Source organism: Ahaetulla prasina, chromosome 10 (genome assembly GCF_028640845.1).
Source record: "Ahaetulla prasina isolate Xishuangbanna chromosome 10, ASM2864084v1, whole genome shotgun sequence".
In the NCBI taxonomy this organism is placed as follows: domain Eukaryota; kingdom Metazoa; phylum Chordata; class Lepidosauria; order Squamata; family Colubridae; genus Ahaetulla; species Ahaetulla prasina.
This window is the reverse complement of record NC_080548.1, coordinates 26,551,217-26,693,558: the sequence shown is the minus strand read 5'-3', so window position 1 is coordinate 26,693,558 and position 142,342 is coordinate 26,551,217. Positions and strand designations below refer to the sequence as shown.

The 142,342-nt window shown below is 44.8% G+C and overlaps 6 protein-coding genes and 1 long non-coding RNA gene across 9 annotated transcripts; all 7 read right to left on the bottom strand.

Moving 5' to 3' along the window:
- Positions 1-4,550: 4,550 nt before the first annotated feature.
- On the bottom strand, positions 4,551-10,550 carry LOC131204538 (uncharacterized). Its single transcript, XR_009156609.1, has 3 exons — positions 10,415-10,550; positions 6,719-6,838; positions 4,551-4,988 (listed from the first exon to the last, which is right to left on the bottom strand). It is a non-coding gene; the product is annotated as an uncharacterized LOC131204538 (long non-coding RNA).
- An 8,611-nt stretch (positions 10,551-19,161) lies between these two features.
- Positions 19,162-26,394, bottom strand: LOC131204537 (phospholipase A2 inhibitor LNF1-like). Its single transcript, XM_058195924.1, has 4 exons — positions 26,245-26,394; positions 25,190-25,333; positions 21,737-21,853; positions 19,162-19,647 (listed from the first exon to the last, which is right to left on the bottom strand). Exons 2-4 carry the CDS (start codon positions 25,236-25,238, stop codon positions 19,433-19,435), a joined length of 381 nt encoding a protein of 126 aa, XP_058051907.1. The 5' UTR covers positions 25,239-25,333; positions 26,245-26,394; the 3' UTR covers positions 19,162-19,432.
- Positions 26,395-37,073: 10,679 nt separating this feature from the next.
- LOC131204559 (uncharacterized) lies at positions 37,074-66,893 on the bottom strand. The gene is made up of 10 exons (XM_058195948.1): positions 66,794-66,893; positions 65,400-65,516; positions 63,713-63,865; positions 62,054-62,191; positions 60,606-60,706; positions 44,295-44,406; positions 42,031-42,144; positions 41,006-41,161; positions 39,945-40,082; positions 37,074-37,273 (listed from the first exon to the last, which is right to left on the bottom strand). The coding sequence occupies exons 1-10, from the start codon at positions 66,891-66,893 to the stop codon at positions 37,074-37,076; spliced, it is 1,329 nt and encodes a 442-aa protein (XP_058051931.1).
- Positions 66,894-74,481: 7,588 nt separating this feature from the next.
- On the bottom strand, positions 74,482-93,186 carry LOC131204381 (phospholipase A2 inhibitor and Ly6/PLAUR domain-containing protein-like). The gene is made up of 6 exons (XM_058195614.1): positions 93,019-93,186; positions 90,031-90,130; positions 83,669-83,788; positions 79,054-79,206; positions 77,266-77,397; positions 74,482-75,835 (listed from the first exon to the last, which is right to left on the bottom strand). Exons 1-6 carry the CDS (start codon positions 93,169-93,171, stop codon positions 75,633-75,635), a joined length of 861 nt encoding a protein of 286 aa, XP_058051597.1. The 5' UTR covers positions 93,172-93,186; the 3' UTR covers positions 74,482-75,632.
- A 2,398-nt stretch (positions 93,187-95,584) lies between these two features.
- Positions 95,585-123,448, bottom strand: LOC131204378 (interferon-gamma-inducible GTPase 10-like). Of its 3 annotated transcripts, none has more exons than XM_058195607.1 (2): positions 122,961-123,448; positions 95,585-98,096 (listed from the first exon to the last, which is right to left on the bottom strand). In XM_058195607.1, the coding sequence occupies exon 2, from the start codon at positions 98,067-98,069 to the stop codon at positions 96,900-96,902; it is 1,170 nt and encodes a 389-aa protein (XP_058051590.1). In that variant the 5' UTR covers positions 98,070-98,096; positions 122,961-123,448; the 3' UTR covers positions 95,585-96,899. The 3 variants fall into 3 exon arrangements, with proteins under 3 accessions (XP_058051590.1, XP_058051591.1, XP_058051589.1); XM_058195608.1 differs by lacking the exon at positions 122,961-123,448 and adding an exon at positions 121,597-121,614; XM_058195606.1 differs by lacking the exon at positions 122,961-123,448 and adding an exon at positions 110,994-111,858.
- LOC131204375 (interferon-inducible GTPase 5-like) lies at positions 99,659-109,279 on the bottom strand. The gene is made up of 2 exons (XM_058195599.1): positions 109,260-109,279; positions 99,659-101,396 (listed from the first exon to the last, which is right to left on the bottom strand). The coding sequence occupies exon 2, from the start codon at positions 101,367-101,369 to the stop codon at positions 100,179-100,181; it is 1,191 nt and encodes a 396-aa protein (XP_058051582.1). The 5' UTR covers positions 101,370-101,396; positions 109,260-109,279; the 3' UTR covers positions 99,659-100,178.
- A 7,091-nt stretch (positions 123,449-130,539) lies between the features above and the next one.
- Positions 130,540-135,726, bottom strand: LOC131204372 (interferon-inducible GTPase 5-like). Its single transcript, XM_058195594.1, has 2 exons — positions 135,598-135,726; positions 130,540-132,302 (listed from the first exon to the last, which is right to left on the bottom strand). The coding sequence occupies exon 2, from the start codon at positions 132,273-132,275 to the stop codon at positions 131,040-131,042; it is 1,236 nt and encodes a 411-aa protein (XP_058051577.1). The 5' UTR covers positions 132,276-132,302; positions 135,598-135,726; the 3' UTR covers positions 130,540-131,039.
- Positions 135,727-142,342: the final 6,616 nt, after the last annotated feature.

Here is a 142,342-nt window from a genome sequence, read left to right as displayed (position 1 = left end):
TTCGTTTTAAATGTTTTTTCAGCCCACAGAGTTCTCTCCTTCTTTCTCTTTGGGAAAATCAGTTTCTGCCCTGAGCCAAGAATGCCAGATTCGGCTTGAGAAGTTTTTTTTTCCAGAAATGTTTTGAAGAAAGGTAAACTATGAGGAAAGAAAATGAGAGGACAACTCAGGTAGTTGCTCGCTGCTGGTCAGTGGGTCAAACGGGATCCCCAGCGTGAGAACTGAAGTGACCATTTCAGTCGCAGAAGTTAAATCTTTCCTCAGAAATGGGCGGTCGATTCAATGAACAGCTGGCCTCTGTAATTGGCTCCATTTCTCCAACCTCTTTTCCATGAGCACAAAATGGCTCCTGCAACAAGCAGGAACCTCACAGACAATCAGGCACAGCTGATTGTCTCACAGCTGATCGGTAGTAAAAAAAAATGCTTTAAAAAGTTAAAAAAAAAAAAAAAAGTTCAAAGATTGCCTGGCACAGCTGATTGTCACATAGCTGATCGTCGGAACTTTTTTAAGAAACTTTTTTTAGCATTTTGTTACTACCGGTTCGAGCGAATAGGTAGTAAAAAATGCTTTAAAAAAAAAAAAAAAAGTTCAAAGATTGCCCGGCACAGCTGATTGTCACATAGCTGATCGTCGGAACTTTTTTAAGAAACTTTTTTTAGCATTTTGTTACTACCGGTTCGAGCGAATAGGTAGTAAAAAATGCTTTAAAAAAGTTTAAAAAAAGTTCCAACAATCGCGCGGCACAGCTGATTGTTGCACTTTTTTAAAGCTTTTTTTTACTACCGGTTCGGGTGAACCGGCCCCAAACCGGTAGCGTTTCATCCCGGTGCTGATCCGTTGTGCAGGTAGCCTGTCCTCTCCCTTCCCTCGCTCTCCAATTGTTGGGGGAAATCCAGCCTTTTCATACTGTCTTCCCACATAATACCTCTTTAATCTTCTCTAACGCTTCCTGGCATTGTTTAGACCATTGTGCTCTGGAGGGTTCTGTTTTTCTTGTTAGGTCGGTTAAACGTTGGGCAATAGTGGAGAAATAACGTAAGAGACAAATCCTTGGTAATATCTGCCAAAAAAACAAAGAACTTTGTGGGGGGAGCTGGGGGGGGGTTTCCTTCTGTTTTAGCACTTCCACCGTTTCCTGCTGATGTTTTATCTCCCCTTTGCCAAACATGTACCCCAAGTATTGGGTTTCCTGATATCCCAGATGGTATTTTTCTGGGTTTACAGTTAACCCTGCTTTTGCTCGACCATCAATTCTTCATTTTAGGAGTTGAGGATATTCTTTCCAGGTCTGGCTGTAGATGTGACTATCATCTAAATAGGCAGCAAAATATTCGCCTTGAACCTGGTAAGATTTTATTCTTTATCCACATGAATGTAGCAGGTGCCCCATGTAGATCAAATGTAGATCAATAATTAAGAGTGACGCTTGTTAAATCTCTCTCTCTCTCTCTCTCTCTCTCCTTCCCTCCCTCCCTCCCTCTCCCTCTCCCTCTCTCTTTTTTTTATTTTATTTTGTCACAACATTATATACAAGCACATGCAGTGAAAGGAAGCAATAGGACAGGAACGGTAGGCACTTTTGTGCGCTTATGCACACCCCTTATGGTCCTCTTAGGAATGGGGTGAGGTCAATTCAACAGTGAAAAAAGTAAGGTTCTACATTTAGGCCAAAAAAACAAAATGCACAGGTACCGTATATGTGGTACCTTGCTCAATAGTAGTACCTGTGAGAGGGATCTTGGAGTCCTAGTGGACAACCATTTAGATATGAGCCAGCAGTGTGCAGCTGCTGCTAAAAAAGCCAACACAGTTCTGGGCTGCATAAACGGAGGGATAGAATCAAGTTCACGTGAAGTGTTGATACCACTTTATAATGCCTTGGTAATTTTTGCCACACTTGGAATACTGCATTCAGTTTTGGTCGCCATGATGTAAAAAAGATGCTGAGACTCTAGAAAGAGTGCAGAGAAGAGCAACAAACATGATTAGGGGACTGGAGGCTAAAACATATGAAGAACGGTTGCAGGAACTTAGTATGCCTAGTTTAATGAAAAGAAGGACTAGGGGAGACATGATAGCTGTGTTCCAATATCTCAGGGGCTGCCACAGAGAAGTGGGAGTCGGGCTGTTCTCCAAAGCACCTGAGGGTAGAACAAGAAGCAATGGGTGGAAACTGATCAAGGAAAGAAGCAACTTAGAACTGAGGAGAAATTTCCTGACAGTTAGAACAATTAATAAGTGGAATGACTTGCCTGCAGAAGTTGTGAATGCTCCAACACTGGAAATTTTTAAGAAAATGTTGGATAACCATCTGTCTGAGATGATGTAGGGTTTCCTGCCTGGGCAGGGGGTTGGACTAGAAGGCCTCCAAGGTCCCTTCCAACTCTGTTGTTGTTGTTGTTGTTGTTACAATAGTAGAAAGTTTTAGGATAAAGTTTTTAGGATTATGGGAAGAGACCACAGAGTCAGGTAAAGTATTCTAAACACTGATGATTCTGTTACAGAAGTCATATTTTCTGCAATCTAGATTAAAGCGGTTGACATTAAGTTTAAATCCATTGGTTGCTCTTGTATTATTGCAATTACAGCTGAAGTAGTCTTTAACAGGAAGGACATTACAATAGATGATTCTATGAGCATGAACATGAATTTGGGAAAACTCCGGAGACAAGAAAGGATACAGATATACAGATTATCAGAGTTGGACCTTGTAGATCATCTAGTCCAACCCACCCACCTACCCACTCAAGCAAGTGACCCAACACCATTTCTGACAGACAGCAGCCCAGTTTCTCCTTGAAAAGCCTCCCGTGATGAAGCTCTGACAACTTTCAAAGGCAGCTTCTGTTCCCCGGGTTGATTGTTCTCACTGTCAGAAAATTTCTCCTTATTTCCAGGTTGAATCTCTCCTTGTTCATTCTCCATCCATTATTCCTAGTCTGGCCTTCAGGTGCTTTTCACTCGCGATTTCTGCTACCAGTTCAGGCGAACCAGTCCGAACCGGCTGAATACTATCTCTGGTTAAGTGGCTCTTTCCCACATGGATGCTTCCTTTTTCATTGTTCACCAAATGATTTTTTTTTCCTTTTTACACTAAACGATGTAGAAAGTTAGCACCCACCTCTCTCGTAGAAGAATGAAATTCTTTGAGAAGTATTTAGAAGGGCAGAATGTTGTATTTACCCTAAAAGAGAAATAGAAATCTGAAAGGAAACAGAAACTCAGAACCACAGTCTCCCTGCCCCCAAGCAGATGCTAAGCTGAAGCCAGCTTTCAGAAATGCAGATTTGGTCATCCGTTCAAGACGGGATATTTTGAACCAAGGCAGAATTCGGTAGAAGGATAGGATCAGCCCTCATTCAAGATCCAAACCAGGAAAGCCATTAAGACCCAATAGGAATGGCCCAACACCCTTTCAGGACACAAGCCTCCTTCTTACATCATCTCAGAGAGTCCAGGCTTCAACCAAACGTAACTCAGACAACCTAAAAAGTTAGCTATGACTCTTGCATAGCCCCATGGAAATCTCACAACCAATAGAATACATTTTCTTGCACAGGAACAGGAAGCTCAAGGGCAAAGCCCAAGAGAGGGTATATAAATACCTCCCTCTCTCCACTCCATGTGGTCAGCTGCCCAGGACCTCAGACCCTGGGAGTTCCATGGTTTTGCTCATGATCTGAGCTGTTTCTAGCTCTTCTGGATGGAATATTTGGATGCCATTCCCAGGATCTTTGGGAGCCATTCTCCCAGCCAAAAAGTCACAGTCTTAAGTTCTCCAGCCACCACTTGGGACCACTCTGAGTTCTACTTTCCCCCACCCTCCTTAGTTCCTCCTTCAGGCCCTGGTTCTTCTCCGAGTTCTCCTCCTCCTGATGTTGTTTTCACTGGCACCACTATATCTATGCCCGTTGCTGTCTTCTGGTCTACTAGCACAAGGTCTGATTCATTGGCTATTAAGTACCAATCTGGAATGTTGGATGTGGATTGGGAAGTTCCACTCTTCATATGTATCCCTTAATTAAGGTTGCAGAGTGGAGCTTGTTAAATTCTCTCTCTCTCTCTCTCTCTCTCTCTCTCTCTGTGTGTGTGTGTGTGTGAGAGAGAGAGAGAGAGAGAGAGAAAAGAGAGAGAGAGAGAAATTTAACAAGCACACTTTTGTGGCAGCTGAAATCCCTACATGCATCCATGAGGCTTTCTGGTTTTTTTTATAGGGGACGATTAGGAAACTCTGGGGCTATAAACTAAACTGGGAAGAAGAAAAATAATTCATGGAGTTGCTCTCAGCACTGAGATGGCATAGAGAAAACTAAAATAAAAGAAGCAACGGATCAATAAAAGAACACCTAGGGGTTGGAAAATCAAATGTCTGAGTGAGATGGGCAGTTTCCTACATTCGATAGATGAACAAATAAAAGTAAATATGAATCAAGATATTAATTCAAATCAGGAGGAAGGGAGTGGCAAACTATATCCCCATAGAATTTTTTAAAAAGGTGGGTTTCCCCCCCACCCCCATCCCAAAAAAATAATAATCGGGCTATGACTGGAATTCAATTATTTATTTATTCATTTTCACTTTAGGCTGCCGTTTTCCTCGAACATACAAGGCTGCTGATTAAATTTCTGTCTTCTTAACTATTTAGGGACATATAGAGGCCGATGCATAACATCCAAGAGGCCGCCTGATCAGCTGGAGAGATTATACAGGCCAAGAAAAAGGGGACAATTTCTTGGGTGGAAGGAAAAGCTTTAGACGAGAAGCTTCATCAGGAGAAGCCGAAGGAATGCTGGGAAGAAGGGTACAAAGGAGGGAGGGGCTCTGCTGCAGGTAACTTCTTTAATAACAGCCCCAATTTGAAAACTAGGAATAATATCTGACAAAGTTGGTAACGAGCTGTTTAAAATGTCCCCTTTCTGTTCTTTCAGTCGGTTGCACACATCTTTCTGACTGCAACTTTTCATGACGGTTACGATTTTCACCACTAGAGGAAAAGAGAAAATTCAGTGATTAGAGTCACTCGGAGCTAAAGAAATTCAGGTGTCCAATATTATCTACACCAGAGTTCCCCAAACCTTCCGGCTTTGCAGACCAGCGAGGGGCTGGGAGATAGGGGACGGTTCGGCAGCCCACTACTCGCTCTCTTACTGCTCGGAAACATGAGAATTACATGCCTGTGTGCTCCCCTACCATTTCCACGGCCTGCTTCTGAAAGGCACAAGGGCCAGGAGTGAAATGCTCCCGGTTCTGACCGGATCTCGCTATCCAGTAGCGATCGTGGCCGGTAGTTCGGCGATCCGGTAGCGATGGCAGAGCAAAGCTCCACCCAGCCGCTCCACCCACCCGTTTTAACCAGGAAATAATCTGGTTTTTTTTTTACCTTCGGCACATGCGCAGAAAGTTTGACTCATGCACAGAAAGTTTTGCGCATTGCACAGAAGGTCTCCACGTGCATGTGACCCGCACGAATGTGACCGAAGCAAGCGTGCGGGCGCGGCGTGTGCACTTCCGATCCGGTAAGGAAGGTAAGTAGATTTCACCCCTGCACAAGGCCTGGTAGTGGGCTGCAGCCCAGAGGGTTGGCGACTCCTGATCTACACAACCGGGCTCACTTCATCCTACTTCAAGGCCCGTGAGCCAGATCCAGTCTGCGAGGTGCTTAGATCTGGCCCAGTGGGGCCACCCTGGAAACAACAAAGGACCGGCCCGCAGTGCCTCTACCAGGGAAAACGAAGCTCAGGAGGGCCGCACGTAGCCCTCCTGAGCTCCGTTTGCAGCCACAACGGCCTCCTGCAGCGCTCTGCCTGTGAAAATGGATGGCGAGCTCCGTTTTTGCTGGCAGAAAGCTTCAGGAAGATACCACAGCCCCACCCAGGCCACCACAGGTGCCCTTGACATGAGTGACGTCCAGCTGGCCACGTTCATCCCGGCCTCCCTAAGGTCAAACACAACCCTGATGCAGCCCTCAATGAAATCGAGTTTGACACCCCTGCATTAGGTGAAGGCCCAACTCTCTGAAGAAGTTTGTAATTGTGGGGAAAGAAGAAGAAGAAGAGGGAAGAAGAGGATGATGGGTGGTGTTGTGTCTGCGCCACCCTGAGCCAGGCCCCCTGCCAGAAAGTGACTTGGAAAGTGAGGGGGAAGGGCCATCAGGACTTACCTCGGGAGCACCGGCTTCCCTGGCTCAGCTCCAGGAGCCAGAAACAGGCCAGGTGGAGGAGATAACGAGGCCTCCGTCCCCTGACTCTTTCCCCCCCCCAGGCCACACCTCCAGTCCCAGCTGATGGCAATCAGGCCTGGCTGGACCCTAGGTTTCGTAGGCAGGAGAGGTGGGAACAACAGAAGCAGGGGTGGGGCAGGCCTAGGAAGTGCTGAGTCATGGAGCCACACTCCACAGGATATAAAAGCAGCAAGGGCTGCTATGCCTCTTCATAGCAGGCAAATCAACTGCTTGACTAGAGCTGAAGTACTGTTTATTGACTAATCGGCATCAAGGGAGATAACAGAGACATTTGGCAGGTGCTCGCTAGTTTGCTGCCAGAGCTGATAGTTGCCGGCTAATTAAGCCATCGCTTGGACTGAGGCAAGGAGAACAGAACAGGTGGGCTTCATTTCTGTGGTGATGAGGGCATTGTTGGAAAAGCTAACGGACCTTCACCACACAACCTGGGGATCACTGGATCCGTCAGCTTTTATGAGGCATGTCTTACTCACGTATTGTCATTTCAGTGGTCAAAGTCATGCAGGTCGCGTTCTCATAAGGGCAATCTTTCTTTTCGCCAGAGCATGCGTCTGAACTAGATGAGGCACAATGTTCACATGTCAAGGAGCTACCTGGAGAGTGGGGGGGGGAACAAGTGGGAGGAGCTAAGAATATAGGATAGGGACGGGGTATCAGAGACGCTTTCAATATTATGGAGCCAGGACTCTCAGCAGTCTTAGCTAAGCTGGCCAGAGGAGATATGGTGAGGCACAACCAGAGCCATAGGAAGGTAAAATATGTTCCAGAGACACAGTTTAGCAGAAGCCATTTTGAGGTAAGAGCAGGGGTGAAATGCTACCGGTTAGGACCGGTTCGGCTGAACTGGTAGTGATGGCGATGGGTGGTTCAAAAAACTGGTCGCTGAGGCTCCGCCCATCTGCCCGGTCATTAAACCTGTTTTTTACACTCTGCACATGCGCAGAGGGTCCACACGTGCGTGGCCTGTGCACTTCCAAACTGGTAGGGAAGGTAAGTAGATTTCAGCCCTGGGTAAGAGGAGGTACACACTGCTAACTTTTGGCTGGGAGACAAAGGCATAAGAGAGAGAGAGAGAGGGAACATGGGTTATACAGAAAGCAAAAACAAATTCCATTTGTTGCATTTGGAATCCGCCAAATTTGGAATCTGCCAAAATTCCTGGGGAAAGTGGCCAGTTAGAAATAGGAAGGAAGGAAGCCTGTTGCTTTCCTGCATTGACCGTTGTTTGCTTCTTCAGATAAAAATTGTATAGTTGTAAACTACTCGGAGTCACTCTGAGAGCGAGATGGGCGGTACCTAAATTTCGTAAATGAAGCCATTTCCTCCCTCCTTCCCCATCAGTTTGAAGAGGAATTTGGGGAGCGGGCAGATAATGCAGAAGAGATATGGCTCCCATATAACACCGATCCTGCGTAGGCTGCACTGGCTACCTGTGGTTTTCCGAGTGCACTTCAAGGTGCTGGTTACCACCTTTAAAGTGCTCCATGGCATAGGACCGGGATATCTTCGGGACCGCCTTCTGTTACCACATGCCTCTCACCGGCCGGTACGGTCTCATAGAGAGGGCCTCCTCAGGGTGCCGTCAGCCAAACAGTGCAGGCTGGCGACCCCCAGGGGGAGAGCCTTCTCGGTGGGGGCACCTACCCTCTGGAATGAGCTTCCCCCTGGACTTCGACAACTTCCAGACCTCCGGACCTTTCGCCGCGAGCTTAAAACATATCTATTCTTTCGAGCAGGACTGGCTTAAATAGGGTTTTAATATGGATTTTATTGGGGTTTCTTTTATATTTTGTATTGTATTTTAAATTTAGGCTATTGGAATAAGTTTTTTAAATATTGTTTTTATTGAAATGTATCGTTTTTATTTTATCTTCCTGTTCACCGCCCTGAGTCCTTCAGGAGAAGGGCGGTATACAAATTAAATTATTATTATTATTATTATTATATTATTATTATTATTATTATTATTTCCAATACGGGTAGTCTTCAACGGATGACCGCAACTGAACCCAAAATTTATGTTGCTAATTGAGGTAGTTGTTAGAAGTGTTTTGCCCCGCGGTACGACCTTTCTTGCCACTGTTGTTGAGGGACTCACTGCAGTTGTTAAGGTAGTAGCAAGCAGCGGTGAAATCGAAATTTGTTTACTACCGGTTCTGTGGGTGTGGCTTGGTGGGCGTGGTGTGGCTTGGTGGGCGTGGCAGGGGAGGATACTGCAAAAATCTCCATTTCCACCCCACTCCAGGGGAAGGATACTGCAAAATCCCCATTCCCACCCCACCCTGGGGCCAGCCAGAAGTGGGCATTTGCTGGTTCTCCAAACTACTCAAAATTTCTGCTACCGGTCCTCCAGAATCTGTCAGAACCTGCTGGATTTCACCCCTGCTAGCACGGTTGGTTTTGTTTTGTTTTTTATTTGCATTTATATCCCGCCCTTCTCCGAAGACTCAGGGCGGCTTACACTGTGTTAAGCAATAGTCTTCATCCATTTGTATATTATATACAAAGTCAACTTATTGCCCCCCCAACAATCTGGGTCCTCATTTTACCTACCTTATAAAGGATGGAAGGCTGAGTCAACCTTGGACCTGGTGGGGCTTGAACCTGCAGTAATTGCAGGCAGCTGGTTTTAATAACAGGCTTCTTACAGCCTTGAGCCACCATTGACTTCGCTAGACAGAAGGTCACAAAAGGTGATCCCATGATCTCGGGACACGGCAACGGTCATAAATAGGAGTCAGTTGCCAAGGGTCTGAATTTTAATCATGTGACCATGGGGAGGCTGCAATGGTCGTAAGTGTGAAAAACGGTCATAAGTCACTTTTTCCAGTGTCGTCGTAACTTTGAAAGGTCACTAAGTGAACTCTTGCAAGTCGAGGACTACTTGTACAGACTCTACTTTAAGAAGAGACATTCTGGCCAGGTTGTGTTATCGTAAAGCTCCAAAAGCCCAACTCAGGCTGTTTGGAAAGATGGTTTTTAATGGTGGATAGGACCACATGGTTTGAGGTCCCGGGCAAAAAGGCACATGGGTGAGAGAGAAAGAGAGAGAGAGAGAGAGAGAGAGAGAGATTTATACCCTCTGCTGGGCTTTGAATTTGAGCTTGTATTCTGATTGGTTGTCAGGCTCCCATGGGGCCCTGCAGGGCTAACTTTGTAGGTTGTCTGTGTCCCAGGCTTGGTTGAGCCTTGCTGGGGGATGATGATGTAATGAAAGGGCTTTGGGATTCCTATTATGGCTCTGCCTGAAGGAGGTAGATCTTTGTTGTGTAGAATAGATTGGCCCAGGCCTTAATGGCCCGTGCAGGGGGTGGGTGAGTTTCTGTCTCCCTTTAAGGGGAAATATTCTGCCCTTTTAATATTTCCTAAAATATCTCATTTTCCTAGGAGAGGAGAGGAATGATTGCTAACTTCCCACACCTCCCTTGACGCAAGTACTTCCGATAAACCTTAATCTACTCGGATGCTATGCCCACTTGAACAAAGCAGAGAAAGGAAATGAGGAAAAAACACTGACGAAAGTGACGATCGGTCATGGAATAGTTAAGGGAGAGTAACTAGGGAGGAAATCTCTGTGGTGCCTCCTTTTCCCTGATGTCCTAAAAATGTGCTTATTCTGCTTAATGGTTCTTCCAGGGCTCAGGTGGTCGTATGAAAGGCCAGGAATGTGGCAGATTGTCTCTTGAGTTAAATATTTTTCAATAATCTACTCTGACTTTTTTTTTTAATTTGAATTTATATCCCGCCCTTCTCCGAAGACTCAGGGCGGCTTACAATGTGTTAAGCAATAGTCTTCATCCATTTGTATATTATATACAAAGTCAACTTAAATTGCCCCCAACAATCTGGGTCCTCGTTTTACCTACCTTATAAAGGATGGAAGGCTGAGTCAACCTTGGGCCTGGTGGGACTTGAACTTGCAGTAATTGCAAGCAGATGTGTTAATAACAGACAGACTTAGTCTGTTGAGCCACCAGAGGCCCCTACTACTCTACACTTCCTTTCTCACCTTCCTCCCCACCAGTAAACCGCTCCATTTTTGAGCAGTTCTCAAGGCTTTTCACAGCCCTAAGCGACGCCCATCCCACCCCCCGCAAGTGATCAGTGTGGAGGACCCTCCTTGGCTCCACTGACCATCCCATCCCCCAGAAGGACAACCCTGACCATACCTGTGGTCAGGAGTATGGAGAAGAAGAAGAGCCCCAGCAGAAGTTGCATGATGAAGAATCAGGCACTGGAGGTTTTAAAAAACAAAACAAAAAAAAACCCTCTTCTTGAAGGATTACAATTGTGTGGCCAGGAGGTTCTGCAAAACAACACACACAACCTTGGACCAAAATAATAATAATAATAATAATAATAATAATAATAATAATAATAATAATAATAATAATAATAATAATAATAATAATAATAATAATAATAATAATAATAAAGGATATGAAACCAGTGGTGGGATTCAGCCAGTTCGCGCCACTTCAGGAGAACAGGTTGTTAACTTCCTTAGCAGTTTGATGAACTGGTTGTTGGATGAAATCATTAGGGAAGAGAACCGGTTGTTAAATTCTTTGAATCCCACCACCGTGTGTGAAACGCTTATAAAATTGCTGTTTTATTACCCGTGAAAATTCAAAGTTGTCTCTGATTGTTACTATGGCATCACCTTCTGCACAGACTTTGGAGGACAATCCGCCTTCCAGAGTGGCAAGAAGGTAACCCTCTCCAGGAAATATTTATTTATTTATGTATTTTTTTTTAAAAAATGGTTTGGTCGTTGGTTGACCTCTCGCCTTTGCTATTTGTACAAATAACCCAAGGCAGGGAGCGTACCTAATATTCCTTCTCCCTCCTATTCTCCCCACTGTGAACTGTGAAGGATAGTTGGAGAGAGAGAGAGAGAGAGAGAGAGAGAGAGAGAGAGAGAGAGAGAGAGAGAGAGAGTCATCCAACTGACTTTTTTCCCTAAGGCAGGGCTAGAATTCACAGCCTCTTTGGTGATTGACCCACAGTCAACCAATCAGCTTTCATGCCTGTGATGGGCCTAGAAGTTTTATTACACTAAACTCTCTCCCTCTCTCCCTCTCTGTCTCTCCCCCTCCCTCCACTCCTCTCTCCCTCTCTCCCCCTCTCCCTCCCTCCCCCTCTCTTTCTCCCTCCCTCTCTCTCCATCCTTCCCTCTCTCTCCCCCCTCTCTCTCTCCCTCCATCTCTCTCTCTCTCTCTCTCTCTGAAAGAAGCATGTTGTGAGCAATCTGCTTCTCGTTCCACTTCCTTTCAATGGAAGTGTCTTCTGTGCATGTACAGAGGACGCTGTCAGGGTTCGGACCAATGCCCTAATAAAAGCAGGAGCCTCAAAGTTTCAAGAAAAATCCAGTTGTTTATCAGGAGTGCCTTGTTGGCACAGACCAAGTAAAGCCAGCTCTGGCTTCACCCAATTCGTGCCTTGCCTCTGACCCTGTTTCCTCCTCCTCCTCCCTAGGTGTGTCATCAGTCACCTTCCCCAACAAAGCAATTTTGCAGGTTGTAGAAGTCACTCCCTGCAGCCCTTGTGGGTTTCCGTGGAGATGGCCTTGACTTCGTCAGGCTAGGATGTGCTTTGTTTTGACGGAGATGCAAATTCTTCGATGCAGCTGTGAGGCGCAATTCCCCATCTCCCTGGCTATAGCAACTCGGGAACAGGTCAGGAAAGCTTCATGAGATGGTATACACCTTCCCCAGACAAACTGAGGCACCTCATCCTTGGAAGCACTGCTTTAGAAAAACTCTTTTACAGAACTCAACAGTGTGTGGCAGCCAATGCAATCCTAAATTGTATTAATGCAGGGATATAGTCAAGATCAAGTGAGGTACTAATACCACTCTATAAAGCCTTAAAGATGTTGAGAGTCTAGAAAGAGTGCAGAGAAGAGCAACCAAGATGATTAGGGGACTGGAGGCTAAAACATATGAAGAACGGTTGCAAGAACTGGTCCTGGCTAGACTAGTGAAGAAAAGGACCAGGGGAGACATGAGAGTAGTCTTCCAATATTTGAGGGGCTGCCACAGAGAGGAAGGGGTCAAGCTATTTTCCAAGGCACCAGAAGGCCAGACAAGGAATAATGGATGGAGACTGTACAAGGAGAGATTCAACCTGGAAATAAGGAGGAACTTTCTGACAGTGAGAGCAATCAACCAATGGAACAGAAGTTGTCTTCGGAAATTGTGGGAGCTTCATCCCTGGAAGCTTTCAAGAACAGACTGGACTTCCATCTGTCAGAAATGGTGTGGGCCATGGTGGCGAACCTATGGTACACGTGCCTGAGATGGCACACAGAGCCCTCTCTGTGGGCACGTGTGCCATCGCCCCAGCCCAGCTTCATCATGTTTGTCATGCCGCTGTCGGAGTCTGAATCCAAAGGGGAAGAGGAACGGCTGACAGAGAGTGAGAGAGTGGATCCATTGGCTGTGGAAGAAACTGGGGAAGGGCAAAGTCAGGCTGGGCAGAGCAGGTAGAGAGAGGTAGAACAAGGGAGATCGTCTTCAGATGAAGACCAAGGCCCACCCCCTCCTCATCCTAGGCAGCGCAGGGAGGAACGGAGAAGAGAGCAATGTGGGTTGCTGTGGCTTACGAGGGAGGAAAGGGATCAGATCCTCTTTACAAGGCACAGCTGCTGCTGGAGTTTAAAAGGAAAGGCAAATGGGAGGGGCGTTTGTCAGGAACAAACACTGAGTTTACCTGGTGTTTCTTTGAATCCTGGCATCCTCCCAGCAGGTTTGATTTATTGCCATGCTACTTTACTTGTGGAATTCCTTATTTTGCTTGCCCTGCCAGATTAATTACCGGGTCTTGCCTTGTTGGATTTTTTGTTAGAAGTTTTCTGCTTACAACGTTTGGGACTGAAGTATTGCCAGCCAAAGACTGTTACAGGTTGGTGGAAGAGCTCTCTCTCCAGGCCGGAGAATTGAAAGGGACATTGGAGGCACAGTTGGTGATAATAAAGGGGCTCATATCGGTTCTCTGGCTGTGTTGCCTTTGTGTCACGCCCTGGGTCATCAGAACGTTTCTCTGTCGCATTTCTCGCTATAATTTGCAGGGAAACAAAAGTTTGAGGGACTAAAAAAAAGAGCCCGAAACAGTGTTCCGCCTTCGTTGCAGTACATTTGCTGTTGCTGCCTCCATGGCCTGCCCCCTACTCTCACAGCACCTTTGCAGCAGGGGTGAAATGCTCCCGGTTCTGACCAGATCTCATGATCCGGTAGCAATCCCTGAACAATCGGCGACACCCGCCGCCTGGGTGTCATTACTTCCTGGTTTCAACCAGGAAGTAATGTGTTTTTTTACCTTTTGCGCATGCTCCTGGGCTCATTGGCCTCCAGACCAATGGTGGGATTCAGATGGTTCAGGCTGGTTTGAGAGAACCAATAGTTAAATTGCTGGCTAGCATCACTCCACCTGCCCCGCCCCTTCCAGGAGTCCCCACGTGCCTCATTTTGGCTCCCAGGTAAATACAGGGAGTCCTCCTAGGTCCAAAATGGGGTGTGAGGGAGTGTTGCCCCTCCCCCGTGGCCTGTTTTCACTCCCAGGAGGCTTCAGGGAAGCCTCCTAAGCCCAAAACAGGCATGGGGGAGGCGCCCCCCCCCACATGGCCTGTTTTTGCTCCCAGGGGGGTGCAGGAGGCCAAGTGCTGCCTGTCACACACCCCTAGCCATGCCCACAAAGCCACATCCACAGAACCAGTAGTCAAAAAATAATCCCACCACTGCTCCAGACCAGGGGTGAAATCCAGCAGGTTCTGACAAGTTCTGGAGAACCGGTAGCAAAAATTTTGAGTAGTTCGGAGAACTGGCAAATACTACCTCTGGCTGGCCCCAGACTGAATGGAGATTTTGTGATATCCTTCACCCAGGAGTGGGGAGGGAATGGGGATTTTGCAGCATCAAGTCACACCACACCCACCAAGCCACGCCCACAGAACTGGTAGTAAAAAAAAAATTGGGTTTCACCACTGCTCCAGATGTGAGATTCCCACCACCCAGAACTGGTTTAGGGGATCCTTCCCCCCCACAGCAGGGGAGGGACGGTGGGGGAGAGAGAGAGAGAGAGAGAGAGAGAGAGAGAGAGAGATTTATAATGAGGAGGTGTTGTGTGTCTGTAGAGAGAGAAATAGTAATAAATGTTGCTAGCAGGCTGAAATGAGGAAATGCTGCAGAACTGGATGGTGAAACCGCGGAAATATTAAAATAGGGATTTTAATAGGGGCTGCGAGCTGATGCTCTCTCTCTCTGTGTGTGTGTGTGTGTGTGTGTTTGTGCATATGTCCGAAGGCTGCCTTTGTGGCATTGGAAGAATGGTTGGAAGAATGCCCTAACAATACAAAGGCAAAGGATGAGTAATACAACTACTGGGAATTCCTTGGCGAAGTGCATCTCGCTGCTGTCAGGCAGAATCCTGATTGAAGGACACAAATGTGACAAAGGGAAAAATGTGGGAAATGTGGCTGGGCTTTATCCCGGTGGGAAAACACCAGATTTTTTTCTTTAAACAGGCCACTAAGAAATTAAAGAAATGCAGAAAGAAACAACTTAAATCTGAATGTCAAGTGATCTAATAGTTAGCTGGGGGATTTTTTTTTAAAAAAAAGGTTTTTTGAGTTTTACAAACTCAAATTTGGGGTTTTTTTGTTTTTTGTTTTGCCCAAATATGAGGGAGGAGAAATTATGAATTTGGGCTGAGGAGAAGTGAGATTTCATGCCTGAGGAATTACGTTCAATTCGGAGACGTTTAGGAGAATGGGACCCAGAGGGTGAACTTGGCACATTTAATTTCGCTGCATAGAGGTTTAAAATGTTTGATGCTGTATACTTGAACTTGGGTGATTTTATTTCTGCTCCAATCTCCTTACACATTTAATTGTAACCCTTAATGTTTATTTTTTATTAAGTTCAGGGGTTCCTTCCTCCCCCCAGGTGGGGGAGAGAGAGAGAGAGAGAGGGAGAGAGAGGGAGAGAGGGAGAGGGAGGGAAAGAGAGACAGAAAAACAGAAAGATAGGTAGATAGATAGATAGATAGATAGATAGATAGATAGATAGATAGATAGATAGATAGATAGATAGATGGATGGATGGATGGATGGATGGTAGATAGATAGATCGGTACCAATAGCAATAGCAATAGCCTTTAACTTATATACCGCTTCAGTGCTTTACAGCCCTCTCTAAGCAGTTTATAGAGTCAGCATAGTTGCCCCTAACAATCTGGGTCCTTACTTTACCCACTTTGCAAGGATGAGTCATCCTTAAGTCAATCAGGTTCAAACTGCTGTCAGTCGGCAGAATTAACCTGCAATTCTGCATTCTAACCACTGCGCCACCACGGCTCTGTTAAGTAAGTTTCACCTGATTTTAATTCCTTTCCATCTATGGATCAGCACCGGTCCATGGTCATATCAGTAGAATGTAGGTGGTAAGCAAAGCCATGGCCTCTCCGGTCCTCAGAACCGGTTCCTGGTGCCCCAAAGTTTGGGAGCCATTGAGTTGGGTTGTATTTGGATACAGGTAATCCTCGACCTACCATCACAATGGGGAGCGGAATTTCCGTTGCTAAACAAGGCGATTGTTAACCGAGTCACACCCCTCCCCAATGTTACAATTTTTCTTGCCACCATTGTTAAGCAAATGATGTGGCTTCCCCCATTGCCTTAGCTCAGGGGTCTGCAAACTTGGCTCTTTTAAGACTTGTGGACTTCAACTCCCAGAGTTCCTCAGCCAGCTTTGTGGAGTCTTTGACAGGCACTGTTGTGCTTTGGGGCAGGGGTCTCCAACCGTGGCAACTTTAAGCCTGGAGGACTTCAACTCCCAGCTTTGCTGGCTGAGGAACTCTGGGAGTTGAAGTCCACAAGTCTTAAAAGAGCCAAGTTTGCAGACCCCTGCCTTAGCTGGTCAGATACTGGCTGGGAAGGTTGCAAATGGCGACCATGTGTCCTCTAGGATCTTGCAACCATTGCAAATAAATGTCTCTTGACAAATACCGATCTTTTGATCCTATGATTGTGGGGAACGCTGCACTGGTCGTAAGTATGAGGACCCCCCCTTTTCCCCTCCCCGTGCCATTGTAACTTTGAACAGTCACTAAACAAATGGATGTAAGTCAAGGACAACCTGTAGTGCTTAGAAATTCCCCAAAGCAGGGGTGCCCAACCTTGGCAACTTTAAGCCTGGTGGACTTCAACTCCCAGAATTCCCCAGCCAGCAAAGCTGGGAGTTGAAGTCCTCCAGGCTTAAAGTTGCCACAGCTGGAGACCCCTGCCCCAAATCACAACAGTGCCTGTCAAAGACTCCACAAAGAAAAAAGAAAAGAAAAGAAAGAGACGAGTAGTCTTTTTAAAAAGACTTTCTGTAAACCAGAAAGATGAGGAAATGCTTTCATGACTAACAGAGGTGCTCAGGTTTATGATGGGGTTTCCAAGAATGTGTCCTCAGCCGTTTTCCGAGTGGGTGCAGCCGTATTGCACAGGGCGATAGCTGGAACCTACCTCATGTTCCATCTTATAAATGCATAAATCTCTCTAAAGGCAATGTGCACATATTGGATAAGGCACTAATGGAGTTGCTGAGAGATTACGAAGATGCAGGGTGGGGCGGGGAAGGAGAGGGACCGGAGAAGAGAAAGAAGGGAGGGAAAGGACAGGAGAGGAAAGGAAATAAATAGATTGGGAGGGGACAGGAGAGAAGGGAAGGGAAGCCGAGGGAAGAGGGAAGAGTTCTCCACTCCTCTGAAAACAACAAAATACCTTATCCCACCAGACTTGAAATCCTGGGCTTAGAAAACTTAGATCTCCGCCGCCTTCGACAGGACCTGTGTTTAACACAGAGAATCATCTATTGCAATGTCCTTCCTGTTAAAGACTTCTTCAGCTTCAATAGCAAGAATACAAGAGCAAACAACAGATTCAAACTTAATGTTAACCGCTTCAATCTACACTGCAGAAAATATGACTTCTGTAACAGAGTTATCAGTGCTTGGAACACATTACCTGACTCTGTGGTCTCTTCCCATAATCCTAAAAGCTTTAACCAAAAACTGTCTACTATTGACCTCACCCCATTCCTAAGAGGACCATAAGGGGCGTGCATAAGAGCACAAATGTGCCTACTGTTCCTGTCCTATTGTTTTTTTTCTTATATATATATGCTTATACTTCCTTATATTTCCTCATATATATGTTTATATACTATATAATCATTTGGTGTGAAGCTTGTGTATATTGTTGTGACAAAAATAAATAAATAAAATAAAAAATAAATAAGAGGAGGGGAGGGGAACCAGATATTTTTAAAAAAAAAAAAAAACACCAGAAAGACAGAGGGGTGAATTCGTTTGTCTCAGAAAGTCCAAATGGAATGAAACTGTGCAGAGAGGATGCACTTTTACCTAAATTTTCCCCGTCTCTCCCAGCTTGACAATAACAGAGATAACAGAGAGGATTGGACGGGCAGGGGTGGCATTTTAAGGACACACCGAACAGATGTTCTGGCAGGACTGGCTATTTCCCATAACAAAATGATGGATGGACATTTTGTACTCTGGGAGGCCCCTTAGGGAAAAAAATGGGGCTGGGGGAATGAACCGAGCTTGCTTTCGTTTCTTCTGTGCCGATGTGGTTTATTCAATTAAGGTTTTATCTCTCGGTAAAATAAATGTCCTAGGCGTTCCCTTTTTTTCTGCATTCAGCAACTGGACCGCTGACGTAAACCTGGAAAGAAGCATTTCAAATCGCCTGCCTTAAAACGAGAAGAAGAAATTCGTTTTACAGGAGTCAAGATTCTGTACTTATCCCTGACGAGTGTTAAAATTACGCTGGGGAAAAGCCGTGTAATTTACATCGCTTTGATTTTACCCAGTTTGGTAGAACTTCGTAGAGTTTTCATTCAGGTGGCCCTCTTGTATAGGGTCTCCTGCTTGAGCAGGTGGTGGGACTAGAAGACCTCCAAGGTCTCTACCAGTTGTATTCTGATTGATTGACTCAGAATGTTGGCCTTGGACGGGGATTTGAAGAACAGCCTCTCTGGCATAAACCTTGCAAACTTAGTAAAGCCCAGCTTTCTAATGGTACTAATCAAAGTTGAACAATCCAACCATAGTAACTGCCAATGACCCTAAAGAAAGCCCTGGTCTTCCATTCCTTAAGCTTTGTGCATCACACATGAACGACCGGAATAGTTGGTTTAAGTTAATTAGCAGGGTCAACTTAACTAAATTAGATCAGAAAACTTTCTTGTATCAGAGATGCACTAGACATGAGAAACTCCAGGGCTGCACACTAGATATCTGTAAAAAATAATAATAATAATAATACTTAGTCCTACATTTAAAATGAAATTATTTGGTAACGAAAACAGTAACCTGCCCATTTAACTGATAACGGTTGTGTCAATTTCAGGGCAGCAGCACAAAGCTTTCAAGAGGGTAGTAATCCACTAATGAAGATTGCAGAGTGGAGCTTGTTAAGTAAGTGTGTGTGTGTGTGTGTGTGTGTGTGTGTGTGTGTGTGTATGTGCAGAGCCTGCCCCTGAATCTTTGAGCCAGCTCAACTCCTTAAATGTGTTTGTGAAGCTTTCTTGTTTAGCAGACAACTAGAGAAACTGCAGGGCTGCAGACTAAACTGGAAAGAAGAAACGTAACACACAGTTTCCTTCGTGATTCAGATGGCACGAACAGAATAAAATAAACAGTTGACCAATAAAATAATATATAATAGTTGGAAAAAAATCAAATCTCTGTAAAATGGGCAGTTTCTACATTTGACATACAAATAAATAAAAACAAATCACATCAAATCTGGACGAAGGGCGTGGCAAACCTACAGCCCTGTAGAATGGAAAACGTTGATTTTTTTTTTCCCCACTCCAAATTAAAAAAAAATAAATCAGGACGTAAGTGGAATCCAACTGTTTATTCTTTATTATTATTTTCTTTATTGGAATTATGCCATTTTTTTTTCTCTTCAAACACACATTCAAGGCTGCTGATTATATATCTGTTTGCTTAACTGGTTTCCATTTGGCAGATTATATATTTGTCTGCTACACTGGTTTCTGTTTGGCGAAATATAGAGACCTATGCATAACATCCAAGAGGCTGCCTGATCAGCTGGAGAGATTATACAGGCCAAGAAAATGGGGACAATTTTTTGGGTGGAAGGAAGAGCTTTAGAAGAGAAGCTTCATCAGGAGGAGCCCAAGGAATGCTGGGAAGAAGGATGCGAACGAGGGAGGGGCTTTGCTGCAGGTAACTTCTTTAAGGACAGCTCCAAGTGGAACACCAGGTATCTGGCTACTGGAAGTCTTCCCTTTCTGCTCTTCAAGTAACTTGCAAGCATCTTTCGGACTGCAACTTTTCACAGTGCTTTGGACTTTCTCGAGTCCTGGAGAAACAGAAATGTCAGTGATCAGAGCCCTCACTCCGACTTAAAGGAAACCCTCCCTCCCGCCAAATAAAGGTAAGTCCTCGACTCAGAACCATAACGGAGCCCCAAAATTTCTGTCGCTAAGTACGACAGTGGTTAAAAATAGACTTTCGTCCCATTTTATTACGGTTCTTGCCACCGCTGTTATTTTGCGGTATTGTTTGAACAGTGCAGGAAGAGGCCTTTGGGTGGAAATAAGACCTCGCCCAAAGCGGAAGTGGCTATAGTTCTCACGGGACAGTTGCAACTTCATCTCTCAGTGAATTCAAAAAGGGATGGGATTCGATTGGGTGACATAGGAAGTTATCTTTGTTTGTGGGTCGTAAGAACGCACCCTCAACGCATATCAGATCGGACTGTAAAAGCGATTTGTTTGGGGGCAATTCTCTGGAATCGGATTCTGAGTTGCAGAATCTCATTTTATGCCAATGTTTCTCCCGAAAAAGTTTGGAGAACAATGGCAACACTCATCCATCATAGATATAAGGCGATTTTGACTCAATAAGCTGAAAGTTGGGTCGAGTTAGCCAACTATAGTCTCATCAATAGCCCATGATTCCTGCAAGGGCAGGAATCTCTTACAGGCACTCCCCGACTTATGACCACAAGTGAGCCCGAAATTTCGGTTGCTAAGTGAGACCGTTGTTAAGTCACTTTCGCCTCATGTTACATGGCTGTTAAGTGGCTTCTCCCATTGGCTTTGCTTGTCAGAAGGACGCTGGGACACTGCAACCATCGTAAATATGAGTCGGTTGCCAAGTGTCTGCATTTTGAACACGCAACCAATGGTCGTAAGTGTGAAAAACGGTCCTAAGTCACTTTTTTCAGTGCCGTTATAACTTCAAATGGCCACTGAACAAACTGTTGTATACTGAGGACTAACTGTATTATGGACATGATCAGGCTCAAATGATCCCACTTTGGACAATTATGTGAGAGCTCAGTTCTTTGGAGGAAGCCATAATGCAGGGAACAATAGAAGACAAGAGAAAAAGAAGACATTCAGTTGTGGTCGCCACGATGTAAAAAAGATGCTGAGACTCTAGAAAGAGTGCAGAGAAGAGCAAAAAAGATGATTAGGGGACTGGAAGCTAAAACATATGAAGAACGGTTGCGGGAACTGGGTATGTCTAGTTTAATGAAAAGAAGGACTAGGGGAGACATGATAGCAGTCTTCCAATATCTCAGAGGCTGCCCCAAAGAAGAGGGAGTCAAGCTATTCTCCAAAGCACCCGAGGGCAGGTCAAGAAGCAATGGGTGGAAACTGATCAAGGAGAGAAGCAACTTAGAACTAAGGAGAAATTTCCTGACAGTTAGGACAATCAATAAGTGGAACAACTTGCCTCCAGAAGTTGTGAATGCTCCAACACTGGAAATTTTTAAGAAAATGTTGGATAGCCATTTGTCTGAAATGGTCTAGGGTTTCCTGCCTGGGCAGGGGGTTGGACTAGAAGGCCTCCAAGGTCCCTTCCAACTCTGTTGTTGTTGTTGTTGTTGTTGTTGTTGTTGTTGTTATTGTTATTATGACAACCAGAATCTAGGACTTTCTTACGCTGGTGATGGTGGAAGCACGGTTGGAGTTCCTGAAAGACCATCAGCCACCTGATGGCACACAATCCATCAGATTTATGAAGCCTGCAAAATCTACATTATAACAGAAGGACCTTGGAGGTCTTCTAGCCGATTCCCCTGCTTAGGCAGGAAACCCTACACTACTTCAAACAAATGGTTCTCCAACATCTTCTTTAAAAACTTCCAGTGTTGGAGCATTCACAACTTCTGGGTGCAAGTTGTTCCACTGATTCATTGGTCTCACTATCAGGAAATGTTTCCTTAGTTCTAAGTTCCTTCTCTCCTCAATGAGTTTCCACCCATTGCTTCTTGTCCTGCCCGCAGGTGCCTTGGAGAATAGTTTGACTCCCTCTTCTTTGTGGCAGCCCCTCAATTATTGGAACACTGCTATCATGTCTCCCCTAGTCTTTCTTTTCATTAAATGTTATTTATTCCCTTGTTGATGGGGTGGGGAAATAGGACTTGTCTTACTCACCGACACTAATTTCAGTCGTCAACTTCATGCAGACAGGATTGTCAAAAGCACATTCTTGCTTTGAACCACTGCAGTCTAAACCTTGCGAGCTGCAAAGTTCACACGACAAGGAATTACCTGGAGAGGGAGGGGGAAAAATGAGGAGGCGCTGAGAAAGTAGGATAGGGATAAGGAATCAGAAACGCGTTGGATATTACGGCTAGCCTTCGACTCGCGACCTCAGCTGAATCCCAAATTTCTGTTGCTAAACATTTCGTAAGTTAAATCTTGCCCACTTTTAACAACCTTCCTTGCCGCGGTTGTTAAGTGAATCGCTGCCGTTGTTCAGTGAGTAACCCGGTGGTTAAGTGAATTTGGCTTCCCCGCTGACTTTGGAAGGAAGCCAAAGGCGACCATCTGACCCTGGGACACCGCAACCCGTCGCCAGTTGCACAAACGTCTGAATTTTGACCCCGTGGCCGTGCTGCAAGGGTCGTAAGGGTGAAAAACGGTCATAAGTCACGTTAAGGAAAACTTAGAAGAAGATGAAGAACTCTTCCAGAGAGGAAGTTTATAGCAGAAGCCACCGTGAGGGAGAGGAGGTGCAGGCAACTAACTTTAGTCAGGGCGGGGAAGGAATAAATAAGAAGCAGCGGTGAGATTCAGCCGGTTCGTACCACTTCGGGAGAACCGGTTGCTAACTTTCCGAGCAGTTTGGCAAACTGGTTGTTGGGAGAAATCATTAGGCCAGAGAACCGGTTGTTAAATTACTTGAATCCCACCACTGATTAAAAAGGTACACAGATTAGACAGAAAGCAAAAACGAACCGCCTTCGTTCCACTTGGAAACCAAAGTCAAAATTCCTGGAGAAAGTAGCCCGTTAGAAATAGAAAGGAAAGAAGCTCGTTGTTTTTCTAAATTGACCCTTTTATTGTTCCACAGGAAAGTTGATGCAATGATGTTTAACAGGACAAAAGGCTGGCACGGTTCCTGTTGTAAGGGACACCCTGTTCTCGCACAATGAAGAAGGTAACAGAGGTCTCTTCGGCTATTTGTTTATTGCCATCAAATTGGAATTAGCTGGACCGCTTCCCTTAAGAACATCCCAGAGAAAGGCGACAATGATCAAGCAATTCTAGAAGACCGCCAAGAAATAAACCAAAAGACCAGAGCAGCCCCAGAAGAAGGAGGAGGAGGAGGAGGAGGAGGAGGAGGAGGAGGAGGAGGAGGAGGAGGAGGAGGAGGAGGAGGAGGAGGGGGAGGAAGAAGAAGAAGAAGAAGAAGAAGAAGAAGAAGAAGAAGAAGAAGAAGAAGAAGAAGAAGAAGAAGAAGAAGAAGAAGAAGAAGAAGAAGAAGGAGAGGAGGAGGAAGAGGAGGAAGAGGAGGAAGAAGCAGAAGCAGAAGCAGAAGCAGAAGCAGAAGCAGAAGCAGAAGAAGAAGAAGAAGAAGAAGAAGAAGAAGAAGAAGAAGACAACCCAGGAGTCATCTATACCATACAATGTAATGACTGCAACAGCCACTACGTAGAACAAAAAGAACAGAAGATTGGCAGAATGCATCCACAAACAATGACGGACAGGAACAGTAGAGTGGGAAGGGACCTTGGAGGTCATCTAGTCCAACCCCCTGCTCACGCAAGATGACCTATACTAGGGATTCAAACCACCTAACTGCCGACCTCTCTGATTGGCAAGCTCAAGTGTCTTAGCCACCGGGCCACCTAATGCAGGTTTAGAAGATGACGTGAGGAAAACTCTTTCATTTCACAACATGCCGACAGACTTAACCATAACTTCAATTGGGAAACATAGCGGTAAAGACAACGTGGGCGGAAAATTTTTTATAAACTGCAGTGTGGCAATGAAATAGTTACGGATATATATATATATATATAAAGTGTAAGATTGAGAGTATCTTGGGGAAGTTTCGACGAGGTCCCACTTGTCATCTTCAGGCTGGTGCTTTCGGCTTCGTGCTTGTGCGAGCAAAGCGTGATCGGAGCTGCCGTCTCTCTATAAATACTGGTGGGGAGGTAGGGAGTGCTGGCTTTGCTGCTGTAAGCGGGTTGGTTGGCTGTGTTGTTACATCTTGATTGCTTGATGGTGTTGATGTTTGCAGATTAGTCGGCTGTTTCATATCATCCTGTGTGGGTGTGGTCCTAGTTGTGTGCCCATTAGTCTTCTGTGCTGTAACAACCTGGGTAATGGGCTGTATGATAATATCTTGAGCTCTAGTATTGGGGCATCCTTAGTCCTGTGCTGCAACAACCTGGGTGGTTGGTTGTGTTGTACTCAACCTCTTGAGTTCTATGATGTAATATCCTGAGCAGATGGCTGTGATGCAACTGTGATGCAGCAGATGGCTGAGACTGCAGCTCCGACCATGCTTTGCTCGCACAAGCACAAAGCCGTAAGCATCAGCCTGAAGATGACGAGTGAGACCTCGTTGAAATGTCGCCAAGATACTCTCAACCTTACACGGAAAAAGACCCGAATACGCCAAGACTTGCATACCTATACCCGTGAAAATCTACGAATACACACACACACACACACACACACACACACACACACACACACACACACACACAGAGTACATGCATACATACATACATATATAATTAAGGGAGGAAATATCTGTGGCGCCTCCTTTTCCTTACTGTCCTAAGCTAGTGTTTGTTTTACTTAATGGTTAATTCAGAGAGTAGAATAGAATAGAATTCTTTATTGGCCAAGTATGATTGGACACACAAGGAATTTGTCTTTGGTGCATACGCTCTCACTATATATAAAAGAAAAGATGTGTTCATCAAGAATCATAAGGTACAACACTTAATGATAGTCAGAGGGTACAAATAAGCAATCAGGAAAAATATCAATATGAATCGTAAGGATACAAGCAACAAAGTTACAGTCATACAGTAACTTTGGGAGGACATGGGTAGTGGGAATGATGAGAAGATTAATAGTAATGCAAACTTAGTGAATAGTTTGACAGTGTTGAGGGAATTATTTGTTTAGCAGAGTGATGGCGTTCGGGGAAGATACTGTTCTTGTGTCTAGTTGTTCTGGTGTGCAGGGCCCTATAGCGTCGTTTTGAGGGCAGAAGTTGAAACAGTTTATGTCCAGGATGCGAGGGATCTGCAAATATTTTCACGGCCCTCTTCTTGATTCGTGCAGTATACAGGTCCTCAATGGAAGGCAAGTTGGTAGCAATTATTTTTTCTTGAAATCTTGACTTGACTACATTTCAATATACCTTGCCCTAGTCTACTGGTTGTTTTTTTCCAAGCAAAGCACTCCCTCTTTGAGAAGTTCTCAAGGCTTTTCACAATTCCATAGGAAATCCACCCCACCCCACCCTACCCTACCCCAAGGGCCTGGTACGGAGGATCCTCCTTAGACAACCTCTCTCTCTCTCTCACACACACACACACACACACACACACCCTCTGAGGACACCCTTGATCATACCTGCAGTCAGGAGGACGGAGAAGACGAAAAGTCCCAGCAGAAGCTGCATGGCGATGAGTTAGGCAAGGAGGTTTTTTTTAAAAAAAAATAAAATAAAATAAAAAATAAATCTCGCCTTGAAGGAAAACACTTTTCTACGCCAACCTGTTAAAAAGGCCAACTTGTTAAAAAAGGCCAGCCATTCTCTTTAGCCCCACCACCACCACACACACACACACACAAAATTAAGACAAATGTCAGTATCAGCCACTCAAACTGGTGGGCTTCGCTTCATAAACAGATCATATTAAAAGAAATAGCGCTCACTTGGTTAGCCCAGCAGTTCAATGGCAAAATTTAAAAAAAAATTTGTATCGGGTGACATGAAAAGACGGGGAGAAATATCTGCTAACACTATGACAAACTCTGACTTGCAATTAATGAAAAGTTTAGCCTCTCTCTCTCTCTCTCTCTCTCTCTCTCTCTCTCTCTCTCTCTCTCTCTCTCTCTCTCTCTCTCTCTCCCTCTCTCACAAAATATAGCAAGCTTATTTCTCAACCGCCTTGTGGGCAAGCTTTATAAGTTTTTGTGGTTACAAACTGACATAATACCTTAGATCTTTTTTTTTTGTTTTCCCCTTTTGCTACGTTGTAGATATCTCTCTCTATATATTTTTCCTATTAGCCTAAGATCTCCCAGCCTCGGGGGGAGGTTTCCTTGTTTTGAGATTATCCTCAGGAAAAATTAATTGAAAAGCTGGAAAACAGAAAATGGGCGCAGAGGTGATTGCCTGGCAAAATCCTTACATGTCCATTTGCTATTTTATTAGAAGAAGCCGAGGCAGTACCTATGAATGTACATCTTGAGGAAAGCGCGCTGCAATTTTGCAGTCTCCTTTGGTGAGTGGGGGGAGAGAGGAAAGGGCATTGCTTCCCTCTGCCTACCCCACCCAATTGCAGAACTATGCCACTTCGGGATACATAACTAAAAAGGGACTGGCTCTTCGTGATCAATAGGAATAGTCAGGCTTCATGATCTCATGGAAATGCTCATCTCCAAGAGACCAAAATACTTACCAGCTGCCGCCGTCCAAAGAAATCCAGGCAGAGGAGGACGAAGGACCTGGATGCTGTTTGTAGATCTAAGCTCAGGAACAGTCTAGCAGCCTTTGCCTATATCTGGCCAAGAATTTCAGAGGGGGGGGGGGAAAAACATCTTTATAAAGGGAGGAGCTTAGCTCAAAGCACCCCACCCTTGTTCCTGAGATCACGAGGACCAGTAAAAGAGAGAGAGAGAGAGAGAGAGAGAGAGAGAGAGAGAGAGAGAGAGAGATGGGGGGGTAGCAGCTTTGCAGATCAGCCCCCCCCCCACCTCCCGCTTTGCTTTTCTCTAAACAGCTTTGATGTCACATAAATCCGAATTACACTTGACAAAAGAGTCAGGGGATGGATGAGACTGGGTGGGTGGGTGAATGGGTGGGTGGGAAACCCGTTGATGAAATGCAAAGCAGAAGGAATGGCTGCATTTTCCATACATCTATCATGGGTGAGTCACCGCAAACCCAAAGTGAGGGTGTATATTTGCGCTTTAAGGCTTGTTGGGAAATATGGAAGAAGACGAATATTGTGGCCACACATTACAATCCTGCAGCTCACGGCAGCTCAGCTGGAAGGGAGCGCCTCCCTTGCAACCCCTTCCCCAGTTATTATTAGCAATCGCTCCTCCTGTTTACGGAATGGGGTTGCTAAAGCGCCTGCCAAAATCCTGCTTCTAATTTGGCTGCAGCTCGGAACTGCTTGGCCTTGCCTGTAAATGGTTTTTCAGCCTGAAGAGTTCTCCTTTTTCCTTCTTTTCTTTTCTTTTCTTTTCTTTTCTTTTCTTTCTTTTTTTTAAAGTTCCAGCTGTTTTAGACCCCGCTGGGAGCCCTGAATGCCAGAATGGGTTTGAGAAGTTTCGAAAAAGTGTTTTAGAGAAATTGACACCCTGAACCCCGGTTAAAGACAGACCGCAACGCAGGGAACGCAGGAGTTTCAAACCAGGCTTCTTGAAAGCCCATCGAATATTTCGTTAAACAAACGGGCGGCGTTACAGGAAAAGGGAGACGGATCCATCCATTCACTTTTCTTCAGCTTGACGGGGACTCTGGAAATGAACAGCGAACAGGCCTAAGACGCCGAGCTTGTCGATCAGAAAGGTCGGGAGTTCGGCGGTTCGAATCCCTAGTATAGGTCTCCTGCGTGAGCAGGGGGTTGGACTAGATGACCTCCAAGGTCCCTTCCAACTCCGTTACTGTTAATGATAGAGAAAGCAGCTACGCAGCCCCTCTCTTCAGGTCTACATCAAGGTTTAATGTCTGGGCCTTCCCCCCCACCCCCACCATCTTTTATACTTTTCGTGAGGGGCAAGGAGAAGAAAATGCTTCGTGGGATAGTTTTCCCTCAGACATTATAACGGCTACAGCCCTGTTGGACTTTCATAAAACTTTAAAAACTTGGCTGTGTACCCAGGCCTGGGACTCAGAATCTATTAAGGGGCCCCTTTGATAGCTTTACTATTTATTGCTTAACTATTTTGACTGTTGCATACAGTATATGTGTTTTTTTGGGGATGTTTCTAGTGTTTTTTTACAGGCAGTGTTCAACTTAGGACACTAAGTTTTAAGCGCGAGGCATTTGTTAAGTGAGATTTGTCCCATGTTACGACCTTTCTTGCCGCCATTGTTAAGTGAATCGGCGCAGCTGTTAAGTTAGTAAGACGGTTGTTAAGTGAATCCGGCTCCCCCGTTGATTTTGCTCAACGGAAAAGTTGCAAACGGTATGCCTAGTTTAATGAAAAGGAGGTCTAGGGGAGACATGATAGCAGGGTTCCAATATCTCAGGGGTTGCCACAAAGAAGAGGGAGTCACGCTCTTCTCCAAAGCATCTGAGGGCAGGACAAGAAGCAATGGGTGGAAACTAATCAAGGAGAGAAGCAACTTAGAACTAAGGAGAAATTTCCTGACAGTTAGAACAATTAACCAGTGGAACAACTTGCCTCCAGAAGTTGTGAATGCTCCAACACTGGAGGTTTTTAAGAAGATTTTGGATAACCATTTGCCTGAAGTGGTGTAATGCTTCCTGCCTAAGCAGGGGGTTGGACTAGAAGACCTCCAAGGTCCCTTTGTCAGACCTGGAAACCATACTAGACTTTAGGTTTCCAGACGCTGCCACATTTTTCCCCTGAGGGGAAGAAGCGGGGTTGAGGGGTATGGTAACATTCTTCAAGCGGTCAAGGTCGGATGGTGTTCACATCTGCAGGAAGAGTGGCGAGAAGATATTCGAATGAACTGGGAGAACGTGGGACCATGTGACCAGCAAAAGGGTCAGGGGGGTGGGACTCTTGGGGTTTGTATAACTGGGAAAAGAATCCAGAAGTTCAGTTTTGGAATTTCACTCATCGTGTGCCAGTTTCCTCATGCTAGTAAAGAACTCTGAAAAACAATGGCTTCTGAGTTTTTTTTATGCAGAAGAGGTTTTTCTGGAACCTTGACACCCTTCCAACTCTGTTACTCGATTCACATGATGGAAGAACAATCCATCTGGTTCAGTTCCCAGCTGGGAGAAAAGACGCTGGAAACAACAGGGAGGTTTGATTGGAAAGTTGGTTTATTGATGAAGCAGAACCTGCACGCAAAGACAGGCGTGCAGTTCTGGGTCAGCTGAACAAGTAGCCGAGTTAGAGCAAGGGTTTTTATATGGTTCTGTGTTTTTGAAGTTTGGGATTTGTGCAATTTATGTTTCTAAAGAGGGTGTTGGGCAATTCCCACTGTGGCTGATATCTTATGTCCTGTGCTGGATTTTGGGTGAGGAGCCGCTTGCTCTAATCCTATCACTCTGTTTTGGTTAGCTGTCAAAATTGCTGTAAGGGATTTCGAAAAATCACTTTCTTGAGTGGACTTCTGCGGGCAGTGTTCGCTTTGCTTATGGATGGAGCCATCTAGATAGTTGGCTTCCTCTTATCTCCTAAAGTGCCGGCATCTGCAGTTAGCTTCTTGTTACGCTGTTTTCTTTAGGTCTGTGGCTAGAATGTGGCTTCAGGCAGTTTTGTTTTTATTAGCATCTTGGACTTTTAGCTTTCCAGAAGCTTTTCCTTATGGCTAATATTTCTAAGGCTTATGGTTAATATTTTATTTGGGATAACCGTGTGTGTGTGTGTGTGTGTGTGTGTGTGTGTGTGTGTGTGTGTGTGTGTGTGTGTGAATTTCTTCTTACACCGGGACGCTGCAATTGTCATAAATGTGTGTCAGTTGCCTGTCGTGTCCCACTCCTCCGCTGACGGCCGGGTCAGGGAAATCCGAATCAGGTGTGCCTCTGCAGCTCTGCCAAAGTCCTAGCAAAGTCCTCAGGGCAGGCAGGAGACCAGAAAGTGACTTCAGCAAGATATGTTTAGACTTTGCCTGACTCAGAGAATGCCAGAAAGCAGGTCCTTTATATAGGCCATGGGGTGTGGCTCCATGACTCAGCACTTATCCAGGCCTGCCCCTCCCTTCCTTCTGACGCCGCCGCCTATCAATTCTTCTGAAGCGAGGGTCACTCCAGTCGGCAGCTGTTAGTAATTGACCTCCCTCAGGCTCACATGCTGTGGGGGAGGGGGAGGGGTCTAGTTGCTCCATTTGCCTGGGCATAGAGCCAGGGCTGGGGCCGGGAGGTGCTCCCTCCTCCTCAGCCTGTCTGGGCATGGAGCCAGGGCTGGGGCCAGGAGGTGCCCCCTCCTCCTCAGCCTGTCTGGGCATGGAGCCAGGGCTGGGGCCGGGAGGTGCTCCCTCCTCCTCAGCCTGTCTGGGCATGGAGCCAGGGCTGGGGCCGGGAGGTGCTCCCTCCTCCGCAGCCTGTCTGGGCATGGAGCCAGGGCTGGGGCCGGGAGGCATACTAGGACATTCCTCAGCGTTCGGAAGCAGATAAGAAGACCCCGGCTGCGGTGAGAGCGGGCAAGACACAACATTGCCAAGCATCCGAATTCTGATCATATGACGCTGAGGAGGCTGCAATGGTCATAAGTGTGAAAAACAGAAGTCACTGTTTCCAATGCCATTGTCACTTCGGTCACTAAATGGATGGTTGTAAGTCGAGACCTATCTGCCTTGGTTTTAATTCTTTTGTTTTATTGTCTGAGAAATGTCAGGTGCCCAGAGAATCACTGATTTATGCAGAAATCTGCAAAGCGTGTTTAGGTCCCCCTTCTTCTAACATGCAAGCAGATCTCACTCACCAGGGGACTGAGAGTTCTAATCCTACCTTAGGCATGAAAGCAAACCAGGTTTCCTTCCGCCAATCCGCCAATCATCCACGTTCACCTCACATACTTCCTTTCGTGGGGAAAGTAAGAGGAGGAAGATGTGCTGGAAATGTTGGTGGCCTTGAGTTGTTTTTAAAAAAATAATAAAGGTGGGGTACAAAGGGACGTGGTGGCTCAGTGGCTAAGGCGCTGAGCTTGTCGATCGAAAGGTCGGCAGTTCAGCGGTTCGAATCCCTAGTGCCGCGTAAGAGGGTGAGCTCCCGTGACTTGTCCCAGCTTCTGCCAACCTAGCAGTTCGAAAGCATGTAAAAAATGCAAGTAGGAAAATAGGGACCACCTTTAGTGGGAAGGTAACAGCGTTCCGTGCGCCTTTGGCATTTAGTCATGACGGCCACATGACCACGGAGACGTCTTCGGACAGCGTTGGCTCTTCGGCTTTGAAACGGAGATGAGCATCGCAGGAGTGAAATCTACTTACCTTCCCGACCAGTTTGGAAGTGCGCGTGCCATCGTCACATCCAATTTTTGACCTTCTGTGCATGCGCAAAGCCTTCTGCACATGCGCAGAGGGTCAAAAACAGGTTACTTCCTGGTTAAAACCAGGAAATAACGACGTCCGGGCGAGTGGGCGGAGCCTTGCACTGCCACCGCTACCTGTTCACCTGAGCTGGACAGAACCGGCAGGAGCAACACCCCAGAGCCAGAAACGACTAGCACATACGTGCAGGGGCAACCTTCACCTTTAACTTACAAATGAAATAAATTTGCCATTGGACAAGTCACCGCAATTTGCCACCGAAATAGCGGAATAGAATCATTGTTCTTAATGAAGAACAAATACGAACTCAATTGGAAATTTCTGAGATCGGGGAGTCGAGGTTTTAAGGACTGACTATGGATTATGATTTGTGTTATATTTTAATTTTTGATTGTTAGTTTTATACCCTGTATTCGGTTCTGGGAAGTCCTGGGGGGTGGGGGGGGAGGGGGAGGGAGGGGGAGGGGAGATGAGGTAGAAAATGGATTGATGGTTAATGTACAGAGATGATTGAAGATGTATAATCAATGTAAGATCGGAGCTGCCTGGCTATCATTTCAGAATGATGGGAAGGAAGGAAGTAGAAGAGAGACGGAGGTAGGAAAGAGAAGAGGAGGAAGAGGAAAGGAAGGAAGAGGGATAGAAGAGGGAGAAGAAAGGAGTAGGGAGGAAGGAGGAGAGGAGGTAGATAAGAGAAGGGGAGGATAGTCGTGGAAAGTAGAAGAAGGTAGAGAAGGGAAGAGAGTAGGAAGGGGGTGGTGACCGGGCAGGTCCGATTAATTGTATATGATGGTACATTAAATATGTTATTGGATATGAATGTTAAAATAAAACTTTTTATATATAAAAAAAAAAGAGAGAGAAAGGAAGCCAAAAAAAGTGGGACAAAATGTAATGTGAATGACAAAAATTCAAAATATTTTTTTAAAAAAATTATTTTAGATAATCGAATCGGTTGAATTGTCCCACGGCGAGTTGGCCATGGTGGGTTGACCGTGGCAAGTGGGCTGTGCCGAATTGTCCCATTCCATTGAAAGGAATGCCTGCTTAGGATAGAAAAGGAAATTTGGGTGGGGTGGGTAGGGTGGGTGGGTGTAAAATTGACCAGGATTTTACCAATTTCAGGGAGCGGTGCAAACTGGCAGTGGTGCTAATTCACTAATCAGGGTTGCAGTGCTGAGCACAGCAGTTTAGGAAAAGATAGCTTGTCCGAGCCACCTCAGGGGAGAAATTCTGGGAAGCGGGGGCGGGGTGGGAGGAATATAAAACGATATGAGTCTGGCACAAGACAATAGGTATTGTGCTTTCTCCCCTGTGGGGTTTTTTTATTTATTTATTTACATTTATATCCCGCCCTTCTCCGAAGACTCAGGGCGGCTTACACTGTATAAGGCAATAGTCTCATTCTATTTGTATATTTACAAGGTCAACTTATTGCCCCAACAATCTGGGTCCTCATTTTACCTACCTTATAAAAGATGGAAGGCTGAGTCAACCTTGGGCCTGGTGGGACTAGAACCTGCAGTAATTGCAGGCAGCTGTGTTTTTAATAACAGGCTTCTTACCAGCCTGAGCCACACCGCGGCCCTTATTCATTAATTTTTTAATGAATTAAAAAAATTAAAACATCTGCAGATCTATTTGCGAATCTGAGAGAAGCAAATTTTTCGAATGTTCAAGGATCGCCGCGAACTGAAGACACATCTTTTCATTTGCGCGGGGCTGGCTTAAATTTTATGGATTTTATAGTTTTTATTATTAATTTTAAATGGGGTTTTAGTTTCTATATATTCTAAATTTTTAGGCAAATTATAATAAGTTTTTTAATCTTGCATTTTATATAATATTGTCTTGTCTGTTTTTATTTGCCTGTACACCGCCCTGAGTCCTTCGGGAGAAGGGCGGTATAAAAATAAAATAAATAAAATAAATAAATAAATAAATAAATTAAGTACAATTAGCGTGGCAAAACCCAACAGAGCAGCAAGGGGAACAACATTAGCCTTTACAGATTAACAGAGTTGGAAGAGACCTTTTAGGTCATCTTAAAATGGAATAACATGGAATAAAATGGGGAAAGGGACAGAATCCTAATGAATTGTGTTCAAATTCCACTCTTAGTATTAGAAGATTCATATTATACAGACAAGTCAAGAAACGTTCAAAGTGCTTAACCACAATTATAACTACAGGAAGTTCATAGCCGAAATCACAGACAGCTTGACAGGAAACTGAACTTAGATCGCTTTGCAAGATACCTGTGCCCTAGTTAGAAGAAGGATACATGAAATAAGCTTATAGCAACATTTAGGGGGGCAACTGAGATAGTGGGCTGTCAATAAGCCAATCATGCTCTGATATATGCTTGTACAACCATATAGAGAAAGATGTTTTTTTCATTTTCCTGTTTCCTGTATTGTCTCAAGTATAAAGATATGTACATCAGAACACCTCGTTGTTCAATGGGTTATATCTGCACAAAACCACTGATCCTGCGCAATCAAACCTTTTCTGTTTGATCCCGGAATTCCTTGTCAATCCTTTGAATTCCATAACAATCTAGTCCAACCCCGCCGCCACCCAAGCAGGAGACCCTACATCATTTCTAACAGATGGCAGTCCAGTCTCTTCTAGAAAGCTTCCAGTGATGAAACTCCCACAACTTCTGAAGGCAACTTCTGTTCCATTGATTGATTGTTCTCACTGTCAGAAAGTTCCTCCTCATTTCCAGGTTGAATCACTCCTTGGTCAGTTTCCATCCATTGTTCCTTGTTTGGCCTACCTTAGAAAATAGCTTGACCCCCTCCTCTCTGTGGCAGCCCCTCAGATATTGAAACACTGCTATCATGTCTCCCTGGAGCTGAAGTCCACCACTCTTCAAGGGGCCAAGTTTGGACATCCCTGTTCTAGAGTCTCAACATCTTTTTTCTAGTGTGGTGACCAAAACTGAATGCAGTACTCTAGGTGTGGTCTTACTAAGGCTTTATAGAGTGGTATTAGTGCCTCATTTGATTATTATTTTTTTTTGAATTTATATCCCGCCCTTCTCCAAAGACTCAGGGCGGCTTACATTGTGTAAGGCAATAGTCTCATCCATTTGTATATTATATACAGAGTCAACTTGTACTGCCCCCTCCAACAATCTGGGTCCTCATTTTACCTACCTTATAAAGGATGGAAGGCTGAGTCAACCTTGGGCCTGGTGGGACTAGAACCTGCAGTAACTGTAATTGCAGGCAGCTGTGTGTTAATAACAGGCTGCATTAGCCTGTTGAGCCACTTCCCAGCCCTTGATTGTATCCCTCTGTTAATGCAATTTAGGATTGCATTGGCTTTTTTGGTTGAAACTGCTGGCTCATATTTAGCTGATTGTCCACTAAGACTCCAAGATCCCTCTCACAGTTACTGCTATTAAGCCTGGTTTCACCCAGTCTATAGGTGTATTTTTGGTTTTTCTTGCCTAAGTGCAGGACTAACTAGAAATAAGGCATGGGGAACTCATCAAATTTGCAGATGACACCAAGCTGGCAGGAATAGCCAACACTCCAGAAGATAGGCTCAAGTTACAGAAAGATCTTGACAGACTAGAACATTGGGCGCGTTCTAACAAAATGAAATTCAACAGTGAAAAAAGTAAGATTCTACATTTAGGCCAAAAATAAAATGCACAGGTACTGGATATGTAGTACCTTGCTCAATAGTAGTAACTGTGAGAGGGATCTTGGAGTCCTAGTGGACAACCATTTAGATATGAGCCAGCAGTGTGCAGCAGTGGCCAAAAAAGCCAACACAGTTCTGGGCTGCATAAACAGAGGGATAGAATCAATATCACGTGAAGTGTTAATACCACTTTATAATGCCTTGGTAAGGCCACACTTGGAATATTGCATTCAGTTTTGGACACCACAATGTAAAAAAGATGTTGAGATTCTAGAAAGAGTGCAGAGAAGAGCAAAAAAGATGATTAGGGGACTGGAGGCTAAAACATATGAAGAATGGTTGCAGGAACTGGGTATGTCTAGTTTAATGAAAAGAAGGATTAGGGGAGCATGATAGCAGTGTTCCAATATCTCAGGGGTTGCCATAAAGAAGAGGGAGTCAAACTATTCTCCAAAGCACCTGAGGGTAGAACAAGAAGCAATGGGTGGAAACGAATCAAGGAGAGATGCAACTTAGAACTAAGGAGAAATTTCCTGACAGTTAGAACAATTAATCAGTGGAACAACTTGCCTGCAAAAGTTGTAAATGCTCCAACACTGGAAATTTTTTAAGAAAATGTTGGATAACCATCTGACTGAAATGGTGTAGGGTTTCCTGCCTGGGCAGGGGGTTGGACTAGAAGACCTCCAAGGTCCCTTCCAACTCTGTTATTATTAAACCAGCAACCCAGAACTAAAGGGCTTTTAAAGGTAGAGTCCTCTCTGGCTTCAGATGCAAACTTTTCCTTGCAAAATTGTTATCACGAGAAGGACCTTACTCACATGTAGGGCTTAACTCACTGAAAGGCAGAGTGTGCAATTTGCTAAATTCTTCCGTTCTCCTTGAAAGGAATGGATAAGGAGGAAAGCTGACGGAAACCATAAGATGTATGACTTTTCTTAAAGCTCATTTAATTTTCTAATTCCCTTCAATGAATCACTGAAGTTGGTTGAGGTTGTGGTCTCTAGGCAACGGTGTGTGTGTGGTGGGTTTCAAAAATTTTGCTACCAGTTCGGTAGACATGGCTAGGTGGGGGAGTATGTGACTGAGTGGGCATGGCCAATTTGATGTCACTCACGCCCACTCAGTCATATGAATGCCCCACCTAGCGACGCCCACAGGAAAAGGTAGGAATTTTTTTGGAATTTCCACCCATCTACCACCGCCCTGCCTTCGCCAGTTGCCCCCATTTCCCCAGGTGCCCCAGCCCTAGACCCGCTTCCTCACCCACCACCGCCTCTTTGTTCAGGCTGCTTATCTTCCACGGCGGCTGGAAGACAAGCTGACTGGAGTTTTCTGTGGCCCCCAGCCAGCTGCCGCTGCTGGAAAGTGACTGGCAAAGAAACCTCCCTTTGCTGCAGGCCGCCAAAAAGTACCGGAAGTTGCGGAAAAAGCTACTGCTGTCGCCATCATGTTCTTCGCACATGCACATCCCATTGGACTTGGAAGGCAATGGGATGCACGTGCGCGAAGAACATGGTGGCGACGAACATAGCGGGCAGGGTGAACGAGCAGCGACCGGGGGACCGGTTCAGGGACATGGCCAGCCGGCGATCGCTATCGGTTCATGCAAACTGGTGCAAACCGGCTGAATACCACCTCTGGTGTGTGTGTGTAGATCTTTTTCCCATTGTTCTGTCCCCCCTTCGCCTCCGTCCGAGTGATGGCTTAATTAGCCGGCACTATCAGCTCTGGCAGCGAAATAGCAAGCGTCTGCCAAGTGTCTCTGTTATCTCCCTCGATGCCGATGAGTCACCCAGGAACAAACAGTACTTCAGCTCTTAGTTAAGCAGTTGATTTGCCTGCTACGAAGAGGCACAGCAGCTCTTGCTGCCTTTATATCCTGTGGGGTGTGGCTCCATGACTCAGCACTTCCTAGGCCTGCCCCACCCTTGCTTCTGTTGTTCCCGCCTCTCCTGCCTACGAAACCTAGGGTCCAGCCAAGCCTGATTGCCATCAGCTGGGTCTGAAGGCGTGGCCTGGGGGGGGAAAGAGTCAGGGGACAGAGGCCTCGTTATCTCCTCCACCTGGCCTGCCTCTGGCTCCTGGAGCTGAGCCAGGGAAGCCGGTGCTCCTGAGGTAAATCCTGACAGCCCTTCCCCCTCACTTTCCAAGTCACTTTCTGCCAGGAGGCCCGGCTCGGGGGGTGCGGACACAACACCCATCCCAAATTCTATCAAAGACAGCAAAACATTCAAACCCCATTTGTTTTTAAACCTGGAGTTTATTTTTACCGAACTCCACGGGGAGGGGGAGAAAAAAAAAAAGCAGCAATCACTACAAAGCCGAGAAGCTACAGACCGTAGGAAGGCCATGGAATATGGAATATGGAATGCAAGGGAGGCAATACCTCAGAGCAGAACTGAGCCACTCCCTGTCCTGTGCTTATTTCACTTAGACAAGTAACTTTAGGATCCAAAGGCTGTAGAAAGTTGTCAGGAAGGAAGCCAGAATTTGAGATGCCCCTGAGTAGGTACACTTGATGGCACCTTTACTTTCTTCGTCCTCAGCTAGGAACTGTTTCTCATTTCCAAACATATCGCAGATATTTTTGGAACCGCATCCTTTCATAGTACGATTGATGTGTTCTCCACCTGAACGGGAAGAACAGCATGGGATCAAATAACTGAAGAGATAAAGATTCCTCAAGAACTTGCCCAGGCCTCCCACAAGGGTCCCACCAGTGGTGAAATCTTCCCTGGTTTGCCACCGGTTCGCTGCCCACACATGCACAATGCACACCAAAACCACGCTGTGTGCGGAAAAAGGAGGCTTGGAAAGGTATCGTATTTTTCGGAGTATAAGATGCACTGGAGTATAAATTGCAGCTTAGTTCGTGGGGAGAAAAATGAGGGGGGAGGGGAATCTGCCTACCAGGTTATCATCATCTGGCTAGTCCTTAGTCTGGTCAGCTTCAGCACATTAGTTTGCTGGATTTTATCCCCTACTTGGGGATAAAAAACAGCTTCTAAAGTACAACTGACCTTTGGAGAGAGAAGCAATGAGAAAAGCAGACAAACCATGGAGATAGCTTCGCTAGCACCTTGTTAGGGCTGAAAAAAAGCTTCACAGCTGAGAGTCGGAGGGAGCAGGCAAAGCCCAGAAGATCGCTAGTGCCTCATTAGGGCTGGAAAAAAAGCTTCAAAAAAGTTACATTCCGAGTAAAAGACACACCCAAATTTTCAGCCTCTTTTAGGAGGGAAAAAAGTGTGTCTTATACTCTGAAAAATACGGTAAGTAGAACAGTGGGGGGTGGGAAACAGCTGTATTGCGTGATTTAGATTCACTAGAAAGCAGGATTTCCTCTTAGTGATTTGAAATCACGCGGCACAGCTGATCATCGGAAATACTGGTTCGGAAGAACCAATAGCTTTTTTTTTTACAACCGGTTCGCCTGAACCGGTGTGAACCGGTAGCATTTCACTTCTGGCTCCAACCCAATGACACTCCAGGCTGCCCAGCAAAATGGCCTGGATGGTTTATATTGTTCCTGTGTCTTTCAGCCTCTGTCCAGCCAGCACCACAAAGTTGACTATGTAAGTTGTGTGCTGTGAAAAAGCTGAGAGTTTGGGCGGAGGTGCAAAGAAGAAGGTTTGTGTTTCTGTGGGGAAGTAAAAGCAGCCGGAATTACCAGCAGTATTCACAAGGAGCTAATAGTAAAAGTAGCTGTGGAGAAGAGTGAGGGGTGAACAATAGTATGTGAGTCAGGGGTGAAATCTACTTACCTTCCTTACCGGTTCGGAAGTACACGCGGCGCGCAAACTCGCATGCTCAGAAGGTAAAAAACACATTACTTCCAGGTTAAAACAGGAAGTAATGATGCCCCTGGCAGGTGAGCGGAGCTTTGCTCCACCATTGCTACCGGATCACCGAACTACCAGCTACGATTGCTACAGGATCGCGTGATCCGGGAGCATTTCATCCCTGATGTGAGTATGTGAGTCCGTGTGTGTGTGTCTGTGTGTGGTGTTCTAGGGACCAGCCATGAGTTGTTGGCTCTTTTGTGTCTTGAGCCCACCAAATTGGGGATAATTAAAAGAACCCATGACAAGGCAAAGCAGCAAAACACAAATAACAATCATATTGTTCCCTTCATCGCTCTCCCTCTCTCTCGCTTTCTTCTCTTTCTTTCTCTCTTTCTCTCTTTCACTTGTTCTCTTGCTCTTTGTCTCCCTCTTTTTCTCTCTGTCTCTTTTTCTCTCACTTTTTCTCTCCCTCACTCTTTGTCTCCCTCTTTCTTTCTCTTTCTTTCCTTCTTTCTCCCTCTTTCTTTCTCTCTCGCACTTATTCTCTTGCACTTTCTATCTCTCTTTCTCTCTGTCTCTCTCTCACTTGTTCTCTCTCTCTCTCTCTGTCTCTCTCTCTTTCTTTCCTTCTTTCTCCTCTTTCTTTCTCTCTCTCGCACTTATTCTCTTGCACTTTCTATCTCTCTTTCTCTCTGTCTCTCTCTCACTTGTTCTCTCACTCACTCTTTGTCTCACTCTTTCTTTCTATCTCTCTGTTTTCCTCTTTCTCTCTCTTTCTTTCTGTTTCTTTATCTCACTTGTTCTCTCTCTTTCTCTGTCTCTCTTTCTCTCACTTGTTCTCTCATTCACTTTCACTCTTTCTTTCTTTCTTTCTTTCTCCCTCTCTATCTCTCTCTCTGACTATCTCTGACTCGCTTTCTCCCTCTTTCTTTCTGTTTCTTTCTCGCACACACTTGTTCTATCACTCTTTATATCTCTCACTCACTCACTCATGGCTGGCTGGCTGGGGAATTCTGGGAGTTGAAGTCCGCACATCTTTAAGTTGCCAAAATGGAGAAATACCAAACGAGAGTTTGTTCCAGGCTCCCCTTTTATTTCAGGGGGGCTTTGAGTGACCCCTTAAAGTAGCCAAGTTTACTCCAGCTTCCACCATAGTTCAGCTACAACACCTTGCCAAATTGTTCAGTCGCTCACAAGATATGGGCCTTAGATCAGGGGTGAAATCCAGCAGGTTCTGACAGGTTCGGGAGAACCGGTAGTGAAAATTTCGAGTAGTTCGGAGAACCGGCAAATGCCATCTCTGGCTGGCCCCAGAATGGGGTGGGAATGGAGATTTTGCAATCTCCTTCCCCTGCCACGCCCACCAAGCCAGACCACGCCCACCAAGCCAGACCACGCCCACCAAGCCAGACCACGCCCACCAAGCCATGCCCACAGAACCAGTAGTAAAAACAATTGGATTTCACCACTGCCCTTGATCCTGGGGAATTCTAATGAAATGAAAGCATGCAGTACTTACCAGACGTTATGGTCGTAATTAAAGTAAAGCAATCGCTATCTTTGCCAGAACATTGCACTAAGTCTTTTTTACAGGGTTCCCCTATTTTGTTACAAGCGGGGCAGCGTTTCCCTTTCGGGTCTTTCTCTATTGGTGGCACTGAAAGAAGAGGATCGGAGGATTCTTAGTTAATTTATAGTCCAAATTGGGGTAAGCTTCATTCAGAGACCAGCATACAGGTAGTCCCTGACTTACGACAGGTCACTTAGTGACTGTTCAAAGTTACAACGGCGCTGAAAAAAAGAGGCTTGTGATTTCCCCCCCGCAACACACACACACACACACACACACACACACACACACACACACACACACTTAGCGACCATCGAAGCATCCCTGCGGTCACTTCACAGGGTTGTTGTAAGGGGCAAAAAATAGGAGAAGGAAGGAGTATATGAGCTATACCGTATTTTTGGGAGTATAAGACGCACCATTTTTCCCCCCAAAAAAGTGGTGAAAATCTGGGTGCATCTTATACTCCGAATGCAGCCCCACCCAGCTTCTGATCAGGAGGAAATGGGGATTTTTGCAACTAACCTTCCCCTGGATTCTGGAGGGAATGGAGATTATACGGTATCCTTCCCCTGTCATGCCCACCAAGCCACACCCACCAAGCTATGCCATGCCCACAGAACCGGTAGTAAAAATTCTGACTGGCCCCGCCCCCATCTATTCTCTGCCTCCCGAGTCCCAGCTGATCGGGAGGAAATGGGGATTTTGCAATATCCTTCCCCTGCCATGCCCACTAAGCCACACCCACCAAGCCACACCCACAGAACCGGTAGTAAAAATTCTGACTGGCCCCGCCCCCATCTATTCTCTGCCTCCCGAGTCCCAGCTGATCGGGAGGAAATGGGGATTTTGCAGTAAGCTTCCCCTGCCACGCCCACCAAGCCACGCCCACAGAACTGGTAGTAAAAAAAAATTGATACCCACCCCTGAACTAAACCCAACTAACTCAACTAAAGTTGCTTTAGCTGACAAGTGGGGGTTTAAAATCCTTGGTGTAAAGCAGCTCTTACATGTGGGTGTAATTTTGGAGCAGTCTTCGTCCTTGCAGCAGTAATTTTGCAAATGGTACGTTTGTCCATTCCCCAGATCAAAGTGCAGCTGGGGGCTGTCACACGCCGTAGGATTGCCACAGCTTTTCATGAATTCGTGCTGAGTGACGCCACGTTCTGTGGAAGACCAAGAAGGAAATAAAAAGGGCATTTCGGAAGGTTGGGAAAAGGCCTTCCCTAAGAAAGATGGTCTTTGCCTGAGCAACAGGTTTCATGGACCTACTCTCTGTGCATCCTGACCTTGTTCCCACAACCTATTCAGTTATTGAATCCTGAATATTATGTTGGGTTGACATATTGAAACATAAACGTCTCTAATGGGCTGGTTCACACAATATGGTAAGAGGAGGAGGAGTTGGAGTTGGAGTTGGAAGAGGAGGAGGAGGAGGAGGAGGAGGAGGAGGAGGAGGAGGAGGAGGAGGAGGAGGAGGAGGAGGAGGAAGAGGATAGGAGTTGGAGGAGGAGGAGGAGGAGGAGGAGGAGGAGGAGGAGGAGGAGGAGGAGGAGGAGGAGGAGGAGTTGGAGTTGGAGTTGGCGTTGGAGGAGGAGGAGGAGGAGGAGTTGGAGGAGGAGGAGGAAGAGGAGGAGGAGGAGGAGGAAGAGGAGTTGGAGTTGGAGGAGGAGGAGGAGGAGGAGGAGTTGGAGTTGGAGGAGGAGGAGTTGGAGTTGAGTTGGAATTGGAGGAGGAGGAGTTGGAGGAGGAGGAGGAGGAGTTGGAGGTGTAGGAGTTAGAGTTGGAGGAAGAGGAGGAGGAGTTGGAGTTGGAATTGGAGGAGGAAGAGGAGGAGTTGGAGGAGTTAGAATTGGAGGAGGAGGAGGAGGAGGAGGAGGAGCTACCCAAGAATTCTTGGGAATACAGTAGAGAATTTTCCAACCCCACAACCAGTAGAGATTGCTTGCTGTAGTTGGGAATTTCCATCCGCCCAACGATACACCCCACCCCGTACCCCCCACACACACCCCGCATTCAAGATCCTGGCACCGACCCAGCTTAGATTCCACAATCGCAATGACACAGGTTTCTCCTTCAGTGCAGTTCTCCTTGGGACCAGTACAGGAAGTGCTGTTGCTCTCGCATGTTTCACATTGCAAACAACTGGCTTGAAATGGTAAAACAAAGATCAAGACAATTAGTACGTTTGAACAACGGGCAGGAGGAGGAGGAGGATGATGATGCAAATGTTCTGAACATCTGGAGCGTATTTATTTATTTATTTATTTATTTGTTTGTTTGTTTGTTTATTTATTTATTTATTTATTTATTTATTTATATTTTTATACCGCCCTTCTCCAAAGACTCAGGGCGATTTACAGCCGAAATAAAATAATTACACAAAAGTTAAAAAAACACAATAAATCCTTAAAAATCTAATTCAATTGGCCTAAATTTAAAATGATGAAATAAAGTTATAAAAAACAAACCCCAATAAAAGCCCCATTAAAATTACCATTAGGCCAGGCCCGCTCGATGAAATAAAAAGGTCTTGAGCTTGCGCTTAAAGGTCCGGAGGTCAGGGAGTAGACGTAGCCCCAAAGGTAGTTCATTCCACAGGGCAGGTGCCCCCACAGAGAATGCTCTTCCCCTGGGAGTCGCCAGCCGGCATTGCTTATCTGACGGCACCCTGAGGAGGCCCTCCCTGTGAGAGCACACAGGTCGATGGGAGGTTGTTTGTGGCAGTAGGCGGTCCCGTAGGTAACCCGGTCCCAAGCCATGGAGCGCTTTAAAGGTGATAACCAGCACCTTGAATTGCACCCGGAAGACCACCGGTAACCAGTGCAGTGCAGCATCAATGATGGTGAACCTTTTTGGCACCGAATGCCCAAACCGGAACGCACATGTGCACGCCGGGGTGTCGGAAACCCAAAGACCCGCCAGCCAGTGCGCATGTGCACGCTGGCCAGCTGGTTTTCAGGTTTTCGGCACACACATGTGCCAGAGCACCAGAAAACCCGAAGACCAGCAGGCCAGCACATACATGCGCACTGGCCAGCTGTTCTTTGCGTATGCTGGAGCATCAGAAATCTGAAGACCAGCTGGCCAGCATGCATGAGTGCGCTGGAAACCAGAGGAGTAGCTGGCAATGGTGCGCATGCCCACAGAGAAGGCTCTGCATGCCACCGGTTCGCCATCATGGGTGTAAATCCTTGCTCATAGCAGTGAGCAACAGGAGCATGGTAGAAAAAAATAGAATTAGTATGAAGCAGGGGTCTCCAACCTTGGTCCCTTTAAGACTTGTGGACTTCAACTCCCAGAGTTCCTCAGCCAGCTTTGCTTTGCGGGCGGAGAAAGCTTTGCTGGCTGAGGAACTCTGGGAGCTGAAGTCCACAAGTCTTAAAAGAGCCAAGTTTGCAGACCCCTGCTTTAGGGTATTATATGGGGGCAGGGAGATATACGATTCTGTACACCAGGTAAATATCTATGGAGATTCTCAGTCATCCAGGTCATGGTTGTCCCAAAGATGCTTTTCTAAGAGGCAACTGGACTTTCTGGTTTTTCTTTGAAGACGTTTCACTTCTCATCCAAGAAGCTATAGATTTAAACTTAATGTTAAGCGCTTCAATCTTGATTGCAGAAAATATGACTTCTGTAACAGAGTTGTTAATGCTTGGAATACACTACCTGACTCTGTGGCCTCTTCTCAAAATCCCCAAAGCTTTAACCAAAAACTGTCTACTATTGACCTCACCCCATTCCTAAGAGGTCCGTAAGGGGCATGCCTACCGTTCCTGTCCTATTGTTTTCTTACCGTTCCTGTCCTATTGTTTTCTTTCATTATATAATATAACAATATTAAATATAATATAATATCCAATTAATATAGTTATTGCATGCTTATGCTTATATATATATATATGCTTATATATTATATAGTTACTTTCATGCTTATGCTTATATATACTGTTGTGACAAAATAAATAAATAAAAAATAAATAAAGTTGCTTCAGCTCTCTGAAGAGAAATTCTCTCCGAAAAAGCTTCTAGGATGAGAAGCGAAACGTCTTCAAAGAAAAACCAGAAAGTCCAGTTGCCTCTTGAAACAACACATGGTTTCCCAACCAAAACCATTTTAAGACGTGCGGACTTCCACTTCCAGAATTCCTCAGCCAGCATTGCTGGCTGAGAAATTCTGGGAGTGGAAGTCCGCACCTCTTAAGTAATTGGGAAGCCCGGCTCTATGCCCAATACAGCTGGGATCCGATTCCGTTTGTCCAATGGAGCCCCTGAGCACTGAGCAAAATCCGCCTTTACCTTTTGCTAGAAGTATAAAGCAAAAGAAAAGTTGTAGAAGACCCTGCATCTTGTCGGATCTTAAGGATCTATCTTCTGGTGATGAATCTTCAGAAGTCCTTGGGATGGCGCCCTGAGAAAGCAGGGAAGTCAAATAAGTATTACATGTCTTAAACCAGGGGTCTCCAACCTTGGCAATTTTAAGACTTGTGGACTTCAACTCCCAGAATTCCTCAGCCAGCTTTGCTTACTCTTTTGTAATCCCTTCCTCTGCAATCTCTCCACTTTGGTGGGTAAGAGAAACAGACACGTCTGTCTGAGGGATTCTGGGAGGAAGTCCGCACCTCTTAAGTAATTGGGAAGCCTGGCTCTACACCCAATACAGCTGGGATCCGATTCCATTTGTCCAATGGAACCCCCGAGCACCGAGCAAAAACCGCCTTTACCTTTTGCTAGAAGTACAAAACAAAAGAAAAGTTGTAGAAGACCCTGCATCTTGTCGGATCTTAAGGATCTATCTTCTGGTGATGAATCTTCAGAAGTCCTTGGGATGGCGCCCTGAGAAAGCAGGGAAGTCAAATAAGTATTACATGTCTTAAACCAGGGGTCTCCAACCTTGGCAATTTTAAGACTTGTGGACTTCAACTCCCAGAATTCCTCAGCCAGCATTGCTGGCTGAGAAATTCTGGGAGTGGAAGTCCGCACCTCTTAAGTAATTGGGAAGCCCGGCTCTATGCCCAATACAGCTGGGATCCGATTCCGTTTGTCCAATGGAGCCCCTGAGCACTGAGCAAAATCCGCCTTTACCTTTTGCTAGAAGTATAAAGCAAAAGAAAAGTTGTAGAAGACCCTGCATCTTGTCGGATCTTAAGGATCTATCTTCTGGTGATGAATCTTCAGAAGTCCTTGGGATGGCGCCCTGAGAAAGCAGGGAAGTCAAATAAGTATTACATGTCTTAAACCAGGGGTCTCCAACCTTGGCAATTTTAAGACTTGTGGACTTCAACTCCCAGAATTCCTCAGCCAGCTTTGCTTACTCTTTTGTAATCCCTTCCTCTGCAATCTCTCCACTTTGGTGGGTAAGAGAAACAGACACGTCTGTCTGAGGGATTCTGGGAGGTGAAGTCCACAAGTCTTATAGTTGCCAAGGTTGGAGACCCCTGTCTTAAACAACTACAGGAGGGGTGTCAAATTCAAGGCCCGTGGGCCAGATCCAGCCCGCGGTGTGCTTAGATCTGGCTTGTGGGGCCGCCTCGGAAACAGCGAAGGACTGGCCCGTGATGCCTCTGCCAGCGAAAACGGAGGTCAGGAGGGCCAGGGATAGGGGTTGTTCCTCTGCCCTGGTCCTATTAGACCTCTCAGCGGCTTTCGATACCATCGACCATGGTATCCTGCTGCGCCGTTGGAGGGATTGGGAGTGGAGGCACCGCTATCGGTGGTTCTCCTCCTATCTCCGACCGTCGCAGTCGGTGTTGACAGGGGCAGAGGTCGGCCCGAGGCCCCTCACTTGTGGGGTGCCGAGGGATCGATCCTCTCGCCTTCTGTTCAACATCTACATGAAGCCGCTGGGTGAGATCATCAGTGGGTTCGGTGTGAGGTACCAGCTGTACGCCGGATGACACCCAGCTGTTTTTTTCCACACCGACCACCCCAACGGTTATCAAGTGCTGTCCCGGTGCCTGGAGGCCGACGGGTCTGGATGGGGAGAAACAGGCTCAAGCTCAATCCTCCAAGACAGAGTGGCTGTGGATGCCGCATCCCGCACAGTCAGCTAAATCCTGACCATCGGTGGCGAGTCATTGGCCCCGATGGAGAGGGTGCGCAACTTAGGCGTCCTCCTGGATGAACGGCTGTCTCTAGAAGATCATTTGACGGCCGTCTCCAGGAGAGCGCTCACCAGGTTCGCCTGGTGCGCCAGTTGCGCCTTTCTGGACCGGGAGGCCCTTTGCACGGTCACCACGCCTTGTGACGCCTCGCCTGGATTACTGCAACGCCTCTACATGGGGCTTCCTTGAAGGGCATCCGGAGGCTGCAGTTAGTTCAGAATGCGGCTGCGCGGGTGATAGAGGGAGCCCCTCGTGGCTCCCGCATAACACCCATCCTGCGCAGGCTGCACTGGCTACCTGTGGCCTTCCGGGTGCGCTTCAAGGTTTTGGTGACCACCTTTAAAGCGCTCCATGGCATAGGGCCGGGTTATTTACGGGACCGCCTACTGCGACCAGATACCTCTCACCGACCCGTGCGCTCTCACAGAGAGGGACTCCTCAGGGTGCCGTCAGCTAGGCAGTGTCGGTTGGCGACGCCCAGGGGAAGGGCCTTCTCTGTGGGGGCTCCCACCCTCTGGAACGAACTCCCCCCAGGACTTCGTCAACTTCCTGACCTTCGAACCTTCCGTCGCGAGCTCAAGACACATTTATTCATCTGTGCAGGACTGGCTTAGATTTTTAAATTTAGAGGGGTTTTAAATTGATTTTAATATTTATATTTGATATTTCTATTTCTATTTTTAATAATTCGGGCGCTAGAATAAGTTTTTTAAGGATTATTTTAATTTGTATATTGATATTGATGTTTTATATGCCTGTAAACCGCCCCGAGTCCTTTGGGAGATAGGGCGGTATATAAATTCGAATAATAAATAAATAAATAAATAAATAAATAAAAATCTAATTCAATTGGCCTAAATTTAAAATGATGAAATAAAGTTATAAAAAACAAACCCCAATAAAAGCCCCATTAAAATTACCATTAGGCCAGGCCCGCTCGATGAAATAAAAAGGTCTTGAGCTTGCGCTTAAAGGTCCGGAGGTCAGGGAGTAGATGTAGCCCCAAAGGTAGTTCATTCCACAGGGCAGGTGCCCCCACAGAGAATGCTCTTCCCCTGGGAGTCGCCAGCCGGCATTGCTTATCTGACGGCACCCTGAGGAGGCCCTCCCTGTGAGAGCGCACAGGTCGATGGGAGGTTGTTTGTGGCAGTAGGCGGTCCCGTAGGTAACCCGGTCCCAAGCCATGGAGCGCTTTAAAGGTGATAACCAGCATCTTGAATTGCACCCGGAAGACCACCGGTAACCAGTGCAGTGCAGTATCAATGATGGTGAACCTTTTTGGCACCGAATGCCCAAACCGGAACGCACATGCGCACGCCGGGGTGTCGGAAACCCAAAGACCCGCCAGCCAGTGCGCATGTGCACGCTGGCCAGTGGGTTTTCAGGTTTTTGGCACACACATGCACCAGAGCACCAGAAAACCCGAAGACCAGCAGGCCAGCGCACATATACGCACTGGCCAGCTGGTCTTTGCGCATGCTGGAGCACCAGAAATCTGAAGACCAGCTGGCCAGCATGCATGAGTGTGCTGGAAACCAGAAGAGTAGCTGGCAATGGTGCGCATGCCCACAGAGAGGGCTCTGCGCGCCACTGGTTCGTCATCATGGGTGTAAATCCTTGCTCATAGCAGTGAGCAACAGGACCATGGTATAAAAAAATAGAAATAGTATGAAGCAGGGGTCTCCAACCTTGGTCCCTTTAAGACTTGTGGACTCTGGGAGTTGAAGTCCACAAGTCTTAAAGGGACCAAGGTTGGAGACCCCTGGTCTGAAGGACAAGAAGATAATATGGGTAGTGTTTATTGTTTGTTTTCCTGTTTGTTTATTCAAGTTATGGGTCGCTCTAGGGTGGTATCGGGGAGGGGGCGGGGAGAAAGCATTTCAACTTAGTCACGGGCATAGAAATTTCCAGAAGGGAAGCTTCAATCACAATATTACAAGAGCAAAAAATAGATTCAAGCTTAATGTCAACCGCTTCAAACTTGATTGCAGAAAATATGACTTCTGCAACAGAGTTGTTAATGCTTGGAACTCATAACCTGACTCCATAGTCTCTACTCAAAATCCCAAAATCTTCAACCAAAAACTGTCTACTATTGATCTCACCCCATTCCTAAGAGGACTATAAGGGGCGTGCATAAGAGCACAAAAGTGCCTACCATTCCTGTCCTATTGTTCTCTTTATTATATCTAATTAATATAGCTAATGCATATTCTTTACTCATATATATATATATGAGTTGAATAAATAAATAAGATGATGTCTGTACGATGACAGAGGTTGTATTTGCATCCGATGCTGTTCCTCAGGTGACTAACCCAACCACTGTTTGAGCAAGTTGTAAGAACCACTTCATACTTAAAGTATGACGTATATAACATGGCTTATTTTATATTTACGTGTATGTTTCTATTCCATTTGTTTTAGATATTTTTATTTTCTCCAGTCCCATTGACCTTCCAGAAGTTGGTTGGTGGCCTTTGCAGAAAAGCATCTATTTAATGAATAAGCATAGAGCCATCCAAGTGCGAATGTTTACTGGGATCTTCTTTAAATTTAAATTAGATTGATCGATTAACAACAGATCCTATCTTCCCCCATATCTGGTTTCTGCCCTCTCCTTCTTTTAATCGTATTTTGCATTACCTTATTTATGTTTTTAGTTCATATAGTTTTTCTCTTTTATGATCGTAAGCCGCCCGAAGTTACCTTTTGAGATAAGATGGGCGGCCTATACATTTTTATGAATCAATAAGGGCCGTGGATAGCTCAGGCTGTTAGGAGCCTGTTATTAGAACACAATAGCCTGCAATTACTGCAGGTTCAAGCCCGGCCCAAGGTTGACTCAGCCTTCCATCCTTTATAAGATAGGTAAAATGAGGACCCAGATTGTTGAGGGGGGCAATAAGTTGACTTTGTAAATATACAAATAGAATGAGACTATTGCCTTATACACTGTAAGCCGCCCTGAGTCTTCGGAAAAGGGCGGGATATAAATGTAAATTTAAAAAATAAATAAATAAATAAAAATACTTTTTTTTCAAGGATTTTTTTAAAGCAATTAAAAATAGAGAGTTTTGTGGTTAGTTGTGTTTGTTCTGGCCACAACGATACCGAAGAATCATAGAATCATCAAATAAAAATCGAAAGCTGGCAGTTAAGTAAGTAAGCCCCATGCCTTACTACCTCATCTTGGTTCAATATAGTTGAACGTTGTCCCTTTAGGGCAGGGGTCTGCAAACTTGGCTGTTTTAAGACTTGTGGACTTCAACTCCCAGAGTTCCTCAGCCAGCAAAGCTTTGCTGGCTGAGGAACTCTGGGAGCTGAAGTCCACAAGTCTTAAAAGAGCCAAGTTTGCAGACCCCTGCTTTAGGGTATTATATGGGGGCAGGGAGATATACGACTCTGTACACCAGGTAAATATCTATGGAGATTCTCAGTCATCCAGGTCATGGTTGTCCCAAAGGTGCTTTTCTAAGAGGCAACTGGACTTTCTGGTTTTTCTTTGAAGACGTTTCACTTCTCATCCAAGAAGCTATAGATTTAAACTTAATGTTAAGCGCTTCAATCTTGATTGCAGAAAATATGACTTCTGTAACAGAGTTGTTAATGCTTGGAACATACTACCTGACTCTGTGGTCTCTTCTCAAAATCCCAAAAGCTTTAACCAAAACCTGTCTACTATTGACCTCACCCCATTCCTAAGAGGTCCGTAAGGGGCGTGCATAAGAGCACAAACATGCCTACCGTTCCTGTCCTATTGTTTTCTTATCGTTCCTGTCCTATTGTTTTCTTTCATTATATAATATAACAATATTAAATATAATATAATATCCAATTAATATAGTTATTGCATGCTTATGCTTATATATACTTATGCTTATATATTATATAGTTACTTTCATGCTTATGCTTATATATACTGTTGTGACAAAATAAATAAATAAATAAATAAAGCTGCTTCAGCTCTCTGAAGAGAAGTTCTCTCCGAAGAAGCTTCTAGGATGAGAAGCGAAACATCTTCAAAGAAAAACCAGAAAGTCCAGTTGCCTCTTGAAAAAGCCCATGGTTTCCCAACCGAAATCCTATTAAGAGTTGCGGACTTCCACTTCCAGAATTCCTCAGCCAGCATTGCTGGCTGAGAAATTCTGGGAGTGGAAGTCCGCACCTCTTAAGTAATTGGGAAGCCTGGCTCTACACCCAATACAGCTGGGATCCGATTCCATTTGTCCAATGGAACCCCCGAGCACCGAGCAAAAACCGCCTTTACCTTTTGCTAGAAGTACAAAGCAAAAGAAAAGTTGTAGAAGACCCTGCATCTTGTTGGATCTTAAGGATCTATCTTCTGGTGATGAATCTTCAGAAGTCCTTGGGATGGCGCCCTGAGAAAGCAGGGAAGTCAAATAAGTATTACATGTCTTAAACCAGGGGTCTCCAACCTTGGCAATTTTAAGACTTGTGGACTTCAACTCCCAGAATTCCTCAGCCAGCTTTGCTTACTCTTTTGTAATCCCTTCCTCTGCAATCTCTCCACTTTGGTGGGTAAGAGAAACAGACACGTCTGTCTGAGGGATTCTGGGAGGTGAAGTCCACAAGTCTTATAGTTGCCAAGGTTGGAGACCCCTGTCTTAAACAACTACAGGAGGGGTGTCAAATTCAAGGCCTGTGGGCCAGATCCAGCCCGCGGTGTGCTTAGATCTGGCTTGTGGGGCCGCCTCGGAAACAGCAAAGGACTGGCCCGTGATGCCTCTGCCAGCAAAAACGGTGCTCAGGAGGGCCACAGGCGGCCCTCCTGAGTTCTGTTTTCGCTGGCAGAGGGCCAACAAAACAAAACAAAAACAAAACAAAAGGAGAAATGTTTCCCCTTTTGCATTTGAGCATGAGAGAAGGGACAGGAAAGGAGGAAGGGAAAGAGGAAAGACAAAGACAAAGAAAAAGAAGGGAAGGTGGGAAGAGAGCAAGGAAGGAAAGATAAGGAAAGAGGGGAAGGAAGAAGAAAGGAGAAGGAAGAGGGAAGGAAAAAAGAAGGGAAGGAAGGAAGGAAGGAAGGAAGGAAGGAAGGAAGGAAGGAAGGAAGGAAGGAAGGCATATGAGAAGGTGAAGGAAGGGAAGGGGGAAAGGGGGAGGGGAAGAGGAGGAAGGAAGGAAGGAAGGAAGGAAGGAATATGAGAAGGTGAAGGAAGAGAAGGAAAGAGGAGGGGAGGGAAGGAAGGAAGGAAGGCAGGCAGGCAGGCAGGCATATGAGAAGGTGAAGGAAGGAAGGAAAAGGGGAGGGAGGAAGGAAGGAAGGAAGGAATATGAGAAGGTGAAGGAAGGAAAAGGGGAGGGGAAGAGGAGGAGGAGGAGGAAGGAAGGAAGGAAGGAAGAAGAAAAGGAAGGAAGGAAGGAAGCAAGGAAGGAAGGAAGGAAGGAAGGAAGATTATAATGAGAGTGAGGGAGGGTCTTAGGGAAGTCCTGCCTTAGCACATGGTCACCACGGGTGCCCCCAACATGAGTGATGTCGAGCTGGCTACACCCATCAATCACGCCCCCAACCCCCCCCCCAGGTCAAACACAACCCTGAGACATCCCTGAACTACAGGTAGTCCCTGACTTAGCACCATTTAGTGACCTTCTAAGTTAAGACGACACTGGGGGGAAAAAGCAACTTAGGACCGATTTTCACACTTACGACCATTGCAGCATCCCCATGGTCACATGACCATGGCATGGTCAACCCACCGAACAGCCGTCTTGCTTAGTCACAGAAATGTTGAACATCCCCATTACTTGTATTGGGGTTCAGTTCTTCTTTCCTGTAGGTCTTTGCTGCCACCTGGTGGTATGTTTGCAACCGACACCTGACCGCCGCTTTTAACTATTTCATTACTACAGGTAGTACGGCCACAATGGAGCCCAACATTAAAAGTGACTAAGTGAGAAATTAAGTGCAGCCTTGTTCCATTTTATGCCTTGTCTTGCCACATTTAACACCACCGACAATATTTAACACCACCGACAATACATCTACCATTCAAAAAGACCTTGACCATCTAACCGCTTGGTCTAAAATTTGGCAACTACAAATCTCAACCAGCAAGTGCTCAGTCTTACATATTGGAAAAAAGAACCCAATCACTAAGTACATGCTTGATGGACATTACCTTACAGATGACCCCCACCCTGTCAAAGACCTTGGAGTTTTCATATCTAATGATCTAAGTGCCAAAGCCCACTGCAACTACATAGCAAAAAAGGCTCTAAGAGTTGTTAACTTAATCTTACGTAGCTTCTTTTCCAAAAACACCACACTACTGACCAGAGTATATAAAACTTTTGCTAGGCCAATTCTTGATTACAGCTCGCCTGTCTGGAACCCTCACCACATTTCTGACATCAATACAATTGAGCGTGTCCAGAGGTATTTTACGAGAAGAGTTCTCCACTCCTCTGTAACCAACAAAATACCTTATCCCACCAGACTTGAAATCCTGGGTTTAGAAAACTTGGAACTCCATCGCCTTCGACAGGACTTGGGTTTAGCTCATAGAATCATCTATTGTAATGTCCTTCCTGTTAAAGACTACTTCAGTTTCAACTGCAATAATACAAGAGCTACCAATAGATTTAAACTTAATGTCAACCGCTCCAATTTGGATTGCAGAAAATATGACTTCTGTAACAGAATTATCTGTGCTGGGAATGCATTACCTGACTGTGGTCTATTCTCATAACTCCAAAAGCTTTAACCAAAATCTATCCACTGTTGACCTCACCCCATTAAATAAGAGGACTTTAAGGGGCGTGCATAAGAGCACAAACGTGCCTACCTATTGTCCTTTTCCTATATATATATATGCTTATAGTTCCTTTTTTCTCCTCATATATATGTTTATATATTATATAATCTTTTTGTGTGGTGCTTGTGTATATTGTTATGACAAAATTAAATTAATAAATAAAATAAACATTTGTTTAAATGAATCAAAGCAGGCGTTAAACTAATAACACGGTTGTTAAATGAACCTGGATTCTCCATTGCCTCTGCTTGTCAGAAGGTCACAAAAGAGGATCGCAGGACCCCGGGACATTGTGACATCATAAATGTGAGTTACTAGTCAGGCACCCGAATGTAAATCCCGTGACTGTGGGAATGCTTCAACAGTCATAAGTGGTGAGAAATGGTCATAAGCCGCTTTCTTTCCACTGGCGTTGTAACTTTGAACGGTCACTAAGCGAACTGTTGTAAGTCAAGGACTACCTGTGCAGATGTCTCCTCGTTGACTTGGGTAGTGAAAGAAATTCAGTGGAATTGCATATTGGCCGAACTGTCAGAAAGGGAGCAAATCCTCAGGTGCCCATCAGAGGTGGGTTTCAGCAGGTTCTGGCCAGTTCTGGAGAACCAGTAGTGGAAATTTTGAGTAGTTCGGAGAACCGGTAGTAAAAATTCTGACTGGCCCCGCCCCCATCTATTCTCTGCCTCCTGAGTCCCAGCTGATCGGGTGGAAATGGGGATTTTGCAGTATCCTTCCTCTGGAGTGGGGAGGGAATGGAGATTTTACAGTATCCTTCCCCTGCCACGCCCACCAAGCCACACCCACCAAGCCATGCCACACCCACCAAGCCACACCCACAGAACCGGTAGTAAAAAAACCTGAAACCCACCACTGGTGCCCACGAGATTATAGGTGGTGGTTTTCCTGTGTTTTAATCTTTACTAGACAAATGACCAAAATCAAGGAAATAAAGACAGGGAGCAGGAAGAACTTCTGACTTGCTCATGGCTTCCTCTTTGAGGTTCCTTATCTGGCAGGGAGCATCAGAAATCTTCCTTCCTTCCTCCCTCCCTCCCTTCGTGGAGGAAGCGGCAAACTTTATGACCATTTTATATATATATAAATATATATAAATATAAATATTTATATTTATATATATTAATTTATATATTTATTATATATATATATATTAATTTATATTTATATATATATATATATAAATATATAAAATCCTGCAGCACAGATTAGACTGAGCACAACCAAGCCCCCACCCAAACAGGACACACCCCCGGCCAATCAGAGCACAAAAAACCCCAGCCAATCAGAACACAGCCAAGCTCCCACCCAATCAGTTCAACCCCCCACTAGCAGTTAAAAGGAAGAAACAGCTGTGATCACACATTGCTCCCAGAAGCACGAAGCTGAAGCCTGAAGATGATGAATGAGACTTTGTCGAAACGTCGCCAAGACACGTCCAATTTTACGCTGGAGAAAGCCCAAATAACCAAAGACCTATATACAAACACCCGTGAAAACCTCAGAAAACATATATATACATATACATATACATATATATACATATACATATACATATATATATACATATATATACATATACATATACATATACATATATATATATATATATATATATATATATATAAATATATATGTTGCAGCTTTCTAGCCTTCCAGCAAGTTTCCAACAAAAAACAACAACACATCACCCACTGATCTGCATAACGACTGCCACTTAATAACTGCTGCATTCACTTAACAATCACTGCAAACAAGTCATAAAGTTGGATCCGGTCCCTGGGTGCCAATTTACAACCATCACAACTTACGAGCGTAATTGGAAATAGAAGTAGAATAACCGAGTTGGAAGGGACCTTGGAGGTCTTCTAGTCCAGCCCCCTGCTTAGGCAGGAAACTCTACAGCATTTCAGACAAATGGTTATCCAACCTTAAAAATTTAATGTCTTAAAAACATCCAGTGTTGGAGTATTCACAACTTCTGGAGGCATGTTGTTCCACTGGTTAATTGTTCTAATTCTGGCCTCCATTACAACCACCTGTAGAAGGAAAAACCAATAAAAACTCTACATGGAGTTAGTTATGATCAGGAGTGTTAAAGAAAAAAACCGAAGGTTTTCTTTTAGCAGCTGAAGGACAAGCCAACATTCAGCATGTAACAAACCACAGTCACTTCACGCCTCTGGTGTGAAGGATGAAACATTGGACCATTTGATTAACGGCTACAGCAAAATTTCACCAACCGACAAGAAGCCACAAATGTCTTAGCTAAGATGCCGGAATTATTCGTTGGAAACTTTGACGAAGGTTTGGATTTGGACGTTGCAAGAATTATTGGGACCATCAAATTGAGAAGGTTTGGGAAATGAGCAAACCTTAAGACCTTGTGGGACTTCGGCTCCAGGCATCGTGTTCATAACATACCTGTTATAACGGTCAATGATTCGAGTTCAGCTTGTTGGTGTTTCTATGCCAGATGGTTCTAGGACTGAAGGAAAAAAGCAATATTTTTTTCTTCAAAAAATTATGCAATTCCAGAACTATTTAAGTTGAATACTTCTGGGGGGGTGGTGGAACCCATTTGTTGCACCAATTGTGATTGGAGCCGATGGAGCGATACCTGAAACGCGCTCCCGATATCTGCATATTTTCAACTGATTCCAATTTTAGATCAGATCTGATTCTAATTTTACCCTAATTTTACAAAAACATACCTTGCTTGGAACTGCCTATATTCTCAGAGACCACCTTAATAATTCTTTAGGTCGTTAGGTAGGACTTGAATTATCAGTCTTAGATTGTGAACCTAGTTGTATATTACCTGTATAACTATTTAAAATTTTAAAAAATAAATAATAATCTGGCCGGCGACATGGAGATTGAGGATAATTTTGTTACGGGGAGAAAAGCCTGATATCGATTAATGTATCTTACCATAATTAACAGATGTTTTTTAGCATCTCTCCTTGTTTAGTCCTCTCAGCCCAGGGCTTTTGGTGTTTGTAACTGATGTTAACTGTCATCTGTCAGGTTCCATTGGACTTAAAGGGACAGTACTTTAAGTTGTAAGTAGCCCACAGGTATATAAGTCGGTGTGGGCATGAGAAGGAGAGAGAAGTGGGTGGGTGGGAGAAAGTGGGGGTACATAGAGAGATCTAATAGAGATAGTGGATAGATAGACAGGACGATAGAGATGGATGGAGGGATGGATGGATGGATGGATGGATGGATGGATGGATGGATGGATGGATGGAGAGAGAAAGAGAGATGATAAGACACAGACAAACAGATAGATAGATAAAGAGATAGAGAGATAGATATGATAGACAGACAAACAGACAGATAGACAGAGGTAGGTAGATAGAAATAGATAGATAGATAGATAGATAGATAGACAGACACAGAGAGAAAAATGATAGATAGATAGATGATAGATGATAGATAGAGATGAGAGAGATGAGAGAGAGAGAGAGAGAGAGAGAGAGAGAGAGAGAGAGAGAGAGAGATGATAGACAGGGATAGATGGATGGAGAGAGAGAGAGAGAGAGAAATATGAAAGAAATGATAGACAGGGATAGATTGATAGATGGATGGATAAATAGATAGATAGATAGATAGATATGATAGACAGGCATAGATAGATAGATAGATAGATAGATAGATAGATAGATAGATAGATAGATAGATAGATATATGATAGGTAGAGGTAGACAGGGATAGATGGATGGATGGATAGATAGATAGATAGATAGATAGATAGATAGATAGATAGATAGATAGATAGATAGATAGATAGAGATGATAGACAGGGATAGATGGAGAGAGAGAGATGATAGACAGAGGTAGACAGGGATAGATAGATGATGGATGGATTGATGGATGGATGGATGGAGAGAGAGAGAGAGATGATAGATAGATAGATAGATAGATAGATAGATAGATAGATAGATAGATAGATAGATAGATAGATAGCGAGTGATAGAGATAGTAGATGGATAGATGATAGACAGATATATAAGGGGGAGAGAGGGAGAGATGATTTGAGGGGGAATGGATTGATTGATTGATCATCCATAGCCAACTCTTTAAAACTTTCCACTTTTAATAATAAAAGTTAAAATAATTCACTTTAAAGCATGAGTTCCGCTCAAGGTTCAGGTTGTTACCTAAAAAGCCCATCATGGCATGGAGCTGGTTTTTTCAGGAACTGCCTCTAACACCACCAGATCTAACCCGTACGGCGTGCTCTCTAGATCCTGCCCACTAAAGACTACCAGCTGGTGGGTCTCCAGAAAGAGATCATTTTCCGTCATGGTTCCTGCCTTTTGAAACTTCTTAAGTGAAGAGAATCGGGGCTTCCCCTTATATACCTTATGCCACCAGGCTTGAAATCCTGGGTTTAGAAAATTTAGAACTTCGCCGCCTTCGACATGACCTGAGCTTAACTCATAGAATCATCTGTTACAACATCCTTCCTGTTGAAGACTACTTCAGCTTCAATCGCAACAATACATGAGCACACAATAGATTTTAGCTTAATGTGAACCGCTCCAATCTTGATTGCAGAAAATATGACTTCAGTAACAGAGGTGTTAATGCCTGGAATGCACTACCTGACTCTGTGGTCTCTTCCCAAACTCCCCAAAGCTTCAACCAAAAGCTAGCTCCCATTGACCTCATCCCATTCCTAAGAGGTCTGTAAGGGGCGTGCATAAGAGCACAAACGTGCCTACCGTTCCTGTCCTATTGTTTCCTTTCGTTATATCCAATTAAAACAGTCATTACATACTTATACTCATATATATGCTTATATACTGTACAATTATTTCATGCTTATGCTTATATATACTGTGTGACCAAATAAATAAATAAAATAAATAAATAGACTTTGCTTTTGGCAAGGTGATCGGATGACCCCAGGGACATTGCAGCCATCATACCGCCGCCTTCGGTATGACCTGAGTTTAACTCATAGAATCATCTATTATAATGTCCTTCCTGTCAAAGACTACTTGAGCTTCAACCACAACAATACACGAGCACACAATAGATTTAAGCTTCATGTGAACCGCTCCAATCTTGATTGCAGAAAATATGACTTCAGTGACAGAGTTGTTAATGCCTGGAATGCACTACCAGACTCTGTGGTCTCTTCCCAAAATCTCCAAAGCTTTAACCAAAAACTATCTACTGTTGACCTCACCCCATTCCTAAGAGGTCTGTAAGAGCGCCAGCATGCCTACCGTCCCTGTCCTAATGTTCCCTTCAGTTGTATTCATTTTATGTATTCAATTCATGCTTATATTTATATATATATTATTTAATATGTATTTGACAAAATCAATCAATCAATCAATCAATCATAAGTCCATGCCAGTTGCCAAGCTTCTAAATTTTGATCACGTGACCAGAGGGAATGTCGCAGCGATTATTAAGCGTGGGAAAATGTTCACCTTTTTAAAGTGCCATAACTTTTCGAACTTCAAAAATGTTCATTGGTCACCAAATAAACCGTTTTGAGTCGAGGACTGCCTGAGAAAGAAACCAGACACACGTTCTGTATGTGGAATGTGTGTCAGACAGCAAGGAATCGAACGACCCAGAATGTGGCCCTGTTGTTCAATGGCGAGTACGTGAAAAGGTTAGAGGGTTTTGTTTGAGCATTAAAGCAAGGAAGTGGCTCGCTTCCTTTGGCTCGGAGGAAACACGTGCTTTCCTGAACCTCTAAAGTAGAGGCTGCTTTATTAGAGATAGCGGATTATAGAAATAGAATTATAGAATTATAGAAATATTGAGTCGTCCCCCACCCCCAAAAAAAAGAAAGAAAAAAAAGCAAGCACGGATGCCACTCTAAAAGGCTAATATCGCCTTCATGAAAATGCTAATAACAGTTTAAAATTCCACATAGCATCCCTATTGGATACATAAAGCTTTTAAAGTCTCTGGGATTTGATTTGATTTTTTAAAATTATTTTTTAATTTAATTTAATTATTTTACTTTATTTTACTTTACTTTACCTTTAACTTTAACTTTAACTTTATTACTTTATTTTACTTTACCATCTCTTTATTTTATTTTACTTTACTTTCTATTTCCATGCCTGGTCTTTCAGATGCTGCACAAATATGGGTAATAGGGCCATGATGGTGAACCTATGGCACGGGCACCAGAGATGGCATGCAGCACACTCTCTGTGGCCACGCAAGCCATTGCCCCGGTTCAGCTCCGCCGCGCATGCGTGCGGGCCTCTCATCGACCAGCTGGTCTTTGGGTCCTTGCCGTGAATGCGCGAGGGGTGAGCCGCATGTGCGGGCCCCGGGTGCACATGCATGGGTGTGTGTGTGTGCATGTGTGGAGGCAGGGCGAATGCATGCACAGGTGGGGTACATGAGGGGGGAAGGGTGCGCACATTGCATTTTGGGGATTCAGGCAAGTGCATGCGCTTTGAGCATTTGGTCGGGAAAAAGGGTAGACATCACTGGTACAGGGAATCACAGACAGGGGCTTGGATCGTCTCCTGTGTGTGCTTCAAAGCACCTCTTTGCCTCTGTTCCTCTGTTTGGGGAGGGGAGGGAAATGTGGAGGGATGTCCCACTCCTAATTCCTAACCGGATCTTAAGCAAGATTGAAATCCAGCAGGTTCTAACAGGTTCTGGAGAACCGGTAGTGGAAATTTTGAGCAGTTCAGAGAACTGGCAAATACCACCTCTGGATGGCCCCAGAGTGGGGTGGGAATGGGGATTTTGCAGTATCCTTCCCCCCAGCGGTGGGGTGGGAATGGGGATTTTGCAGTATCCTTCCCCTGGAGTGGGGAGAGAATGGGGATTTTGTAGTAGCCTTCCCCTGGAGTGGGGAGGGAATGGGGATTTTACAGTATCCTTCCCCTGGAGTGGGGAGGGAATGGGGATTTTGCAGTATCCTTCCCCTGGAGTGGGGAGAGAATGGGGATTTTGTAGTAGCCTTCCCCTGGAGTGGGGAGGGAATGGGGATTTTACAGTATCCTTCCCCTGGAGTGGGGAGGGAATGGGGATTTTGTAGTATCCTTCCCCCAGGAGTGGGGAGGGAATGGAGATTTTACAGTATCCTTCCCCCAGGAATGGGGAGGGAATGGGGATTTTGTAGTATCCTTCCCCCAAGAATGGGGTGGGAATGGAGATTTTACAATATCCTTTTCCCAGGAGTGGGGAGGGAATGGGGATTTTGTAGTATCCTTCCCCCAAGAATGGGGAGGGAATGGAGATTTTGCAATATCCTTCCCCTGCCATGCATCCCAAGCCACGCCCACCAAGTCACACCATGCCCACCAAGCCACGCCCACAGAAACGGTAGTTTAAAAAAAATTGAATTCTAACACTGATCTTAAGGGATCGAGTTCAAGAATCTTGGCCTTCCCTAATTTTTCCCAGAGCCGATTAAAATCCGACTGCACATCGCATGTTTCCTTAAACATTTATTTTTAATTTTATTTTTACAGAAAAAAATAGAGGCCCGATACCCAGAGGGAAGTTCATTGTCCCGGGAGACACTACAGGGGTGAGAAGGAAGCCTGAATAAATAATAAACTCCTTCAATTGCAGAGCTGATGCAGCCCCATAGCGTACATCTTTTAGAGGAAAACCCTGAGAAATAGGAATGCAGCAAAATTCAGGGGATGGAATTCCCAAGAGTAAAGCCCCTTCGAAACAGCCGGTGAACATCTCGATGTTATAATCACTGTGTTACGACGTTGCACAGCATACATGTACCCATGATTGATTTGATTGCACGTTGACTTGGTGGTGCAGCCTTCCATGATCGAGTCCCAGAGCACCCCATCTGGACATGGAAGACAAAATAAGCAATCCGATGGAATCACATGATGGAATCTACCGGTAGTTGGTCTTCAACCCATTTTTTTCTCCGTTAAGTCAAAAGGGCCTCTGTGGCTCAGACTGGTAAGACAGTCTGTTATTAACACAGCTGCCTGCAATTAGTGCAGGTTCAAGCCCCACCAGGCCCAAGGTTGACTCAGCCTTCCATCCTTTATAAGGTAGGTAAAATGAGGACCCAGATTGTTGGGGGCAATAAATATACAAATAGGATGAAGACTATTGCTAATATAGTGTAAGCCGCCCTGAGTCTTTGGAGAAGGGCGGGATATAAATGCAAATAAAAAAATAAATAAATAATGCGAAGTATAAAGTACAGGTGGAGAGATGGGCTCTTTCCTAGTCCACCAGCTCAGGGGTCTCCAACCTTGGCAACTTTAAGTCTGGAGGACTTCAATTCCCAGAATTCCCCAGCCAGCTTTGCTTTGCTGACTGGGCAATTCTGGGAGTTGAAGTCCGCCAGGCTTAAAGTTGCCAAGGTTGGAGACCCCTGCACTAGCTACTTCAAGTTAGAGGCAATCCAGATGTAGGAGTTGACCAGGCTGAGCCCAAAGGAGGGGTCAAGCAGGTCATCAGTCTCGAGTCCCTTTGTGCCCGTCAGACATCTCAGTCCAGCCTTCCTTGAATTTTTATCTACCACCAACTGGCTTTGACTGTTAGTAGTTCAGATTCTTGTAAAGAACTTAAGCTTGCAATCATCATTGTCATCATCATCGTTTAACAACCCCATAATTCCCTTGTAGGGTGGAGTCTGGGCAACTGAATGGAACTAGCAGAGTGTTTACTGACCGGATGCCCTTCCTGCGGAGTTTTGTTCAGCAGATATATTCCCATTGCGTCCGGAGAGAGAAGTATCTGTCTCTACCTAGGATCGAACTCACAGCCTCCTGATTTTGAGGTGAGAACTCCACCTCTAGGCCACCGCACCACTCCTAGACAACTTAAGTTTGCAATAAACCTGTATAAGAGCCAAGGTGGCGCAGCGGTTAGAGTGCAGTACTGCAGGCTACTTTATGTGACTGCTAGTTGCAATTTGGCAATTCAAATCTCATCAGGCTCAAGGTTGACTCAGCCTTCCATCTTTCCGAGGTGGGTAGAAATGAGGAGCCAGATTGTTGTTGAGGCAATAGGCTGACTCTGTAAACCGCTTAGAGATGGCTGTAAAAGCACTATGAAGCGGTATATAAGTCTAAGTGCTATTGCTATATTCATTTGACCTGCCTGGAATTCTGATTTTCTGCGCTTGTCACCAGCCATCAAAGGAGGCTCCCTCAGTGTAGGAAACAGAACTCACCTCCGTAGGAACGCATAAACAGATGGAAGCAGTAATGTTCATCTCCGGTACAATTTGCCAATTCTTTCTCGCATGTTCCCGTATCAGAAAAGCAGGCGGGACATTGCCGTCCATTGGCGTTAGTCTCTACTGATGGTACTGAAAACAGAAATGGGAAAGGTGAGAAGATTCCCAGGTATCAATAGAAATAGCACTTAGACTTATATACCGCTTCACAGTGCTTTTACAGCCCTCTCTAAGCGGTTTACAGAGTCAGCATATTGCCCCCCCAAACAATCTGGGTCCTCATTTGACCCACCTCGGAAGGATGGAAGGCTGAGTCAACCTTGAGCCGGGTGAGATTCGAACTGCCAAATTGCAGGCAGCTGGCAGGCAGCAAAAGTAGCCTGCAGTACTGCATTCTAACCACTGTTCCACCGCGGCTCCCCAGCGAGGGAGGAAGATCTAAATCAGTAATGACAAACCTTTTTGCCATCACGTGCCAAAAGCAGGGGGGGAGCTTGGGGAGATCATGCGTGTGCGTGCCCACACCTATAATTCAATGCCACCCGTGTGCCACCTATGCATGCACGCATGCCAGTCCCCATGCCCCGTTTTTGGCCTAGCAAGCCTACATAAAGCCTCCGGAGGATGAAAATGGCTCCCCCCCGGAAGCCCTCCAGAGGCCAGAAACAGCTCGTTTTCTGACTTCTAGTGGGCTCGGTAGGCCCGTTTTTCACCCTCCCCAGGTTCCAGAAACTTTTCTGAAGCCTGAAAAGGGCAAAAACGGCCTCCCCCACCCTCCGGAGGCCCTCCAGAGGCCAAAAATGCCCTCTCAGAGCCTCCGCGCGAGCCCTGTATCTAACCTGGCATCCAAAATGGATGGATGCCGCATGGAGACTCCTGGGAGGGGAGGGGTGGCGTGGGCAGGGCCAGCCGAAAATCAGCTGGCTGATACGCACATGCCCGCTGGAGTTGAGCTAAGGCAATGGCTCACGTGCCCGCAGATATGGCTCCGTGTGCCATTTGTGGCACGCGTGGCATAGGTTCACCAACACGGGTCTAAATAATTGATTGATCGGCTTGTACCAGGGGTAGTCAACCTTCTTATACCTACCACCCACTTTTGTATCTCTGTTAGTAGTAAAATTTTCTAACCGACCACCGGTTCCACAGTAATGCGCCATGTATCGTCGTCTGCGCATGCCTCTTGCGCATCGTGGATTGGGGTTGGGGGGGCGCCGGTTACTAGCTCTGCTTGTCTGTTACAGCTGGGTGGTGTGGGGGGAGATGCGCTAGCTATTCTGGGACGAGGCTCTTTTGTTTGCGGTCGCACTATAGCGCCATTTAGTTTCACTTAGGTAACGTGAACTAAACTTATGTGCGGGCGATACAAATAGTATATTTGCAGAAATTTAAATTGTCACGGGGAATTTTATGAAAACCTAACGAAAATGTTTTTAAATAATGCTATGAATTTTTTTTCAAAAGTCAATTAAATTAAAAAAAAAAGGAAAGTGCTTCAGTATCGGACAAAACCCCTACCGCCCACCATGAAAGCTGGAACGCCCACTAGTGGGCGGTAGGGACCAGGTTGACTACCACTGGCTTGTACATTAAGAAGCAAAAAAAAAAAACACCAAATGTTGAAAGAGGTATCAAGAAAACATGCACGCTTACATGAAGGGGTGGCTGTTTTGCAAGCATCATCAGTGCAACAAACCAAATCGGCTTGAAGGAATTTCTCGTTTCCCATATTTAAGTGGGTTTTCGGAGCATCGCAGACCACAATGGATTCACAGCCCTTGGCCACTGTCTGAAACCCTACACCTCCTACAGTGGAAAGAAAGAAGAAGGCATGTCCGAAGGGACTAGACTAGCCGGCAGCTGCTGCATCCCATAATTTAAGCAGGAAAGGGGACACTATTGATCTTGGGGTTTGGCCGAAAATTGACTACAACTTCCCAAAGTCTGCTGGGGCAACATGGAGAATGTGTCAACGAGAAGAGAATCCATAATTGAAGATGATCATCTGCAGTTCTTAGTCTACCACAGACCCGGGAGGCCATCAAGAATTGGTAGCTGTTTCCAAAATGTATTAGAATCCGGCAGATATGATTGCCTCCAGGAAGGATGGATGGCTGGATAGATAGAAGAAATGACAGAGATAGATAGATGATAGATAGATAGATGATGGATGGAAGAAGAAAGAGAGAGAGAGATGATAGCAGTGGTGGGTTGTTCCTGGTTCGCCCTGGTTCGGGGGAACCAGTAGTGGCGGTGGCGGGAGGCTCTGCCCACCCACCCAGACGTCATCAAAAATGCTCTGTGCATGCACAGAAGCTTCTGCACATATGCAGAAGTGCTGCACACTTGTGAAGCATGTGAGCATGCCCACGCACTACCGATAGCGAACTGGTAGCCTCGGGATTTGAATCCCATTACTGGATGACAGATGATAGATGATAGATGATAGATGATAGAATAGAATAGAATAGAATAGAATAGAATAGAATAGAATAGAATAGAATAGAATAGAATAGAATAGAATAGAATAGAATAGAATAGAATAGAATTTTTTATTGGCCAAGTGTGATTGGACACACAAGGAATTTGTCTTGGTGCATATGCATATGATAGATGATAGATGATAGTTGAGATGATAGATAGATAGATAGATAGATAGATAGATAGATAGATAGATAGATAGATAGACAGACAGACAGACAGACAGACAGACAGACAGACAGACAGAGACAGACAGACAGACAGACAGAAAGGACAGACAGACAGACAGATGATAGATGGGGTGGGTGGGTGGATAGGTAGGTAGGTAGATGATAGAGATAGGTGATAGATAGGACTGTGATAGAGTGGACTGTGTCCAATCAAGTGAGCATGGCATATGGGATACCCCTCTCTGCCTTCCGTGAGAACACCCTTTAAGAAGTGTTGACTTCAACTCCCAGAATTCCTCAGCCAGCATGACTGGCTGAAGAATTGTGGGAGTTAAAGTCCACGCATCTTAAAGATCCCAAGATTGGGAAATATCTCAAAAAGACCATGCTGGGATCTCCTTCAGATGACATTCCACCAGCATTTCCTTTGCCAATGCTCCAGAAATAGAAATCAGCTAAATGTAGGCGAAGTACGTAGGCTAGGATTAGATGTCTCCATGTCATCCTAGATGCTATGTCATCTAGGCCTGGGGTCTCCAACCTTGGCAACTTTAAGACTTGTGGACTTCAACTCCCAGAGTTCCTCAGCCAGCAAAGCTTGGCAAAGCTTGCCAAAGTTGGAGACCCCTGATCCAGGCTAAACTGCTTGCTTAAAGAGAGTCTAGATATGGTATGGATTCGTCACTAACCTAGAGAGTTATAAATTAAAATGATGACACAAGTTTCTTGTTCGGGTTCACAGGTCTTCAGGCTGCCTGTACAGTTGCTGCCCATGTCAAAACATACTTCACACTGCAGAGTGGTAACTTGAGGAGAGAGAGAAAAAGAAAGTGATCTGGCCCACGGGCCTTGAGTTTGACACCCCTGGATTATAGCAAACCTATAAAATAATTGTTTGGGGAAAAGATTGCGCTGTAGAGATTCTGAAATAGAATCAGAGCAATTGGGAAGTTTGGATCTTCTCCAGTTCTGCTCAAATCATCAATTTGATTCAGGCCATTAGCTCTCTCCAAATTGAAGATTCAAAACATTAACCTGAACTGAATCTCCAGATCAAAGTATTATACAATCCTAACAGGTGTAGTCATGGGTGGGCTGCTGGGGGTTCGCAAGGTTGCGGGAGAACCTCTAGCTAAGATTCTGCGCAGTTCAGAGAACCCTCAAATCCCACTCAGAGCTGGCCCCACCCATCCTGCCCCACCACTCCCAGAAGTCCCCATGTGGCTTCTTTTGGATGCAGGTAAGTGCAGGGTTTTCCCAGTTGCAATGTATGGCTGTGAAGGTTGGACCATAAGAAAGGCTGAGCACCAAAGAACTGAGGCCTTTGAGCTCTGGTGCTGGAGAAGACTCCTGCGAGTCCCTTGGACTGCAAGGTGAACAAACAAGTCAGTTCTAGAGGAGATCAACCCTGACTGCTCTTTAGAAGGCCAGATCCTGAAGATGAAACTGAAATATTCTGGCCACCTAATGAGAAAGAAGGACTCACTGGAGAAGAGCCTAATGCTGGGAAAGATTGAGGGCAAAAGAAGAAGAGGATGACAGAGAACGAGGTGGCTGGATGGAGTCACTGAAGCAGTAGGCATGAGTTTAAATGGACTCCAGAGGATGGTAGCAGACAGGAAGGCCTGGAGGAACGTTGTCCATGGGGTTGTGATGGGTTGGACATGACTTCACAACTAACAACAACAATAACAAGTGCAGGGTGCATGCAGAAGCTCAGGGAGGGCGAAAAATGGGCCTACCGGAAGTTCCAGAGAGCCTCCAGAGCCTGGGGAGGCCGTTTCACCCTCCCGGAGGCTCGAGGAAAGCCTCCAGAGCCCAGGGAGGGCAAAAACGCCCCTCCCTCTGCCATGGTGCAGGAGGCCACCTAGGGCCACGCCCACCATGCCCATGCCCACCCAGGAACCGGGCAGAGAACCCCTTGCTAAAATTTTGGAAGCCCACCCGAGTGTAGTAGTCCTCGACTTACAAGCACAATTGGGACCAGAATTTTGATGGCTAAGCAAGGCAGTTATTAAGTGAGTTAACCCTGATTTTAAAAACCTTTCTCCACCCCTACCCCTCTTCTCTGAGGCTTCCTTACCTGTCTTTAGAAATTGAAAGAACAAGAAGATTTGCAGCAAAGATTGAACGGGCTTGGTTATTCCACCAAGAAAGTGTCTGTCCAGAAACTTTTCCTGCATTGTAGTAAATGCTCCAGGTGAAAGGAACCTTGAATGGTGAAGGAAGAATAAGGGTGAAGGACAAGGGTGGTATTCACTTACTTTGGCAGTTCGAATTTGGCTCAAGGTTGACTCAGCCTTCCATCCTTCGGAGGTGGGTGAAATGAGGACCCAGATTGTTGGGGGCAAGAGGCTGACTCTGTAAACCGCTTAGAGAGGGCTGTAAAGTACTATGAAGCAATATATAAGTCTTAAGTGCTATTGCTTTTATAAGAGCTGTGGTGGCGCAGTGGTTAGAATGCAGCATTGCAGACCAACTCTGCCCACTGCCTGGAGTTCGATCCTGACCGGCTCAAGGCTGACTCAGCCTTCCATCCTTCCGAGGTTGGTAAAATGAGGACCCAGATTATTGGGGGAGTGATAGGCTGACTCTGTAAACCGCTTAGAGAGGGCTGTAAACTGGTAGATGAATAAATGCTATCGCTATTGTATGCATGTGTGCTTTCAAGTTGTGTTGGCTCCTGACAACTTCCAGCATCACTCCCTGCAGTTTTCTTCCATGATTTCAGAAGTGTGTTGCCACTGCCTCCTGGATGGAACTGCGGGAGAATAACCAGCCTGAAGTCACCCAGCTAGCTTTGTACCTAAAGCCGGACTGGAACTCACAGTCCTCTGGTTTCTAGCCTGGTGTTCTTAGCAACCACACCAAACTGTTATGAACGTGATATTCTGGCCTTCTAAGTCCCCTTGGGCTTAAATGACCTGATATAATAACGTCTTCGTCCTATTCTACAAGCCAGTTACGTTAACTGAGAGGGCTTCAAATTCCTGTCTGTTACAGCGGTCATTAGATCCTTTAAAAAAAACAAAAACTTTAACATTAACATTAAATGTTATGGCAACTGAAGAAATATATAAGTGATGAAAATTTGAGTTCGAGAAGATGGACTGTAATTTGAGAAACGGACTTATGAAATTTGAAGGAATATACAAGTGGGGAAAAAATTGAATTTGAGAAGATGGATTAATTTTAAAACTGGCTGTAAGAAGAAGTAATATGTGAAGTTGGTATTGCTTTTCTTTTTTGTATTATTCTTTCCTATCTTTTTATTCTTAATGTGAAGGGATCTAAAGTTTTAAATTTTTAAAGGTGGGAGGTTATGTATATTTTGCATACTTTAGCTTGTGATTGTTGGTTATAATACCCGGTATTTGCTCTGGGAAGTCTGGGGGGGGGGAAGGGGGAGGAGGGGGGGGAAGGGGGGGAAATGATACATGGATTGATTATTAATGTACAGTAATTTTTGAAGATATGAAATTAAAAAAAAAATTAAAATGATATTGGGGATGCTCGACTGCCATTTCAGGAAGAAAAGGAGAGAGGAGTAGAAGGAGGGAAGAAAGTAGGTAGGAAAGAGTAGAGAAGGAGGAGGGGAATAAGAAGGTTAGATAGGGTGGAAGAAGGGTGGAAGAAGGGAGGAGTGGAGAAGGAGGAGAGGAAGTAGTAAAGTGAAGCAGATGAAGGATCAGAAAGTAGTAGAGGGTAGAGAGGGAGGTTGTGTAGAAAGGAAGTGGCAATCGGGCAGGCCTGAATCAGTTATAAATAAAAATTAATGATTAATGATGGATAATAGTTTGTACATAAATATGATGTTGGAAAATGGAAATAAAAATTATTCAAAAAACAACAAAAACAAAAACAAAAACTTTTTTATCCCACCTTTATTTTTTATACATAAATAATTCAAGGTGGTGAACATACCTAATACTCCTTCCTCCTCCTATTTTTCCCACAACACCCCCGTGAGGTGGATTGGGGGGAGGGGGGGGAAGAGGGAGACAGTGAGAGAGGGAGAAAGGGAGGGAGAGAGGGAAGGAGAAGAAGGGAAAGGGAGAGGGAGAGAGGGAGAGAAGGAGAGAAAGGGAGAGGGAGACAAAGAGAGAGAGGGGACAGGAGAGGAAGGAGAGAGGAGAGAGGAAGGAAAGGGAGAGGAGAGAGGAGGAGAGGAGACAGAGAGGAGAGGAGACAGAGAGGGAGGGAGGAGAGAGAGGAGGAGAGGAAGGAAAGGGAGAGGAGGAGAGGAGAGGAGGACAGGGAGAGAAAGGAAGAGGGAGGAGAGGAGACAGAGAGAGGGAGGAGAGGAGAGGAGAGGAGAGGAAGGAAAGGGAGACAGAGAGGGGACAGGGAGAGGAAGGAAAGAGGAGAGGAGGACAGGGAGAGAAAGGAGAGGAGGAGGGAGACAGAGAGAGGGAGGAGAGGGAGAGGAGAGGAGAGGAGAGGAAGGGAAAGGGAGACAGAGAGAGAGGGAGGGACAGGGAAAGGAAGGGAAAGGGAAGGAGAGGAAGGGAGAGGGAGACAGAGAGGGAGACAGAGAGGACAGTGAGAGGGAGAAAGGGAGGAGAGAGGAAGGAGAAGAAGGAAAGGAGAGGAGAGAGGAGAGAAGGAGAGAAAGGAGAGGAGACAAAGAGAGAGTGGGGACCTTTGGCAGTTCGAATTTGGCTCAAGGTTGACTCAGCCTTCCATCCTTCGGAGGTGGGTGAAATGAGGACCCAGATTGTTGGGGGCAAGAGGCTGACTCTGTAAACCGCTTAGAGAGGGCTGTAAAGTACTATGAAGCAGTATATAAGTCTTAAGTGCTATTGCTTTTATAAGAGCTGTGGTGGCGCAGTGGTTAGAATGCAGCATTGCAGACCAACTCTGCCCACTGCCTGGAGTTCAATCCTGACCGGCTCAAGGCTGACTCAGCCTTCCATCCTTCCGAGGTTGGTAAAATGAGGACCCAGATTATTGGGGGAGTGATAGGCTGACTCTGTAAACCGCTTAGAGAGGGCTGTAAACTGGTAGATGAATAAATGCTATCGCTATTGTATGCATGTGTGCTTTCAAGTTGTGTTGGCTCCTGACAACTTCCAGCATCACTCCCTGCAGTTTTCTTCCATGATTTCAGAAGTGTGTTGCCACTGCCTCCTGGATGGAACTGCGGGAGAATAACCAGCCTGAAGTCACCCAGCTAGCTTTGTACCTAAAGCCGGACTGGAACTCACAGTCCTCTGGTTTCTAGCCTGGTGTTCTTAGCAACCACACCAAACTGTTACGAACGTGATATTCTGGCCTTCTAAGTCCCCTTGGGCTTAAATGACCTGATATAATAACGTCTTTGTCCTATTCTACAAGCCAGTTACGTTAACTGAGAGGGCTTCAAATTCTTGTCTGTTACAGCGGTCATTAGATCCTTTAAAAAAAACAAAAACTTTAACATTAACATTAAATGTTATGGCAACTGAAGAAATATATAAGTGATAAAAATTTGAGTTCGAGAAGATGGACTGTAATTTGAGAAATGGACTTACGAAATTTGAAGGAATATACAAGTGGGGAAAAAAATTGAATTTGAGAAGATGGATTAATTTTAAAAATGGACTGTAAGAAGAAGTAATATGTGAAGTTGGTATTGCTTCTTTTCTTTTCTTTTTTTTATTATTCTTTCCTATCTTTTTATTCTTAATGTGAGGGGATCTAAAGTTTTAAATTTTTAAAGGTGGGAGGTTATGTATATTTTGCATACTTTAGCTTGTGATTGTTGGTTATAATACCCGGTATTTGCTCTGGGAAGTCTGGGGGGGGGGAAAGGGGAGGAGGGGGAAGGGGGGGAAATGATACATGGATTGATTATTAATGTACAGTAATTTTGAAGATATGAAATTAAAAAAAATTAAAATGATATTGGGGATGCTCGACTGCCATTTCAGGAAGAAAAGGAGAGAGGAGTAGAAGGAGGGAAGAAAGTAGGTAGGAAAGAGTAGAGAAGGAGGAGGGGAATAAGAAGGTTAGATAGGGTGGAAGAAGGGTGGAAGAAGGGAGGAGTGGAGAAGGAGGAGAGGAAGTAGTAAAGTGAAGGAGATGAAGGATCAGAAAGTAGTAGAGGGTAGAGAGGGAGGTTGTGTAGAAAGGAAGTGGCAATCGGGCAGGCCTGAATCAGTTATAAATAAAAATTAATGATTAATGATGGATAATAGTTTGTACATAAATATGATGTTGGAAAATGGAAATAAAAATTATTCAAAAAAAAAAACAAAAACAAAAACAAAAACTTTTTTATCCCACCTTTATTTTTTATACATAAATAATTCAAGGTGGTGAACATGCCTAATTCTCCTTCCTCCTCCTATTTTCCCCACAACATCCCCGTGAGGTGGATTGGGGGGAGAGGGGGGAGGGAAGAGGGAGACAGTGAGAGAGGGAGAAAGGGAGGGAGAGAGGGAAGGAGAAGAAGGGAAAGGGAGAGGGAGACAGGGAGAGGAGGAGAGAAAGGGAAATGGAGACAAAGAGAGAGTGGGGGACCAGGAGAGAAAGGGAGAGAGGGAGAGGAAGGGAAAGAGAGAGAGGGAGAGGAGGAGAGGACATGGGAGAGAGGAAGGGAAAGGGAGACAGAGAGAGGAAGAGGGGGACGGGGAGAGGAAGGAAGAGAGAGAGAGAGAGAGAGAGAGAGGAGAAAGGGAGAGGGAGGAGAGGAGGACAGGGAGAGAAAGGAAGAGGGAGGGAGAGGGAGACAGAGAGAGGGAGGGAGAGGGGGAGAGGGAGAGGGAGAGGGAGAGGAAGGGAAAGGGAGACAGAGAGAGAGGGAGGGACAGGGAAAGGAAGGGAAAGGGAAGGAGAGGAAGGGAGAGGGAGACAGAGAGGGAGACAGAGAGGACAGTGAGAGGGGAGAGGGAGAGGGAGGGAGAGACTGGCCCCAAGATACTCAACCAACTTTAATGCCCAAGATGGGTCGGATTCACTCCAGAAGTTAGAATGGGTGAAAGGAATTGAAGCTTTCTCTGGCCCCTATTGAAAACCATGGTCCAGATCCACAGTCTGGATGATTTTATACCTTACCAAAATAGTTCTAGACTGAGAGAGAGACAGGAGAAGTCTGGGTCATTGGTTTCTTTTCTGTATTGCCGGGAGTGAAATGAGCCTAAAAGAATTGCATCCGTTTAAGCTCCCACTTCCAGTAACTGCCACCCCAGATGGATGCTAAGATTCTGTGTTGTTTTTTTTCTTAAAGTGAAATTACCTCCATCATCAAGATTGGGTTCCTTATGGTAGAACCCAGAGGAAGCTATGAGAGGGAAGAGATTTTACTCTGAAAGGATTAGAGCATACACAGAGTGTACCTAATTCAACTTTTGATATTCCTTGCTGCTGGGAGAAGCTCCATTGTGACCTAAAGCTCTATCTGCATAGATAAAGCCTCCAGGCTGCCAAGTTAGCCTTGCTTGTAACTTCAAATGTGTAGCAATCTAATGAGATAGCACCCCCACAACAAAACTCTGGGCTACGTGCCAGAAAATGTATTCTTTTCCTCCTTCCTGGGATCCTTTGTTTTCACAGTGCTGAGAAAATCATGAGGTTTGCATGGACTAATGGATGTGAAATAATGTGTCTATAGCAATGACGATCTAGGCAAGCAATGTGTGTAGACCAGGGATCGGCAACCTTAAACTACCGGTTCTCTGAACTACTCAAAATTTCCGCTACCGGTTCTCTGAACAACTCAAAATTTCCGCTACCGGTTGTCTGAACTGCTCAAAATTTCCGCTACCGGTTCTCTGAATTACTTAAAATTTCCGCTACCGGTTCTCTGAACTGCTCAAAATTTCCGCTACCGGTTCTCTGAACTACTTAAAATTTCCGCTACCGGTTCTCTGAACTGCTCAAAATTTCCGCTACCGGTTCTCTGAAATACTCAAAATTTCCGCTACTGGTTCTCTGAACTACTCAAAATTTCCGCTACCCGTTCTCTGAACTACTTAAAATTTCCGCTACCGGTTCTCTGAACTACTCAAAATTTCCGCTACCGGTTGTCTGAACTGCTCAAAATTTCCGCTACCGGTTCTCTGAACTACTCAAAATTTCCGCTACCGGTTCTCTGAACTGCTTAAAATTTCCGCTACCGGTTCTCTGAACAGCTCAAAATTTCTGCTACCGGTTCTCTGAACAACTCAAAATTTCCGCTACCGGTTCTCTGAACTGCTCAAAATTTCCGCTACCGGTTCTCTGAACTGCTCAAAATTTCCGCTACCGGTTCTCTGAACTGCTCAAAATTTCCGCTACCGGTTCTCTGAACTGCTCAAAATTTCCGCTACCGGTTCTCTGAACTGCTCAAAATTTCCGCTACCGGTTCTCTGAACTACTCAAAATTTCTGCTACCGGTTCTCTGAACTGCTCAAAATTTCTGCTACCGGTTCTCTGAACTACTCAAAATTTCCGCTACTGGCTCTCCAGAACCTGTCAGAACCTGCTGGAGTTCACCCCTGCTTGTGTTGCATTTGAACATCTCTCTCTCTCTCTCTCTCTCTCTCTAGGTTTTATACTCCTCTTTCTCACATGTTTTTAAAACCCCAGTCTGTTGGAGGAGCGGTATATGAACACCTGGCTTAGGTGTTTCTAACTGCCATCACAGGAATGGCTGGAACTGAAAACTAGTTCGGCCATATTCTTCTGGCAATTGAGGTGAGCAGGTAACATCATCAATACAGGTCGGAACGAAGAAAAAATAAAGAGGGAAAGGGTTAAAAATCCCCTGTTCACCAACATTACATCCTTACTCATTTAACTGAAAACATAAGTTATTTTTAATTCAAACACAAGGGAGGGAGAAAATAAACAGCATATATGTTTGATTTTGGATACATTTCACCTTTCAAAGACTTGCCTGGGCTGGTATCCAAGAAGCAGGAAGTTTGCATCCTGAACTGATGGAAAAGAGCCGAAGTCAAATTCAATTGTTCAGTTGTGGGGGGGAATCAAAATATTTTCTTCATCGTAGCAGAAGATGCAGCTTAGAATCAAGAAGGCGCTGGCTTTAGCTGCTTCTCAGCCAAAGGCCCTGAATGGAGGACTTAGTTCAGAGGTAGAATTGAAAAATTTTAGCAACTGGTTCTCTGCCTGTTTGCTGGGTGGGCGTGGCCTACTTGGCCTCCTGCACCATGGCGGGGGGTGCATTTTCGCCCTCCCTAGGCTCTGGAGGCTTTCCTCGAGCCTCTGGAAGGGCGAAAAGGGCCTCCCCTGGGCCCCAGAGGCCAGAAATGGGCCTGTTTCCAGATTTCCGTAAGGCCCATTTTTTGCCCTCCCAGAGCCTCCACGCAGGTCCTGCACTTACCTCGCATCCAAAATGGGCCACATGGAGACTCCTGAGAGGGGCAAGGTGGGGTAGGCGAGCCAGCCAGTCCTTGCGACTACCGGTTCGGCGAACCAGATGTAAAATTAGCATCCGGTTTGTCCAAACCAGTCCGAGCTAGCTGAATCCCACCCTTGACTTACTTGACTAGGGATAAGAGGTGAAACTCTCTCGGTAGGACATCTAGATGGATTACTGTGACAATCGGGCCTTCAACCTTGACATGAATGAATTTCTACCACCCTATCGAGATGCCAGATAGACTGTAGAACAGAGACACACTGATCTAAAGATTTGACATGCTGTGCGGGGGACGGGAGGCAATCAAACAAGGGGGAAGGAGGGCCAGAATGAAATATTTTCCATGCCATTTGAAAACTGCACCGGCAAGGAAATTTTGGATATAAATTCAGACGTGGTTAGGAAAAAAATGACCAGACAACATATAGAGTTTAAGCCAGAATTACTTTTATTAGGCATTATATCAGATGGTTTTGACAAAGGGACAATATACCTAATATTACATACCTTGACTGCAGCAAGAATTGTGTACGCGCAGCAGTGGAGGAGTGAAAACACCCCTTCAGAAGAAGAGACAGTAAGGAAGAGACTGGTCTGTGCGGAAATGGACAGACTAACATTAAAAAGAAAATATAAAGGGGATACAGAATACATGTACAGATGTACAGAATACATCTACATGAGATAGATTCTACTAAAAGCACGAGGTAGAAGTTGGAATGCAAAAGAATTAGCTTAGGTGGACATGGAACGAGACACTATGTATGTATTAGAACGTAAGTATTAAGATGATAGATAAGCTGGACATTCTAGAACAGGGGTCGGCAACCTTAAACCCGCAAAGAGCCACAAAGGTACTAACCAGAAGCCCCCCCATTCAATTCTGGAGCCGACCGGAAGTCCAGTTCCCCCACCATAGAGTTTCCTCCTAGTGCGGTGTCCTTTTTCCTCTACCTGTCCTAACCAAAAGCCCTATCAATTGTGGAGCCAACCAGAAAACCCACCCCTTGCCATAGAGTCTCCTCCTGGCACGCCATGCTTTTCCCCTCCCTAACCGGAAGCTCCTCTCAAAATTGTGGCGCCAACCAGCGACAGGGAGCCGCAGCGGAGGGATGAAAGAGCCACATGCGGCTCCAGAGCTGCGGGTTGCTGACCCCTGTTCTAGAATAGGATGGTCAGAAATAACTGTACAACACTAGCACTGTTTAAAATAGCATCTATGTTATCTTGTGGTTTTTTTTAACCTTCGTTTCATGGCAAGTGGAACGCCAGGACAACTACACTGTATCCAATATATTAATATGTGAACAATAAAAATATATTTAAAAAGGAAAAGAAAGAAAGAAAACGACACCGATGTGAGCCTCGTTGTCAACATTTTGGGCAGCCTCGATGTCCAACTTCATCAATGGATCCGTAAACTGATACTAGATCTTGTTTCACTCCCAGACGACTTTGACTTCTTCAAATAAAAAAAAGAAAATCAAAGTATCTCCAAATGGCCAAACTGGGGAAAAGAAACCAAGTGCCAAACTGAACTGGTCTCTCGGTGAACAGTGAGATTTTTTTTTTTTTTTCAGTAGGCACTAAAGAGAAAAAGCTTCATTGGCAGAAGAGCCAGGAGGAAAGCTGCCAGAGAGGAGCAGCTGCTGTCACTCTTGGCTTCTTGGCAGGTTACATCCTGAATCCCCAAGTTCCCAATAAGTGGCCCTTGGTAGGTTTTTAGTATATTACAGATGGATTCCGTGGTGCAGCCTTTTACGGGTTTCTTTGTGGCATCTAGGAAAGAAAATCAAAAGTCAAGTCAGTTTAGATAAATGGGGCATAAATTCCATCTGACTATTTTGCGTTGTTAATCCAGGGGTGAAATTCAGCAGGTTCTGACAGGTTCTGGAGAAACAAGTAGTGGAAATTTTGAGCAGTTCGGAGAACCGGCAAATGCCACCTCTGGCTGGCCCCAGAGTGGGGTTGGAATGGGGATTTTGCAGTATCCTTCCCCCAGGAGTGGGGTGGGAATGGAGATTTTGCAGTATCCTTCCCCTGGAGTGGGGCGAGAATGGAGATTTTGCAATATCCTTCCCCCCAGGAGTGTGGAGAGAATGGAGATTTTGCAGTATCCTTCCCCTGGAGTGGGGTGGGAATGGAGATTTTGCAGTATCCTTCCCCCCAGGAATGGGGGGGAATGGGGATTTTGTAGTATTCTCCCCCTGGAGTGGGATGGGAATGGAGATTTTGCAATATCCTTCCCCTGCCATGCCCACCAAGCCAGGCCCACAGAACCGGTAATAAAAAAAAATGGATTTCACCACTGTGTTAATCCAAACATTTGAATTCAAAATCATTTACCCATGGTAGCCAACTTGGAGGTGGAAAAATGAAGGACGGGAAGGGAAGAAAAAGATAGCCTTAGAATAGAATAACAGAGTTGGAAGGGACCATGGAGGTCTTCTAGTCCAACCCCCTACCCAGGCAGGAAACCCTATATCACTTCAGACAAATGGTTATCCAGCACCAAAATCATCTTAAGAACTTCCAGTGTTGGAGCATTCACAAGTTCTGGAGGCAAGTTGTTCCGCTGGTTAATTGTTCTAACTGTCAGGAAATTTTGAAGGGAGGGAGGGAGGGAGGGAAGGAGGGAGGGAGGAAGGAAGGAAGGAAGGAAGGAAGGAAGGAAGGAAGGAAGGAAGGAAGGAAGGAAGGAAGGAAGGAAGGAAGGAAGGAAGGAAGGCATTTACATTCCAAAAGGATATGGCATTCTCCATTTTTATAATATTTAACGTCAACACATCAAATTCTAGGAGACCTAATGGCTCATCATTTTTAAAATAATGTCATAATCAACACCATGTTTTATTTATTTCTGAGCTCTGGTCATTCCCAGTCTTTGTGGTTAAAACCAAGAATAACTCTGGTGGCTCAGGCTGCTAAGACAGTCTGTTATTAACAGCAGCTGCTTGCAATTACTGCAGGTTCAAGTCCCACCAGGCCCAATCAGCCTTCCATCCTTTAAGGTAGGTAAAATGAGGACCCAGATTGTTGGGGGGCAATAAGTTGACTTTGTATATAAATATACAAATAGGATGAAGACTATTGCTTGACATAGTGTAAGCCGCCCTGAGTCTTCGGAGAAGGGCGGGATATAAATGCAAATTAAAAAAAAAAACTTCAGAGCGGGGGTGGGTGGGGATTTCTATCAGAATTACAAATACCTTTAATAGTAGCTTCAAAACAATACATTGCAGATCCAGTACATTCCAGAGGAACATCAACCGAACAGCGACCTGTCTCTAAAGAGCAGACTGGACAATGCTTCCCATTGGTAGTAGTGTTTAGCGTAGGCACTGCAAAGCGAAACAGAGGCAGGAAGCAGAGACAGGTTACTACGGACAAGTTTTATAGAGTTCACACCGACAGCTACCCCGTTCAGAGACTTCATATTAATTACTGAATTAATTAAAAACCTGGTCAAATCACAGTGAAAATACCTTCATACACACCCACACCCACACCCTGGACATAAATTGTTTCAACTTGTACCCTCGAAAAGACACTATTGGGCACTGCACACCAGAACAACTAGACACAAGGACAGTTTTTTTCGCCCCAGGCCATCGCTCTGCTAAACAACTCCCCTGTTTCCCCAAAAATAAGACATCCTCTTATAATAAGCCCAGTCGGGCTTTTGAGTGCATGTGTTAAAATAAGCCTCCCCCCAAAAATAAGCCCTCCCCGAAAATATTTAAACGCAGAGCTGGAAATCAGGTAAGATGGCAAGAGGAGCCCCATCTTGCTCCACACGCCCCAAAATAATAAGACCTCCCCAAAAATAAGGCCAAACGCTTATTTCAGGGTTCAAAAAAATATAAGACAGGGTCTTATTTTCAGGGAAACACGGTAATTCCCACAACACTGTCAAACTATCTTAAAAAGGCAGTATTACCATCTTTATTCTCATTTTTACTATTACCTATCTCATCCCGCTTATGACTATAACCACGTTGCTTGTATCTTTATGACTTATATTGTTTTATTTGTTTCCTAGGAAGATTCGATTGCTTATTGCCTATGACTTTCACTAAGTGTTCTAGCTTATGATTCTTGATGAGTGTATTTTTTTTTCTTTTTCTTTTTATGTACACTGAGAGCATAGGCACCAAAGACAAATTCCTTGTGTGTCCAATCACACTTGGCCAATAAAGAATTCTATCCTATCCTATCCTATCCTATCCTATCCTATCCTATCCTATCCTATCCTATCCTATCCTATCCTATCCTATCCTATCCTATCCTATCCTATTCTATTCTATTCTATTTTCAGTGTCTGGGACTGGAAACGAAATTTGGTCAAGAAACTGCCAAGAAATTCCAGGATTTGTAAGATTTGACTTTTTGGAAGTTGAAACAGATCAAAAAGCAAACCATTATTATTATTATTTTGTGCCTTCACTTTCTTCCAGCAGCAGACACACACACCTACACCTGCTCGAAAGGCGCTGCAGATTCCAAGAATTCGGATAATTTCCAGACAGGATTCAGAAGTGCAGGCTATCAGTGGCTGACTGGCAAGGAGATGGATAGTTGTCTGCCACACCTATTCATCTCCGCCCCCTGCCCTTTATCCCCAGAGCTAGGGTGGGGCTTTGCTAACTGCGATGGTTTTTCCGTCCCAAGGACCGGCCCATAGATTTCCACTGCTCTCCTCTCCTCTGCCTTCTGGACATCCACACGTCACGCACTGGACCCAGCTGTTCCTCCTCTTCCTCATCAGTCACCTCCAGACCAGAAAAGTCATAAAAGGGGGCAAACCTCAACTTAACAACCATCTCACTTAGCCACAGAAACGTCGGGCTCAATTGCGGTCATAAGTCGAGGACTACCTGTAATCACGGCCAAGAATTTTTTTAGCATTTGTATTCCAGATCCACCTCCCACCCTCTCGAGAGCACAGCCAGTATTTCTGAAGTTGACACACGGGGCCAAAAAAGGAGAAGACCTACTTTTTGTAGAGGGAGGGTTGCATTTGTCAGTTTTGCAGCAATCGTACTGTCTTCTTACGTAAACTCCTTTTTCGTAGGACAGCTCAATAAACTGATTGTTGCAGTGGGTACTCGGTGCACAATCCAGAACTACCTTGGTTTGTGTTTTTTCACCTGCAAAAATGGAAGGAGGATGCATTGAGATGAGTATCTGCCCTGCAAGGCAGACCAAGACCAAGAAACAGACTCTCATGCAAGACTTCTTCTTCTCCTTCTTATGCCCTATCCATCATCAGACATTGGCAATCACATTGGCGATCCTATTTTTATCAACAGGCGCACGAAAAAGTGCTGCTGAGTTTTGTCCAAACCGGCCCCTTCGATTTTGAAGCCATGATGTTCTTTCTTCTTTCCTGAACCACATTTGCCTTCAATTGTTGTGACCCAGGTTCTTGGACCCGGACTCCTGAACTTGGATGATTCAGAAAGTGAGGGAGAAGACCTGGCAAGGCCTGCTTCTCTTGGGCCCTCTCCCTCCCTGGCACCCACCCAAAGGGAGAAGGAGGGGCCGGCAAGGCCTGATTCTCCCGGGCCTTCTTCTGATTTGGCAACGCCCCAAGAACAGTTTTGGAGTGATGCAAGACTGCGCAGACGTGACCGGCACACGCAGCAGGGGAAGCGTTGGGACAAAGCCAAGGAATGATGGTCATGCAGTGATATCTGCAGAGACTATAAAAAGGAGGCGGAACTTCCTGGTTTCTTGTCTTGGACAAAGCAGTGAATTTGCACGGGCAAACTGTATCAATGGAGGGAAGAATATATTCGTGAGTAATTCTGGCCTTATCTATAATTTCCTCGTTATCTCCAGAGACTTGGGTAGACGTAGACGTGGCCAGAACATTCATCTATGTAAATAAATTAGAAAAGAAGGCCTTTGACTGACTCTTTGTTGGGAGCATTGGGGGAGGGAAACAGAACATCAATCTTTCCTTGGAGGATTAAGTGAAGTTGGTCGTATTTTTCCAGGCATCACATCACATGTCGAAAAATATTCTAACTTTCGCTTTTTAATGGGTTCGGTGATTTCCCTTGGCTTTTTCGTTTCTGATTTTGTCAACCCAGTTTATACCTAACAGCCTCTTGTAAATCCACATTTCAAAGGCTTATGCAAGACCGAACATTACCTTTGTTTAGATTGGCTGCAGTGATAATTTTTTTTTTACAACCCTCTTTGTGTCGCTTTCCTCCCTCTATTATATTCCCCTGAATTAAGAGGAGTGTCTGGTTGAGATCTTTTCACAATCTTATGTGGATTCAAGCATTGTTTTCCCTTTTGGCTACCTGGGGGACAAAGCATTCCTGTCTCCCTCAAGGTCATTCTCCTTATTCTACTTTTGCTGTCATGGGGGGTGAAGGGACTTGGAAAGCCGCACCTTTAGTACATAGAATAATAGAGTTGGAAAGGACTTTGGAGATCTTCTAGTCCTGTGGTTCTCAACCTGTGGGTCGGGACCCCATTGGGGGTCGAATGACGATTTGCCAGGGGTCGCCTAAGACCATCGGAAATATGGGAAGTATACTTGCGAGTCGAAGAATCGCGCTCCAATGGTTGACTCCACAAGCCAGCTGCAGGCTCTTCAAATCGCTAGCCGAATTCGGCTTCAGGCGCGATGAATTAAGAAAGAGAGCAATCTTTGCTCTGATGTCTCCCTCTCAAGCCAGCTGCAATCACTCCCAATCGCTAGCCTAATCTGGCTTCAGGCGCGTTAAACTTAATAGGGGAGGAGTCTCCGCTTTAATGCCTCCATCCTCAAGGCGGAGCAGTTCAGATCACTAGCCAATACGGCTTCAGGCACGATAAATTCAAAACGAAAATAATTTTACGGTTGGGGTCGCCACATCGTGGGGAATTGCATTAAAGGGGTCACAGCACTATAAAGGTTGAGAACCACTGGTCTAGTCCAACCCCCTGCTCAAGCAGGAGACTCCATACTAGGGATGAAATGCTCTGAAGTCTGCTACCGGTTCGCTTCGCTACCAGTTTGCTTTGCGTGCACATGCGTGGTGCGCGCCAAACACGTGCTTTGTGCATATGCGCACTGCAGGCGCTACCACGCAGCACTGAAAAAGGAGGATTAAGAAGCTTTTTCTGAGTCTTTAAAGGTAAGCGGAAGAGCGAGTTGGGGGGGTAAACAGCTGTGGGGCGCGATTTAGATTTGCTAGAGAGCCAGATTTCCTGCTTTCTAGCGAATATAAATCGTGCAGTACAGCTGATCATCAGAAATACTGGTTTGCCCAAACCGGTGGCATTTTTTTTTATTACCGGTCCGCCTGAATCGGTAGCATTTATTACTACCGGTTCGGGCGAACCGGTCCAAACCGGTAGCATTTCACCCCTGCTCCATACCATTCTGGATAAATAGCTGTCCACTCACAACTTTTGGAGGTAAGCCATTCAACTACTTTCAATTGATCCTTTGTCTGACAAAACAAATCACACTGCAAACATTGGGTGGGGCATAAACAAAGGAAGAGGGAGGGAAACTAAATTTAATTTGGTTCAAGTGGCAAGAATGGAACTACAGGAAGTCAATTCCACTAATGCAATCACTCCCAGGGCGTTTAATGGCTTTCCTGGTTAAAAACTGCCATCCGGGGCATCTTTAGAAAAAAGCATTTATGGATATATGAGTTCCTTATTTGTTCAAATTATGCATCCTGGATTTACGGTATGACTTTAGAATCCAGAACCTATTGATTTTTCCTGTGTCCATTGAACCCCCCCAAATTCCTTTAGGTTTCTGATAAAAAGAAGCATCTATTGAGTTAATAGTCTATATTAATTAATGGGCAATGAACAATCCTCTCTTAAAAAAAGGTTTGTACTGCCATGTTTAAAGTCCACCAGGTGGATAAATTCATAAAATCCATGTCTAAAACAAACAAAATAAATGGTATTCTTTAATATTATTTTTGTTTCAATCTTGCCAATGGGAGTGCAAGAGAATTTAAAAATTAATCACAATTTTTGTTCTGCCTTTATTACTTTATAAGTAACTCAAGAGGGTTGAGGGTACTTATAAAGTAATAAAAGCAGGACAAAAATTGTGATTAATTTTTAAATTCTCTTAATGGAGACAACGATTGTCACCTAGTGCCAATTGCTATTATGGCACTTTGTTCGAGCTTTTTCAAAGCCAAATTATTCCATCACAACATTGTATATTCCAAGGGTAATCAATGTTCCCAGAATGAACAGTGCACTAAAAGTTTTATTTCCTTTAATGAATATTTTGACCACATCAGTAATCATAACTTGCACTCCCATTGGCAAGATTTAAACAAAAATAATATTAAAGAATACCATTTGTTTTGTTTGTTTTAGACATGGATTTTATGAATTTATCCCCCTGGTGGATTTTGCATAATGCTGCCTAATGCTCCTTCCTCCTCCTCTTTTCCCCCAATAACATCCCTATAAGATGGTGTCAGCTTTGCAAGCCACATTAGCCTGGAAGCTTCCATGCTGCCACTTTCTCATGTGTGGGAAAGTCGGAGGGGGGATTTAGTAGAGGGGCCCATTAGACATAATAACATTCTTCCTGCCAGTCAAAGTCAGGCCAAGCCTACATCTGGAGAAGGAGTGGTCGGAGTGATGTCTCGAGATGGGATGGTTGGCGATTGGAGCATGTGATCGGCAGAGGAATCAGGGGGTGGTTTTGGGGTTTTTGATTTACTGAGGGAAAAACCCGGATCACTCAGATTCGGATTTTCCCAGATGTGCCAGTTTACCTATCCTAGTAAAAGAACTTTGAAAGATGCGTGCTTCAGAGTTTTTACTTGGCGAGGGGTTTTTCTAGAATGCTGACAGGTGGGTTGGGCTGAGAGAGGGACTGGCCTGCCAGCTTTCATGCCTAAGGCAGGACTAGAACTCACAGTCTCCTGTGAGTTCAAAATCATCCAGCCAGCTTTCATGGCTAAGGCAGGACTAGAACTCACAATTTTCCAGTGATTGGCCCATAGTCATCTATCCAGTTTTCATAGCTAAGGTGGAACAAGAACTCAGTCTCCTGGTGATTAACCCAAAGGCACCTAGCTGGCTTTCATGCCTAAGAAAGGACTAGAACTCACAGTCTCCTGGTGAATTGCCCATAGTCATCTCTCCAGCTTTCATAGCTAAGGCAGGACTAGAACTCACAGTCTCCTGGTGACTGGCCCAGCCATCCAATCAGCTTTCATGGTTAAAGCAGGACTGGAACTCACCATGTCCTGGTGATTGGCCCAAAGACATCCAGCCAGCTTTCAAAGCTAAGGAAGAATTAGAACTCACAATCTCCTGGTGATTGGCCCGAAGTTTCTCAGCCAGCTTTCATAAGTAAAATGGAACTAGAACTCACAGTCTCCTGGTTGCCTTAACCACTTCATCAAACTGGCTGCTGAATCTTAATTAACATCTTCAATATTCAACCTTAAATTTGTGCAATAGCCTATTGTAAGGGTAACCACGTACAGAAACATAGCTAAAATGGCCATCGATGTTTTCTGGCTATCAACCCAGTTTGGTCAACCCAATTCAGTGAGAACGTTTTTGATCATCGGCGTGGCCTTTGTCAAGATAACAGCGGTCGCCACCCACCTTTGACGTCTTCGCTCAGGCTCCTCAGGCAGGAATTTTCACCTGCGTTACAGTTCTTGAATTCGGCCGTGCAGGTTGAAGCACCCTCCATCTCACAGACTATGCATTGGAAAGCTGCACCTGGAAGAGAAAAACACAGCGTAGATCAGGGGTGTCAAACTCGATTTCATGGAGGGGGGCATCAGGGTTGTGTTTAACCTCAGGGGGCTGGGGTGGGCGTGGCCAGATCAACGTCACTCATGTCAGGGGGGGCACCTGTGGTGGCCAAGTGATTTAAACTTAATGTTAACCGCTTTAATCTAGATTACAGAAAATACGACTTCTGTAACAGAATCATCAGTGCTTGGAATACTTTACCTGACTCTGTGGTCTCTTCCCATAATCCTAAAAGCTTCAACCAAAAACTGTCTACTATTGACCTCACCCCATTCCTAAGAGGACCATAAGGGGCGTGCATAAGCGTGCAAACGTGCCTACCGTTCCTGTCCTATTGTTTTCTTTTCTTCTTCAAATATATATATTGGTCCTTATACCTCCTAATATTTATTCATATATATGTTTATATACTATATAATCCTTTTTATATGATGTTGTGACAAAAATAAATAAATAAATAAATAAATAAACTGTAATGTATCTTTAAAAGTTTTGGCGGGAAAATAGCACGTTGCTGATTGGTTGAAGCCTCCGGCTAAACTGTATATAAGGAGAGGTTTTTCCCAGCACTGGTTGCTGGGTTCACCATATAGTAAAGAGCTGTTGTCACTATCCTGGTCTCCTGCCTCGTTATTGCCCGAATCTAACACTGGCGTCGAAGGTGGGATCTCGAGGCTAAGAGCGCCAGGAAAAGAGCTGAACTCACCAGGAAGACGCGAACCCAGCAAACAAGGGGCGGAAAGCAGCGATGTCCGGCTACACACCGCCAGCGCCATTCGACCCAGCTAAGGAAAAATGGGGGTCATACATGGCTCGTTTCGAGTGTTTCCTCGAGGCGAACGAACTTCAAGGAGTTTCAGACAACAGGAAACGTGCGTATTTCCTGAGCCACTGCGGTCCAGAAGTCTTCGACACCGCAGAATCCCTGGCGGAGCCAACGCCGGTACAGTCGGTACCGTGGCAAACTCTGCAAACTTTATTGAAAGCCCATTATGCACCAACGCCGTCCAAGTACGTGCAACGGTTCGAATTCGGGGAGCGCAGACAGCAAGAGGGCGAGTCCATCAGCGCATACATGGCCGCCCTGAGGAAAGCCTCAAAACATTGCGAGTACCGAGACTTGGATGAGGCATTGCTGGAGCAACTCATTTGTGGGGTCAGGGACATCCGTTTGCGGAGGCGGCTGCTGTCTAAAAGCAACCTAACGCTGGCAAACGCCTTGGACGAAGCCAGGGCTCACGAGATGTCTACCCAAGCGGCGGAAACCCTACAAAAGCCGCTCGCACCAACGGCTGGTGCGAAATCAACCCCGGTCCACAATGAAGAGGTCCAGGCCGAATCGGACGGTGAGGAGGAGGAAGGAGTCTTCCACACCGGGAGGCCGGAGAAAGACGACCGGGGTGACTGCGCGAGTTGCGGAGGGCAACACCAACGACAACAATGCAGATTTAAAGATGCAACTTGTCGGCGGTGCGAAAGGAAGGGGCACCTAGCACAGGCCTGTCGAGCACCCCAACCTTCCCGCCAAAAAGTCAAACCGACCAACCAGAGCGGGAGCGCGAAGCGGCCCGTGATTGGTCAATTCAAAAAAGGCGCGAAGTTGAATCAGACTGTCGTGAGAGTGGGTCACGCATCAACACGCCTAGAGAAAAAAATCTTTACAAAAGCAAAGATTGAGGGGGTGCCGTGCCGATTGGAGGTGGACATCATGTCCTGGGACAATCTCGTGAGAGCCTTACCCGCCATCGCAAAGCGCAAGCTGCAACCACAGAAATTAAAGGTACAAGACTACCAAGGGAATCGCATCCCTGTTCGAGGGGTAACGTCCGTCCACGTCGAGTATGGACAATACAAGAAAACTCTGCCCATAACCATCGTCGATGGGACCCTGCCAAGCTTATTGGGTCTGGACTGGTTCCGAGCATTGGGCATGGGAGTGACTGGAATCTTCAGAAACAAAGTCGACCTCAAAGACGCACTCATAAAGAATTTGGGGCGTTTTCAGAGACTGCCTGGGCAAGTACAGGGACCCCTATCTCTTTAACTTAGACCCCCAAGTTGCCCCTATCCGTCTAAAGGCTAGGAGGGTCCCGTTAGCCCTAAAGCCCAGGATTGACCGGGAACTGGACAAGCTAGTAAACCAGGAATTCTAGTGCCAGTTGACCATGCTAAGTGGGAGACCCTATAGTCACCCCAGTCAAACCGGACGGGTCGGTCCGGTTGCGCTGACTACAAGGCAACGCTTAACAAAGCGTTGCAAAGAGTGCTTACCCGTCCGGTGGTACAGCACTTACTGCACTCAATGGGGCAAGGGCAAGTTTTTGCCAAGCTAGACTTGGCCCAAGCCTATCAACAGCTGCCCGTAGATAGCAGCACAGCCGAAGCGCAGACAATTGTGACTCACAGAGGGGCTTTTAAGTGTACCCGGTTACAGTTTGGGGTTAGTGTGGCTCCAGGGTTATTTCAGAACCTAATGGAGTGGCTATTGCAGGGCCTACCAGGGGTGATACCATACTTTGACGATGTACTGGTATCCGCTGAGAATCTAGAGGAATTAGGGGTAAGGCTGCGAAAAGTTTTGGGCATTTTCCGGTCTGCCGGTCTCACGGTTAAACTGAACAAATGCCAGATCGGGGTTGAGTCTGTGGAATTCCTGGGCTACCAGATAGACAGGGAAGGGATTCACCCCACTGAGAGCAAGGTACGGGCCATCAGGAAGGCCCCGGTTCCAAAGAACAAAACGGAGTTACAGGCATTCTTAGGTCTGGTCAACTTCTACGTGGTATTTTTAAGGAATAAGGCAACAGTAGCCGAGCCGCTGCATAAATTACTAGCAAAGACGGCTGCATGGTCTTGGGGAAAGGCGGAAGCTAGGGCATTCGAAGGGGTAAAGAATCTCCTATCGAGTGATAGCCTCCTTATCCAATACAATGGCACGCTGCCATTAGTGTTAAGCTGTGATGCATCTCCCTATGGGGTGGGGGCTGTGCTCAGCCACAGGTTACCAAATGGCACAGAAGCCCCTATTGCATATTACTCCCGAACCATGTCATCAACTGAAAGGAATTATAGCCAGCTTGATAAGGAAGCCTTGGCTATAGTCTCCGGAGTAAAGAAATTCCATGAATATGTATTTGGTCATGATTTTGAAATCATCACGGACCATAGACCTTTGCTAGGTCTGTTGGCAGGCGACCGCCCAACGCCCGTGGCACTTTCGCCAAGACTGACCCGATGGACTATCTTCCTGGCAGCGTATTCTTACAAATTACTACACCGGCCAGGAAAGGAATTAGGGCATGCAGACGCCCTGAGCAGATGCCCGTTACCAGAGACTATCGAAGACCCCACTCCGTGGATACCAGTTCTGCTAATTGACTCTTTGGACTCTGGCCCAGTCACATCCAAAGAGGTGGCTCAGGCTTCGTATAAGGACATTACAATAAGAACTGTAATTGGTTGGGTACAAAGAGGTTGGCCCGCTGCGCCGGCGGCGTTTTAAAGAGTTTGTAAAAACGGGGAACTCTCGGCTCAAGGGGGTGCCTGCTATGGGGGATCAGTGGTGATCCCGGAGAAATTGAGGAAAAAGGTATTGGATCTCCTTCACGAAGGTCACCCAGGGATCGTGAGAATGAAGGGTCTAGCGAGAAGCTATGTGTGGTGGCCCTTAATGGACTCGGAAATTGCTGAAAGGGTAGGGAAATGCCAGGCCTGCCAGGAGTCCAGACCGCTACCCCCAACGGCCCCGGTTCGGGAATGGGAGAGACCCCAGGGCCCCTGGTCTAGGATCCATATCGATTTTGCCGGCCCCTCCCACGGCCAAACCTTTCTGGTAATAGTCGATGCCTACTCCAAATGGCTGGAAATCATTCTCATGAGATCCATGACAGCCGATGCCGTGATTTCAGTCCTACGGCACCTATTTGTAACCCACGGGTTGCCCGACACTTTAGTCTCCGATAACGGCCCGCAATTCACGGCAACCCAGTTTGAGGGGTACTTGGCAGAGGAGGGCATCCGACATGTCCTCTCGGCGCCTTTCCACCCTGCGACGAACGGCCTTGCAGAACGTTTCGTTCGGAGCGCAAAGAAAGCATTGTCCAAAATCAGGCCAGGCGATTGGCAAACAAAAATTGATACATATCTAGCAGTCCAACACAGAACCCCCTGTGTAACAACTGGCCGCAGCCCGGCCGAGCTATTAATGGGTCGGAAGCTTAGGTGCCCACTAGACCGTTTAAACCCAAACTACATACCAGACGGCTACAAAGGGGCACACGGTAAAACAAGAGAGATGGCAGTAGGCGACCTAGTGTGGGCACACAACTACAGCGAGGGCCCGACCTGGTTAGCAGGAAAAATCCTAGAAATAACAGGACCAAAATCATATCTAATAGAGCTAGAGGATGGCCGGGTATGGAAACGCCACATAGATCAAATAAGGAAACGCATAACCGGTAAAGCAGAATCAGACGAAACAGACCCTGACTATTCAATGCATAAATCCACAGCTGACTCAAACCCGGGGCAAACGCAGGACTTATCTGAGTTCCAGGAGGTCCAGCGACGCCAACCGGTTCCTCCTGAAAACAGCAGGGACGACTCTGCAAATAATCCAGGGCCGGATGGCCTAGAGGAGGAGCTGAGAGGAACAGACAGTCCCTCCGGTCAGCTCGACTCACTCCCAGAAAATGCATTGCGCAGGTCCGAAAGAGTCAGGAGACGCCCAGTCTACTTGCATGATTACGTTGACAAATAGGATGTTAATTTCATGTAAATATTGGTAAAGTGTTTTCTGGGAGGGAAGGAGTATAATGTATCTTTAAAATTTTTGGCGGGAAAATAGCACGTTGCTGATTGGTTGAAGCCTCCGGCTAAACTGTATATAAGGAGAGGTTTTTCCCAGCACTGGTTGCTGGGTTCACCATATAGTAAAGAGCTGTTGTCACTATCCTGGTCTCCTGCCTCGTTATTGCCCGAATCTAACATAAACCTTCCTTCCTTCCTTCCTCCCTCCCTCCCTCCTTCCTCCCTTCCTTTTCTTCTTTTTCCTTCCCTCTTCCTTCTCCTTTCTTCTTCCTTCCCCTCTGTTCTGTTTCCCTTCCCCCAATACTCCCAGCAAAGAGTCCGTCAGAGGCCTTCCTTTTTTTTCCTTTTATTTACATAGATACATGTCCTGGCCACGTCTACCCACGGGCCTGCCAAGTTTCTGGAGATAACGAGGAAATTATAGATAAGGCCAGAATTACTCACGAATATATTCTTCCCTCCATTGAAATAGTTAGCTCGCGCCAATTCATTAGCTCGCGCCAACTCATTATTTTGTCCAAGACAAAAAACCAGGAAGTCCCGCCTCCTATTTATAGTCTCTGCAGATGTCACTGCATGACAATTATGACTTGGCTTTGTCCCAACTCTTCCGCTGCTGCGCATGGCGATTACGTCTACGTGACCTTGCATCGCTCCAAAACTGTTCTTGGGGCATTGCCAAATCAGAAGGAGGCTCCATGGAATCAGGCTGTGCCGGCCCCTCCCCCTCCCTTTGAGTGGGTGCCAGGGAGGGAAAGGGCTCAAGAGAAGCAGGGCTGGCCAGGTCTTCTCCCTCACTTTCTGAATCATCCGAGTCCAGGAGTCCGGGTCCAGGAACCTGGGTCACAACACCCTCTTTCTTTATTTTTCCTTCCTTGTTCTCTTCCCATCTTTTCTTTTTTTTTTTTTCCTGTCTTTCCTCTTTTCCTATTCTCCTTTCCTGTCCCTTCTTGCATGCTGAAATGCAACAGGGGAAACCTTTCTGCTTTTGTTTTGTGTTTAGTTTGTTTTGCTAGCCCTCTGCCAGCCAAAACGGAGCTCCGGAAGGCTGCGCATGCTCCCCCCCCGCCCCACAAGCTCCGTTTTTGTTGGCAGGAGCACCGCAGGCGTTTGCTGTTTCCAGGGCGGCCCCGCAGGCCCAATCTAAGCACCCCACGGGCCGGCCTGCGGGCCTTGACTTTGACACCCTGCTGGCATAGACTGTGAACCACAGAAGACCCGCTGAAGGCCACAATCTTGCTAACGGAAAGGGTGCCAGACAGAGATTGATCTCCTTATTCTACCCACGCTCCTCCCAATTTAATGAATGAGAACGCGTTTTGGAAATACGTGTAGTAAAGGAAAGGGGGAAAAAATATTTCAGGAATGGAGAAGGGTGTGACTGACTGACTTTGTACCTGTTCTTAGAAGCACAGTAAAGAGGACATATCCTAGAAGAATTTGCATGATGAAACAGGTGCTTTGGGCAAATGTTTTTCTCTTGCTATCCTGAAGAACCTGAAAATATATATAAATATATATATATTTTAAAAAGGATTAGGACTCCTGCCACGAGGTATCACACCTTTTCTTGCCAAAAAGATAAAGGTAAAGGTTCCCCTCGCATATATGTGCTAATCATTCCCGACTCTAAGGGGCGGTGCTCATCACCGTTTCAAAGCCGGAGAGCCTGCGCTGTCCGAAGACGTCTCCATGGTCACGTGGCCGGCATGACTAAATGCCATAGGCGCACAGAACGCTGTTCCCTTCCCACCAAAGGCGGTTCCTATTTCTCTACTTGCATTTTTGACGTGCTTTCGAACTGCTAGGTTGGCAGAAGCTGGGACAAGGAACGGGAGCTCACCCCGTTACGCGGCACTAAGGATTCGAACCACTGAACTGCCGACCTTTCGATCGGCAAGCTCAGAGTCAGAGCCAACTGAGCCCTCTTTTTCTTGCCAAGGGATGGGTTAAATGGCCTCACTAAAAGCTATCACTTTGTTTGATGGCTATGGAGCTTCTCAACCATCCAGGTCATGGTTGTCCCAAAAGGGGCTTTTTCCAAAAAGACAACTGGACTTTCTTGGTTTATTGCCTGTCAAAATGCTTTGCTTCTCATCCAAGAAGCTTCTTCGATTCTAAGTAATTGGTGGGGGAACTGAAGGATTTGCAAAGACTGTAAATCTTTCCATTCCCCACCAGTTAGTTAGAATTGGGGGGGAAAAAACCTTCTTGGATGGGAAGCTAAACATTTTCAGAGGAAGAAACTGAGAGAGTTCTGGAAAAAGCACCTTTGGGGTATCACTTTGCTTCTAATAGAAGTTAAATTACCTGGAATTTTGGGGTCTCCCACGCTTGGAAGAAATCTTTTGTGTGTAGCACAAAGATTTTTAATCTCTCCTTTCTTACGTGTGCGGTAAAGAGAGAGGCATTTCAAGCACATTCTACATAAGGAATATCTTGGAGTGTGCTAGGTTGCTTAAGGACTTCCTTTGCCTGGTTTAACAGCAATAGCACTTAGACTTATATACCACTTTATAGTGTTTTCAGCCCTCTCTGAGGCTCTGATTGTTGGGGACGAGAGACTCAGAGCTAGCCTATTGCCCCCAACAATCTGGGTCCCCATTTTATCACCTCGGAAGGATGGAAGGCTGAGTCAACCTTGAGTCTGGTGAGATTTGAACTGCCAAATTGCAGGCAGCCGGCAGTCAGCAGAAGTAGCCTGCAGGACTGCGCTCAAACCACTGCGCCACCAAGGCTTTTAAGAAAGCCTCATCCACAGAAACAAGAATCCACAGCAGTGGATGGGCACCAGGATGCCTACCTCTATTCCAGGGGTCCCCAAATCCCAGGCCTTGAGCTGTTCAGAACTGGGCTGTGTATGTGCCCACCACTCACATGAAACCCTCCCCTCTCCCCCTCCTTGCCAGCCCACAAAGTCTAAAAGATTGGAGAACTTTGCTCTATCGTAAATGTTTGCCAGCGACTACTCTCACTTTAACGCTTTCTTAGACAAACCATTCTCTCTCCAGCTGCTCTGCAGTTTAACTGTCACTTAGGTAGCTCAGAATTCTCCCTTCTCCCTTGAGCTTCTGCCTGGGGAATTCTGGGAGTTGAAGTCCACACCTCTTTAAGTGGCCAAGTTTGAAACATGTTGGTATTTATTCTTTGGCAGAGCCACAGAAACCTATTTTAAAAGGAAAGGGCACACTCTTGCCATCCTTACGACACTTGTAAGTGTACAACTTCTTGTACATCTTCTGCTTTGGGTAGGGGATACTTCAGCCATGAGGACAGCCAGTGGTGGTGAATTTTGAGTTTGCGGTGAATTTTGCCCATGTCACCTCATCTGCATCTCCTTGCATTGTTTACACCAAGTTCCTTAATTTTCAGAAACCTCAAGAGTGGCTTGGGAAATCCACACCTCTTCAAGTTGTCAAGGTTGAGAAACATTGTTTGACATGCACTCTCCATCTGACATACTGTCATGTTAAAAATGTGAATAGATATATGGTAGATGATAGATAGATAGATAGATAGATAGATAGATAGATAGATAGATAGATAGATAGATAGATAGATAGATAGATAGATAGATAGATAGATAGATAGATGATACAGACAGACAAATAATAGAGACAGAAAGAGGAGAGAGAAAGAGAGAGAGAGAGGAAGGGAGGGAGGGAGGGAGGGAGGGAGGGAGGGAGGAAGGAAGGAAGGAAGGAAGGAAGGAAGGAAGGAAGGAAGGAAGGACAGATTAAATAGTGTGAGAGAGGGAGGGAATGAGGGAGTTAGACAGATTAGATAGATAAAAAGATTAGAGACAGAGAGAGGGAGGGAGGGAGGGAGGGAGAGAGGGAGGGAAGGAGGAAGGAAGGAAGGAAGGAAGGAAAGAAGGAAGGAAAGATTAGATAGGAGAGGGTGCGAGAGAGGGAGGGAATGAGGGAGTTAGACAGATTAGATAGATAGAAAGATTAGCGAGAGAGAGAGGGAGGAGGAGGAGGAGGGAGGAGGGAGGGAGAGAGGGAGGGAAGGAGGAAGGAAGGAAGGAAGGAAGGAAAGAAGGAAGGAAAGATTAGATAGGAGAGGGTGCGAGAGAGGGAGGGAATGAGGGAGTAAGAGAGATAGATTAGATAGATAGAAAGATTAGCGAGAGAGAGAGAGAGGGAGAGATAAATTAAAACAGAAAGAGACAGACAGACATCTGTCTGGGGAAGCAGATGAGTTTTATTGTCATAATTTTGGCAGCAAATGGAGCTGGGACCACTCGCCAGAAATAAAAAGTCAAAAAGAAAAGCGATGGTCCCTTCCAAGGGGAAGCAGCCTTGGCGTGTTTGGAAATAAACCCAGCCAGGACTTGCCCAATGGAAAGACGAGCTATTTCCCAGATAGAAAGAGACGCCTACCTGAAATCCTCTCCTTCGTTTCCAGAAGCGAGAAGCAGAAAGGAGAAGCTTTCTGTTTGCTTCAGCCAAGCCGTTCTGCGGGCAATCAGTTAAGGAACTGGGTGGAGTATGTTTAAGACAAGGTTTGTTTTCTGCTTGGCCAATGGCCACCATGGGTTGCTGGCTGCTTCCTGCATGCCAGGGAGGATGTGTGCGCAACAGTGGGGGGGGGTGTTGAATTACAAGGACGGTTCGGATTGTAGGAGCTTAGGACCCAACCTATTTGCAAGGATCTGCAAGGGACCAGCTACACAAATGACGAAGCAACTAGGTGGCTATATATAGTAGCAGAGTTCTAGCTAAATGCTAACAGAACTAAGGTTTTCCAAACCCCTCTGTTTCTTTTTTTATCATTCAAAAAAATGATACCTCCCACGTTTGCTGCTACTTCCTACGTTTACAGCACGGCTTAGGAATGTTTACAGTTCTTTTGTGACTCACTTGGCTGTCACTAGACAAAGGCTAATATTTTCTCCTCTTTTTAAACCGGTCTGGGGCTAATGCCCGAAGCACCTGATGTTTGCCTGCCGCAGTCTATTCTTCTCTTTCCTGGAACCTCTTTGTGCATTTCTCTTGTGTCTTGTGTCCACAGACCTCTTCGTCTGAGACTCGCAATGAAGCCACGCCAGAAAGCTGCTTTTAAAGCTAAAGTTAAACTGAGTTCTTCTTCGTACTGTAGCCTGAGTTTTCCTTGATCCCGGTCTGGAGATTGGATTCTTTCACATCTGTTTCCCCTGCTTCACCAGGGGAAGCCTTGAGACCCAGCAATATTTTATTTATTTATTTTATTTATTTATTTTGTCACAAGTATATGTAAAGCGTAAGCATGAAATAACTATACAATATATAGGGGCCGGGATAGCTCAGGCTGTTAAGAAGCCTGTTATTAGAACACAGTAGCCTGCAATTACTGCAGGTTCAAGCCCGGCCCAAGGTTGACTCAGCCTTCCATCCTTTATAAGGTAGGTAAAATGAGGACCCAGATTGTTGGGGGGGGCAATAAGTTGATTTTGTAAAAAATATACAAATAGAATGAGACTATTGCCTTATACACTGTAAGCGCTCCATGGCATAGGGCCGGGCTACTTACGGGACTGCCTGCTGCTACCGAATACCTCTCACCGACCTGTGCGCTCTCACAGAGGAGGACTCCTCAGGGTGCCGTCGGCCAGGCAGTGCCGTTTGGCGACACCCAGGGGAAGGGCCTTCTCTGTGGGGGCTCCCACCCTCTGGAACGAACTCCCCCCAGGACTTCGTCAACTTCCGGACCTCCGAACCTTCCGCCGCGAGCTTAAAACACATCTATTCATCTGCGCAGGACTGGATTAGATTTTAAATTTATATTGGTTTTAATGGGTTTTATTATTTATATTGTTCTTTTAATAATTTGGCTATGTAGAATAAGTTTTTTAATTGTTATTTTATTTTGTATTTATATGTACCTTTTTTATTTGCCTGTGAACCGCCCTGAGTCCCTAGGGAGATAGGGCAGTATACAAATGTGATAAATAAAATAAAATAAAAATAAATAAGCCGCCCTGAGTCTTCGGAGAAGGGCGGAATATAAATGTAAACAAAATATATATATATATAAGCATATATATGAGTATGTAATAACTATATTAATTGGATATAACAAAAGGAAGCAAAAGGACAGGAATGGTAGGCACTCTTGTGCTCTTATGTACGCCCCTTACAGACCTCTTAGGAATGGGGTGAGGTCAATAGTAGACAGTTTTTGGTTAAAGCTTTGGGGACTTTGGGAAGAGACCACAGAGTCAGGTAGTGCGTTCCAGGCATTAACAGCTCTCTTTCTGAAGTCATATTTTCTGCAATCAAGATTGGAGCGGTTCACATTAAGCTTAAATCTATTGTGTGCTTGTGTATTGTTATAAATGAAGCTGAAGTAGTCTTTGACAGGAAGGACATTGTAATAGATGATTCTATGAGTTAAACTCAGGTCATGCCTAAGGCAGCGGAGTTCTAAATTTTCTAAACCCAGGATTTCAAGTCTGGTGGCATAAGGTATTTTGTTGTATTCAGAGGAGTGGAGAACTCTTCTTGTAAAATAGGTATTGTAAAATAGGTATAAATAAAATATTGTATTGTAAGATAGATAGTTAAAATAGAATAAGTTTCACCTTCCTGGTCATGTGCCTTTGCGTTTGTGTCAATGACCCTAAAGCACCCCTCAAGTAATTCCAAAGGAGAGCAAAATAGGTCAATCGCGATTTCACTTTTTTGGCAGGATGTGTGTGTTTTCCTCCTACTGGGCTGGAGTAGAAGCTTTCTACGAAAATCTGTCTGCTTGTGCCATCACTCTTAAGATTTCTAAATGATGGCTCCACCTTCAAAGGGCTGGAACTCTGCGCATGCTTAGAGGACAGAGAGCATCCCTGCAGCTGTAGGAAACAACCTAAATTGAACTCTTCCTACAGTCTCTGGGTGAGACTTGGGTGGTCTGGGTCCCTGGTCTCTCTTGTTTTTTTTATTATTTTTTAATTTATTTATTAGTTGCAACAGTATATATAAGCATATAGTTTAGTTTATTGTCATTGCACCTCATACAACGAAATTAAATGCCATCGTCTGTGTACATTATACTCCCGGTTCATGAGGTTTTTATAAAAATCTGTCTGCTTCTGCTATTATAGTTAAGATTTCTAAATGTTTGATATACAATTAAAGGACTGGAACTCTGCGCATGCTTGGAGGACAGAGACCAACCCTGCAGCTGTAGAAAAATAAACCCAAATTGAAATCTTCCTTCAGTCTCTGGGGTGAATATTTGGTTTCTACATTGCCTGTGTGGATGGTCTGGTCCTGGGCCCCTCCAGCTGCTATTCCTCTGGCCCACATCTCCTCCAGGGTCTTTCATTCCATGAATGCTTCCTGCCAAACCTACAAAATACACCATCACTGTATCTCCCTCTCCTGCTCTGACTTCTTTTATACTGTATGCCGGCAAAGCCCACATGATGAATTGGAAGCCATTTGAAGGGGGGGTTGTCTTTTTTCCTCTGTAATTCTCTAGCCAGCAGTGAGACCAAGGAAAAATAAACTCCGCCCTTGTCATTTGTACAGGACGCTTCTCTTCTCTTCTGGCAGTTCATCCTTCTACACACCCCTCCATTCCTGTCCCGTGTTTTCCACTTTTAACCCAAACCTGTTTTTGTTTTTTAGGTGTCTTCTTCCGTTCTTCAGAGCACTTCATTTCAACTGAATAAAGCCAGAGTTGTGAGTGACCAGGAAAGTGTTTTTCAACCTTGGCAACTTGAAGATGTAGACTTAAAAACAGTTAGTGAATTGTTGAGTTTAAGAGCAAAATCACCATTTTATTTATAATTGTTAAACTAGAAAGAAAGAAAGAAAGAAAGAAAGAAAGAAAGAAAGAAAGAGAGAGAGGGAGGGAGGGAGGGAGGGAGGGAGGGAGGGAGGGAGGGAGGGAGGGAGGGAGGAAGGAAGGAAGGAAGGAAGGAAGGAAGGAAGGAAGGAAGAAAGAAAGAAAGAAAGAAAGAAAGAAAGAAAGAAAGAAAGAAAGAAAGAAAATCAGGAAAAGAAAACCATTACCTGAAACAATAGAGAGAAGCATTTAGTTTGCAATTTCCCCTAAAACCATCTATTGACAGAGATACTTATTTCCTCTTAGGGAGATCAAGCACATACTTCAGCTGGAGAATAATTTTTTAAAAAGCAGGAAAAAAGCAGGTGATTGGAAAAAAAGGATTCTTAGTAGACATTGAAATATATTATTATTTTCTTCTCCCCTGTTCTCATTTGGAAGAAATGCTCTCCTTCAAAGGGGGCTGGATGGCTCCTTGGATCTTTCACTGGGATTTTCATCAGTCAAGAAGCTTTGCTCGAACTTTTTGGGCGTCCTCCACTGCATTGTCAAGAAATTTGTTCAGGAAATAATACGTAAAAGCAAATGAACTCACTCCACCAAACACCATCCACAGGTATTTCACAGACGATGGCATCATCCAGAGAGCAGACTTCATCAGGAGAGAAAGTACCAACTGTGCATTGACGGTACTGACTAATGGCCTTTCCTGGATCCCCAATCTCAGCTCTTCAAAGCCTTTTCCCGTCTGAAGTGCCAGAAAGCGGAGGGAGCTCTGGTCTAAGGCAAACACCTTCCGGAAACATTTCAGTGCAACCATCAGGACTCCAATATCACAAGGTAGAGAGACACCCACAACAGGAACTGCTCCACAAACGCAAGATACCAACGCTAACTTCTTTATGTATGGTTTCATTTTAATCTTTTTGTCCATCAAATTATTCTCTGACAAAACCTGCCCAGCCAGAGTTAAAATGTGTTTCTTGTAATCAGGAAGTTCGGCGGCCATTTTGTCTCTCAGGAGAGGGAATTCATACATATGTACATGCAGGTTGGATACCAGAAATACCTTCTCAGGGAGCTCAGCTGACTCTTTCAAATTATCTTCACAATAATTCCTGATGGTCTCCAGGGTTTTCTCCATCTTGAAATTCCTTTTCCTCTTTTCACTTTCGATACTGAGATCTATTTTAGAACGCACATAATAAAACTTCTTCCTCATTCTTTGTATTTCCTTTGCCAGGAAAGCATCATTTTCAGTAAAGCGGTCGGTGACAAGCATAATAAAGACATCGTATCTTTCAAACTGGACCTTCTTAAAATATTCAGCTGCCTTAGAATTACGCTCTCTGATCTCTGGTAGCTCCCATATCGTTATGTTGGGAAAAGAGGGGTGGGGATGTGCCTTGGGTACTTTGGTTTCCTCTACTGTCCAGACCTCGGCTGCTTCATCATCATCATCATCATTTATGCCCCAGAAGGCATTAATGAAGGAGGATTTCCCAGCACCTGCCTTTCCAACAACTGCAATATTGAGTGGCAGGTTTTGCATTTCATTTACATATCCTCGGTATTCAGCTGCTGCTTCGGGGATTTTTCCTCGATTCAAATCACTCTTTAAATCTTCAAATTCTGTTCTTACATCGTCTATTAGAAATATATTGCCCATAGTTGCTTTTTGTTCTGCGCTGGTTATCTGGAAATGAAGAGAGAAATTGTAATTCTTCTCAGTTGGGTTATGACCCCCTGCACATTCCCTATGCCTATGAAATCCACCATAGTCCCTAATAAGATACCTCATCTTCTGAGGTCATTCTGGTCCATAGGTAAACCTAAATGTTTCATGGAGAGGTACATTTATGCCCCATCTTCATATCATCGGCTTTGTCAAGTGCAGGAAATCAGGAATCCAGGCAGTTTAGATGAATATATAGGTTTGTTGTACACTAAAGCTCTCTACAAGGATCTGAACGAATAGAAGTCAAAGCGAGTTGGTGGTAGATAAGATGCAACAGAATTCAAGGTGGGCTGGACTTTGACCTATTGTGGAAATGAAGGGACTTGAGACTCATGACCCCTTAGCCTGCCCCTCCCTCAGACTCAGCCTGGTCATCTCCTACTGTGAAGGGCTTTTTATTTATTTTTTTTATTTTATTTATTTTGTCACAACATCATACAAAAAGATCATATAGTATATAAACATATATATGGTTTACTTTGGTTAGAGGATTGCCTTTGGTTAGAGGATTGCTTTAAAGGATTACTTTGGTTAGAGGATTGCCAGTCTGGATAGGGCACAACAGCAACTTTGGGAAATTGCTTCCAGGGCCATTCAAGTTGTTGTTTACGACCTTTCAAGCACTACATGGCATGAGGCTAAGCTACCTTTGGAACCATCTTCATCTCATTCCATCAACCCATCCCTCCCAATCAGGCATGTTGTAGACCTGTCAGCTAAAGAACGTCCCAAAGGTGTTGTTGTTTTTTTCAAAGGGCAACTGGGCTTCCTTGGTTTTCCTGTAAGATGTTCACCTCTCATTCAAGAAGCTTTTTCAGTTCTGACTAAATGGGGAGGAATGGAAGGGTTGATATCCTTTGCAATCATCTGGTTGTTAGCAACCTGAAGGTCTCTATAGCTCTCTGAGACCCCTTGAGGCCACTTGGAGGTTCGTCTGTGCCCTCAGGGTCACCTGAAGCCTGCCAATGGGTGTAGAACCTTTTTGGAACTGCTAAAAGGATTGTGTGGTAGACAGGAGATAGGTGATGATACCTGTTTGTCCCACCCTTCATTGAACCTGGCCAATTTTATTTTATTTATTTATTTATTTATTAAACTTTTATACCGCCCTTCTCCCGAAGGACTCAGGGCGGTGTACAGCCAAGATAAAAAACAATAAATATACAATGTCCAGTTGGCCAGGCCAGAAAACAGATTTCACAAAAAATGCTGGCAATTCTTCTTGGTCTAGTTACTGGATCTTGCAGTAACTAGACCAAGATCCCCTTCAGAAGAATCTTTATGATTCGAGCTTATTGCCGCATCCTAACTGCCTTGAGAGGGCCCTCCCCTCTCCTCTTCTGAGCCAAGGGACCTCCAGACGTCTTTGTTCTCAGCCCCACCAAGTATTTGTTCTTCACTTTGTAAATGAGTTGGCAAATGTTGCAGTGGATTCAAATTGTAGTTGAATTCGGTGGTTTCTAGCAGCTTCTCTAGTGACTCCCCCTTTAATTTGATTAACCAAAACCTGCGTTCAAAGGTTTATTTAAAATTGCTTTTATTTAGATTTCCAAAAACAATTTGTACATAGATAGATAATAATTAATGATTCACTTCAATTAATGAGGAGTATAACATTAATGAGATACCTCAAGCAGAGTACATTGTGATGTTTTCATGTTATTTTTTAAAAAACAACTATGAAATATGCTGCTTCATATCAAATTGGCTGTTGTTTTGTTCTTTGGAATTGGTACAGATAGAACGGAAAAGAAAGAAAAAGAGAAAAAAACAGGAAAAGAAAAGCAAGCCCCACCCCCCAAACAATATAGATAAGTGTTTAATTTCTGAGTTCCCATGAAGATATCTGCAGATCCTTCGCCCTCTGGATGATCAAGCACATATGTCAATTAAAGAATTTTTAAAAAGAGGAAAATAGGTTCCCCTAATAGGGCATTGAAGCATTATTATTTTCCTCCATCTGTTTCATTTGGATGAAATGTTTGACTGCTTCCTTCAAAGGAGGTTTTGGGAGGTGTCTTTAAACTTTCCCTGGGATTCTTATTGCTTAAGAAGTTTTGCACGAACATTTCGGGCATCTTCCACAGCATCATCAAGAAAGCTGTTCAGAAAACGATACGTGACAACATATGAACTCGCTCCACCAAACAAAGACCCAATAACAGGTATGAAATCAAGAGCCAGTTCCACAAGCGACACGGCAACCCAGAGAGATGACTTCAACAAGAGAGAAAACACCAATTCCGCATCGATTGCGTTGGCTAACGGGGTTTTCTTGATAGCCGACCTCAGCTCTTCAAATTCTTTTCCTATCTGAAGTGCCAGAAAACGGAGGGACTGGTCATCTAAGCCAAACACCTTGCAGACAAATCTCAGAGCATCTATCAAAATTACAACATCACAAGCCATAGAGAGACCAGGGACAGGTATTGCTCCAAAAGCACAAGATACCAATGCTACCTTTTTTATATAGGATTTCATTAGCTCTTTTTTCCACATCAGTTCATTTTCTGAGAAAATCTGCACAGATAGTGTTAAGATATCTTTCTTGTGGTCAGGAAGTTCGGCAGCTATTCTCTCTTGCAGGAGAGGGAAATCATACTTGTGTACCTCCCGACTGGATATCAGATACACACTTGAGGAAACCCCAGCTGCCTCTTTCAAGCTACGTTCACAATATTTCCTCATGGATGCCAAGGTGTCCTCCACATTGAAATTCCTTTTCCTCTTTTCATTGTCGATAGTGATATCTATTCTGCTGCACACATAGTAAACCTTCTTCCTCATTCTTTGTATTTCCTTTGCCAGCATAGCATTGTTTTCAGTGAAACGGTCAGAAATAAGCATAATAAAGACATCATAACTTTCAAATTGGACTTTCTTCAGATATTCCGCTGCCTTAACCTTATATGTTCCGATCCCTGGAAGGTCCCATATTTTTATATTAGGGAATGAAGGGTGAGGATATGCCTTCGGCTCCATGGTTTCTTTTCCTGGCCCGACCTCGGCTGCTTCATCATCATCATCATTTACTCCTCGGAATGCATTGACAAAGGAGGATTTCCCAACGCCAGCATCTCCAGTAACTGCAATATTAAGGGGCAGTTTTTGCATTTCATTTAACTGTTTTTGGTATTCTGCTGCCACTTTGGGGATGTTGCCTTGATTCAAATCGTTCTTCAAATCTTCAAATTCCATCCTTACAAAATCCTTTGGCAGTTGATTGCCCATAGTTGCTTTTTGTTCTGTGCAGATTATCTGGAAAGGAAAAGAGACATTGGGATTTTTCTCAGCTACTTCAGGCACTTTGAATTTGTGGTCGGAGAAGACCCCTGAGAATACCATGGACAACCAAGAAAACAAACTAATGGATCATAAAAAGAATCAACCCCAAATTCTCAACGAGGCACAAAGGTCCAGGTTCAAATTATCCTACTTTGGAAACCTGATGTAAAGACCCAGCTCTTTGCTGATAACTCTGATGCTGGGGAAAGTGAAAGGGAAGATAAGAAGAGGATGGCCAGCAGCCAAAGCATGAATTAAATTATGGTGGAACTAAGTGCAACATTAGAACTCGGTGAAAGAACAGATTAGGGATAGAAGGTCTTGAAGAAAATTTATGCATTAGCATCTGAAAATTATTTGATGGCATAAAATCAGTTTACTGGAAAGGGAGGGTGACTTTGGAAAGGAAAGGAAAGTGAAGAATTTCATATCTCTCTGCTTGTCCTTCATGTCTACACACCTTTACGTACCAAATCCTGGAAGACTGATGGTGATTTCAATCCCTCCCTCCCTCCCTCTTGCACCCAAGACAGTTAAGGAAGAATCAGTTTAAGTTTCTTTCTAATCTTCTCTTCCTTTCTGAAGTACTCTGGAGTATTTTCAGACTTGCAAGATTATGTTAATATAAGCTTATTATGAAATAGCATAAGCCATCTGGTCATGTTTCCTATCTGGTCTAAATCCTAAAGGTCCTAAATTTAACCACTGCGCCCTGGTGTTGCAGTGGTTAAAGTGCAGTATTGCAGGCAAATTCTGCCCACAGTCTAGAGTTCGATCCTGACTGGGTTCAACATTGACTCATCCTTCCATCCTTCCAAGGTTGGCAAAATAAGGACCCTGTCAGGGTTCCAAGTAACATACCCAAAGCAAGCAAAACTCTGAGGAAGGAAAATTCCTCAAAGGTTTATTGGATATGTCATATTGGCACAGACTGGTGCAAACCAACTGAGTATTTTCGTGGTTTTCACCTAATTAAAAGTTTGTTACTTTCTCAAAATAGCTTGTCACATGATCCAATCAGATTACTGTTCAGTTGCTAGGTGACTCCAGTCCCCTCCTTCTGAGCACCTGCAGGAACGTCCTTGGTTCCCATGAGAAAGTATTTTGTTTTGACTGCAACACCCCAACTATCTCTACTCCCCCCCCACTTCCTATCCCTCTTCTGCAGTGTGTCAGCACTGAAGACCCAAAATGGCCTCAGTCAGGCCAGCTTCAAGGTTGACAGACCCAGAGTGTTGGGGCCGATATGCAAATTACGCTTCTACGTTGCAAACCGCCAAGCGATATAAACTTGTTGTGACCCAGTCCCAAGTAGGTAGCAAAAAATACAGTCCGTGATAAAATAAACTATTCGAACAGATGGGAATTACTTCATTCCCAGCATCATTCAAGTCAAAGTAAAACAAAGACCTCCCAAACACAAATTCTTCAGTTATCACAAACCTGAGTCCATTTAGGCAAACTGCCAAAGGCCCTTCCTGATAAATGTCCAGAAGTCACACAAACAAAGATATTTACGAAGCAGAGAATGCAGCTACAACGTTGTTTTCCGGCAAAGCTGAAACACGGGCGCTGGTCTGTTTTAAGCCTTATGGGAGGGGCCAATCATCTCTTGGCCCTACTCCCAAGTTGTCCTCTCTGCTTGAGCTGCTCTTGCCTTCTGGCAGCTCTTCTCATGCGTGCATTAGGAACAGGCTCCTCCTGTTCCTCTGCCTCACTACTGTCAGTCTCTGGAGACTCTGGAGTCCGCACTTCACTACCTGATGGCCCTGGCCTCAGCTCATTGCTGTCCAACTCCATTGCCAGCTCTGTAGGCTACTGACGGACCACAACAAAACTGCTATAAAGCTCCATGGGGTGATTTATAAGTCTAAATGCTCTTGCTCTCGCTAAAGCTGAAATCGGTCTTGCAAATCTGAAGGTACTTCACTTCTCCCTCCCCCTTTTTGCCAAAGAACTAGAGTGGGTCTCTCTTGTGCATCTTGCTCCGTTTATATTCTTACTGCTGGCTAAGTTGCCTTTTACCTGTCTGTTCTTTCTATCGTTTGTTAAGGTCCAGTTGAAATTGTAGACTATTACACCTGGTGCCTTTCATAACCGCAACACCAATATGCCTGGATGACTGTCCAAACGGAGTGGGGGTATGAAAAGCCAGTCAGGAGAGGGGAAAGTTTCCAGATGTTCTCCTCCCTAGCCAGAAAAAAACAACACCCCTCCCCGGACACCACACAAAACTCCTGAGCTGCTCTTCTTCTTCTCCTCCTCCTTCTCCTTCTCTCTTTACTTCTTCTTCTCCTCCTCCTCCTCCTTCTTTCCCTCCTCCTCCTCTTCTCCTTCTCCTTCTCCTCTTCCTCCGTCTCCTCCTCCTCCACCTTTTCCTCCTCCCCTTCTCCTCTCTCCTCCTCCTCCTCCTCCTTCTTCTTCTTCCTCCTCCTCCTCCTCTTCTTCTTCTTCTTCTTCTCCTCCTCCTCCTCCTCCTCCTCCTTCTCCTTCTCCTTCTCCTTCTCCTTCTCCTTCTCCTTCTCCTTCTTCTTCTTCTTCTCCTTCTCCTTCTCCTCCTCCTCCTCCTCCTCCCCCTCCTCCTCCCCCCCTCCTTCTCATTCTCCTTCTTCTTCGATACATATTCCATTGCTTTCCTTTTTTGTCAATAAAAGACCTGCCTGGCACAAACATAACCCAATCTATTCATTTACTGCACTCAACTCCAACCCAAAATCCAGTGTAAAACCAAAGAAGATACCATCAAATGTGAGGGGGGGGGGAGAAAAGGCTGCTGCTTCTTCGGCTGATTCCCCAAAACCATCCTCAAAAAAACTTTGGGCCCAGAAATGAACTGGTGCCTTTCATAATTGCAACGTCAGTTATTGCACCGGATCATGGTCTAAAGTGTGGGGGGAGGGGGAGATTAAAAGCCAATCAGGAGAGGGAGAATTTTTCCAAATCTTCTCCTCCCCTGGGTCAGACAAAGCCAACTCCTCCTCTTGACATCCCTCTAAATTCCTGGGCATTTCCTTTTCTTTCTTTCTTTTTTTAAAAAAATACGTATTCTCCTTTTTGCTTATGGATAAAATTATTGGCACAAACGTTATGCAGGCCTGTTATTAACTACAGGTAGCCCTGGATTTATGACCACTTTTGTGCCCAAAATTTCTGTTGCTAACTGAGACATTTGTGAAGTGAGATTTGCCCTGGGGTTTACAACCTTCCTTGCCACAATTGTTTAAGTGAATCACTGCGGTTGATAATCACCTGGTTGTTAAGCAGATCTGGCTTCCCTGTTGACGTGGCTCGTCAAGAATTCGCCAAAGGGGATCCCATGACCTTGGGACGCAGCCACGGTCATAAGTACGAACCAGTTGACAAGCGGTCTGAATTTTGATCACGCGATCATGGGGAAGGCTTCAAAGCTCGTGAGTGTGAAAAACAGTGGTACATCACGTTTTTCAGTGCCATTGTAATGGCCACTAAATGAACTGTTGTAAGTCGAGGACTACCTTTACAGCTTTGCAGATGTTCTTCTCCTCAGCTAGACAAAATCAGCACATACCCCTTGACACTACTCAACTCTCCTGAGCTTTTCTTCTTCTTTTTAAGACGTATTCCATCGCTTTCCTTTCTTGTCAATAAAATATCTGCCTGACACAAACATAACCCAATCTATTTACTAACTGCACTCAAGTCCTCCTCCTCCTCCTCTTCTCCTCCTCTTCTTCCTCCTCCTCCTCCTTTTCCTCCTCCTCCTCCTCCTCCTCTTTCTTCGATACATATTCCATTGCTTTCCTTTCTTGTCAATAAAATACCTGCCTGACACAAACATAACCCAATCTATTTACTAACTGCACTCAAGTCCTCCTCCTCCTCCTCTTCTCCTCCTCTTCTCCTCCTCCTCCTCCTTTTCCTTCTTCTTCTTCTTTAATACATATTCCATCGCTTTCCTTTCTTGTTAATAAAATATCTGCCTGACACAAACATAACCCAATCTTACTAATTGCACTCAACTCCTCCTCTCCTCCTTTCCCTTCTCCTCCTCCTCTCCTCCTCCTCCTCCTTTTCCTCCTCCTTCTCCTCCTTCTCCTTCTTCGATACATATTTCATTGCTTTCCTTTCTTGTCGATAAAATATCTGCCTGACACAAACATAACCCAATCTACTTACTAACTGCACTCAACTCCTCCTCCTCCTTTCCCTTCTCCTCCTCCTCCTCCTCCTCTTCCTCCTTCTCCTTCTCCTCTTCCTCCTCCAGGATACATATCAGGCACAATATTATGACCCTGTGATGTTTTGTTAATATTACCCCATAGCCAATATTTTTGAGTACAATGACTATAATTTCCCAAGTTATTTAAAATACGTTTCGCTTTTGGGTAATCAGACCAGTTATTAAGCCAAGTTTGTTTAGCATAACAACAAAAACATAAACCTCGAGTAAACTGATTAATACGAAGATAATTCCATTTGACAGAATTCAATTGACTTGGAGGTTTAGAAAATAACCAAGAAGAAGAAATATGTTGAAGTTGCGAAACAATAAAGGTAGAAGAGGTAATTAGATTAGGAATAAAAGCAACTTGACCAAGAGCCATAGGAGGTTCATAATATAAAGTTATGTTACGACCATGAATTCAAAACATATATTGAGCATGACGAATCCAAAGGTTATGACTGAGGGAAAAAGCAGGAGTTGTTTCAGAAATAGTAGAAACAGGAGGAGGAAAACAAAGAAAACAACACAAAAGAATAGTAACAAAATTAGTAGTTGTAACAGCAAAAACTGCAGCTACAAGATTTTCCGGAGTTTGTGGTAAAGAAGCTTTCTTCAGTTGTTGTTGAGTGTCATAGGTTGTAGCTTTAACTTGACCCCAAGTCATGGCAGGAGGATGTGGCAACCTGGGAAGATGAGCCTCCGTTTTGAGATTCGGATTGAAGTTTGGAATGGGATTGTGAAGACTCTGAAATTCTGAAAAGGAATCTAAAAAGATTAAGTAATTCCAAGCATAAAGAGCAATAGAGATCAAATTTTGAACCTTTCGCAGATTGTAGGGACCAGATTCAGTTTTCAGTAATTTAGTTAATGTAGATTTAAATGTTCGATGAGCTCGCTCAATTATAGCTTGCCCTTGAGAGTTGTAAGGAATTCCATGAGTCAACTTAATATTCCATTGTTGACAAAAGGAAACAAAGTCCTTACTAGTGTATGCCGGACCGTTGTCTGTTTTCAGTTGAGTCGGTCGGCCCATTGCAGAAAAAGCAGAAAGACAATGAGATACTGCATCAGAAGTGCGCTCATGTCTAGAAGCAGTAACCCACAAAAAGTGAGAATATGTGTCAATGGATGCATGCAAATAAGTGTATGGTTTAAAATTAGGAAATAGTGTGACATCCATTTGCCAAATTTGATTAGCTTTTATTCCACGAGGATTTACTCCCATAGGAAAAGGAACAGCAAATTGTTGACAAGAAGTACATCCTCGAACAATATCACGAGCCTGAGAAAAAGGAATATGAAATTGTTTAACGAAAGACAGCATTTTGATGAAAATATGAATGACTAGCAACAGGATCAGAAAATAGTATTGCAATATCTTTCAGAGCTTCATCAGCCCGTTGATTTCCTTCTGTCAAAGAATTCTGAAAAGGAGTATGGCTTCTAATGTGTTCAACATATAAAGGAAAAACACGTTCTTCCAAAATATGTTTTAAAGATAAAAATAAAAATAAGAGATTGATATCAAGAGAAGCTGAACAATAAGCATAAGGAAGAGACTGCATTGTAAGAAATACATATTGTGAATCAACAATTAAGTTAAGAGATTGGTCAGAAAATAATCTTAAAGCCAAAATGACAGCAGCCAACTCAGAACGTTGAGCAGATGTTTGAATTGAAGTATATTTAGAAAACCATTGTTGACCATCTGTCCAAACTACAACACCTCGAGTAGGTGATCCATCTGTGAAAACTGTTAAAGTTTCAGGAAGAGGAGAACGAACAAAAATAGAAGAAAAAGAAAGATTTAATGTATTTGTAATGACTATGCGAGGATCTTTAGGCAAAGAATAGCTAATATCACCAAGATATTGAGAAAAAGCAACATTTCTCCTGTAGAGATTTGAAAATATGGATGAGCCCAATTAATGATACCTAACAATTTTTGCCACTGAATTAAAGTATATGAAGTTTGTACTTTCAGTTCAGGTAAGATAGGAATGGAAGAAGATTGTAAAACTTTATGACCTAAAAATGTATAAGGTACAGTGTGTTTGTATTTTTTCAGGAGCTATATAGAGACCCCTGCTGGCCACAATGGCAGTCAATTTTTTCTAGCGAAGATCATGTAAAAATCTCCATTTTCCACTTTTCTTTTTGATAACAAAAACAGGAGTATTCCACGGACTAGTGGAAGGCTCAATATGGCCAGCATCCAATTGCTCCTGTACTAAGGAGTGAAGAGCTATCAATTTTTCAGATGATAAAGGCCATTGCTCAATCCAAACAGGTGTAGAACAAATCCATTTAAGAGGAAATGCCATCGTCTAAAACCAGATGAGCGTTGAGAAGAGAAAGAAGGTCCCTGTCCCCATATATTAGTATGAATATCCCTATAGAAAGAGAAGTAGAGCCAAAACCAGAATCACCACGATGCCCTGTGCCAGAAGCAGGAACCTCATATGGAAGAAAAAGAAGTCGTGCCACAGAAGAGCCTTTAGAGAGAAGTTGTGGAATATTAGCCCAAATTTGCATCAGAATAACTCCAGTATAATCAGAATCAATAACTCCTGAAACTACAAAGCATCCCAATTTATGAGCAGAAGAACATGGTAAAATAAGACCAACTAGTCCAGAGGGAATAGGACCAGAAAGCTGTGAAGGAACAAGTTTAACTTCTAAGGGAAATTTAAAATCCAAATCTTCTTGAGTAATTAAATCGATCCCAGCGCTACCGGCTGTGGCTGGGGCGGCACATGAGAGGGAGGAGGAGGAGGGGGAGAAGGCAGGGTCACGGGAAAGGCACGCTTTGTTTTCTGGGTGGGTGCCACACCCACTGGCAAGTTTCCCGAACGAAGACAGCATTGGTTTGCCCAGTGAAAACCCTTTCCACATAAAGGACATTTCTTTGTAGGACGGTTAACACCAGTAGATGGCGTTGAACGACAATCTTTTTGAAAATGGCCAGATTTTCCACATTTGAAACAATTCCCTTTAGGTTTTTGCCCTTTTTGAATAGCAGCAGCTAACAAATGCATTTGTAGGACCGAGATCCTATATCTTGACAAACACGCAGCATATCTGCCAAGGTATAATGATCTGTAGCTTTTAAAGGTGGTAGAGCACGTTTACAGTCTGCATTAGCATTTTCAATAGCCAACTGACGTAACAATTCTGCAGCCGCTTCCTGATGATCAAATTGCTGACGTATAGCTTTTGAAAGTCGTTCCACAAAATCAGCATAAGGCTCAGTTGCTCCCTGACGTATGTTAGAAAAATTAGCTCTTGGCTCACCAGTTTGTGGAACTTTCAAAAAGGCTCTAAAAGCACATTCAGAGACTATAGCTAAAGTAGCAGGAGGAAGAGCAATCTGTGTAGGGATAGTTGCAAACTGACCAGATCCAAATAATTGTTCCACTGTGTAAGCACCACCACCACCCCCAAAGCAGCTGCCTGGGCATGACGAAGATATTCACTTTCCCAAATCACATATTGCATAGAAGACAGTATCATGCGAAAAATTTGCTTCCAGTCCTCAGGCACCATAGTATATCCATTCTTAATTCCTTCTAATAACCCCCTTGTAAAATTTCCACTAACTCCATAATCAGTAATAGCTTTTTTCAACTCACGTAAAATTTGATATGGCAAACCTTCCCATTCTGCTATCTGTTGTCCAGCTTGCGGTCCTGGATGATATTGCACTGGGCACACAGATAACAATTCAGCTAACTCTTCCCCAGAAATAGCAGCATCTTTCTTACAATTTTCCACCATCTTTTAAAAAGAAGATTGTGGAATGATGTCAGGGGGAGGTTTTTGTCCAGTATCAGGAGGTGCAGAAGGCAGCAAAAGTTTAGTTTCAGATACCGGAGGAAGCACTACAGCAGTAGAATGCTGAGGCAAAGGAGGTGATAAAAGAGAAACTTCCTCATGGCCAAATGTTTCCACAGCATGCCTGCACAAATGCCAAGTATGCAAAATTTCTATCTCTGCTCTTGGCTCAGAATGCAAAGCTTCACCAATTCTTTCCCACTCTGACAATTTTAAAGAACCGTTTTCAGGATACCATGAACATCTTAAGGCAATTTCTCGTACCAGCCGAAAAAGAGCTTTCTGTGAAACAACTAAACCTGATTTTTTAACAAGATAAGTCAACTCATTTGCATGCTTTCTCTGCTCATGTGAAAGCAAGGACCCCATACTTATAGAAACCTCGAAAGGTTGAGAAGCCCGAAGGCTGAAGGTGCACCTGTCCTCGCCGGACAAAGTAAGGGGCCTCTGTTCCAGGCACCAAATGTTGCATGGGCCAGGAGGCTGAAGATGATTGAGAAGATTTTACAGCAAACAATGTCCAGAATCAACAGCATAGAAAGTCTAGAATCAACAGCACTTTATTGAGCATCAGACAAAGTTTATATAGTTTCTCAGTTTCTCATGTCTCACTAACATACGTGTTACTTCATTATTGGTTAATTGGTCTCCAAGGCACAATAATTGGTTAGTAATTACATCATTGGCTTTTCATGAGAATACATTTTTTAGCTAGAAAGCAAATGCAACAGTGTTTCAGGGCTACAACTTTGTTTCATCCTGTATTCTTGTATATGCTGGGAACGCTGCTTAAATGAGGTTTGCCATCCAAGATAAGAGCACATTCCAAAATGCATACATGATGAACAACAAAATGTTTGCCTTTCACAATGTTTGCCTTTCACAAACCCTTCATTCTCCTTCTTCTTCTTCTTCAATACATATATCATTGCTTTCCTTTCTTGTCGATAAAATATCTGCCTGACACAAACATAAACCAATCTACTTACTAACTGCACTCAATTCTCCTCCTCCTCCTCCTTTCCCTTCTCCTCTCCTCCTCCTCCTCTTCCTCCTCCTCCTCCTCCTTTTCCTCCTCCTTCTCCTCCTCCTCCTTCTTCGATACATATTTCATTGCTTTCCTTTCTTGTTGATAAAATATCTGCCTGACACAAACAAAACCCAATCTATTTACTGACCACACTCAACTCCAACCCAAAATCCAGTGTAAACCCAAAGAAGGCATCATTAAATGAGGGGGAGAAAACTCAGGTGCGCCTCCGTCTGATTCCCCAGAGCCATCTATAAAAAAAACTTTGGGTTCAGCAATGAGGGATGAAGGGGTGCAAGCATTTCCTAAAGCTGAAGGGTTTTCAGCCATTCACAGCTTCCTAGGCACAAGGCACACATTCTTTAGTAGAAAAGAAATTATATTGAAGGCTCCTTTATAGGAAGATCAGCAGAAGCTGAAAAGACAATGGAGTTTGAAAAGTGAGGAGTACAGAATCTACCATAGCTATAACTAGAGAGGGGAAAGGTATACAAATACTTACTTGCTTCTTTCAAAGAAGTAATTCTCAAAGGTCTCTAAGCAGGCTGGGGTGGATCTCTTTGCAAAAACAGCCAGACTCCACAGGTCAAAAGGACTGCACCTCTCTGATATACCCTTAAGCTCCTAAAACGTTCCTCCCATTTTTGCATGACTGAAATCCTGCCCACCAAATCCGAACTTCCTACAGGGGTCAGGATTTAAAGCAGCTGATTTACAGGAAAAAGAAACTTTTTCGTTCTTTGCAAATACTGGGGCAGATCCTGTAAAAAAAACAAGTGGTTGTTGTTTTTTTCTAAACTTGGAGACTTTTCAGCTGGATAGACATCCACACGTAGAATTCCCCAACCAGGCCGTTTGGTGCATATAAATGCTTGTTTTTCTATCAGGAGTCATTCTCAGAGGGATCAAGGCAAAGTGCAGTTGATCTCTGCCCCCAAATCCCCAGACTCCTTAGAGAGGACTGGATCACATTCCTACACGGCCTTAAGTGGGATATGTAGCACTTCTTGCAAATAATCAAACGTTCCTCTCATTTCCCATCACATGCAGCTCTGCCTGTCAAGAGTCTCGCACTCAGAGAACCCATTTCCATCATGCTGAGCTATCCGGGAAAGAGAAGGACAGAGGGCACACGCCACAAGAAGTTCCTTGACTGTAGCACCTCAAATCCCAGGCAAAACAAGCTGATTTGGCCTAGAGGTGGAGCTCTTGCCTCACAATCAGGAGGTTGTGAGTTCAATCCTAGGTACAGGCAGATGTAGGGTCTCCTGCTTGGGCAAGTGGGGGGTTGGACTAGATGACTTGCAAAGTCCCTTCCAACTCTGGGAATCTGTAAATTTCATACAAGGAGCTCTGCCTGACACAAACATAACCCAATCTATTTACTAATTGCACTCAACTCCTCCTCCTCCTCCTTTCCCTTCTCCTCCTCCTCTCCTCCTCCTCCTCCTTTTCCTCCTCCTCCTCCTCCTTCTCCTTCTCCTCTTCCTCCTCCTTCTCCTTCTTCTTCGATACATATTTCATTGCTTTCCTTTCTTGTCGATAAAATATCTGCCTGACACAAACATAACCCAATCTACTTACTAACTGCACTCAATTCTCCTCCTCCTCCTTTCCCTTCTCCTCTCCTCCTCCTCCTCCTTTCCCTTCTCCTCTCCTCCTCCTCCTCCTTCTTTGATACATATTTCTTTCTTTTTTTTAAATATACTTTATTGAATTTTTTTACATTAAAAGCATAAAAAAAGGAAAAAGAAAAGCTTATATCATTTAACAGCTATTTGTGGTGTTTTTCATCTGACAATAATCCGTGCAATAATGACAAACATTAAATTATACATATTTGTATTCTTATTTTATCTATTGATTATGCTTAGTAACTAAATATTCCTATCTCCTTTCCATCCATCCATACCACCGTTCCCGTATACCATAAAATACAGATGTCTCTTTACCCTTCAGACTCAGAGTTAGTTTGTCCATTTCTGCGCAATTCATAATCTTTTGTATAATAAGTCTCTCTGAGGGCACACATGGCTGTTTCTAACATTGAGCAAAGGCCATCCTAGCAGCAATTAATATATGTAGTATTAAATATTTTATACTCTTCAAATATTTTTTTTTAAAAATCCCCAATAAGAAAAGTTCGGGTTCTAGACCCAATTGTTCATTCATAATTTCTTGTAGCCACTTTTTAATTTTTAACCAATATTTACGTGATTCGAGGCAGGACCACCACATATGGTAATATGTTCCATCTTTATTTTTACATTTCCAGCATATGGGAGACATTTTGGGATACATTTTCGCTAGTCTCGAAGGGGGCAGGTGCCACCTGTAGAACATTTTATATGCATTTTCTTTGTATGCTGCTGATTTTGTTAATTTATAATTTCTGTTCCATATTTTCTCCCAATCTGATAAATTTATATTATGTCCAATATTTTGGCCCCATGCAATCATACATCCTTTCACTACTTCTTCTTCCAATTCTACTTCTAGCAAGTATTTATAAATTTGGGTAATATTTTTTTTGTCTGGCCCTAGTAAAATTTTATCTAATTGCTGTGGTTTAAGATATATTCCATATTCTTTTATATCTTGTTTGTATCGATTTTGTAACTGAAGATAGGCCCACCAGTCAACCCGTAGTCCTTGTTCTTGGAGGTCCTGTAGTGTTTTTAATTTTCCATGAATATCTAATAGATCTTTATATTTTAGCATTTTATTCAAATCTAAATTATTTGGGTGAATCATCGCTTCCATTGTGGATAGCCAAATTGGGATTTTTATATAGTGTTTCTTTTTAACTTTAATCCAATTGTTTATTAGGGAATCTCTAATCAAATGTCTGTGGAAATACTTTTGTTTCATATGGCCTGTTTCCCACAGGAAGGCATGCCATCCTCTCTGTAGGTCGTGGCCTTCTTTAGCTAGTATTCTTTTATTCTTTAAATTGATCCAGTCTTTTAACCAAACTAGTGTTGCTGCACTATAATATAATTCCCAATTTGGTAATCCAAATCCTCCTCTGCTCTTCATATCTTGTAGATATTTCATTTTTATTCTAGGTTTTTTCCCCTGCCAAATAAATTTTCCAATTGTTTTATTAAGGTCATTAAAAAAGATCTTTTCTAATTTGACTGGAACAGTCTGAAACAAATATAGGAATTTTGGTAGTATGGACACCTTTACGGCTGCTATTCTTCCTAATAGTGACAGCTGCATCTTCTTCCACAATTCTAAATCTTTTTTTGTTTCTTGTAATAATTTGTTGTAATTATTCTCCTTTATTGCTTTGCAATGCACTGTCAACCATATCCCTAAGTATTTGATTTTTCTTGTTGTTTGAAGTCCAAGTGATCTTTCCAGTTCTATTGTTTGTGGTTCTGTTAAATTTTTTGGTAGAAGTTTCATTTTCTGTCTATTAATTTTCAGCCCTGCTACAGTTCCATATCTTTCTAATTCCTTAATTAGTGCTTGTCCTCTCTCTAGTGGTTCTTCAATGATAAAAGCCAAATCATCTGCTTGCAGTTTATATTCTTCACTTCTAATTTTCAATCCTTTTATTTCTGGATTTTGTCTAATTCGTTCTAGTAATACCTCTAATGAAAGTATAAAGAGCAGAGGGGATAGGGGGCAGCCTTGTCGAACTCCTTTTTCTATATTTAAAGTTTGGGTATTTTCTCCATTGATTATAATTTTTGCTTTTTGTATCAAATATATTGCTGTTATAATATTCTCAAATTTGGTGCCAAAGTTCATATCATACACTTGTTGAATCATAAATTGCCAATTGAGATTGTCAAATGCTTTTTGGGCATCCAAGAAAACAAAGGCTACCTGTTTCTCTGGGTGAGCTTCATAGTATTCTAAACTATCTATTATTATTCTTAAATTGTTTCTAATTTGTCTGTCTGGAAGGAATCCATTTTGGTCTGAGTGTATATAATCATTCAAAATTTTCTTTAGTCTGTTGGCGATAATAGTAGCAAATATTTTATAATCTATATTTAACAGAGAGATTGGTCTATAATTTTGTATCAGCCTAGGATCCATATCCTCCTTCAGGATTAGCGAAATTAGTGTTTCCCTCCATGTATCCGGCATTTTAGCTGATGTTAATACTGTCAAGGTTCCAGAAAAACCTCTTCTGCATAAAGAAAACTCAGAAGCCATTGTCTTTAAGAGTTCTTTACTAGCATGAGGAAACTGGCACACGATGAGTGAAATTCCAAAACTGAACTTCCGGATTCTTTTCCCAGTTATACAACCCCCAAGAGTCCCAACCCCCTGACCCCGTTGATGGTCACATGGTCCCACGTTCTCCCAGTTCATTCGAATATCCTCTCGCCACTCTTCCTGCAGATGTGAACACCATCCGACCTTGACCGTCTGAAGAATGTTACCATACCCCTCAGCCCCCCTTCTTCCCCTCAGGGGACAAATGTGGCAGCGTCTGGAAACCTAAAGTCTAGTATGGTTTCCAGGCCTGACAGGCATCCCCCCTTGGAAAAGAAGCTATATCCTAGAAAAGAAAATAAAGAGTTGATAAAGAAGAGTGTCAATGGTCTACACTTCCCTTCTACCCCCCCCCCTTTCCCCTCTCCAAGAGGTTTTTTAGGTTTGTCAGGGAAAGTGTCATGAAATTGTTTAATCAAATTGTCCGCATTTACTTTCCAACTTTTGACCCAAGTAGATTCAGATAATGGATATCCCTTCCAGTGGACTAAATATTGTAATTGACCTCTGTATAGTCTAGAGTCAAGGATTTTCTTGATTTCATAGTGGGTTTCACCTTGGATTATCAAGGGTGGTGGGGGAGCGGCAGGTTGAGGTCTCAGACCAGAATGTCTAGCAGGTTTTAATAAGCTGGTATGGAATACCAGGTGTACTTTCCCTAACATTCGAGGGAGTTTGAGTTGGACGGTAATGGGATTAATAATTTTTACAATGGGGAAAGGACCCAAAAATTTTGGACCGAATTTCCTGCTGGGTAGTCTCAACCTCAGATACTTCGTAGATAAAAAGACTTTATCTCCAATGCGAAAATGATGTTTTGATCAATCGCATTTTTGAAATAGTGGAGGATGATGGGATCTGGCCAATGTCTAAGATTGCCAGCAACCCTTCTGAAATCCCATACAAATTGCTTTAGGGGCTTGTTACCTTGCTTCATTGTTTTTAAGGTGGTTTCACATTCTGCAGTTAGGTCATCATCTTGAAACTGGTTGCGAAGCAGTGCCATAAATGCGTGAACATCGTTTAGTTCTGGTGCACGTTCATTGTGTAGCTGAGCTATCCATTCTGAGGCTAGCCCCACATTCATACCATCCGGGATGGCATTGATTAGGCTTCTTTCTGATGGGTATTGATGTCTATATTGTTCAACGTAAGCCTCAATTCTGCTGAGAAAGTAAGCCAGGTGGTGTGGATTCCCATCAAAGGTTGGTTTGAAAGGGGGAGGGGTTAGGTGAGGGGGTGCAGGTGGGTTTAGCTGGCCTGCTTGCGGTTGAAGAGGGATTTGGGGGACGGCCGTTGCTGTTGTGGCTGGTTGCCATTGGTATTGGATCCACCCTTGTCCAGGATAAAATGCCCACCCAGGAGGAATAGAAGCAGCTGGAGGCAGCGTAGGCCTCTGTTGGCGGGAAAAGTCAATTGGACGGGGGAGTTGCGATTCCCCCCAAGTCCCTGGTGCTGCCTGAACTCCCTGCCATCTGAAGGAACGGCTTTGAGCTTCAATAATTTCTCCCTCTCTGGTGGGAGGGAAGGTGAATTTAGGCTGAGCTAAAGGCTCTCGAGTTGGGTGAGCCGAGCTTATATGAGGCCTCACTTCCAAACGCTCAAAAGTTTCAGGGAGGTCTAATAGGGACTGGGATTTCAGGGGGTTTCTCAGGTCCCAATCCAGTGACTCTCCCGATTCTCTGGGTTTTACTGTCCTCCAGTGAGGTTGAGAAGAGGGAGGGGGCTCTCCATTCCGCCCCATGGAAATGTTTTCTCCCGAACGACAGCTTACCCATGAATCAGAGTCTTTGGGCTGTGCTCCAAGCTGACAAGCAGGCTCTACCACTTCGGGTTTTGGAGTCATATCTTCCGACGGGAAGTAGGTGATTTCAACTAAATTGTCAGATTCAAGCTTCTCTGCTATTTCTACGTTTTCAGCTTGCTGCCCTTCCATCTTCGCTGGGTCTTTGCACCGCTGTGGAGGTTGCGGAGGCTGGGGCCCAGCACCCCCCTAACGGGCCCCCTCTGAGCGGAGGAGAGGGTACCGTTAGCAAAAGAAAATTAGTGAGTTTTGGAATAATGTCAAGGTTCCAGAAAAACCTCTTCTGCATAAAGAAAACTCAGAAGCCATTGTCTTTAAGAGTTCTTTACTAGCATGAGGAAACTGGCACACGATGAGTGAAATTCCAAAACTGAACTTCCGGATTCTTTTCCCAGTTATACAACCCCCAAGAGTCCCACCCCCCTGACCCCTTTGATGGTCACATGGTCCCACGTTCTCCCAGTTCATTCGAATATCCTCTCGCCACTCTTCCTGCAGATGTGAACACCATCCGACCTTGACCGTCTGAAGAATGTTACCATACCCCTCAGCCCCCCTTCTTCCCCTCAGGGGAAAAATGTGGCAGCGTCTGGAAACCTAAAGTCTAGTATGGTTTCCAGGCCTGACAAATACCTCATTAAATAAATCAACCATTATTGGTCCTATTTGTTCTTCTATTGTCTTATAGAATTCTGCTGGAAAACCATCAGGGCCTGGTGTTTTACTACTTTTCTGGGATCTAATTGCTTGATTTAATTCCATCATAGTTATATCCTTAGTCAGCATTTCTTTCAGTTCATCTTTTATTTCTCGAGTTCTTTTTTCCCTTAGATAGTTCCTAATCTGCTCCTCATCTATTTTTTCTTTCTTATAGAGATCTTCAAAATATTTATGTGCAATCTCTTTTTTCTTTTCTATTGTATATTGGTTTTCTCCATTTTCATCTTGTAATTGGTAAATGATTCTTTTCTCTCTCTCTTTTTCGAGTTTATAAGAGAGCCATCTTCCTGGTTTATTTGCTTGTTCAAAATGTATTTGTTTGGTTGCTTTTAGATTTCTGACCAGTTCTTCTTGCTCAACTAAATTGAGTTTGTGTTTATAGAGAATCAGTTGTTCTTGTAGTTGACAGTTTAATGGGTTATTCTGTAAATTAGTCTCTAATTTTTTGATTGTTTGAAGTAGATTATTTTGTTGGGCATATTTTTCTTTGTTCTTTTTTGCAGTAAAGGATATTATAACTCCCCGAATCACAGCTTTCATAGTATCCCATAAGTTTTGGGTCGATGTATATTGATTATTATTTTCTTTAAAGTAAAAATTTAGTTCTTCCTTAATTTTCTTAGTAAATTCCTCATCTTTCAATAATGGAGTATTTAGTGTCCATCTTCTCCTTGGTTTTTTTTTCCCCTTCCAGCTAATTTTAAGCGGGTTGTGGTCTGCCCATGAATTCAATAAGATTTCTACTTCTGCCACTTCTTCTACTAGGTCTCCACTCATCCATGCCATATCAATGCGTGACCAAGATTTATGGGGGTTCGAAAAAAAGGTAAATTGTCTTTTTTCTGAGTTTAGTATTCTCCATATATCTATTAAATTTAGTTCTTTAGTCATTTCTACAAATATTTTTGGCAGTTCTCTTTTTTTCCCCGCTTTCTTATTCTCCCCATTATAATCTTTTGGATAATCTGATATCGCATTAAAATCGCCTATGATACAAATGTTTACCTTTTCTAATTCAATAATTTTGTCATATAGGGCTTGTAAAATTCACTTTGATTGTCGTTGGGGGCATAAATTACCACTAATAGGATTTTTTTTAAATTTATCTGTATTTCTATTGCCAAAATTCTTCCTTTAGGGTCTTCAAATATTAAATTTGCCTCTATCTCTTCCTTAATGTACACCGCTATTCCTTTCTTTTTCTCCTGATCTGCAGAAGCCGTAAACAGCATCCCTAATTTGGGGCAATTTAAATATTTTTCATCAGTTTTTAGAATATGTGTTTCCTGTAGGCATATGATATCTACATTTTGTTTTATTAAATTTGCAAAAATCCTTTTCCTTTTTGTCATTGAATTTAGTCCATTTATGTTGATGGATAAGAGTTTCACCTCCTTTTCCATAGCCCTAGTTATCTTTCGCTTTTTGTCTTCTAATTGCTCTTATATCCCTTTCTGTTTGTTGTTGATTAGTATCTATTTCTTCTTGTTCTTCGTGTTTATTTTTTAGTTGGTCTTGTCTTCTTTGGGGATTTAGCTCTGAATCTTCTTTGCTGCTTGGGTCTTCTGACCCCACCAGTTGTTCAAAAAAATCCTGAGCTTTTTCAAGTGTATCTATTTTAATTGTCCTTTCCTCCCAAGTAACCAACATCCCTTCTGGAATCAGCCATCGAAATAAAATGTTTCGTTTATTCAACTCCTTAGCCAGAAATTTATAATCTTTTCTCTGCTCTCTTACTCTTCTCGGGATTTGCTTGAGAATCTGAATTTCTTTACCTTTATGTGTTATTATTTCTTCTCTGGATATTTTGTATATAATATCTCTCACTTTCCTTCTTGTAAATCGAATGTGGACCTCTTTTGGGAGTTTGTTTCTTCTCGCATAATTCGTGCTGACCCTGTAAACGTCATCCATCTCCTTTAACATTTCTTCCTTGTCTCTATCTAATACTTCAGCTAAGATTTCTGCCATCACTAGTTCCAAATCTTCATCTTTTTCTTGCACTACATTTTGAAATCTTAAATATGACACAGCCTTATCCATCTCTATGAAGGTCAGGGAATTTCCCATTTCTTTGCTCACCATTTTTATTTGTTGGTCCATCTTTTCTAGTTCCTTCTCTGTTTGTTCCGTTCTTTTCTCTACTTCCTTTATTGTATGTTCATTCTTCTCTAATGCTTGTTGGATTGATCCTATTTTTTCATCGAGTTTTGATATGTCTGATCTCATTTCCAGTTTTAATTTCCCCATTTCCTCTTTCAGTTCGTTAATATCCGCTCTTGTCTCTGAATGGTTCTTTACCATTATTTCCTGGAGTTTTGCCATTGATTCTTGTAACATAGATAGCGAGATTTGAATATTTATATTAGAGGCAGTATTTTGTTCCTCGGCTTTCAGCATTCCTTCTGTTGTTTTTTGTGTTATTGCTGAAGGTGTTGTTGTTGAGGGTGTTAGAGGTAGTGTAGTTTTCTTTCCTGCCTTAGTTAGTGTGATGTTTGTGGAAGTCATCTCTTCTAGTATCTCTTTCTGCTTTTTAAGAATATTGTACACATTGTCCCAAATTGGCATTAAACACCTTCAAATTCTTTACTTTGAAAATTCGTTATTAGTATAATTTAGTCCTTACTATAAACTTTTATGTTATTATATTATTTGTATAGATCTCAATATTCACATCAATATTCAGAAATCATAAAATGCATAATTAATTAGAGGGTTGAGGTGTCTTACTATAGATATCTATATGAAACTCTTTTTTTTTTCCAAATCTGACTATAACTAATTATAACAGTAACTTATAGTTTGAATTACAAATATAAATCTTAACAAGTATATATAAATATTGATATATTAATCAAAATATGTGGTAATCTATAAATCTGAGTTATAAATCGGTATATATATAATTATATATATAGGTTGAAAGAATCCAAAAAAAAGAGCAGAAACAAACATGAAAGGAGTATCAATGTATAACACTTTCAGTCAGTTAATATATAATGTTTAAATTAGAATATTTAGCTATAATCAATTCTTTGGCTGGGTTAGTTAGCCTTCTAACAAGTAAATTAATAGTTTAAGTGGATTAAATAATGATAGTGATTTCCAAAAAGCGTTCAAATCATTATATCCAGTAGAAAAAGAGAAAAGTAAGAAAAAAGATCAGTTGGCAAATTCAGTAAACAAAAGTAGGCAAAAAGTAAATGAGTCACCAATTCCTCAGTTTCTTATTAATGTATTGGTCTCTAAAAATCAACTCAGTCTTCCTTATTATGCTGATAAGTTGCTGAGTAATGCTCTTTGCTATGGTCGCTCTCCACTTCCATTACTTCAGCTGCTTCTAATGAGAAAAAAACAAAGCTCACAGCCTCGTAACTAGTGTTCAGTTCTCTGTTTTTCAAAGTTCAAAGTTTAAAGTCTGAAATTTAATGTTCAAATGTTCAAAGGATATCCCGGAGTACTATATTCTCCTATTTTGTTTGTTAAACGTCCTGCCTTTTTCAGGCTATCAATCGCTCCCAGTCACTCTCCGTTCTTTCTCACCAGCTTCTTAGCTGCCTTCCGGGTTATGATCAATCAATCTTCACAATGAAATGCGAACCTCTTTTTTTGTTAACCTTCTGTTACACAAATTCTTTAGCACTGACCTCTCCTTGCTCCTCACCACAAGCTGTTAATAATCTTGCTTCCCACTTTGTTGGCTGTCAGACTACGGAGCCGGCATTAAAAAATGCCAGCTTTTTGCTTGCCTGTCACCAAACTGCTCCTCGAATCTCCCCACTTCAACACGCTTCCCTACAGGCTTCGTGTACCCATTTGGGTTTTGCTCCAGCACCAAAAAAGAGGGATGAAGAGCAGAGCTAGCTCCTCAAAGCCTCTCTTTGTCCGAGCCTCACCAACCGGAACCTTCGATACATATTCCATTGCTGTCCTTTCTTGTCGATAAAATATCTGCCTGACACAAACAAAACCCAATCTATTTACTGACCGCACTCAACTCCAACCCAAAATCCAGTGTAAACCCAAAGAAGGCATCATTAAATGAGGGGGAGAAAACTCAGGTGCGCCTCCGTCTGATTCCCCAGAGCCATCTATAAAAAAAACTTTGGGTTCAGCAATGAGGGATGAAGGGGTGCACGTATTTCCTAAAGCTGAAGGGTTTTCAGCCATTCGCAGCTTCCTAGGTACAAGGCACACATTCTTCAGTAGAAAAGAAATTATATTGAAGGCTCCTTTATAGGAAGATCAGCAGAAGCTGAAAAGACAATGGAGTTTGAAAAGCGAGGAGTACAGAATCTACCATAGCTATACCTAGAGAGGGGAAAGGTATACAAATGCTTACTTGCTTCTTTCAAAGAAGTAATTTTCAAAGGTCTCTAAGCAGGCTGGGGTGGATCTCTTTGCAAAAACAGCCAGACTCCACAGTAAAAAGGACTGCACCTCTCTGATATACCCTTAAGCTCCTAAAACGTTCCTCCCATTTTTGCATGACTGAAATCCTGCCCATCAAATCCGAGCTTCCTACAGGGGCCAGGATTAAAAGAAGCTGATTTTCAGGAAAAAGAAACTTTTTCGTACTTTGCAAATACTGGGGCAGATACTGTAAAAAAAACAAGTGGTTGTTGGTTTTTTCCAAACTTGGAGACTTTTCAGCTGGATAGACATCCACACGTAGAATTCCCCAACCAGGCCGTTTGGTGCATATAAATGCTTGTTTTTCTATCAGGAGTCATTCTCAGAGGGATCAAGGCAAAGTGCAGTTGATCTCTGCCCCCAAATCCCCAGACTCCTTAGAGAGGACTGGATCACATTCCTATACGGCCTTAAGTGGGATATGTAGCACTTCTTGCAAATAATCAAACGTTCCTCTCATTTCCCATCACATGCAGCTCTGCCTGTCAAGAGTCTCACACTCAGAGAACCCATTTCCATCATGCTGAGCTATCCGGGAAAGAGAAGGAAAGAGGGCACGCGCCACAAGAAGTTCCTTGACTGTAGCACCTCAAATCACAGGCAGAACAAGCTGCTTTGGCCTAGAGGTGGAGCTCATGCCTCACAATCAGGAGGTTGTGAGTTCAATCCTAGGTACAGGCAGATGTAGGGTCTCCTGCTTGGGCAGGGGGGTTGGACTAGATGACTTGCAAAGTCCCTTCCAACTCTGGGAATCTGTAAATTTCATCCAAGCAGCTCTGCCTGACACAAACATAACCCAATCTATTTACTAATTGCACTCAACTCCTCCTCCTTTCCCTCCTCCTCCTCCTCCTCCTCCTCCTTCAATACATATTCCATTGCTTTCCTTTCTTGTCGATAAAATATCTGCCTGACACAAACAAAACCCAATCTATTTACTGACCTCACTCCAAACCAAAATCCAGTGTAAACCCAAAGAAGGCATCATTAAATGAGGGAGAGAAAACTCAGGTGCGCCTCCGTCTGATTCCCCAGAGCCATCTATAAAAAAAACTTTTGGGTTCAGCAATGAAGGATGAAGGAGTGCACACATTTCCTAAAGCTGAAGGGTTTTCAGACATTCGCAGCTTCCTAGGCACAAGGCACACATTCTTCAGTAGAAAAGAAATTATATTGAAGGCTCCTTTATAGGAAGATCAGCAGAAGCTGAAAAGACAATGGAGTTTGAAAAGCGAGGAGTACAGAATCTACCATAGCTATACCTAGAGAGGGGAAAGGTATACAAATACTTACTTGCTTCTTTCAAAGAAGTAATTCTCAAAGGTCTCTAAGCAGGCTGGGGTGGATCTCTTCGCAAAAACAGCCAGACTCCACAGGTCAAAAGGACTGCACCTCTCTTATATATCCTTAAGCTCCTAAAACGTTCCTCCCATTTTTGCATGACTAAATCCTCCCAAACAAATTCGAGCTTCCTACAGGGGCCAGGATTAAAAGCAGCTGATTTACAGGAAAAAGAAACTTTTTCGTTCTTTCCAAATACTGGGACAAACAAATGATTGTTTTTTTTTCCAAACTTGGAGACTTTTCAGCTGGATGGACATCCACACGTAGAATTCCCCAACCAGGCCGTTTGGTGCATATAAATGCTTGTTTTTCTATCAGGAGTCATTCTCAGAGGGATCAAGGCAAAGTGCAGTTGATCTCTGCCCCCAAATCCCCAGACTCCTTAGAGAGGACTGGATCACATTCCTATATGGCCTTAAGTGGGATATGTAGCACTTCTTGCAAATAATCAAACGTTCCTCTCATTTCCCATCACATGCAGCTCTGCCTGTCAAGAGTCTCGCACTCAGAGAACCCATTTCCATCATGCGGAGCTATCCGGGAAAGAGAAGGAAAGAGGGCACGCCCCACAAGAAGTTCCTTGACTGTAGCACCTCAAATCCCAGGCAAAACAAGCTGATTTGGCCTAGAGGTGGAGCTCTTGCCTCACAATCAGGAGGTTGTGAGTTCAATCCTAGGTACAGGCAGATGTAGGGTCTCCTGCTTGGGCAGGGGGGTTGGACAAGAAGACTTGCAAAGTCCCTTCCAACTCTGGGAATCTGTAAATTTCATCCAAGCAGCTCTGCCTGACACAAACATAACCCAATCTATTTACTAATTGCACTCAACTCCTCCTCCTCCTCCTCCTATCCTCCTCCTCCTCCTTTTCCTCCTCCTCCTCCTCCTCCTCCTTCTTCGACATATTTCATTGCTTTCCTTTCTTGTCGATAAAATATCTGCCTGACACAAACATAACCCAATCTACTTACTAACTGCACTCAACTCCTCCTCCTCCTTTCCCTTCTCCTCCTCCTCCTCCTCCTCTTCCTCCTTCTCCTTCTCCTCATCCTCCTCCTTCTCCTTCTTCTTCTTCTTCAATACATATTTCATTGCTTTCCTTTCTTGTCGATAAAATATCTGCCTGACACAAACAAAACCCAATCTATTTACTGACCACACTCAACTCCAACCCAAAATCCAATGTAAACCCAAAGAAGGCATCATTAAATGAGGGGGAGAAAACTCAGGTGTGCCTCCGTCTGATTCCCCAGAACCATTTATAAAAAAAACTTTGGGTTCAGCAATGAGGGACGAAGGGGTGCACGCATTTCCTAAAGCTGAAGGGTTTTCAGACATTCGCAGCTTCCTAGGCACAAGGCACACATTCTTCAGTAGAAAAGAAATTATATTGAAGGCTCCTTTATAGGAAGATCAGCAGAAGCTGAAAAGACAATGGAGTTTGAAAAGCGAGGAGTACAGAATCTACCATAGCTATACCTAGAGAGGGGAAAGGTATACAAATGTTTACTTGCTTCTTTCAAAGAAGTAATTCTCAAAGGTCTCTAAGCAGGCTGGGGTGGATCTCTTCGCAAAAACAGCCAGACTCCACAGGTCAAAAGGACTGCACCTCTCTAATATACCCTTAAGCTCCTAAAACATTCCTCCCATTTTTGCATGACTGAAATCCTGCCCATCAAATCCGAGCTTCCTACAGGGGTCAGGATTTAAAGCAGCTGATTTACAGGAAAAAGAAACTTTTTCGTTCTTTGCAAATACTGGGGCAAACCAGTAAAACAAACAAGTGGTTGTTGTTTTTTTCCAAATTTGGAGACTTTTCAGCTGGATAGACATCCACAGGTAGAATTCCCCAACCAGGCCGTTTGGTGCATATAAATGCTTGTTTTTCTATCAGGAGTCATTCTCAGAGGGATCAAGGCAAAGTGCAGTTGATCTCTGCCCCCAAATCCCCAGACTCCTTAGAGAGGACTGGATCACATTCCTACACGGCCTTAAGTGGGATATGTAGCACTTCTTGCAAATAATCAAACTGTTGTGACCCAGGTTCCTGGACCCGGACTCCTGGACTCGGATGATTCAGAAAGTGAGGGAGAAGACCTGGCAAGCCCTGCTTCTCTTGAGCCCTCTCCCTCCCTGGCACCCACTCAAAGGGAGGAGGAGGGGCCGGCAAAGCCTGATTCTCTGGAGCCTTCTTCTGATTTGGCAACGCCCCAAGAACAGTTTTGGAGTGATGCAAGACTGCGCAGATGTGACAGCCAGCAGCATTGGGATAAAGCCAAGTAATAATTGTCATGCAGTGACATCTGCAGAGACTATAAATAGGAGGCGGGACTCCTGGTTTTTTGTCTTGGACAAAGCAATGAATTTGCGCGGGCAAACTGTATCAATGGAGGGAAGAATATATTTGTGAGTAATTCTGGCCTTATCTATAATTTCCTGGTTATCTCCAGAAACTTGGCAGGCCCGTGGGTAGACGTGGCCAGGACATCTATCTATGTAAATAAAAGGAGAAAAGGAGGCCTCTGACTGACTCTTTGCTGGGAGTATTGGGGGGAGGGAAACAGAACATTTTGTCCAAGGCCCCGACTAAAACATCTTCCACCAAAGATGGACCAGCAGCAGGTACAGCAGCAGTTACAGCAGCTACAAGCGGCTAATCAACAGCTCCAGCAGCAAGTGGCTCACTTGGCAGGCCAACTTGCTGCCGGGAATGTGCCTGCAGCCCCCATCCTCCCACCTCCTCCTCGCCGCAAGTGCCCGATAACCGTGCGGATAAGTTTTCTGGGCAGCCTGAGATGTTCCCGACCTTCTTGGGACAGTGCCAGCTCTACATGGCTATGAGGCCAGAGGATTTCCCAGGCGACCGGGCTAAGGTGGCCTTCGTGATTAACCTTCTTCCGGCTCGGCTGCTCGATGGGCCACGCCCTCTTGCTCCAGGACAGCCCCTGCTGGCGGACCAACAGCGTTTTTGGCAGCACCTGCGCACCATGTATGAGGACCCCGTTCGAATGCTGACAGCAACCAGGCGCCTTAAGGGACTCCGTCAAGGGGAACGCCCCCTGCACGAGTACATCGCCGAATTTCGTCTTTTGTGCCAGGACTCTGACTGGAATGATGCAGCGCTGATGGACGCCAGCGTTCAGGAGGGACTCTCAGAGGAATTGCAAGACGAGCTGGCCCGGTGGAGGCGCCATGACCTCGACAACTTGGTGCCCTTTGTCTCCGCCTCGATGCCCGTCTGCAATGGCGACCGTCCTGTCGCACCCCCCGGGACCCGCTGTCGACATCTGCACCCCACTTCCTGCACCACCAGCACCCAGGGTCGCCCCACGTTTTGTAACCGCTGCGGAAGAGCCCATGGAGTTGGGAGCGGCCAGACCTCGCCTGACAGCCCAGGAGCGGAACCGAGGCGCCAAGGGGATTGTGCCTGTACTGTGGGAGCCCGCCACTACCGCTTCTTGCCCCAGAAAGCGAAGTGGGGCACGACGCCGTCCCCGAATCACAGCGTGACCAATCGGGAAGCGGGCAGGCCCGACCTCGGGAAACCCTAGGTCGGGCACGCATTAAGCCCCCACTGGACGCTATGGAAGTAGACTCTGGGCCCCTCGGCATCTGATTCTGGACACACGGATATGGTTGGGGAACCAGTCGGACGGGCTCCAGGCGCATGCGCTGGTGGACTCAGGGCCACAACAAACTTTATGGACCAGGCCTTTGTGACCCAGTTTGCGGTCCCGTGGTTCCGTGGACCCTCCGATGCGGTAGAGACAATTGATGGACGAGAACTGGTGTCCGGCCCCATTAAAATTGCCACCCAGCCTTTGCGCCTGGCTATTGGGGACCATGAGGAGGCGATCCAGTTTTATATCATGGCGGACCTTCATTTTCCCTTGGTCCTTGGTTGGCCTGGCTTCGGACCCACGATCCTCAGGTGGCCTGGTCGCGAACGCCATCTCTTTCCCGAGTCTGCAGTGCGTCGATCACATCCGCCACACCTGTGCCGGCCAGAACGTCCCCACCGCTGCCATCACCTTGCCTCCTGAGCTGACGGACTTCGCCGACGTGTTCAGCGAGAAGGAGGCGGACCGACTACCCCCGCATCGGCCCTACGATTGCCCCGTGGACCTTCTGCCCAACGCACCACTGCCTGTGGGACGCCTGTATTCCATGTCGGAGCCCGAGTTGGCCGCCCTCAGGGACTTCCTGGACAAAAACCTGGCCCGAGGGTTCATCCGGCCTTCAAAGTCCCCTCTCTCGGCCCCGGTCCTCTTTGTGAAGAAGAAGACAGGGGACTTGCGCCTGTGCTGTGATTACCGCCGGCTAAATGCCATTACGGTACGGAATCGCTACCCCCTGCCGCTCATCCCGGAGCTACTGGAGAGGTTGCGGGAGGACACGATCTTCACCAAGCTCGATCTCCAGGGGGCCTACAACCTGGTGCGGATGCGAGAAGGAGACGAATGGAAGACGGCATTCGGCACCCAATACGGACACTACGAATATACTGTCATGCCATTTGGGTTGACCAACGCTCCCGCCGTTTTCCAGCACTTCATGAACGACGTGTTCCGAGACATGTTGGATCGGTTCGTGGTTATCTACCTGAACAACATCCTGATTACTCCCGGTCCAGGGAAAGCCACCTTCGACACGTTGGTCTGGTTCTGCAACGCTTGCAGGAGCAACAACTCAATGCGAAGCTGGAGAAATGCGTCTTCTTCCGGACTTCCATAGAATTCCTCGGGCATATCATCTCGCCCGAGGGCATAGCCATGGACCCATGCAAAGTAGAAGCTTTGTGTAGCTGGGAAGCCCCTCGTCGGGTGAAGGATGTTCAGTGCCTGCTGGGCTTCGCCAACTACTACCGGACCTTCATCCCGGGCTTTGCCACACTGACGGCTCCACTTACCCAGCTCCTCAGGAAGAAGGTTGCGTTCCGGTGGGGTCCCCCACAGCAAGAAGCATTCACAGCCCTCAAGAAAACCTTCGTCACAGAACCCGTCCTGAGGCATCCCGACCCGCTCCGGCCTTTTGTGGTGGAAACGGACGCGTCCAACGTGGCTCTGGGAGCGGTGCTGCTACAGGCTCCGACGAATGGCGGCACACTTTTTCCCTGCGCTTACTACTCCCGGAAACTCAATCCTTCCGAGCGCAACTACACTATCTGGGAAAAAGAGTTGCTGGCTATCAAGGCTGCATTCGAGGCTTGGCGACACCATCTGGAGGGGGCCCAACATCAGGTGGAGGTCCGAACGGACCATCGGAATCTCGAGCACCTCACCACAGTTCGGAAGTTGAACCAGCGGCAGATCCGGTGGTCGTTGTTTTTTGCCCGGTTCAACTTCCGCGTGACCTACATTCCCAGAGGTCACAACCGGAGGGCGGATGCCCTGTCCCGCAAGCCAGAGTACCTCTGCGCCAAGGACCCCCTTCCTCCACGGACAGTGCTGCCGGCAGAAGCCTTGGCCGCAGCACGGGAACCAGTGGACTTGCGGGCCCAGGTGCGAGAGGCGCAGCACCAGGACGCCTGGTCGCAGCAAAGGAGAGCGAAGGTGGGCCCCGCGTCTCCTTGGACCTTGGAGGAGGACTTACTCAAGTTTCGGGGGCGATTATATGTGCCCATAGGACCACTCCGAGCCCTCGTCATGACCCAGTGCCACGACAACCCTGCAGCAGGACATTTTGGGTTCTTCAAGACCCTCCACCTGGTGACACGAACCTTTTGGTGGCCCCGAGTGCAGCATGATGTACATGCCTACGTGACATCCTGCATACCGTGCTGGCAAGCCAAGGCCGCCACGGGGGCCCCTCCCGGGCTCCTCCAGCCCTTGCCGACACCCGACAGACCCTGGGGGGTGATCTCCATGGACTTGTTTTTTTTTTGTTTGTTTTTGTTTACATTTATACCCCGCCCTTCTCCGAAGACTCAGGGCGGCTTACAATGTATAGGGCAATAGTCTCATTCTATTTGTATATATTTACAAAGTCAACTTATTGCCCCCCCAACAATCTGGGTCCTCATTTTACCTACCTTATAAAGGATGGAAGGCTGAGTCAACCTTGGGCCGGGCTCGAACCTGCAGTAATTGCAGGCTTTGTGTTCTTAATAACAGGCCTTACCAGGCAGAGCTAAACCGGCCCTTCCTGACGGACCTGCCGCTGTCTTCTGGGTTCACCACGGTGCTGGTGGTGGTGGACATGCTCACCAAGATGGCACACTTCATCCCATGCCGCGGACTGCCCACAGCCGCAAAAACGGCCCGTCTCTTTCTGCAGCACATCTTCCGCCTCCATGGTCTACCTGACAGGGTGGTTTCGGACCGCGGAGTTCAGTTCACAGCTCGCTTCTGGAAGAGCCTGATGGCTGCGTTGGAGGTGCAGGTGTGTCTGTCGTCATCACACCATCCGGAGACCGACGGGGGTACAGAGAAGGTCATCGGTATCCTGGAACAGTATCTCCGTTGCTTCATCAACCAGCAACAGAACAACTGGGCCAATTACCTGTCCCTGGCGGAGTTTGCTTTTAACAACTCTCAGCACACCTCTACTCAGATGACCCCATTCTTTGCCAATGCGGTACCATCCGCGGCTCTTCCCTCTGGCACCACCGGATTCTCCTGTTCCCGAAACGCAGACCTTCCTGACGGAATTGCATGCTGTCCAACAGTTGGTACGTCAGCAGCTGGATCGGGCAAAGGAGGACTACAAACGATCCGCTGACCACTCCCGACGGGCAACGCCCCCGCTGGCAGTTGGAGACTGGGTGTGGCTCTCCACCAAACACCTCCTGTCCGACCGCCCGGTAAAGAAGTTGGACAACCGATTCATCGGCCCGTTCGCTGTCGAGGCAGTCATCAACCCGGTAGCCTACCGACTGACCCTGCCACGATCCATGCGGATCCACCCCGTCTTTCACCGGTCCCTTCTGGTTCCTGAGGCCACACCGAGTCCCCTTCGGTGCCCAACAGCACCCGTCACTGTCGCCGAGAACGGGTCGGAGGAATACGAAGTCCACAGCGTACGAGACTCCCGCTGGCTGAAGGGTCGTTTCCAATATTTGATCGCGTGGAAGAGATACGGGACTGATTTCTCCTGGGTAGATGCCTCCGACGTTCATGCCCCTGACCTGGTGCAGGCCTTCCATGAGCAGAACCCAGCCCGACTGCATCCCGATCGTCAGCCCCGGGGGAAGGGCCCTGCGGTGAGGGATAGTGTTGTGACCCAGGTTCCTGGACCCGGACTCCTGGACTCGGATGATTCAGAAAGTGAGGGAGAAGACCTGGCAAGCCCTGCTTCTCTTGAGCCCTCTCCCTCCCTGGCACCCACTCAAAGGGAGGAGGAGGGGCCGGCAAGGCCTGATTCTCTGGAGCCTGGGGGGGTGGGGGGGCTCAGGGATTTTTGCTCCCTGTTCTCTGAACCACCCGCCGCCATCACTACCGGATCAGCTGATCCAGTCTAAACCGGGAGCAATTCCACCCCGGGTCCAGTGGCTTTTAGTAACTTCTCTAGCATTCCCCCTTCAATTTCATTAATCAAAACCTGCGTTCAAAACTTTATTTAAAAATCTTTTTATTTAAAGAAGAAATATATCTCCAAAAACAATTTGTGCATACATAGATAATAACGGAAGTTATGGAATTAATGATTATAACATTAATGAGACAATTTGGAGCAGAGTATATTGGGGGGTTTTTTCGTGATATTTTTCAAAAACTGCTATGAAATATGCAGCTTCAAATTCTCATCAAATTCTCTTTTGTTTTGTTATTTAAAATTGTTACAAATAGAACAGAAAAAAAAGAAAAAGATAAAATGCAACCACCCCCAAGCAATATAGATAAATATTTAATTTTGGACTTCCCATGGAGATATCTACAAAGAGGGACATTCATTTGCCCTCTGGATGATCAAGAACATATTTCAATCAGAGAATTCTTAAAAACAGAAAAAATAGGTTTTCCTAAAAAAGCATTGAAACGTTATTATTTCCCTCCATCTGTTTCATTTGGATGAAATGTTTGACTGCTTCCTTCAAAGGAGGTTTTGGGAGGTGACTTTAAACTTTTCCTGGGATTCTGGTTGCTGAAGAAGCTTTGCACGAACATTTCGGGCATCTTCCACAGCATCATCAAGAAAGCTGTTCAGAAAACGATACGTGACAACATATGAACTCACTCCACCAAACAGAGACCCAATAACAGGTATGAAATCAAGAGCCAGTTCCACAAGCGACACGGCAACCCAGAGAGATGACTTCACCAAGAGAGAAAACACCAATTCCGCATCGATTGCATTGGTTAACGGGGTTTTCTTGATAGCCGACCTCAGCTCTTCAAATTCTTTTCCCGTCTGAAGTGCCAGAAAACGGAGGGACCGGTCATCTAAGCCAAACACCTTGCAGAAAAGTCTCAGAGCATCTATCAAAATTACAACATCACAAGCCATAGAGAGACCAGGGACAGGCATTGCTCCAAAAGCACAAGATACCAATGCTACCTTTTTTATATAGGATTTCATTAGCTCTTTTTTCCACATCAGTTCATTTTCTGAGAAAATCTGCAAGGATAGTGTTAAGATACCTTTCTTGTGGTGAGGAAGTTCGGCAGCTATTCTCTCTTGCAGGAGAGGGAAATCATACATGTGTACCTCCCGGTTGGATATCAGATACACACTTGAGGAAACCCCAGCTGCCTCTTTCAAGCTACATTCACAATATTTCCTCATGGATGCCAAGGTGTCCTCCACATTGAATTTCCTTTTCCTCTTTTCATTGTCGATAGTGATATCTATTTTGCTGCAAACATAGTAAACCTTCTTCCTCATTCTTTGTATTTCGTTTGCCAGCATAGTATTGTTTTCAGTGAAACGGTAAGAAATAACCATAAAAAAGACATCATAACTTTCAAATTGGACTTTCTTCAGATATTCCGCTGCCTTAACCTTATATGTTCCGATCCCTGGAAGGTCCCATATTTTTATATTAGGGAATGAAGGGTGAGGATATGCCTTCGGCTCCATGGTTTCTTTTCCTGGCCCAACCTCGGCTGCTTCATCATCATCATCATTTACTCCTCGGAAGGCATTGACAAAGGAGGATTTCCCAACACCAGCATCTCCAGTAACTCCGATATTAAGGGGCAGATTTTGCATTTCATTTAACTGTTTTTGGTATTCTGCTGCCACTTTGGGGATGTTGCCTTGATTCAAATCGTTCTTCAAATCTTCAAATTCCATCCTTACAAAATCCTTTAGAACTAGATTGCCCATAGTTGCTCTTTGTTCTGTGCAGATTATCTGGAAAGGAAAAGAGACATTGGGATTTTTCTCAGCTACTTCAGGCACTTTGGATTTGTGGTCGGAGAAGACCCCTGAGAATACCATGGACAACCAAGAAAACAAACTAATGGATCATAAAAAGAATCAACCCCGAATTCTCAACGAGGCGCAAAGGTCCAGGTTCAAATTATCCTACTTTGGAAACCTGATGTAAAGACCCAGCTCTGTGCTGATAACTCTGATGCTGGGGAAAGTGAAAGGGAAGATAAGAAGAGGATGGCCAGCAGCCAAAGTATGAAAAGCCAGTCAGGAGAGGGGAAAGTTTCTAGATGTTCTCCTCCCTAGCCAGAAAAAAACAATACCCCTCCCCTGACACCAAGCAAAACCCCTGAGCTGCTCTTCTTCTTCTTCTTCTCCTTCTCCCTTTACTTCTTCTTCTCCTCCTCCTCCTCCTTCTTTCCCTCCTCCTCCTCTTCTCCTCTTCCTCCGTCTCCTCCTCCTCCACATTTTCCTCCTCCCCTTCTCTTCTCTCCTCCTCCTCCTCCTTCTTCTTCCTCCTCCTCCTTCTCTTCTTCTTCTTCTCCTCCTCCTCCTCCCCTCCTTCTCCTTCTCCTTCTCCCTCTTCTTCTTCTTCTCTTCTTCTCCTTCTCCTTCTCCTTCTCCCTCTTCTTCTTTTCTTCTTCTTCTTCCTCCTCCTCCTCCTCTCCTCCTTCTCCTTCTCCTTCTCCTCTCCTTCTCCTCCTCTTCCTTCTTCTTCTTCTTCTTCTTCTTCTTCTTCTTCTTCTTCTTCTTCTTCTTCTTCTTCTTCTTCTCCTTCTCCTTCTCCTCCTCCTCCTCCTCCCCCTCCTCCTCCCCCCCTCCTTCTCATTCTCCTTCTTCTTCGATACATATTCCATTGCTTTCCTTTTTTGTCAATAAAAGACCTGCCTGGCACAAACATAACCCAATCTATTCATTTACTGCACTCAACTCCAACCCAAAATCCAGTGTAAAACCAAAGAAGATACCATGAAATGTGAGGGGGGGGGGAGAAAAGGCTGCTGCTTCTTCGGCTGATTCCCCAAAACCATCCTCAAAAAAACTTTGGGCCCAGAAATGAACTGGTGCCTTTCATAATTGCAACGTCAGTTATTGCACCGGATCATGGTCTAAAGTGTGGGGGGGAGGGGAGATTAAAAGCCAATCAGGAGAGGGAGAATTTTTCCAAATCTTCTCCTCCCCTGGGTCAGACAAAGCCAACTCCTCCTCTTGACATCCCTCTAAATTCCTGGGCATTTCCTTTTCTTTCTTTTTTTTTAAAAAAATACATATTCTCTTTTTTGCTTATGGATAAAATTATTGGCACAAACGTTATGCAGGCCTGTTATTAACTGCAGGTAGCCCTGGATTTATGACCACCATCGTGCCCAAAATTTCTGTTGCTAACTGAGACATTTGTGAAGTGAGATTTGCCCTGGGGTTTACAACCTTCCTTGCCACAATTGTTTAAGTGAATCACTGCGGTTGATAATCACTTAATCACACAATTAAGCAGATCTGGCTTCCCTGTTGACGTGGCTCGTCAAGAATTCGCCAAAGGGGATCCCATGACCTTGGGACGCAGCCACGGTCATAAGTACGAACCGGTTGACAAGCGGTCTGAATTTTGATCACGCGATCATGGGGAAGGCTTCAAAGCTCGTGAGTGTGAAAAACAGTGGTACATCACGTTTTTCAGTGCCGTTGTAACGGCCACTAAATGAACTGTTGTAAGTCGAGGACTACCTTTACAGCTTTCCAGATGTTCTTCTCCTCAGCTAGACAAAATCAGCACATACCCCTTGACACTATTCAACTCTCCTGAGCTTTTCTTCTTCTTTTTTAAGACGTATTCCATCGCTTTCCTTTCTTGTCAGTAAAATATCTGCTTGACACAAACATAACCCAATCTATTTACTAACTGCACCCAAGTCCTCCTCCTCCTCCTCTTCTCCTCCTCTTCTTCCTCCTCCTCCTCCTCTTCCTTCTTCTTCTTCTTTAATACATATTCCATTGCTTTCCTTTCTTGTCAATAAAATACCTGCCTGACACAAACATAACCCAATCTATTTACTAATTGCACTCAACTCCTCCTCCTTTCCCTCCTCCTCCTCCTCTCCTCCTCCTAATTTTCCTCCTCCTCCTCCTCTCCTCCTCCTCCTTTTCCTCCTCCTCCTCCTCCTTCTTCTTCTTTAATACATATTCCATTGCTTTCCTTTCTTGTCAATAAAATACCTGCCTGACACAAACATAACCCAATCTATTTACTAATTGCACTCAACTCCTCCTCCTTTCCCTCCTCCTCCTCCTCTCCTCCTCCTCCTCCTTTTCCTCCTCCTCCTCCTCCTCTTCTTCGATACATATTTCATTGCTTTCCTTTCTTGTCAATAAAATACCTGCCTGACACAAACATAACCCAATCTATTTACTAATTGCACTCAACTCCTCCTCCTTTCCCTCCTCCTCCTCCTCTCCTCCTCCTAATTTTCCTCCTCCTCCTCCTCTCCTCCTCCTCCTTTTCCTCCTCCTCCTCCTCCTTCTTCTTCTTTAATACATATTCCATTGCTTTCCTTTCTTGTCAATAAAATACCTGCCTGACACAAACATAACCCAATCTATTTACTAATTGCACTCAACTCCTCCTCCTTTCCCTCCTCCTCCTCCTCTCCTCCTCCTCCTCCTTTTCCTCCTCCTCCTCCTCCTCCTCTTTCTTCGATACATATTTCATTGCTTTCCTTTCTTGTCAATAAAATATCTGCCTGACACAAACAAAACCCAATCTATTTACTAATTGCACTCAACTCCTCCTCCTCCTCCTTTCCCTTCTCATCCTCCTCCTCCTCCTTCTCCTTCTCCTTCTTCAATACATATTCCATTGCTTTCCTTTCTTGTCGATAAAATATCTGCCTGACACAAACAAAACCCAATCTATTTACTGACCGCACTCAACTCCAACCCAAAATCCAGTGTAAACCCAAAGAAGGCATCATGAAATGAGGGAGAGAAAACTCAGGTGCACCTCCGTCTGATTCCCCAGAGCCATCTATAAAAAAAACTTTTGGGTTCAGCAATGAGGGACGAAGGGGTGCACGCATTTCCTAAACCTGAAGGGTTTTCAGCCATTCGCAGCTTCCTAGGTACAAGGTACACATTCTTTAGTAGAAAAGAAATTATATTGAAGGCTCCTTTTTAGGAAGATCAGCAGAAGCTGAAAAGACAATGGAGTTTGAAAAGCGAGGAGTACAGAATCTACCATAGCTATACCTAGAGAGGGGAAAGGTATACAAATACTTACTTGCTTCTTTCAAAGAAGTAATTCTCAAAGGTCTCTAAGCAGGCTGGGGTGGATCTCTTTGCAAAAACAGCCAGACTCCACAGGTCAAAAGGACTGCACCTCTCTAATATACCCTTAAGCTCCTAAAACGTTCCTCCCATTTTTGCATGACTAAATCCTGCCAAACAAATCTGAGCTTCCTACAGGGGTCAGGATTTAAAGCAGCTGATTTACAGGAAAAAGAAACTTTTTCGTTCTTTGCAAATACTGGGGCAGATCCTGTAAAAAAAACAAGTGGTTGTTGTTGTTTTTCCAAACTTGGAGACTTTTCAGCTGGATGGACATCCACACGTAGAATTCCCCAACCAGGCCCTTTGGTGCATATAAATGCTTGTTTTTCTATCAGGAGTCATTCTCAGAGGGATCAAGGCAAAGTGCAGTTGATCTCTGCCCCCAAATCCCCAGACTCCTTAGAGAGGACTGGATCACATTCCTACACGGCCTTAAGTGGGATATGTGGCACTTCTTGCAAATAATCAAACGTTCCTCTCATTTCCCATCACATGCAGCTCTGCCTGTCAAGAGTCTCGCACTCAGAGAACCCATTTCCATCATGCAGAGCTATCTGGGAAAGAGAAGGAAAGAGGGCACGCGCCACAAGAAGTTCCTTGACTGTAGCACCTCAAATCACAGGCAGAACAAGCTGCTTTGGCCTAGAGGTGGAGCTCTTGCCTCACAATCAGGAGGTTGTGAGTTCAATCCTAGGTAGAGGCAGATGTAGGGTCTCCTGCTTGGGCAGGGGGGTTGGACTAGATGACTTGCAAAGTCCCTTCCAACTCTGGGAATCTGTAAATTTCATCCAAGGAGCTCTGCCTGACACAAATATAACTCAATCTATTTACTAATTGCACTCAACTACTACTCCTCCTCCTTTCCCTTCTTCTTCTTCTTTAATGTATATTCCATTGCTTTCCTTTCTTGTTGATAAAATATCTGCCTGACACAAACAAAACCCAATCTATTTACTAATTGCACTCAACTCCTCCTCCTCCTCCTTTCCCTTCTCCTCCTCCTCCTCTCCTCCTCCTTCTCCTTCTCCTCTTCCTCCTCCTTCTCCTTCTTCTTCTTCAATACATATTCCATTGCTTTCCTTTCTTGTCGATAAAATATCTGCCTGACACAAACAAAACCCAATCTATTTACTGACCGCACTCAACTCCAACCCAAAATCCAGTGTAAGCCCAAAGAAGGCATCATTAAATGAGGGGGAGAAAACTCAGGTGCGCCTCCGTCTGATTCCCCAGAGCCATCTATAAAAAAAACTTTGGGTTCAGCAATGAGGGACGAAGGGGTGTACGCATTTCCTAAAGCTGAAGGGTTTTCAGCCATTCGCAGCTTCCTAGGCACAAGGCACACATTCTTTAGTAGAAAAGAAATTATATTGAAGGCTCCTTTATAGGAAGATCAGCAGAAGCTGAAAAGACAATGGAGTTTGAAAAGCGAGGAGTACAGAATCTACCATAGCTATACCTAGAGAGGGGAAAGGTATACAAACACTTACTTGCTTCTTTCAAAGAAGTAATTCTCAAAGGTCTCTAAGCAGGCTGGGGTGGATCTCTTTGCAAAAACAGCCAGACTCCAGAGGTCAAAAGGACTGCACCTCTCTAATATACCCTTAAGCTCCTAAAACATTCCTCCCATTTTTGCATGACTGATCCTGCCAATCAAATCCGAGCTTCCTACAGGGGCCAGGATTAAAAGCAGCTGATTTGCAGGAAAAAGAAACTTTTTCGTTCTTTGCAAATACTGGGGCAGACCCTGTAAAACAAACAAATGGTTGGTTTTTTTTCCAAATTCGGAGACTTTTCAGGTGGATGGACATCCACACGTAGAATTCCCCAACCAGGCCGTTTGGTGCATATAAATGCTTGTTTTTCTATCAGGAGTCATTCTCAGAGGGATCAAGGCAAAGTGCAGTTGATCTCTGCCCCCAAATCCCCAGACTCCTTAGAGAGGACTGGATCACATTCCTACACGGCCTTAAGTGGGATATGTAGCACTTCTTGCAAATAATCAAACTGTTGTGACCCAGGTTCCTGGACCCGGACTCCTGGACTCGGATGATTCAGAAAGTGAGGGAGAAGACCTGGCAAGCCCTGCTTCTCTTGAGCCCTCTCCCTCCCTGGCACCCACTCAAAGGGAGGAGGAGGGGCCGGCAAGGCCTGATTCTCTGGAGCCTTCTTCTGATTTGGCAACACCCCAAGAACAGTTTTGGAGTGATGCAAGACTGCGCAGACGTGACCGGCGCGCGCAGCAGAAGCAGCGTTGGGATAAAGCCAAGTAATAATTGTCATGCAGTGATATATGCAGAGACTATAAATAGGAGGCGGGACTTCCTGGTTTTTTGTCTTGGACAAAGCAATGAATTTGCGCGGGCAAACTGTATCAATGGAGGGAAGAATATATTCGTGAGTAATTCTGGCGTTATCTATAATGTCCTCGTTATCTCCAGAAACTTGGCAGGCCCGTGGGTAGACGTGGCCAGGACATCTATCTATGTAAATAAAGGGAGAAAAGGAGGCCTCTGACTGACTTTTTGCTGGGAGTATTGGGGGGAGGGAAACAGAACACAAACGTTCCTCTCATTTCCCATCACATGCAGCTCTGCCTGTCAAGAGTCTCGCACTCAGAGAACCCATTTCCATCATGCTGAGCTATCCGGGAAAGAGAAGGAAAGAGGGCACGCACCACAAGAAGTTCCTTGACTGTAGCACCTCAAATCACAGGCAGAACAAGCTGCTTTGGCCTAGAGGTGGAGCTCTTGCCTCACAATCAGGAGGTTTTGAGTTCAATCCTAGGTAGAGGCAGATGTAGGGTCTCCTGCTTGGGCAAGAGGGGGGTTGGACTAGATGACTTGCAAAGTCCCTTCCAACTCTGGGAATTTGTAAATTTCATACAAGGAGCTCTGCACACCAGAACAACTAGACACAAGAACAGTTTTTTTTCCCAAACACCATCACTCTGCTAAACAAATAATTCCCTCAACACTGTCAAACTATTCACTAAGTCTGCACTACTATTAATCTTCTCATTGCTCCCATCACCTATCTCCTCCCACTTATGACTGTATGACTGTAACTTTATTGCTTGTAGAAACAATATTGATTGTTTCCTGATTGTTTATTTGTACCCTATGACTATCATTAAGTGTTGTACCTTATGATTCATGATGAATGTATCTTGTCTTTTGTGTACAAAACACAAATTTCTTGTGTGTCCAATCACACTTGGCCAATAAAAACAAATTCTATTCTATTCTATTCTATTCTATTCTATTCTATTCTATTCTATTCTATTCTATTCTATTCTATTCTATTCTATTCTATTCTATTCTATTCTAAGAAAGCATTTTGAAATGCTCTGCAGATGAAAAGCCTCATTATTCCTTTGTGGGGTAATCACCTTCATGCTGAATGCAGAAAAAGAGTGGCAACCAAGAAAATCAAAGGTAAGAAAGGGGGGAGAATCAAATTAAATACTATTTATGCCAACTCCGGTCTCTACTTTTTGTTGTTGTTGTTGTTTACATTTATATCCCGCCCTTCTCCGAAGAGTCAGGGCGGCTTACAGTGTATGAAGCAATAGTCTCATTCTATTTGTATATTTTTACAAAGTCAACTTATTGCCCCCCCAACAATCTGGGTCCTCATTTTACCTACCTTATAAAGGATGGAAGGCTGAGTCAACCTTGGGCCGGGCTTGAACCTGCAGTAATTGCAGGCTCTGGGTTCTAATAACAGGCTACTAACAGCCTGAGCTATTACGGCCCTGTGTCCACCTTGACACAGGTGGAAAGAGGTGAGGCCCTTCCACACTCAATGCTGTTGATTAATCTCGACTGCAGAAAATATGACTTCGGTAACAGAGTTGTTAATGCCTGAAATGCCCTACCTGACTTTGTGGTCTCTTCCCAAAATCCACAAAGCTTTAACCAAAGACTATCTACTGTTGACCTCACCCCATTCCTAAGAGGTCTGTAAGGGGCGTGCATAAGAGCACCAGCGTGCTTACCGTTCCTGTCCTAATGTTCCCTTTGGTTGTATCCAATTTCATATAGTTATTACATACTTATGATCAGTGGTGGGATTCAGCCAGTTCGTACCTATTCGGGAGAACCAGTTGTTAACTTTCTAAGCAATTTGGAGAATCGGTTGTTGGAAGAAATCTTATTTTGTTTTTTTTTCCACTTTACAGGGCTAATCCTGTAAGGAAGGCAGGAAGGAAACATTCTGATGTTGTTTCTAGCCTTAACTTTATTGCCCTGCGTACAGAAACTGCCTCTCTGGCTAATCCTTATTACATTGTAACAGCTAAGGTGAAGCACCCATCGACGTGAGTGACGTTGAGTTGGCCACGCCCACATGGTCACATGACCACCAAGCCACGCCTACCCAGCTGGTCATTAGGGCAGAGAACCGGTTGTTAAATTATTTGAATCCCACCACTGCTTATGATTATATATGTGCTTATATATCGTATAGTTATTTCCTGCTTATGCTTATATATAATGTTGTGACAAATAAAATAAATAAATAAATAAAATTAATCCAGACTGAGTCATCCATCCTTGGAGAAGGGATAGCCTCACCCTCCCAAGGCAAGGAGTACCAGAGAGACTCAATCAATCAATCAATCAATCAATCAGAATAGAGCTGGAAGGCACCTTGGCAGCTTCTCAGAGGGGAGGACTTCAACACCCCTACGCCCCAGCCAGTCAGAGCTGCTGTGCACTGTAAGAGGGAAGGCTGCCTACAACTAGCTAGACCGGGGCTTGTAATGTATTACTGTAAGTTTTGGCGGGAGTTTTAGGCGGGAAATATCTCGTTCCTGATTGGTTGCAGCCTCAGGCTGAAGTGTATATAAGGAGAGGTTTTTCTCCAGAGTTTTGCTGGGTCACACTATATTAAAAGAGCTGTTGTCACTAACCTGGTCTCCTGCCTCGTCAATACCCGAACTTAACATTGGCGACGAAGGTGGGATCTTGAGGCAGAGCACCAGAACAGAGCTGAACTCACTACGAGAATCAAACCCAGCAAGGTGATAGCGAATGCAGCGATGACCGGCTACACGCCACCCACTCCGTTTGACCCTGCCCAGGAAACATGGGGAATATATATGACCCGTTTCGAAAGTTTCCTGGAGGCAAACGAGTTACAGGGAGTCTCCGACAACCGCAAACGGGCTTACTTCATAAGCCACTGTGGGTCCGCAGTCATCGCCGTCGCAGAAGCCCTGGCGGAGCCAACACCGCTACACTCCGTGTCGTGGCAGACCCTTCAGACCCTCCTGAAGAATCACTTCGCACCGGCCCCGTCCAAATACGTTCGACGGTACGAGTTTGGGGCGCAGGCAACAAGAAGGCGAGTCTATCAGCGACTACATGGCAGCCCTGAGACAAGCCTCCAAGCATTGCGAGTACCGCGATCTGGACGAAGAGCTGCTGGAACAACTTATACGGGGGGTCAGGGACATCCGTTTGAGGAGGCGGTTGCTAGCCAAGAGCAACCTGACATTGGCAAACGCTCTGGACGAAGCCAGAGCCCATGAGATGTCCAACCATGCAGCAGACACCTTACAAAAGCGACTCACGCCGATGGCGGGCGCAAAGCCGAGCACAGTCCACCACGAAGAAACCTATCGTGAGTCAACCAGCGAAGAGGAGGAAGAAGTCCACTACACCGGAAAATCGACAAGGGAAGACCCGGAGGAATGCGGAAGCTGCGGGGGGCGACATCAGCGCCAAAGATGTAAGTTCAGGGACGCCATTTGCGGTGTGAGAGAAAGGGCACCTGGCCCAAGTCTGCCGAGCACCCCAACCTTCCGCCGAAAATTCAAATCGCCAATCAGAGCAGCTCTGAGTCAGAGATGCAAACCCCACATTCCCGAAATTTCAAACCAGCTAATCAGAGCGCGAAATCGGCAAGGCGACCCGCGATTGGCCAGGAAAGAAAGAGCGAAGTCAAACCGAATGACTGTTACCATAGACCACGCAGCTACCCGCATCAAGAAAAGATCTTCACAAACCCGACAATTGAAGGCGTGCGTGCGGCTGGAAGTAGACACAGGATCAGCTATCACAATCATGTCCTGGGACACTTTTGTGAAAGCCTTGCCGACATCGCAAAGCGCAAGCTACAGAAACAACGGCTCCGGTGCAGGATTACCAGGGCAACCGCATCCCTGTTCGAGGGACAACGACCGCCGAGGTCGGCACGGAACATACGAAAAGACCCTGCCCATCACGTTAGTCGAGGAACCTTGCCAAGCTTGCTGGGGCTAGACTGGTTCCGGCGTTGGGAATGGGGTGACTGGCGCCCACCGGAGCGGATGCAACCTGCAAAACGCCCTAATGGAGGAATTCGCAGACGTATTCGAGGACCGTTTAGGCAAGTATAAGGGGACCCCTATATCCTTCAGTTTAGACCCCCAAATAGCTCCCATTAGGCTAAAGGCAAGGAGGGTTCCTTTTGCACTCAAACCTAAAATCGACAAAGAGCTAGATAAATTAGTCAGCCAAGGATACTAGTGCCAGTTGACCATGCCAAATGGGAGACGCCAATCGTCACCCCTATAAAACCAGACGGGTCCATAAGAATTTGTGCTGATTACAAGGCTACCTTGAACAAAGCATTGCAAAAGAGCGCCTACCCAGTTCCAGTAGTGCAACACTTATTGCACTCACTAGGGCACGGACAAGTTTTCGCCA

Coding starts and splice junctions, on each gene's coding strand:
- LOC131204372 (XM_058195594.1), bottom strand. CDS start 132,275: ATGGGCAATCTAGTTCTAAAGGATTTTGTAAGGATGGAATTTGAAGAT.
- LOC131204375 (XM_058195599.1), bottom strand. CDS start 101,369: ATGGGCAATCAACTGCCAAAGGATTTTGTAAGGATGGAATTTGAAGAT.
- LOC131204381 (XM_058195614.1), bottom strand. CDS start 93,171: ATGGTGGCCATTGGCCAAGCAGAAAACAAACCTTGTCTTAAACATACT. Junction 79,207..83,668: donor CCTGAGCGAAGACGTCAAAG/GTGGGTGGCGAC, acceptor CCATTTTTGCAG/GTGAAAAAACACAAACCAAG. Junction 77,398..79,053: donor CAACCCTCCCTCTACAAAAA/GTAGGTCTTCTC, acceptor TTCGCTTTGCAG/TGCCTACGCTAAACACTACT.
- LOC131204559 (XM_058195948.1), bottom strand. CDS start 66,893: ATGCAGGAAAAGTTTCTGGACAGACACTTTCTTGGTGGAATAACCAAG. Junction 63,866..65,399: donor TTTAATTTATAACTCTCTAG/GTTAGTGACGAA, acceptor TTTCCACTGTAG/GAGGTGTAGGGTTTCAGACA. Junction 41,162..42,030: donor GATTGTGGAATCTAAGCTGG/GTCGGTGCCAGG, acceptor GGTCTTCCACAG/AACGTGGCGTCACTCAGCAC.
- LOC131204537 (XM_058195924.1), bottom strand. CDS start 25,238: ATGCAGCTTCTGCTGGGACTTTTCGTCTTCTCCGTCCTCCTGACTGCA. Junction 21,854..25,189: donor CTCCGTCCTCCTGACTGCAG/GTATGATCAAGG, acceptor CTCCCTCTCCAG/GTAATTCCTTGTCGTGTGAA. Junction 19,648..21,736: donor GACGACTGAAATTAGTGTCG/GTGAGTAAGACA, acceptor CTGTTTCTCCAG/GACTCGAGAAAGTCCAAAGC.
- LOC131204378 (XM_058195607.1), bottom strand. CDS start 98,069: ATGGGCAATATATTTCTAATAGACGATGTAAGAACAGAATTTGAAGAT.